Genomic DNA, 121,896 nt, shown 5'->3' with positions numbered 1-121,896 from the left:
TTTGGACATGATCCCAACTCCATTAATGCAGCTCAAGTTATTTCATTTTCTGTGGGGCAGAACAAGAAATTTGAAGAAAGATGCTGCCAAGGATTGCCAAGCAGGAATCTGCCAAACCTTGGTGAAAAAGGATGGAAGAGCTCTGCATCTGTCCCTGTTATATCCAACTTGGAGAGAAATTAGGAAAATGAAATGAGTAATACATCCTGAACTATGATGATATATTGATGGAAATGTGGCTAAGAATTACCTCCCATGGAAAAATTAGGAAAAAATATACTTTTATCATCATAATGAAGACTTAAGCCGTTATTATGAGTCATTAATGCCAGACTACAGAGCCAAATATGGCAAGTGTAGGGATACATCAACTGTATTTCTTTCCTGCCGCCAGCCTTTACATGTGGATGGTGTCCCACCATGCTGAGCTATAGCAGTTAACACTGCTTATCTGGCTCCCTTCCATACCTGCATCTCCAGACCCAGATTCCACACCAAAACTAATACCCCCAGCAACTCCACAGCCAGTCGTCACCACGTTGCCTAAAAGTACGCTTGGTTGAGTACCTGGGGGTACAGGTTAATGGCCATCAATCTGAGAGGCCGAGGAGGGATCCCACCACAGCCCAGCCGCACCACTGCCTGGTGCTCCTTCACCTCCTCTGTTCTGTGTGCTCCCTTCTACTTCCATAATGTCCTTGCAAAAGCAACTAAGAGCCTATCAAAATTCAACAAAAAGCACCAAACAACTGCCACAAGAACAAACCCTCAGCATCTCTGTCCCCATCACTGCAGACCAACACATCTCCTAGGGACAAGCACTCACCCAGTGGAGCCTGCAGAGCAGGTGGGGCTGGGCCTGCAGCTGATGAAGGACATCCCAGTGCCCTGCTTTGACTGTGGGTTTCCCACAGGGGTCCCAACAAGGGCCAGAGCCCTTAAAATGGTGCATGGGCTGTGAAAACACCACCTACCCTGCAGCAGGAATGCATGCCCTGGAGCATCTTCAGCTCCCTGCGGAGGTCCAGACATCAACTTTTTGGATTTATTAGCGAGGTAAATCCTGCTCAGAATGTATCAAAGCAGACAAAGAAATACAGTATAAATACAATGAAGAACCACTGTGAAAGGCAAATGCACTTTATATAAGAAAGTCTGGAAAGGTCGCCAGGATGTTTGTGGGAAGGATGAGAGCATTTTTCAACTTTGAATAATGAGACCAAAAGGTGGACAAAGAAAGCACTGTGCTGTCACCCGAGAGAGGGAATAAAAATTGCCACAGACTATGAATCAATTCTAAACCAATTGTGCTCTAATGAAGCGCTCTACAATACAGATCCCAAATCATACACCTCAACGCCATCAGCAGAACGGGGCTCTTAATTAATGCTTTTCTGGAACCTCTTTCAAAAGTTGATGTCTCAAACCAACATTTCTCTCCCGCTGGACAGCCTCTGTACAAATGAAGAAGATAAAAGGGACCTTCCCATCCAAACCATGCAGCATACAAACAGATTGCACAGAAAAGCCCAGTGCCTGATTGTTGGCATCATTCCGGGTTACTTCCCACTCCACGATTCCCAACAGCAAATTGTACCCATTTACAAAAAGACAGGAATTAACAACAGCTCATGACCTTTTTATTTTAATGAAATTTAAAAAGGCAGTTATTAGTTATACGTACACACAACTGATTCTGTACTTGTTAGTCATAAATATAGAACATTCAGAAGTACAAAATACACTTTATCCACGGCACAATTTCACATCCATATGAAGAGTTTAAACAGATAAGTAACCAAGTGCCTAACAATGACAGAAGTCCATTTTTGGAGGTTTCTTTTTTTTTTTCTTTTTTTTTTTAATTATTTTTTTTAATTATTTTTTTAAAGACCATTAATCTACACAAAGTAATCAGTGCCCACAGTCATCAGTTCCATGAAACACACTCTGGCTCAGAGCAGGAAAAGACCAACCTTCTATAGACAATTAGGTGCCATCACCTTTCATTTGCTCCATTAACAGGAAGAACACAAAGCTCACATTCTCCTCTTCTCACAGCTTACAACTGCAAAAAATGGAACTGGCAAAAATCACCTGGATCCCAAATGAGCACTGCCAGGAAAAGTGAAAACATCTCAACTAGAAATTAGTCCACCCGATACCTTGCAAACAAAGAGCAACAGCAGTATGACACTGGTAAGGCATTGATGACAAAATGGCTGTTGTTATTCTCGAGAAAAGAGTACACCTATGTATAAAAATATATGTCATAGCAATTGGGTAAATCCAACACTATTTAACACTGTGCCAAAAGTAAGTAAGAGTTAGAAAGGCAGTGCTGCAACAAGTATTTACAGTTTCATACTGTACTTGAACAACAACAACAAAAAAGGCAACAAAGCTACAAATGGAACTGCCTGGTTAAAGCATAACCGTAGGTACTGCCAGTAGTGCTTCTAACAAGGAATGTGATGGAGTCCCTCTCGTTAAACAGGTCAGCTTGTTCGAACTAAGGAATGTAAATATTTTAGCATCTAAAATCTTGGTCTACACGCCCACTTGTGGAAACAGCTCACCCAGACACTATTTGCAGTTTAAATATCAGCAGATTCGGTTTTGAGAAACACTGTGTCTGCAACACAGTTTGATCAGAAATCACAGCTTTATTTGCAGCTTAGCAATGAGCACACAAAAGAAACAAGAAAGCCACCACTTGGGAAATTCTAGAGACTGGCAGCCAAAGCACCAGCAAAGTTACACCAATGGCACACAGGAAGGACGTCAGCATTCCAAATGCACTTTACAACGCCAGCTATATTATAAAAGAAGTTGCTTTAGCAGCCGAACACGAGACAAAAAGATGCGGCACAGCTCAGCCTGTGCGGCACGTTCTGCCACAAGAGCTGGGCTGGGGCTTTGCAGAGCAGCTGACACTGACACTGTGGATGCTGAACCTCGGTCACTTGGCTAGAAGCAAAGAGCTGCTGAACCTGAAGCTTGCTAAGCTCCCTTCTCGCTGGGAAAGGCTGCCCACACCTCCCCATCTGTGTGTGGCAAGGAATGCAGTGGTAAGGAAGGGCGGAAAGGTGAAGAAAGCAGAGGAATGGATGATCACAGCTTGCAGGGAAAGCCCCAACCTGGAGCCATCTGCACCTCAATGGAGCAGCCATCCCCTTTCCCAAACAGAAAGGTGGGGGGCTACCAGATGAGAAGCAGCTGCTCGTGCCCTGGTGCCTCAGGCACACTGGCATGTCACTGTATGGAAAAAAGAAAAACACAGCAAATAAAAGAAGGGAAAATGTGCTTGAAATTCTGCTCACAGTGCATTTTTAACTGCACAGTCAAATTTTTTTGAGATAGGACAAGTGGGAATGGCTTTAAACTAAAAGAGGGGAAATTGAGATTAGACGGGAATAAATGCTTTACTCAGAGGGTAGTGGGGCAGCCCAGAGCTGTGGGTGCCCAAAGCCAGGCTGGATGAGGCCTTGGGCAGCCTGGCCTGCTGGTGGCATCCAACCCACGGTGGGGAGGTGGGGGCTGGGTGATATTTGAGGTCCCTCCCAACCCAAACTATTCTGTGATTCTAGGATGAAGTCATCACTGCTGATATTAGGATAAAGACAACTGCATACACCTTATTTGTAGATTGAATTCAGAATAAATTATAAATACGCTCAGAACAGTCTGTCAGGTAAAAGGAAACAGAGCATTTTTGATTCATTTTTCACTTTACAGACTAATGGTTCTTAAAAAATTCTAGAAGAACTGAAATGTATCATCTTCAGCATCTTCTGCACAGAGACAGAAACTGCTCATCTGCTGCTCTCCCTTATGATCACATTCTACAGACTGCTGCTCCCTACCAAAGCATGCAGATGCTGACCCTGCCTTCCCCCAGCCTGCAATGCACCAAGGCTTCTTTTTCAGAAATAGTGAATTTCTGAGGACAGCAGAGCTTTGTTTATGTAATTCAGAGATGGTTGGAAAGGGAGAACGCGCCAATTAACATTCATGTATTCAAATGAATTGTGCGTAAGTGCATGGCTTGCTCGCCTAAGAAGGTACTTTCCCTATCTCTGGGAGAGAAGAGGTATGATTTTTTGTTTTCAGTGTGATTTTGGTGAGGCAAGTACAGACCAGGAGATCTGAGGCCTCTGCAGCACTGCATCTAGATACATTAAAAAATTTCCTAAGAAAAAGTGTCTCTAGCCCCACTTGCACGTAGGATAAGAGATTGGTCCCAGACTTGGCAAGAGAAAAAGTAGAAAAGGTTCTTCCTGGATACTGAAAACTACATGCTGTTCTGCCTGAGGTCTGGGGAAGCAAAGGAAGGTGGAAGAACACCCCATGGTCCCTGTGCCACTGCTGGCCTGGCAGCCTGCACTGCCTTTCAGCATGATGCCAGGGCAAACTGCAGGACAGGGGCCTGCCTGCTTTTCCAAGATGTTATCCTGGTAACATGGACTACAGTAATGTACGTGGTCCTTTCCATTGGAACACAGCCCATGACTCAAGAGGAGCTAGAAAAGCTAAACCGTAGTGCTGTGAAGTCTATGAATTGCTGTGAACATTAGGATCTAGATGTGGGGCTGTGCATACTGGGATCTAGATGGGGGTTCCTGTTTCAAGGTCCATGATTGCTCCTCAATATGCAAAGGCTCTGGGAAGCTTCCCAATCTTTCTGACCTCAAAGGTTGCAGAAAACCTGCATGCAGGAACTCTGGGCTCCTTGTCCTTTCTGAGCAATGCCTTCTCCCACCCTGAAAGAAATGATTAAAAAGGCTGAGCTTACAAACCCAACCTCCTGTAAATCATCATATGCATGAGAGCATGTAAAAAACTTGCTACCACATTTCTGATGAATGGATATGGTAGATGGCTAGCTCTGAAGGAAGACTGATGAACTTACCTCTGTGGAAAAGCACACAGCATTCAGAATAGCCAGTACTCAAAACACTTTGTAAGGTGAAAACCCAGTGTTTAACAGAAAAGGGTTAACAGGGTTTAACAGAAATGACTGCTTGGGAATCCAAGCAAAAATTCAAGTTATCACTGTGTACACAGTGGACAAGAGTCCAACTGATATCCATTACCATTACCAACTCTAAAAAAGTGTATGCTACAAAACCATCTCACTGCTTACAGCAAATGAGCCTGAATGATTTCACTGTAATAGGCCACCACCTTGCACTGCTAAAACGTGAGGTTTCACAGTATAAAAAGTACTTCACAGAAAGGAAATGCAGCTAATATAGAAACTGCAATCTTGATGGGCTTACAGTTATTTTTATGAGGGAGTATTTTTGGGAAAGCAAGAACAATCGAAATTAAAGCAGCCAGTGAGAAATGTGTAGAGTTACATAGGCCTCAATTCAGTGCAAAAACAGACTAATAGCTTCCGTAAGTAAATGCTTGTTCTGAACAGATAACCACCTGAATTAAAAGTAAGAACACTATGTGAAGTGATGGAGGCTCCTGCAGTATCTAAAGCCTCCACATATTATCAAGCCCTCTCAGTACACACCAGAATAGACCCTATTAAAAGGCAAAAGAAACCAGTACAGGAAATCACTTCATACATCACAAGATATACAGAAAGTACCAAAATGTACACACATTCAAATTTAAGTTAGAAAAGGTGGAGCTGAATCTTCTGGTGAGAGAGGCCTACATTATGTTGCTTAATCTCACATTCAAAGTGAACTAAAAACTACAAGAATGAAAGAAAACAGAATATTCTGTCTGCTTCCAGAAACCTAGGCTTAAAGCAAGGCATCGAAATTGAGTGGTAGGCACTGTAATAACACACCACCTTACCTTTTCTCTGTTAGTCTTCGTTACTGCGTGATCTATTTAAAAATTACCATTCAAACGAAGTATTAGGTATCATTCACATTCAAATATTTAAGACTCAGAGATATATATCTTTTTTTTTTTAATCAAACAAAGTTTTTTATCTCTGAGGTAGATGACAATAAAATAAAAAAGAAATATAACGGAGCTGTCAATGAACACTACCAAGAGCTGGAGCTCCTCTGTCGGCACTAACGCAGCCCGTGGAGGAGAGAGCAAGCCCTACACCACTATCTGAAATATGAGCATCTTCTGGTTTAGTAGCTTCTACAGAAATGCAACACAGAAAAAGCAGAGCCAAAAATATACTGAAATGGCCTTGAAGAAGAGCTTCCATTTCTGCTTCACAAGCTATTCAGAAAATGGTGGAAACATGCCCAGATCAGCAAAATCTTCTATGTTGTAGTTGCCAGTACCCTGCGTTGGATCGCCCGGCATCGGCAGCATGTCCTGCATGATAAGGAAAAATCAAAGTGATGTGTCACTTTCTAACATGTTATCCAGACACAAACTGTTTCCTGTTCATTCTTTCATTCTGTAAAACCAGAAAAAGCAAAAGGTTAGGTAAATAAGGAGAGAACGGACCTGTGCAGGGTACTGGGCTAAGGTTTACGTGCTGCTTATGTTTTGCCAGAGCTTTCTGAACAGGATGTGGGACGTCAGCTTTAGATTGCTCCTCTGAGTAAACCACAGTTGAGCCGTCCCATAATACTCCTCCACAGGCTGAAACAATTCCCATTGTACTGGGCACTTACACATGGAGAGAAGGAAACTGCAGCTTCACTGAGGGCGGCACTGTATGAGCAGTATTCAGTATCTCTGACAATCCTGCACCCTACCACCAAGAATTCCTGCTATGTCAGCACGGTGGTGGGAACGCATGCTCTGTAAGTGAATGTACTGCTGCTCTGAGGGACACTGAAGCCTGCACACCCACCCTGCCTGACAAGCTGCCCAAAAGCAGCCTTCATGTGCTTTCAATGGCAGAGGAAATGGTGGAAACTTCTCAGAAGAAATGGGATTTCATGGTAATTGCTCCCACGTGTCTTGAGCCAAGTGAGTTCCCCACAGGAGGCTTCAAAAATACTAAACCTTTCCTCTCAGCTGGAGACTGAAGCCACAGGGAAAAGACATCTCTTGCTGAGAAAACTAAGAGTTTACACTTGCTTTTCCTGTCAGTCCTAAGAATAATAAGCTCTTACTGTAAAGCCAAGTTTCGCCATGGATGGATCATTATCCTTACAATAAAACAAAATCCAAAGAGCAAACAGAGAAAATGCACAAGATCTGCTCTTTGAAGGAGTAACTGCTGAGAATGGCTGCGTACTGAGCAGTCACCCCAAAAACAGGGAAGATGAAAATCCATCCAAGCTCTCAGTAGCATTGCTGCCAGCGGTGAAAAACAAGGCAGTGGGCAGAACCGGCAGCTTCCAAGCTGCCAGTGTCAGCCTTCACCTCTCCCCACGTTCCTCCCCAGACAATGGGAAGCCCTATCTGCCCCCACCTGTTTCAATTCCCATCCTCTCCAAGGCATTTCTGCTGCTGGCGCCTTTGAGGCAACGTCTCCTGTTACAGACTGGCAGGATGGCTCCTCTTCCGAGTTTGCTTCTCTCCTCACGTCCACCTAACCTAGGGCTGGCTTCAGGCACAAACAGCACCAGCAACTTCTTGAAGGCCTTTCAAGTGAATCCAATTCTTCCTTTTTCCCATTTAATCCTTGGCGCTCCTTTGCCATAATTTCATAAAATATTTGCTGGGATATAGCATTTGTTTTAGACACAAGACAGTGCCTGGAGGGAGCCCTGTGTCTCTGCAGGCCATTGAATTCTGCTGCCATCAGCTCACTGAAATCACCCTGAAGATGCTTTTGGTTTAAAGTACATGCAAAGTGATTAAACTTTGCTTAGGGAGAGATACAACAGATTTATCTTGTCTGGGCCACATGGCATGCAGACAGGTATTCTAGGTGTAGTGATGTTATTTGTTTGTGTGAATGAACCGTTGCTTTCACACAGGAACATTTTCAGGCTAATGCCTCTTCTGCAGTGCTCCTGAGAGCAACTGAGCACAAGCCCAGTCTTGCAGGGAAATTTACTGCTTAAAAGATAATCAGGTGCCCCACATCAAAACCTTACTCGGGCCTTGAGCTGTCTTTTCTGCATTTACCTCCATTGTTTTGTTGCAAACTGTCTTCGTCTAAATTAAAAACAAGTTATACAAGGACAAGAACTTATTAACTTGTTAAGGCTCACTCCACCTATAGTGATGGCCCAAAATTGTACTTGATGTAGCAAAATTAGGTAGGTGAAGAGGATTATTTACCAGCTATCTGATATCTGACTGGATTTAGCTTCAAAAACTTACTGGACACTATCTATGCAATATCACACTCCTTTCCTGCTTGAACTATCAAGGAGAATTGAAATGAAGTTTAATTGGACTTGACTGGGATTTTAGAGGTCAGCAACAATGTAAGAAAGACACTGGCACCATTTCATGGTTTCCCTGCAAAATACACACACCCCAGGTACAGGGAAACCAGTGTTGTAACAACTTAAAATAAAACAGAAAAACAGTTTTAGTTGTTAGTTAGCAGTCAGTTCCAGCTAACAGCAGGCACGAGCAACACAAACCCACAGCAGCACACAGTAACAGGTAACTGCATGAAGCCCTGCTAGCATCCCAGCTCATTGACATCCACAGTTACCTGAACCAGCAGTGACAGAGGGATTTAGGGCTCACTGGGCTCTGCTCACCTGGAACACCTCGGTCTGGCTGGGCTGTGGGTGTGAGTGCTGGTCTCCGCTCTGCTGGTTGTGATGTTGGCTCTGCCACTGGGACCAGACTTCGGACGGCCTCCCCTGGAACTGGCTGCTGCTCTGACCACCTTCAGCTGGAAGAAGAGAAGGAAAGGCAGAAGTCAGAGAGCAGCCCCTTGGAAAGCTGCTTTGGAGACTTCATTCACCAACACCTATGTTTGCAAATGATCCCCTGAAAAAGACCCTGAGTGCCATTCATTTGCCATTTCACTTAAAAAACAAACAAACTGCAGCATCCAAATATCTCTTTAATTAAAAAGCCTAATCATTTCTACAGCAGTGGGTGTACAGTTCTCATCTGAGAAGCACTTTCACATTTTGTACATGATGTCAAAATAGTAAGATCAACAGGCAACAGCTCTGCTGTATTAAATGTAGACATTGCTGTATTAAAAATATGGAGTGCTGTTAGCTACACCATCTTAGCTGCCAATATTGCAGCTGCAAAATGATTTATTTAACATGTAGCTTATAGCAAATTATTATCATCTTATTATGGTGACAATTTCTTTTAAAGACTAAGGCCGTGTAATAAGAACAGCAAGGTTTTATGGTAAATACATTTAAAATGATGACTTCAGGGAGATGGATTTCTTCCAAATAACCTGCCAGAAAAAAAATATGATGCCACACACGTTAATCCAGTCATCTGTTACACACACACTGCATGAGCAGTCACAGCTCATACTAAGCTGAATTCATTTTGTCCTCTATTTCTACAGATTGGCCCCAAATTTATACATTTTTGGACAGTTTTAGTCACTGTCAAAATCTCCTTCTAAGATTTAGCATGTTGGAAAGCTTCCTGAGAGGCTAACACTTTTCCCTCTATTTTTTTTTTTTTAATATCTATTAAACAGCAGGACTAGGGGAAATGGTTTTAAGTTGAAGGAGGGAAGATTTAGGTTAGATGTTAGGGGGAAGTTCTTTACTAGGAGAGTGGTTAGGCCCTGGAACGGGCTGCCCAGGGAGGTTGTGGATGCCCCGTCCTTGGACGTGTTTAAGGCCAGGTTGGACGGGGTCCTGGGCAACCTGATCTGAATATGTATGTTGGTGGCCCTGCTAGGCAGGGGGGTTGGAACTACATGATCCTTGGGGTCCCTTCCAACCTGGGTGATTCTGTGATTCTGTGATTCTGTGATATTCCTACAGTTTTTGCCTGTCTTCCCCATGCTACAGGCAACCCAGCTTGGTAGATCTGGTTGTCCCAGATTATCAGCACCTCCTCCAAGGATACCAAACTTCCGTGCACCATGTTACGTCAGGTCTCCAATGACCAGACTCTGTAATGTCAAATCAATTACTATTCCATAATCAGTGCTTCAATCCTTCTGACTACCAGCTGAACCAAGCAAAACAGATAAAATGAACATTTCACAGGATGATATACAGGCTGCAGTGATGTATTTCCATCACATCTGAAGTAAACAATTACAGCTCTTCCTTACTGACATTACTACACAATAATTCAGCTGACTCAGAAATCCTATATTCATTTTATTAGCCAAAATAAAATTCATCTAAGTAGCTCTTAAAAAAAAAAAAACTTGCAATATTTGTTTTCTCAGAAGAATAAACTGAAATTAAGTCAGTGAGGCAAATGATGCTCCTTTTCAGCAAAAGAGTGACTGCAAGCCAGAGGTTGAAGACATTCGTCTTTGTGAAGGCTGTTATTAATAGCATCCAAACTGATGTAGGTCAGGAAATGTTTCTCATTAGGTGAAAGGGTTCCTGCCAAGTAGCTTAGGCCTGAAATGCAAGGCTGTCTCATAAACAAATGTACAAAGCCTAATGGAAATGAAAATGGAGTCATGAATAAGCTCTGCGGGAAAAGCTCCATTTCACTGTATTTATTCCAAGCAATGCAGCACAGGACTGAACTTAGGGGACTGAACTTAGGGAGGCTGATCTGCTCCTGTCGTAGTCTCAAGAAAAAAGTGAAAAACTGCACCCATTACTATGATTCTACCTAAGTTTTCTGGAATTGCAGCCTACTATCAGCCAGCAACATCTCCCATGCACTCTGTGTGTGTTTATCACTGACAAACCTTCAATTTTTTTCACTCTTGAATCTTGCTGTACTCCTGGAGTCCAGAAATCTTCACCAAGGGGTCATACAGTCTGAAATCCACTAGCTGAGCACAGAAAAGGAAAACCACTTCCCAAAATGGCAGCATGGTCAGCACAATCCTGTGTCCAGCCAAATAGCAGCAAGCCATCCCCAGACAAGGGGATAACACTATGCCATCAGAGAAGTTGAGAAACTGAAAGAATGTAAATTTTATCGTGCCATTTAGGTGTTATCATTAGAAGTAGAGACTGAACCTTCTGGCTACAGTTTGGGAAGTTGTATTAGTGGCACAAGCAATGCATGAATCTTTCATGACACAACTGACAGGGAAAAAGATGTAATTTCGTATTATAAAATGTCACAACATTCTAAAGTCTGCTGGATGTAGAGGATGCATCACGGAGGGAACAGGTTATCGCAGTCTGCTGTGCACAAAACGAGAGCAGAACCTTTTCACACCCCAAGCTTCCCAACTGAAGCACCAACAGACAAAGCTGGAGGATTTTAAATTCCATTTATGCCACAACGTTTCATTTTTATGGGCATTTCTGTGCTGCTTTGTTCAAAACTTACCAAACCCTGCACTTCGGTTTGCTAAGCTGGAGTAGGCATTCCCACTTGGAGAAGAGGTGGCAGGGCTGGAAAGTGGGCTGTATGATGATGGATCTGCTGGGTAGGTGTGACTTGTCCCAATCCCAAAGGGAGATGACTGAGCCTTGCCAGACTGAGACGGAATTTGCTGAGGAATACGGGGTGAAAGAAAGGAATTATTTTTATTGTTGAAGAGCATCTCTACAGACACACGTTCTTAACAATACACAATATAAACTAAATAAATCCTGCAGATATGAATGTGCACTTTCTCCCCATCTCAGTCATATTTAATTTCTGTCAAAGCCAACATATTGCTGCGTAAGCAACACAAGAAGCTATAAATCAACACTTACAGCTCTCCTGCTTATTAACTTACATGCAGGCAATAAGAGCTACTGGTAAAAACAAGATTTCTTTCACCTCTATCACAAGGATTAATCTCAAACTGAAGAGCTGTGAAGAATTAGTTGCCATGTGTTTTGATTTTGCAGTGCCACAGGAAAATCACAGTTATCTGTCTGTCTTGTAGAACATAGGGAGTTTTCAGATGATTAGAGTCACCAGTGTTTGGGGAAAATTGGCCAAAGAAGATAATGATCTGCTTACACTCCCTGCCTCAGGAGTACAGGGAACAAAGTTATTTTGCCTTGTAAAAAAATTTGGGAGGTAGTGTGAATCACAATCCCTGGGAGTAGGGAACAAACAGTCCAACTTGGATTTAACAGGGCAGCAAAATTAATTCAAGGGTATTAAAAAGCAACTTGCTGTCATTTTCACCTACATAATGGTTTCATCACAGAATCTCCATGAATGTTATACAAATGATTAAACACTGCAAGACTGCTTTGAGATGTATACTGAGACTAAGGGAGGTGAAGCATGTCATCCAAAACCATGTGCTACAACAACAAGTAACACTACAGATAAAATCTGCTAATAAACTATTTCCCATCTCCTGCATTATGAACAAATGCAGAAGTTCCAAGAAAAACACTGCCTAGCCAGTTCCACAAATAGAAATAAAAGGTGATTACATCTCTAGATGCTTTAATGATGTGAGCTGCTATTGGCAATCAATGCGCTCAAGTGAAGATTGTCTGAGACAAACGCAATGAACCTGGGGGAGGAAGAGAGATCCCAACAGGCATATAACATGATGAAGATGCTGTTAATTCTTCAGCTCAGTTCCAAACTAAGACATCGTCCATTTCTAAAGCTTTTTTACAATGACAAGGACAGCATGTGTTACTTCTGCAAGGCTTAACTCTTTCTTTACAATAAATGAATTCCAATTTCCTCATGCTCACATATAAACTCTGTTGACTTGGACAGAAAGAGGGACGAGTAATCCTTTAATATCACTTTTAGAATCCTCCATATTACTCAACAACGTGCCAGCTTACAAATGTGTTTGACTGAGCAGGTGTGACAGAATAACCATGGCACACTGAGGGCTGGGCAGCATCAATGTGTTTAACGTGGAAGTAACTCAGTTACTCAAAAGGTATTTTATCACCCAGCCTAAGATGACATTCTAACCTACCAAATAGTGGAAAGTTAGTGATTAAGAACAGCATTAATGACAGTCAGAACATGATTATTTCATATTATTCTTTGTTTTGAAGCACTTTATTCTTGTTAACACAAGAACAAGAGGTGACTTCTGGGTTAATGAAGCCCTGATGCTGTTGTGGGGCACCTCATGGAAAGACGTGCTGTCTCCTCCAGCATGCATCATAGTGTGAGTAGCACTGGGCAGTGCTAATGGAAAGCAACAGATTCAGTGCCCTCTGCTCCAAATTCACACCTGTATTTGGATGCACCACTTGTTGATTGTGCTTCTAACTGTGGATAATATTGCCAGATGCAAGAAAGAATTAATGTATGAGCCTAATAGTAAATCATTACAGCTGTCCTCTTCTATTTCATTTGGTGCACACAAAAATAAGTGCTAGACTGAGACCTTCTATTGGGATTTATGTCAGTACAGCAACTGTAAATATTATGAACATTATTACAAACTAAATGCAGCTACACATAGGGCTGCTGTCTCAAGTTATTATAACCTGTCAAGGAACAGAAGTGGAGGAATGGATTTATCTCTGAGAATAAATGATAGAACTGAAGTACATTTAATCAAGTTATAAATGAGGTTTAGCAAATCTTACATAAAAAGAAGGACTGCAAATCTCTAATGACTATGAAAACAGAACAGCTTTGACTGATACCTGTCCTGGAAATGGAGGGCGATTTCCTGTCCAGGCAACCTGACTCTGATTTAGCTGGCGAGATATCTGTGTCAGATTCTGGCCTGTTGATGAAGACGACTGGATGTCGTTCACACCAGGCACATGTACCACAGACGAACTGAAGAAACAGATACAGTTCCCAGCTTTAGGACACACTCCCAGTGCACAAATAGTATTACAGATATTGAAATTTTCAGAATCAAGATCACATTAGAACTGTTCCTTCTGTATTAATGAAAAATGACTTAAAATATTCCAGAACTACCGAGCATACTGGCATTCTAAACAAACTTTCTGTTCCTTTTAATACTGGAGTCCACGAGACTGGATCACTGACAAATAGAGCCCTTGAGGCAGGCTGCACAAACAGCACAAGGCAGCACAAAGCAGCTCTGGGTAAATCTGTGAACCTTCCTAGTTGGGTGAATGTTCATCAGACAGACACGTGAGCCTGCCCCATCACCTCTCAGATTTGTTACTGCTTATCTTTTACCAATGTCACCATCACAGCAACAACTATCTACTTAGCAGTCAGTATTTTTATCTGAGTAAACCAAATCTGCTTGTAAGCCTAGCGCACATGCAGAGACATCATGTAGGAGCAAAGGATACAAGAAGATAAGTTCATGCAGGCAAAGAAAGCCCTTTTGCTATAGGTTAGTGTGGTTTCCACCAAATTGAAGGAAACAGCTTGCACTCAGTGCTCAGGATCTGGACTACAGTACCTGAAACTCTTTCCTGAATGTCCTGGCTGAAATGGGCTTCCCTGTGAATACAGCTGCTGGTTTCCTGCTGTGGATGCTGAGGCCATCATTTTTTTATCTGCTACAAAAGAAAAGTGAATGAAAGAAAAATAAATGCTTAGGGGACAAGAAAAATTACTTAAAGAAAATAGCAACGTATACACACAGCAGGGATTGCTCTTCCCTTCTCAAACTTTTATGAAAAAGCCCTGTGGAGTACATTATGACACAAAAGAGCCATATGACAATTCAATATGAAATTAGAGACACAGCTGGCTTGTGTGTACTTCACAGCACTTCCCCAGGATGTACCTCATTAATGCTATTGTTTGCATGGAACATGACACTGCTACATGCCCTGCAGTCACACAGTCCAGACCTTCGTGGTGTCCACTGGAAGCTGCTCCAGATCTTGCAGCCCGTTTGTATGGAGGCAGCAGCAGGGTTAAATGCACCAAGGAATTGTATCAGAGAACCCCTGCTCCATTCAGCCAAGGGTTCTATGCGTGGCTTGGGAGAGCCAAGAAATACAGTGCAGGCATTGTAGTGGTGTGGAAAGACAGAGTAACATAGTGAGTAATACACACATGGAGATGCCATTAACTTTTATAGTCTGCTCTTAATGTGGCAACTGGAGATCAATCTCTAGTTGAATTAGACAACAATGCCATTCAGTCCCTTAATTTAATCTTCTTGAGCTGAATTATTCTGAAGCCCAGGGAAACCTCACTGCTATTTACTTCTCTTAAAATAATTGAAAGATCCGCTTCACCACCCCTTATTCACTTTCCCCATTTTCCCTTACTATTTTCAAGTGTAAAACACCCACAGCTCACAGATGGCTTTGCAACCACCTGATGCTACACACCTCTGACAGGCCGAGAAATCAAGTCTGCCTCCTCAAATTCCCCTTTGCTCTTTTCATTCTCCCACTCACAATGCCCTCCTGGACACAAGGCCCACACAGCTCACAACCAGTACAAGTATTTTGTAGCCTTCTCTACCTTTCAGAGATCTTGTGAGCTTGGTTCATCAAGGATCTCCAATACACACCACCTCTTTGCTGTTATCTAAGTTTTTATTATGTTATTTTCTTAACAAGTATCTTATATCTCCTTCACAGATGAAGAATTCACCTCAAATTACATCACAAGAACTTCAGAGAAGGAGGATGTATGCTACTGAGGCAAGCTGGTGTTGCTTCTCCTCTTCAGTGTAGGATATTGTAGAAACTCCTCACTGGCTACAACCTGCTCAGCACAGTCTGGGCTGCAAACTCTGATATAAAAACAGCAGGGAGAAATGGGGACAAGGGGACAAGGGCTAGAGAAAGTTGTGCATATGGTAGGAGGGACTAATTGAGAATAGGTTGGGGTAAGGACATCTCCAAGAAGAAGGGAAGGGCAGATGATTTTGCCTCTTTTTTGTTTTCTTTTTTTCTTTTTCTCTCTCCCTCCCTCCAACCCCCTTCCCTCCCCCCCCTTCAGCAGTGTAATTCTTGTTTGAGACCTCTCATTTTCTAAGGCCACCCTTTGCTGGGATACCAAGCTCTCAGGGCTGGAACAGGCTGAGCCAAAATCCTGCAGCTATTTTAGCCATTTGAAAACGTCTCAACAGCAGCACTGAAAATGCTCTAAATGAACTCGAATTCCTCAAGTGGAGAAAAGTTACCATGGCAGCTAGCGGGTCCATGCTGCGGGATGAAGCCAAGACAAAGGGAACAGCTAAACTAATTGCAAGCAGCTAAATCAGCTTTAAGAACTCTTATTCCCATTCATGATTTGCCACACTACTTCACTGCCCTTACCATACAACACTGTATATCTACTTTGTTTTGGTGCTTTACCTGCATCCTTATTCCAACTTCTTTTTAACTCCCTTCCCTACACCAAGGTCCCTTTACTGGTCAGCCATTACTCTTGTGGCAGCAGGACCAGTATTTCTGCCTGTAGAATGAACACCTCTGTCAGAACTGTACCACAAGGCACCCATATGAATGGGTGATGCCAGCCCTCCTCTTTCCACTTCAGTTTTTAATTATGTGTGGCCACCGCATGTGATTATCCAACAATTCCTGTATGTCAAACCTGTATTTTTATAGAACATAGCAGAGCTTGAGATCTGGTACCAACATAATGAAAAAGTCTTGCGAGCAGCACACAGGTTTGTCAATATTGGTTTTGGATAGCCTATCTCATCTCCGACTGAGAACCATTTCTTTTTATCATTCAGAGAAGACCTTGATCACAGCTCCCATGAGAAATTCAGACATGGTAAGATACCAAAAAAAGCATACCCTGTAAATTGATGAGAATAAAAAGAGAAATGGCATTTCCAAGAACATAACCTCTCAGCTACCTCACAGCTTGCTGCACCCTTAACCCTAACCCCTCCCCACAGTTGAGAGCTGCCTGAGAAAGAGCCAATGAGGCAGCCAAAAAGCAGAATGTTCTTGCTTGGGAAAACATATTTTAGTGTTTAAAGTTAGAGTCCTGCTACCTTCTAATGGACCCCTTTTATGGCCTCAGCTGTAGACTCACTGTTAGAGTAGACGGAAAAGGATGAACAAGAATAACAAAGTTAAGAGTAAGAGCAAGAGGAGGACAGAGTACCAGGGCTATCCTGCAGCTCCACTACCTTCTTTGTTAGAAAAGGCCATGACAGACACAAGGAACCAATGCAGTGAGGTCATCTCTCAACACCCCTGGAGCCAAACCCTGTGGTTGTCTCCCTCATGTGCTGCGTGACATTTGCACATTGATTTACTTAAAACAAATGTAAAAACTTCTATTTTTCAGTGGGGACAGTTAAGAACAATAAACGATTAACAACTTGTTCCACAAGCAGTGGAAATAATGAGCCTTATTTCCTACAGATATATTTCAGATGACCCCTTCAGCTGTCAGTCTTCTCAACGGAGGGCAACAGGCAAGATAAGCAGAAGTGAGCTAGAGGAATGTCTGCCCAGCTGACAAGTTGGCTGCTACCTCTTGGAACACGGCTGGGAAATGCTTCACTGAGGGCACTTTGTGAGCACTCAGTCCTCACAGTAATTTTTTTGAAATATAGAAGAATGTAACTATTTCTCAGATGCATATCAATGCAAAACATCACAGTAGAAGCTTCTGATATGATGAAAAATTGCATGCTTACAGCTGCTTGGTAACCTTCTTGATCAATGCCTATTTAGAGAGGTGAACTCACATCTGCTATCTAAGAAAGAAAATATATACTTGGAAACTGAAAATTCTGCTCAGAATGTTTAACATCTATGAACAATGCTTAAGATCCCTTTGTGAAATGAACAGCAATAAGTAACTGGCCACATGATAGCTCTTCTTACCCCTTGAGTTTTACATCTTTGGGGGAAATACCCCAAATTCTGGAAATGTGCTGCAAACTGACCTTGTTGGAAATTTCTCTGTCATGCAGCACATTCTCTCATGGCTGCGCTCCACATCATGTAACCAAACTTAAAACAGGGTGAAAAATTAAACACCACTTACAAGCAGTTATGCCAGCAAACATCTCAGCAAATCTAGGATCTCGCTCCTGGGAGAAGATAGCATCCGGCTTTTCCACAGACTTCCCACTCTCATGAACGTTAGCTGGTATACTTGGAACAGGCACCTGTACAGATGCACAGAGGAAGGTAATTCCCTCCAACACATCTCACAAAAAGGAGTTCAGGGAGGGTCACACGGCATCTTTCATTTTGCTGAAATCTGCCAATGCTTTACATTTTAAAAGATTAGAGGCACAAATATAAAAAGTACTGAGAAACTTCACCTGAGATAAATCATAGGATGACAGCCCATCTCTCTGATGTACTTCAAGTTCTGCTTGCTGCTGCTGAAGCTGCCTGCAAAGGAAACAAAACGATGTTGTTACAAAAAACAATTAAGATACAGAAAAACAGGCAGCCGCAGGCTTCTATTTAATACTGAGAGAAATGTCTCTCAGGCATTAAGTCCTTTCCTCTGAGATTCATCCATTTTGAAAGCTTTTACACTCAGAACACTTGCATCACAGAATGTGATATGGCACATGAAGTTTTTCTATATCGGCACAGAAATATGGGTAGGTAATGGAGGATGGAACATAACCTCCTTATACATGACTTAAGGATTCACTTTTAACCATCACGAACATCTTCCTCACGTTAAGGATGAGTATGCCAAACCTCTTCCCTGATCCTGCTGAAGTAAACAGGAAAAGTACAGCAACACCAATACATTACACCAGTTAATAAGAAAAAAGTGATCAGAACCCTGTTTGAATGGCACATGGAACAGTCTGATGAGTTAGAACTGAATATAAAACCTTTGTAATAAAATCTCTTTAATATTCTTCAGTTCTACTCTCCTAAGGATCCAAGTCCACATCCTATCTCGTTTCTGAAATCTTTTAAGGAGGTGAACATCAAGAAATAAATTTGTACTACTATGTAAATGAAAGCATTACCTAAAATAAATCTGTGTTGACAAATGTTACAGAAAACACAAGCCTCCTGCTAGAGCTAATCAAACAGAAAAATGTCAGTTGTTCAAACGAGATAAGAATCACTGGAAGTAATAGCTTTAATCCAATTATATGAACTTAGGAAAAAATTAAATGTGCAGCAGTAATAGAAAAATACTTCAGAAGAAACTGCCAGAGCCAATAAACTTTGGGGGCTGTATGCCAGAACAAAGAACTTTAGCATCTGCAGATGCTTGAAATGCACTTGATTTGTGTTTAGCATCAGGCACTGTTCTTTAACTACAACAATTAGCAATACCAGCAGAGAAAGTAATTGGAAGTCACAAGAAATAACCAACAGGTGACATTTCCTACAGATGAAGACTTGTAGGGACAACAAGCAGGTGGTGACCACTCAGAGATACTCATATTCAATATGCACAAATATTATTTATAAAAATGTACGCATCTTTTTTATAGCTGTCATGTACCCAGCACAGTGATGTTCTGAACCGTTTTATCCACTCGCTTTTTAAGATTGGAAAAGACAAATTCACACATCAAACCCATGTGTGTCCCAAGTCCCAGCTGGGACTGCAGTGTGAGAGCTGCTCAGGGCAGCACTGAGCTCCAGCACAGCAGGCACACTGCTGCCATTCAAACCCCATTCTCAGCAGCTCATCCACATGCACTCTGTAACTGTTTGATAACACAGGACACAACACTCGGCTTCTGGCACTCTGCTGACTTTGAAAATGTTGGAATGGGCCCTCTAAAAATGCTACTTGGTTTTTCCCACAGAAGAATATCTGAATCCCTGCAGAGAACTTTGGTTAAAGGTTTAAGTGGCACAGAAGTGGAACTGGAATATTTTGTGACTAAATGCTTTGTCTTTTGCGGATTACATCCTCCAATGCATGATTTTCTTTGTACAGATACATTACCTGAATGCTCTGCACGTTCTAGTAAAAGCTGCTTTCTGTCACTTGGTCACAATCAGCAAGATTACTCCTAGCTTAGGGATGCACGCTGTACCTATGATGCTCTTTGCCTAGTTATCAAAGGAAATATAAACCCTTCAAAATGATGCTAAAACTCAGAGATGAGGATAACACTGGAGCTGGATTAACGAGCTTGATAGCTGCAAATGATACTTGACAGTGGTTGCAGTTCTGCATGTTTCTGACTTCTTTCTGAAGAAAAAAGTCACCTAACAGATGAGCAGTTACAGCAGGCAAGATGTTCCAAAATAGCAAGATTGTGGACTTCAAAGCTCTAGATAGCTAGGATATAATTTTGGTCACACGTCAAAGGACTGAGACAAACGTTGAGACCAAATAAAACAGACTGGGAGCAACATGACAGCAATGGAAGGATCACTCCAACCTTTTCCACCCTTTGATGCCTTTCAGTCCTGACTTGTTGCTTTTCCATGTAATTCTTCACACAGGCACTAGCTACTATTAGGCTCAGTGGCAAATTAGACAAAAATCTGTGACCTGCAACACACCAGATCAGAGCAGATGGCCAAACACATTCTGCTAGCATTACTTTGTAGAGTACATAGTACATAGACTCACTTTTGTGCCATGAGTAACAAGCAAAAATGTCATTCCTCCAGGTCACCAAAGAAGTATGGATTTTCCACATTGCTTCAGCCAACAGAGAATCCCTAAAAAATTACCTCTGGAACGCGAAGAAATTCTTTGTTCTGCAAGCATAAAATGCACACTCTTCCAGCAGAACTATGGGAGGTAATTTAATCATGGTAAATCTATGGGGAAGTTTTTCTAAATACCGCCCTGTGGATAATAAACACCCATCAAATCCTGTTGTTAACGTGAAAGCTAATTACACTGTTTCATTTGTTTTTACTACCAATGCCTTGGTGCGTGTGTCAATAAACAGCACATTAGGTCTCTTCTGTTCCGTAGAAAGCATGTTTTCTTGATTCAGCTATATACATACAAATGAGCCAAACCAAACAGCATGCTCACCAGTTATTTGTTTTGTAGGCAGTCCTGTAACTCAGTGCTCCTTTGCCCTTCTCTATCATCTCTGATACTTATTAAATATTCATACCATACTCATGCAATACATTACAGCTATCACACTGTGTTAACAGCACAGAACTCAGTGAACAACCTACTAAATCCACTTCCTATAAACACCAAATACTTGAGTGTTTCTTCCTGAGCTCTGTGTAAGCTACACTGCATCAAAGTCTGGAATGCAAAGCCAGGTTAGCATCTTTGCTGCTACTGTGTAGATAGTCTGAATGATGTCTGAAGCCTGAAAGGAGCCACACTGCAGTTCCTGGAGCATCTGACCAGGGAGAGCTGAAGACTGCTGCTGTGGGCATGTCACCCAACCAGCCCTGCTGATGGAATGGCAGCAGACACACATCCCTTCAGGCATGGGGTGCCAGCTTGTTTCTTTGAGGTGGTACCAAACAGAAACATGCTATCAGTTTCGGCAAAACTGAAACTGCCTTCTGACAATTCTATGATTCTGTGATCCCATAACCTTTGGACTTTGAAACCAAAAGCCAAACTATCTTTGGTTTCTATTTTGGTTTCACACCTTAAAGGAGTAAATGGAAGAGAAAGTTCTGGGCTCTATGTGTTACCCAACACAGCAAGTAAGGTATCGCCCAAGTCAACAATTCCAGCCCATGCTGCAGAATTCCAGGCTCACCCCTTGATCCAGTATGAAACCAGGACAGTGTGTGGCTTGAGCAAGAAAGCCCTTTGCAAAGCTGAAGCTTTTTGGCAGTTAATTCAATTTTACTTCCATTTGGAGGAAAAGGAAATATTCTGAACCAGTTCCTGTGGACACTGAAGAGGATTTCAGCTGAATTAATCTCTCCATATAAACATGGAACACAACCTGTTGCTTTTTTAGGCATCAAAGCAATAGAAAGGCACACACATTTCCCTGCTTTGGACAAAAAGGCAGCAATAGAAATCTTGAGACTGCCCTCATATAGTCTTCTTTCAGGAAGTCTTGAAACTCCTCTCTGTCTAGTATCCAAGTCACTGCTGTGAAAGGGCCCATCTTACACATGTCATGATGGATCAGGCAGCCCACAGATGGCATGGGGATCTTCAGCATCCCTACCCAAGAGAGAAGAATTGGTCTCAACAGCATTTTGGCCCCAGAGAATCAGAACTAGGGAGCAGCTCTCCCCAGGCACGGCTGATTCATCCTGCAGGCTGCCTCCAGCAGTGACCCGAGCCAGCTGGCTCCAAGATGAGAACCTGGAAACTCAGGGCATCTGGAGGATTCACAAATGCATGCAAAGGAACACAGGACTTCAGGGTTGACAAAAATTAAAACATCAGTATTTCCAGAGAAGTCAGAAAAATATCTGATCTCCCTGTTTTTCAAGACTTCCATTGTCACCACGATGGATTATTTCATTCAAATGCTGCTCTGCGTACTTTCTGTTAGATAAACATTAATCCCAATTATTATTTCTTTCTGGAAATCAAACAGCCTCAAATGCACAGGAAGATGTGGTTGGACGGGTGACTTTTCAGCCGAACACAGCACAAATGCTAAACATTAAATGCTTCATTTCTCCAGGAAGTTTCTCTTGGATGACTGTACCTCAGTGAAACTGAGAGTTTTCTTGTCTTTTTTTCTGCAAGGAACTAAGTGAACATTTGAACCTAATTTCCCAATATACTCTGCACCAAAAGCAGATTTGGAAAGCTGAGCGTTTGAAGCTCTAAAGGAAAATCCTTAGAGCAGAAAAAGGGGGAAAAGAGAAAAGCAAAACCAAAACAAACAATAATCAATGAATCCCTCCACAACTGGATCCACCACTGCCCTCTGCAGTCTTTTGGGAAAACACTGCTTGCTGACCAACAGAATATGAGAGCTATGCCATGAATGGAGAGAGAGAGGGAAAGATGTATGCCGTGTGATTTTAATTATTTTCTGTTATAAAGTTATTTAAACCTAGATTTGTTGTGTACATTGCCTTTTTTTTGAATTGCTTGTTGAATTTTTTTTCCCCTCAAGCTTGTATATCCTGGAGCTGGCCACATTATCATAGTAAGAGATAAAGTGTCTCTCCATGTAGCTGTGCGGTGGAAGGCAGCAGTGCTTGGTCTCCAGGTGAAGCACTTTGCCTGACCCAAAGCAATGGCTGCAGCCACTGACATATTTGGATGGTCAACAGCACTGAACTGCCAGCCTGAGCAGGAGCTGAACGAGGAGGCAAAAGGCAGCAGTTACCATGCCAAATAATGTCTCAAGGCATCTAAGAAATCGCAAGTCAAAACATGATCCCAAATGTGCAAAAGCAAAGATATATCCCTGGAACAGCACTACAATACAGTGAGTTCTCTTTGGACATCTGTCTGAGAAGTGTGAGAGCACAGGGAGAAAAGCAGAAAACAGTTTGAATAATGCATTCTTTCTCCCATTCAAAAGCAGACATATAATGGGCTGTATCTTGCCATAGGACCAGAACATTTTCAACACAAGAGAAAAGAAGGAACATCCACTGTCAAAGTAGCAGCAGGCAACTTCCATATTAGGGCAGCATTGCTGGGTTGTTATTCAGACCCAGCAAAAGAAATATAACAGGAGCCAGAATCTGGCACAATCCTATTCATCTCAGTGACTGCTGCAATGCCAAGCTGAACAGTATAGAGAACTCTCAGAAAGAAGCATTCCCAGAGTAAACACAATGCAGTCTGCAGTTCCACCTTCTGAGCTGTGGACTCCTGGGAACAAAGCACAATTAAGCCATCCTAGGACAGACTGCAGCAATTACCATCTACTTTGCTGGCCTTTTTTGCAAACAAATCATTTTGAAAAGAGATACGGGGCAACATAAATGTGGAAATATCAGTGCAGGAAGTATCAGGAAGATGATCATCCCTGGTTTCAGGCCACTTCTTTTCAATGAACTGTTTGGTTGTTTAAATCTAACTTTTAAAGCACAAAAGATCTAAGCAAATTGATTCTAATGATGGGTTTCAAGATGCTGAAAGGACAGGTCTTCCACCCCAGGTATGTGTCATGGTGTCATGGCCAAATACCTTTCTTCAGCAGCAAGTCAGGGAGCACACAGAGACACTTATGAGATTTCTAAGATGAAGTGCCAACACCCTGGGGCTTTGGTTTTCCAAGTAGAATTCTCACCATGCATCTCCACTGGTAGATTGCTTATTCAGCATTTCCATTACACAGTCCAACAGGTAGAGATTTTAAATCTAATAATTTCCTCAAAGTTAAACACTTGGCAAAAAAGAAAAACAAATAAGCCACCAAAAAACCCTGGTCAGACCAGAAGTAGATTTTGTTTTAGAAATAGTTTAAGTTTACACTAGAAAGAGGAAATATTTATAAAAAGGACATTAAAAAAAAAAAAAAAAAAAAAAAAAAACCCTAACAACTACAAAAGCAACAGCTTTATCAAGACCAGATTAGCTTCTGCAGTTGCTGGCTCCAAAATCTTCTCTGCTCAGTTAAACAGTGACAGACCCCTGCTATACTCCTAGCCAGACTTTTCCTTAGAAGCAGTTCTATCAGCTGCAGAATGAGACACTCACTAATTCAACCTCCTTCTAAAAAGTCCAATGACAGATTTTTGGAAGTTTTTATTCAAATACATGATGATTCCATTCCCCTTTTCGTATGAAGGGCTGGATCTATCACCATACTTAGGGATATTCTACCAGATGTTAACAGTAGAGGAGTAGCCCTTCCCACTTCAGCCTACTAGGAAATCATATTGCCATTGCTTTCATAGGCTGCAAGAGCAAGCAGGGCTCAAGGAGAAGATAGCCAGGGTAACAGTAAGATCACAGCAGACAAGAGGCAGGAGTCTTGTTTTCTTGCGTGATACTTATTAAAGCACACATGTAATTTTCTCTTTGGCTTAGGAATCAGGCTAACCTTTCTCCAATATCAGGACAGCTGGTCTGCTGCCGGAAGCTCTGTGTTAGTTTAAAGCAGCCTGGACTGAGATCAAGGGGTCTGCCTAATGACAACAAAGATAAGTGAGGATTCTCCTTGTGCAGCCAAGGCCTGGAAGCATCGCAGGATAATGAGAGAAGCAGCTATGCTGCAGGATCTGGTGATGCAGAAAAGCTCTGCTACAGATTGGTACAGAGAAACAAAATGTGGCTAGTAACATAAAAACCTGAATGGGCATTTACACTGCTGAACAGCAAAAAGTAATGCTTCGGTTCTTTCCAAAGCACATAGATGAGCACCTGGAAGGGCACATACTTTACATTAGTGTTGGTGCAGATGATGTATTCAATCTCATCGGAGTAAGGATTCTGAAAGGTGAAGCTGCTGGTTCTGATCAGCATCCACTCCCGGTTTTTGGTACGAAATCGGTACATCACAGACAGGACTTGACCTTTCAGTTTCACAACCTGCAAAACCATTTGGAAAGGTTAATAAAAGGAGATTGCTATGTGCTGTGCAAATGAATAACAAGCAGCAGAAACCAGAGTGTTCTGAACCTAAATTACAGAAAGCTATGGACAAAGCAAGACAATTCTTCATTCAAAGAGACAATAACCAAAATTTGAAAGATGTTTGCAGCTATTTCTTTCAGAATTAACCCCCCAAACACATTTTGTTACATAAGACACTCACTCCTGCCTTATAAAGAGCATACAGATTCAGGAACCAACAGGTTGTGCTGTTATCCCAAGAGGGAAGCTTTAAGAAGGTTTTAATATGGAATATTTACCAAACATTCCATACAGAATACATATTTCCACAGGAACCAAACTGAGGCATCTTTTAAATATGTATATCATAAACTAAACTTTGTACCTGAAATAGAAGTCCATAAAATGTGTTTTCTTGTGAGGTTGCCTGTCTGCTTTTCTGCTTAAGTATCTAGCTGTACAATTCATGTGTGTGACATACTAAATCACACTACATTTAGGAAAATACTTAATGTTTTCTTTTTCCTTTTTGTAGACACCGTATGTGACTATTTTGACTATTTGTTTTTTTTTCCTTCCCCAAACACATTACAAGCCCAAATCTGTCTTCAGATGACTAATATCTGATCCTGACACGCTCTAAATATTACATAGTGAGCACCTCTACCTGTCAAAGTCTGTCCATGGGGATTCTGATTTATATTTCCCCGTGGGATTTAACTCTACTATTTCTCCTTCCCATGGAGTGCAAAGCCAACACAGGTGCTCTCTCACTACGATTTTTGTGCCTGCTTATTAACATGAGTAACTGATGGAGGGTTCTGGGTGTTAACTCAGCGGTAGCTGAGTTCATCCAGCCTTTGTGGTCTCAGGGCATTAACCTCTGTCAGAGGGGTGCACAAGAGCATGGGGGGCTTCAACTACCCCAGCACAACTTGGAATCATCTTCCTTAAAGACAGAACTGCTCCAGAACTAAAGATGTCGAAGCGTTGCTCACACAGTCAAGCTTTTCTGTTGCCAAGACAGCCACCAAGTGTCAGCCCATCTTCCAGACTGCAATTCTCTTCTGTTTCAATGGTAAGAGAGAGCAATAGGATGTTGGTGACCTGGTGCCACATCCTGACATGATTCCGCTTCTTGATCACTGTTGCACTAAATAACAGGATTACTCAGAAATGGACTCCCAGTCAAAGCAACTGCTCATAACTCCACAGTAGAAGTTTTAACATATGCCCTGCCCTTGAAGCACAAGAACACAGGTATTGTGCAGACTCCAAGACACAAAGCTAGCAGGAGCTGTAAGCTATTTTTAAGAAAGACTACCCAAGAAAAGCCTATCAAGTTCCTTTTCAGAAATCTCAGTTCAGGGACTTGGTCTGGCACCCACCTAGCTAGGGCTCTGCTAAGCATCTGCTCCCTTATCTCTTCTGTTCGCTGCCTCTTCCTAATGATAGCAAATGCCTTAAAAAATCATCGTTATCTTGTACATTTGTTTCCTTATAATAAGTTTTCCTGTCCAAATGCTGACAAGCTCCCTTTACACCTTATTTTTGCCAACAAATGAACAGGTAGCAGTATTTAAAAACAGTATTTAAATTGCCTAAGATAAGGCAGACAAAGATAGGAGTAAGGATGAAGAACCTGACTACATTTTGTCAAGAAGCAATAAACCAGAATGAAGAAAACAGTTAGAGAAGGGTAATTATTCCGAATTAGGAGGACAGAAGAAAAAGAAGAGGGAAATAATTGAATGGAGAAAGATAACTAATTAGAGAAAAATTGATGAGAAAGACAAAAAAAAAAAGAAGTGGAGATACTCATGACCTCTTAGATGTATAGGTGAATTTTTCAGTGTAGAACAGACCCAGCAAGATCTTGCAGGGATGTTGAACAGAGGGCAATGAGAACTTCCAAAGGATGCACAGAAGTCAGCAATTATGTTGGACAGAAACAGGTAAATAAAGATAGATGTAACCACAGATGAGAGAAAGACAAAAGAGGTTTGCCTCTAATTCAGCAAGATACTCAGCAGTGTGCTGAGCTCCAAATGTAGTGGGAATTAAGCATGTGCTAAATTAAACTGCTCTTACGGGCATAATTGAATATAAATGAATTTACCACATACTTATGGTTAAGCACATGTTGCAGTGCTTTGCTGAAATGAGCCCTGAAGATTACTTCTGTGATATCTGAAGTTAAAACAGACCATTCCAAAAGAAGCAATTTAAAGCTGATAAATAAACAAGAATATCCTCTAGAAATAGTTCCAGTAATTACACAAAGCCAGTCAGATCTCACACATCACAAGCAAAGACTGTTCCTGAGAAAACCCAAAATAGAATTTGAAAAGAAACAGGTCCCATAATAAATCAAGAGAAAAGCACCCATGAGTGCAGACCAAAAATTAAAAAGAGAGGATGGCAAACTGCTAGCAAGAAACAATTGTTTCTTGGCTTCACAAGAAGAAATGATGAGCCAGCATTTGAATGTGGAGAGCAATATGCCACTGCCCATTTTAATAGCATTAATGAATAAAAATGGATAGTTAATTCTTTATTGGGCAGCATACGAGCTTATAGGAAGTCTGAAGTCAGATATCTGGCAGTGATCATTTCCAACTCTGCCTTTGGTAGCTGAAGTTTCACTGAAGTCAAAAGTTGGGAATCAGGTGCCAAATTTCACCATCAGTCTCCCAGTATGATGGATAAAACCAAAGGCACTGATGGCAGTGAAAGTGACACAACAATGTCTCAAAATGAGCAATGAGGTCCAAGGCCCAGGCAACCCCAGAAACAAGTGTGCCAGCTCCAGACTCTGGGGCCTGGATTGCTCTTTCACTTTGATGAGCATCCAGATGAAGAAGCATGCTTGAAACAAAACCTGCACCCTGGCACTATAATTGCACTGTATGAATTATCTAATAACCCTGGCTTTAAGTCAGAAGAAAGCTTAGATGGTTTAAAATAATTCCGCTGGCACTCACCTAGGATCTCCCTGTTTATTTTTTAATACTCTTCCACAAAGCTACCGCTGCCAGGTCTCAGGCAAGGAAAAGGGAGGCCTAATGCAAACAAATGCACATCTTGTTGTGGATTCTCTATCCTTGTCCACTGTACTTCCTACAAGCAGTTATCTCAGAAAACCCTGCGCCTCCATCAACAAGTAATTAGGTTAGGAAATGTGTTGCAATTCTGTTTTTGTCATTTCAAGCTGATCAGCTGGCTACAGGACTGAATGGAAAGCATACAGGGGAAAAAAAAAGGTGCAAAAAGTATTACTATTGCCCAGAAAAAATCAGAATAATGACTCATAAGGCATAAAAAAATTCAGAATAATGAATCATAAGGCATAAAAAAACCCAAAAACTTTTGTAGTTTGAGTTCAATGCGCAACATTCTTTAATCAAGAAATTTTTACTACCACACCCAGACCTTGTATAAGTGTCCAATCTGAATAGTATCCTACTGGATATCAAATAGTTGTATTCTGGATCCTTTGATACTAAGCTCTATTTGTTGATCTTGGCCTTGAGAATATCTCATTCTGACCCGATTTTCCCACCCTGATGAATGAACTTATTTTCCCAAGGAAGTAAAATCTTTGAGATGGATGCTGGCAATTGACCAAAACCTGCATACCCATCCCTCCCTCCTCCCCTCCCCTGTTATGAACAAACCTGGTTCTGGCACTGCCAGCAAATTAAAAATATCAAGTTTTAAAGGGTTTGGGGGAGGAAAAAAACAAAGAATGGTTTATTGGAAATCAGTTACCTTTTTAATGAAAAGACTTCTAAGGCCAAACTAACAATAATAAAATAAACTGCACTGATCCATTGTCCTGAAGTATGAATAAAGCAAACATTAATTCTGTAATAATATATAAAGCATTGAGATCACTGATGGGAAAATTGTGAACTGTCTTCCAACAGTGCAGACAAATAAAATAGCACAAAAGAAATTCCAAGTGAATGTTTAACCTTTACTTTTTTACATTCTTTAGAAAATAAAAACCACCTGGTGCATAGCTGAACTGTTTACATCAGGCTTTTATTCCATGATTGAAATAACAGCCCCAATCACACTGCTACCGTACTGAACAAAAATATACAGAAAGAGGAACGGTCTGCTAAAGAAACAGCACAGTATTTTCATAGATTGGACACAGGTCGAGAGAAGAGGAATGTTCACTTCTAATTTGTGGGGTTTTTTCCTGCTGCCTTTCTGCATGACCTTGAAAATCACACAAATCCCTGATCAGGCAAGTCACTTATGCACATGCCCAATGCTAAGCAGTGACAGCAGAGTCCCCAGGAAGTGACTCCAGGATACAGCAGCAGCCCCTGTGGCCTGGTGCAATCTCAGCAAGCACACAGTGAGGACTGAGCCTTTAACCAGAACATTATTCAGCCTTCCTGAGCCCCAGGCTGCACTCAGACAATCACAGACGGATGTTTGACATGTTATTATCTAGCAGCATTCTGTCACTGTCTCTTGGATGAATTAGTGGAATCAATCATCTGGGCTTTACTGAATCACAGCATATGTGTTTTTACTGCTTTTCTTACACCACTGGTGCCATCAGGCAAGGAGCTCTGGGAGCTGAGCCATCTGAAAGCTCCTCCTATGCAAAATCACACAGTCCTTTCGCTAACCCAACAGGCAAGTCTATCTGTGATGGCATCAGGGTAGCAGGAAGGGTGGTGAGGTCAGGGATGGCAGAAATGAGGAGTGGGACCTTAACCCTGGTGTCAGCAAGCCATCATGTATGTTGAGCTGCACCATCACATGCGCAGGAAGGTGGGGCAGGTGATTTATTTCTGAAAACAGAGCCAACAGATGCCGCAGCTTAAACTATGGTTTATGCAGCTTAACTGTTTATTAACAGATCAACAGGTTGCCTTCTATTTTGCAGCTCCTTCTCCTGGATAATGGAAAAAAGTACCTTGGAATGTAAAATAAAAACTATTTCTCTGAATAACAGAGTAGTTAGTAAATAAATAGCAGAAGAAAAGGAACAAGATGCAGTACCTGTTGGAAACTCTCTCTCAAATGGCTTTGATCTTCAGGATGGCAGAATTCTAGAATGTCTTTCCCCAGAAGATCCTAGAATAAAACAAAAACTATGTAAAAAGTAAAACAAAATTGTGTAAAAAGCCCAAACTGCAACACAACTCCATGCACGGATCTGTAAGTAACCCCTGCAGATGCTGGATCCATCATCCTCAACAGGACTACTCAGTTAATCAAAGAAGAACACAGAGATTTGTAGGCTTAGCTGTAGGCATCACATCTTGCATTATATTTGTACAGTTCCACAGACATATGAGTTTACAAACAAGCATTAATTCCAATACCCGTGAAATGGTGCCTTGAAAAGACCAATCTTCTACTAAAACTATTTTTTGTGAAACATCAGTCATTATAAAACTACCTAAAATCAATATAAATGGAAAAAACAAATGAGTAAGATATGATTTTTGCCTGTAAAATAGAAGTGTTGAGAGTTATCTGAGGGAGGGTCACAGTAGTCAGAAATTCATTTATTATTCTGCTCAGTTCTATGAGCAGACTCCTGCTGAGAGGAGCAGGATGTCAGTCTAAAGGAAAATAATGCCATAAATGATCTCTTCTTCTTCAAGAAACTGGCAGAAGTTAAGAATTACAGGACTAAAACTCCCTCCAAGCCCTGTTAACTTTCTGTCACAGAATGTATTCGCTGTGCAAGATTTAAAGCATCTTGCTGTTAGGATTTTAATTGGATCTCAAAAGAATAAAGAGACAACCCTCTTAACAAAGGGGAAAAATAGATTTTACAGAATCATGGTCAGCATAGAAAAATGAACAGCATTCAGTTCATGGCATATAGATTGTTAGCTACAGATGTTTTACGTTTTGCTGCTTTCAATTTTAATGTGCAAACAGGATTCTCCTCATTAGCTCTAATGCATGTCAGCAATGACGGGGCTCACTGACCTGGGGCTGGTAGCCAATGACGCTGATGCATCTGGGGTCGACAAAGGTGATGACTCCATCAGAGTTGTGCCTTGACAAGAACTCAGTTGGGACTGACATGCCATTCATGTCCATGCACACCGGAGAGCTGGTTACCTAGGACCAATCAAGTCCACAGCATTTAGTCCATAGAAGACCCACCTCACGTTTGTGCAGCTGAAGAACAAATCTGTTGGCAGATTACTAACTACCGTGGAAAGCTGTAAACAAAACGACAGCACAGATACATGACACAGACCTGCCATTAATGCTAGTTTGCAGTGCAATTAGCTCATCCCATAGCACCTTCCTAGGCTTAACAGCACAGCAGGAAAACAAATACATCCGAAGTTCCCAATAAGGGAGGGCAAAAGTAAGATTGGGTTCATCTCACTTTGTAGGACTGAGCTGAAGTCAGGCTTCTTGGTTCCTGCCCTTGTCAACCAAGAACAAGAGCCTCCCAAATGACAATTTGAGCCTGCCATTTCAGGATAGGAAGGCCAGTCTATAGAAGAGGCCAACTCATTATCTGCAAATGCATCCAGCAGGACCAGCTCAGACAAACACTCAGCTTTCAGATAACCACAGTCAGGTGAAACAAACGTCACCTGAAACCCCTCAAACAACCTGAGCAAAGCTTTCCAGAGGTCATGCTGTTAGACCAGTATGTGGCTGCTCATCATGAAGACACAGCTCTCCATGCAAAATGAAGCACTTCCAGCTCTCTGCCTGAAACCTGTACAACCAGGCCTCTCTACACCCTACCTTTCCTGCTGGGACTATAATAAGACCACTCTTTATCTTAGAACTTTCAGAGCCAACAGGACTAACAAGGCCCCAGAATAAAAGGAAAAAAAAAGAACATGTTTTGCTGTCTTGAAGCCGATTTGCTGGTCAACTGTGTGCAAGATTTCTATTTGCTGTTATAGAGCATAGCTTTTAATTTCTGCACCTTGACTTCTTTGCAATCAAAGCCATCCCCAGAGCCTTCTCCTCCTCTCCCTCACATATTCCCACTGCCTTCTCTATCGTAACAGATGTTTTGACACTCCATATTACTAATGCAATTTTCTCAGAAATAGTCTTTTTTGGCAGCTCTAACACACGAATCCGCATATCTTACTCCTCTCCATTAGTGGAATATATTACCCCTGATTATAAAAGTATGATTAACTTAGAAAACATCGTGCAATACTTTCCTAAGTCTGCCATCACAATGGAGACACTGCAGAAGTGCAAATTCTTCCAGCAATGTGCAGCTGGTCACCCTGAATAAGACAGGTTTGGTACCTGTGCTCTAAGAAAGGGTCATTCTACCTTCTAAGAAGGAGTGATGCCATCATAGCAGATGGCAATGAGTGCAGGCCAACAAGAGATCACATAAGAAGCTTTAACACATACACTCCTGGCAGAATCCCCATACTGCTAAGATAAAAGCTCGCTTTCCTGCTGTGGTGAAAGAGATTCACTGCAACTGCTCTAACTCCAGCTCAGAACTCGTACAGCAACAGACAAAAAAAAACCATAATACATCAATTGCAACAGTCTGGATAAAAAAGTAAAATTTTATTCTCACAGTTCCCTTGGCTGGCATCATGAATGCATATGAATGCATAAAATGACATGCTGAGGAAAAAAAGCCATCATCTGTGAAGCGCCTCGTGTCTGCTTTATCTTTATCACTTTCAAACCAACTCCTGCAATCATCTCTCTTCAAGTAATTGATTAGCCAGCAAGAGAGAACGGATCAAAGAAGAACAGGGAGCACACCACTGTCTTTGGGAACCACTTTAGCCATTACAGCACCTGCGCTCCCAAGCTCCTTACCATCCAGAATATCCCATCCCCACGCACTCTGCAGAGCATCAGGTCGGGATGCGCTCACATTCCAGGAGCATCTTTGTTGCAGTTGTTGGGTGAGACACACATATATATACTGAAATCAAATTTTCAATTTGTTCTGTCAACACATTCTAAACAAGCCACTGACTGCACAATCAGACATCAAGCCACATTATTTTCGGAGGTGCTAAACCACAACACTGATTATGTTTTCTGTAGTAGTTCACATAAGAAAAGACTGGCATTACCTGAAGCCTTCCTATTGCCACGAGGCAGTATTTACTACCTTGTCCCACATCAGCATCTTCTTCTGGTATAGTCATTCCTAAAGCAAACAACAACAAATACCATTATAATTAGGAAATGAGGATGAGCAGAGAAGCTGCTGGCCTGGTTCCATACTATTCTAGATGCTCTACATCATACAAAATAACACGATCGTCTTCTCTATGATTCAGCCGTTATCACTTGGTTCAGATCAGATGCTCCCTCGAAGCCGTACTTGATCCTACAGACTTTAAATGCATACAGAGCAAGTACTGAAGCAGTACAGAAACTCTGTGACACTGAGATAGGCAACAACATTTCCATGAGTACTGCTCTACAGCACATTACTGAAATCACGCTGTCACTTCACTATGCTCAGTCACTGCACACTATGCTCAGTTTTCTTTGCGAATAATCCATTATTAGCCTTAAAAACAAGGCACACGAGCTTCATGCTAACATTTAACAGACGGTTTTACTTTTTTCTATAATACACTAAACATGGGTTATTACGTTGAAAGACCGAAAAAATGTGGATGCATTGCTAACAGTGCATGTTTCAGTTGTGTAACAGGAGTAACTACTATAAACACAGGAAAAATTTCAGAACATACATGTGTGCTGTTTTCCATCTCAGTGTTTCACAAATGGGAACACTGAGACTAGCTCTGTTTACTCACAAGTTGGCTAAGCCTTAGTAAGGCTATTTCCCAACTTAAGTTTTGAGATACCAGTTTGCTACAGAGGATTTGCAAAACATCTTCCAATAGTGACACCGCTGACTTATTTTTTTTGTGAGCTCTTTCACAAGGCTTTTCAAGGAATTCAGTCACAACAGGCAGTGAATCATTTAAGATGCACTTTAGGCATCAATGGAATTAATTGCAAAGCCAATTATGAAACAAGCACCATTTTATTCTCAAGGTGTATAGTTCTTCACATAGGTCAATCTCTGGACTATGATGGAGCATACTACTTTTTAAAATGACACCTCTGAAAAATGCCTGTAACTGCTGGTAAATGAATTGAAGTAGTCTTTGAATTAAGGATTTTGTACCAAAATAATTCAGTCTTATCTGACAATAAGGTATTTATCACTTCCCATTGTGCTATACAATATAGGTCTCTCTATGGAACCACAACGTGAAGCTCTTTACCTGATCTGGATATAGAACACCTTTGAAATTAGGGCAATCTGCAGCTTCAAACCCTTCAATCTGTTAAATCACAAAGCAACGTTCTAACATTTCACACAGCACTATTCCTTCTCTTTTCTTTACATATGAGGCAAACTGCAGAATAGACTCCAAACACAGACAAGTGCCATGTTCTGAGACAGTCATTTATGTATCTGAGAGCATAAACCTGACACAAAGCTGCAGTTCAGAGATATACTGCAGAATTATTTTGTTTTTCTTCCTTACTGTGTTTACAGAGTTATTTCTTCAACAAAAGACTTGGCAATTAGCTAGTGACAGCCCAACTCTGCAAAGGAATTAAACTTGGCAGCCTCTTAAGAAAAAAGAGAAGGTTACCCTGAAAAAGCAGCAAGGAACATCAACTGAAAACTGTGTCTACTTCAGACAAAATTTTGGCAGACATGTGGCTATCTGCTCACACACATGTGGTGGGCAGGGAAAGCTGAGCTACTGAAACTAAAATCAGACTCCTCCACATGACCAATTTTCATTTTAAATAGGTATGAAGTGGACAACTGAGAATGCAGCAGTGTTTCATCTTAAAAAAAGCTGTGAACAAACGGGTAAATCGAGAGCAGGACAAATGAAATGATGCAGTGGTTTAGGAAGGAGCATAAGGACGCTGACTTTGATGTGAAAGGACTGCAGCAGAGTACAAAAACAACCCACACAAAGAAAGCGAACTGGAGAAGGCTGTGACACTGGCTGGAAGCCTGCAGCAGGGACTGCATCCCTCTGGGAGGTGCCTTGGGCCTGAACCCTGCACCAGGGGCAAACCTGCAGGACCAATGGCCAGCCCCAAGGACTAACTTAAAAGTTAGAGCTTGAAGCAAGCAAAGACTCATGCCCTGACTTCACTGATAGCACAGATAGCCTCTAGGTCCTCCCCCCTGCGAGGGTTTTCTGGGTGGCTGCTTTTTGCTTCTGAGAAGTGGGCTTCTTCAACACAGGACCCTACAAGAGTTTCCATTTGTAAGGAAACGATTTTAGGCATTCTGATAATCTGATAAGATTAAGATAATCTTAACCTAAAGGTCTTCTCTTAAACGGAATTTTCCATTTGGAGAGGTCAATTTTCCTAACTTGGTTTTTTCAATCACTTCTTTAGCTGCACACAGTGTATTTATTGCAAAGGACAGCAAAGATACTCAGCTGGATGGCTTCCACTTTGCATAATCATTTTTCTTCAGCTTTCAACAACACTTTCCTTTTTAGGAACTCTGTACAGGCTCACTACTGCCCAAATAAACTGAAAGCAACATAAACAATCTCCAAAATTAAACCTAGCTAAGCAACACCATTTCTGACGGAACTCCAGCACTGACAAAGGAAATGGTTGATCTAAATTTCACCTTTTCATTGTTTTTTTTATTTTTTCTTTTGGCAGGATGGATTACATTTGGTCCATATAACACATTTATCCCACACTATGAATAAAACCAAACCAATCTGCCTGGAATTCATTGATACATGACCCAGTGAATTACTATCCCTGCCCTAAAAACGCCTATGGCAAAGATACGCCAAAACAATTGTTGACTTGTTTGTAGTGCAGGTGCTACTATTGATAGCACTCCACAGGTAGAAACTACTTTCTTTACTCTGCTGCTGATAATTATGAAGATTCAACTGTGTGTGTGCTTCTGTACAAAGATGCTTTCTAGAAGAAATTCACTTTTGCTTTAGTAAGCTTCTTACTGAGCATATTCCAACGAGGACAGTTACATACACGCGCTTTTCACTTAATACCAGTTTCTCTAGCTCTTAACACAACATAACGTTGCTCCTTACGTTCACCAAGCACCATCAGAATCTCCAGAAAAAGCTTCAGAAGCATGCAGGACAGCAACCACCACACTGACCTTTTGGAGGTATCAGCAAAATAAACATACAGCAGTTATTCACATTCTTTATATGCAACTCTGACAGAGGCTGTATTTCTCAACACCAAATACACGCTTCTCTTGAATAATAAATATAGTGCTATGCTTGTTCAAGTTTATATCAACATTTTGAAAAGCTAAGCCTGCAACTGAGCATCACAAATAGAACACTGTGCCGTCAGAGGTTATATTTAATTTCCAAGTGTCCTGTATGCCAGCAAACAGTTTCCCACAGGGCAATGGCATGTGTTTGTGTGGACATAAGGAACTCTTTTCCCACTGAGCTTCCAATTGGCACTAATGACAGAACAACTTCATTTTCTGCCTTCTTTCTCCATCCTTCTGCCCCATGCTTTCTTTGAGACACAGAACTGTGTCAGTGGATTTGTGGTTTCACTTTACTACAGTCAGAAATAAATTACTTCTGAGTATTTAAAAGGACATAATAAGTGCTCCATGATCACTACCAATCCTCTGTAAATGCCTATCTCCATCATTACAGCTACAGTTACACATCCATGCATGGAACTGCACTGCACAAGATTATTTGCTATAGACAACACTGGAAAGTGTAGATACTTATCATATACCAGAGAGAATTCTTGTGAAAAATCCCAAAAGCTGAATTATTTTCTTTCTTTAAACAGAACTTTAAAAATGACAAAAGTGCAAAGAATATTCAAGCAAGTATTCTGTTTTGTATTGGAAGAGGGAGTACTTCTGCATAAACGTCCAGATTCTGCCAAAACTGTAGAATAACCTAACAGCTTTGGCATGCTGTGGTTAAGACGTTACCGTAAGTCTGACTTGGAAGAGCAAAATGTTTCTTTTTTAAGATAAAAAACGAATGAAGAAAAAAAAAGATTTCGACATTATTTGAATTCAATACTATTCTGGGACTTTTTATTTGAAGTTTTTGTAACAAGGATCTATCTAAGCCTTTTCTTCACAATGTTTTCTTCCTGCGGGTCATGGTTTTGATTTACAGAAAAGTAGCAACAACTCAACAGACTGTATCTTTTCTCTCCACCAAATATTTTCCATCAATTGTTACAGCAGGAAAATAAGCTATTAGGAAAATATCATATGGACCACATAAGGTTCATTTCCTTTCAGGAATAAGATGCTCTGGAGGAAAAAAAATGAAGAAAATTAAGTGCTTGCTTAAGTTTAAAACTGAACGACCAGGAAAAGGTTAGCATTTCTCAGCTTTATGACTGGTTAGGAGCTTGAAGCATTCCCTGAGCTAAGAATCACACAGCCTTCTAGCTTGGGAAACAGAGGGACAAAGGCTGGAGTTGGGATGCAGCCAGTTTCGAACAAGAGATCCTTTAACCTCCTTCAAAATAATCCAACACTGCACTGCCATTGCTTATTCTAATACACACTACATAAGAAATTAACAACACATCAGTTGGAATCTGGGATATTTGGCTACTATTTTTTTTTATGTGACTTCCACACAAAGCTTACTTGATGCACCTAAGTCCAAGATGTAATTTATGAGGAAATACATTATATTACTGGGGGTTTTGCATGTGAATTTTGCTTTACCCTTCTGTCACAAGCAGAATAAAGGACACTGATGAGACCATTAATGCACCCAGCCTGAAGAGACCCATGCTCCAAACAGTTCTGTCTTCTCTCTGTGGCTCACTCACCCAGAAGCAAGTCAACAACAGCCAAATAGCTCCTCTTCCAGGAGAAGACCAAGAGAGAGAGCACAGGCTGCAGCATTCCTTGGTCTGCTTGGCTATGAAATGCCTAAAGTAGATGCTGCCTATGGGTCCTGCATGCTCCCTGATCTCTTCTGGGTAGAGGATGAGGCATGATGTTTTTGACTTCCACCTCTCACATACTGAAAAAGAGACAGCTTGCTAGTTAATGAGTCTTGCTGCTCCACAAAGGTGAGAAAAAAGGGAAAAATGTGGGGTAGGTAACACTAACAGTGATCACAGGGCAGTTCTTGTCTTGATGTTTCTGCATCAGTACTCACTGTGATACACAGAGTATAGGCACATTGACAATGGAATATAGCTCAGAAAGAGAAAAAAACTGGTGTTAAGTGCAGATCAGGTGTATTTGCAAAACATTTGCTACTGTGTTCATGAAAGTATGTGATATGTGTTGTATATCAGTTGCATAATGCACGTGTCACACTGCATGCTCTGAAAGAACAAGATAAAGGGTTTATGCTGGAGCATAAACTTGGCAACTGAAAAAAAAATGAAAATGATTTTTTCCATGGTTAATTTATAAACCAGCTGAGATGCAGCACAAACCCATTTATGCCCAAGAACACAGAGATGATGCAAAGACCAGCAGCTTGCTACTTGCTACCTGGCTTGAACAAAAGTGATTTTATTACAGAGTAAGAAAAGCTTTAGCAAATTAAATTACTTGTGCAGTTATTTCATTTGCTTTGCACATTATGGTTGAATTACCACTGGAAATGGGAACAAATGTATTGTTGCCACTGATTTTCCCAAACACACTGGGTGCCAATTCAGCCTTTGGATATTCTCATTCAGCTCCCAAATACAATGGTCATAAGAAAATCACCAACATGAAATGGGGAAGACTTGTGGGGGTGTGAGGGCAAATAAACACTCAAAGATGTCTCAATTCTGTACTACATGCCCCGAAAAAGACACAGGCATGACTGTGATGAGTAACAATTTGGATGTTAATATAAAAGACCACTGAAATTCCACGTAAGGCTCTTAAAAGCTAAACCATCCCTTTGGACTGTGCTATGGTTTGGAGGCATTAACTTTGTGGAGGAGCAGTGGGATATCATATGGGGATCACCATGTGATTTTGAGGAGTGCAGTAATAGAAGTGGGATGAAATCCAACATTACTAAATGCATAAGCATGCACTTGGGGACTAATAACTGCCACAAACTACAGCATTAGAAATGGGATGAAACTTGACATTGTGAATCAGAAGATTCAAAGCTATTTTTGTTACAAAGACTTTCAGTTGACAAAAACTGAGGAAAAGGCAGTCTGATGTATATATTAGGTGGCTTAGGATGCCATCACACAGAAAAGAAACAGATTATATCATATTCTGCCTCTCAGGACAGGAAGTACCATTTTCATGATACATCACTACAGTATCACCTGGAACAAGTGTTTATAGTTCTGACAACCTACATTTTGAAAAGTGAAGTTAAAACAGATGGCTAAAGAAAAGAAAATGCACAGTGAGAGCAGCAATTAGAAGAAGCCTGGTTTATCTGGGCAAAGTCAAGGCTGACAGGAGATGACTTCCTTCTGGAAAGCCCCAGAAGATTGGAGAGACAGAGACACGAGGCAAGAAGATTTATGTGAAGAATATACTGCCATAATCTTAAGATAAATTAATGAAAACTGAGGATTGGATTGGAGAACTTGCTAAGCATGGGACAGCAGCGTGACTCTGGGAGCTGGAGTAGAGCAAAACACCACGTACCCCAGAAGCATCAGGTCTCTAAGGAGCTGATACCATGCAGCAGGCCTTCACGTGAGTTAAGCAGGGAGCTGCAAAGATCTAATTTGACCCACACCTTTCTGAAGAGACATCTCGTGTATCATAGCTAAATGTTCTTACACTTGGAATTACCAACAGAAACAGTTCCATTTTTGTAGAGCAATTTACACACATTGTTCTGTTCGCTCTGTTGCGATTGGAATGAAGTTGAAACATTTTGATTTCTACAGCACGATGAAATATATTAAACCCTTACCAGTAACAAGAGGGAGGTTTTCACTGCCTGTACTGTTTCAGAAGCACAGGTCACTTGTGATACAAATTCATCCTGTTCTTGGATGCAAAAGTTACAGAAAATTTCAAAAGCTTCAGTTTTGTACTATTGAAAACATGTCTGTATGTATGTGTGTACTGTTTGAGAGATGAAAAACACGGGTAACTGATTATATAACTCAAAACCACAATTCAGCAGGAGATAAACACGAGGTTTACACCCATATTCTGGTATCTGCACACCAGCATACAGACACGGTACAAACCACTTTTAGCATTCAAAATTTCTCAATAAATTGATTTATGGTTGTGGTGTACAACCGCAAAAGGGCAGGACGACTCAAGGTTTGATTCATGTCAGGTGCTGTTATGTTGAAACAGTCCTCTTCAACTACTGCAAATGCCAAGGTCAGCCAGCCCAGTTCATGATGATGTCTAGATGAGCTCCATTGCTTCCCCTTGGAATTTTTCAAATGCAAATATTCCCATATGCAATATTGAGCAATAGGTAAACTCCAGTTCAAAGAAAAATATCAAGACCTGTTTCCCAGAAAAAACAGCCTCAAAACAGAACTTATCACAATGGCTGAACATTCTCCACTAAAACCACTACTCTGAAGTGAAGATCTATGCACCTAAATTGACATTACACGTTTTCGTACACGGGTTCTTGCAACTTGGTAATACAAGTTGTATTAAATACAAGTTGTTCTTTTGTAGATGTATCTGAGCTTCGGGTTTACCTTCTAAAAATGAGGCCATTTTTATGTTGGCTATCAGACTGAAATCTTTTGGCTTCAGTTGCTGCAATCCCACATTACTGACAACTCTTCTACAGCTCTTTTTGGCAATGAAGTTGAGAAGGGTTTCATGTAAAAAAAAAATTGGAAGATTCTGAGTGTGTAACAACAGCTGATTTCTTGATACCAAAAGCTTATCAAGATCAAATAGAAGGAGGTACCCTTACAGAAATTCAGCCTGGCTCTGTACCAGTAAAGGGATCCTGATCCAGGTTCCCAAGTCCTCGAAGATGTGCATTGCACTCTGCCCACAAGTTACACACCTGCTGGTGGCCAAGCCTTGATGTAGCCAGTGCAATGGACAACAGCATATTGTGCTTCACCTTCTTTTACCGGGCCCAGGCCATTCCTAAATGAAAAGGAAACACACAAATACAAATACACACAAATAATGTTAATTGACATGCAGAATAGATTTGTTTTTTTATACTATTATCGGTGATCCACTAATATCTGTAAGCTGTGTTTGAAACAGCCTACCATGACCCTAAGTTCTGTATTACAACACTGCTCAAGTGTCACCTCCTTTCCACAGTACTTCTCAGAAAACAGTAATGAAACTTATTTCAGAGATGGAGCAGGTTAAGGGAAATAGCTGAGTCACTTGCTCATGGTTTCTGAAAGACCTAATGACTGCCACAGCTCAAGTGAGTACTAAGTTCTCCTCCCTGTGACCCTGGGCTACTTTGCACTGTATCCTAATGAACGTTTGTCCAGGATGTACGCTGACTAAGCATTACTCTAGTGGAAAAATGAGGGTGCTTACAGCAACTGACCATTGCAGTAAATTAAATACCTGTATCTTTTCCTCATGGTGGTTATTCTGTTCAAAGGTAAATGATCCAGAGGAGCATTTCCACACCTAAAAATAAAAAAGTATTTGAAGTTTTGAATATAAACAGCTGAGATGAAAATGCATTTTAAGATCCTTATTAGTACATGTAGGCAGACAATTATGGATGTTTATTTCTGACAGGAAGTCCCAGATACATGTTTTCTCAGAACTTGCTGCTTTCACAGCCTAAACTTCTTGGGTGCAGTACAAATATTTTCTTGATTTTATGAAAAACAATAGATAAAGATTCCTTCCAAACCCTCCAAATCTAAGGGCTATTTGCAATAGGAATTCCAAGAGTGGCTACAAAATAGTTACACTCCCAGATACCGTAAAACAGGGTGAAAACTAGACGAGCGAGGCCCCCACATACCCACACAAAATGATCTCAGTGTATGGGTAGCTTCCCTGGACAGAGCATTACAACTGCTGCACACCAGCTATAATTTTAGACATCACTCTGATCTTTGCCAGGACAGACATTTGTTCTTGTGTGTTTTGTGGTATTTCTAACTATGCCTAACAGCATAATTTTACAATCCATTTGAAACTCAGTAAATAGCCTGAAAGATGAAAACAGTTCATTCTCGGTTGACACAAAGAACAATAGCAATAAAAGAAGTAATCACAAGGAAAGTTCACGTTATTTGATCATCATTCTTCCAACAATTTTTTTTTTGCTTCTTTTTTAAACTTTTATTTTTATGTTTACCAGTCACTGCCAATGAGAAAGAATGAATAATTAAAGTAAGATTCAGAATTTAAAAACAATGGGGATGTTGGAATGTCTAAAATTACCCTCATGCACTGGACTTTCCAGAATTGAAGCGTGAAGAAATAACTGCATTTTAATTGTTGTTTTAAAAGCTGGGCAACAGCAGTAAATAGGACAGTAGGCCCAACTTTCTTTGCTGTCTCCTTGTTAGAGAAGAAATGCTTACTGAATAGCAAACATCAGACTGAATGTCTCTAAAGAAATCTTTGTCTGAAGCCACCATATTTTGTTTCCTAACAAGCTAAAATATAAAAAAATCACCGTTAACATTATGTGTGAGGATATGTGCACAGTACTGGATTCAGAATACATACAGCTGCTCCTTCTGTGGATTATAACCTCACGTACTGCACAGAACTAAGAAAAGAAGCTGCTGTGAGAATAGCTCTCTAGATTATTGCCCTTTTCCTTTCATCTTGACGTGTTCTCCTTGTTTGATGAACACTTCCATTGAAATACAAGATTCCTACTGCATCCTCCAATGCTTGTTACTGGCTTCAAATTATTGCCACTGGCCTGCAAGTACTGCTGTGAAGTCTAAAGCACAGGAAGCCTTTGCATGGTTCAAGGACAGCTAATATAAGAGGAGCTACAGTTTTGACATCTTATCCTGAAGGTATGAGGTACATAAACCCCTTTCAAGTGCCAGATATTCAGCCTCCTTGCAGGATGCATAGAACGTTCACCACAATTAACAGAAGCACACACATTCATTGTAACATGTCAAATATTTTGGTCTGTGTGTCTCATTCCACAACAAATTGTGCATTGATTGTTCTCAGCACGTATGTTGGATATAGGCTGTATATGCAATTATGTACTTCCCCCTCTAAGCACACAGAGTTATCCTGTTTGCACAGAAAACGTCAGAACCATTGGGCAGGCAGACCTCTCAAGAAGCCCAGGCAACACAGGAGAAGGTGGAAAATTTCAAAATAAAAACCCTTTAACAATTACTCATGTATCTAGAATCAACTAGCTGACATCCAGTTAATTCATACCAGGCTTCGGTTAATTCTTCCATAGACGGCAAATATGCAGCTGAATTCCTTTTTGTCTTCAAAATTCTTTTAATATTATTGGTTTCTTGAAGAAAAACACAGAGCTGGGCTTTCATTAAACTTGCAAAAGCTCTGTTCCCAAAGTACTGATTCAAATAATTTGATCTGAAGAGACAACTGCTTACATGCCAGGGGTAAAGCTGCCATGAGGGTCTCTGGGGAAAGCATGCAACATCCCACATTGAAAAAAAAAAAGAACCCAACTGCAACACAAACGAGATATTGCTTTGCCATTAATCATAAAGGAAAACAAGTTTCAGTTTTACTAGAGTTACAAAAGTAAGCATCCTGGAAATGCTCAGAGTATGTCACTACAGCTTCAGTCTCCAAACAAGGTCAGGAGAGAGTAACAAAATATTTGACGTCTGTAATCTGAGAATATCACAACAGAAGTACCAGGTACATACATACCTCATTCTGCAAATGAAAGAGCGTCTTGATCCCATGCACATTCTCATTGAGGACTGCTGACCCTCTTTCTTTACTGTTCCAGTCTTCAAGTCCAGGATTCGTCCTAGAAAAGCCAGGAAAGGAAGTGATGTTTAGTACATAAATTTAAACCCATTTACTACAAAAGAAGATGACAATACACTCATAAACTTAATGCCATTAGCCTATTTGGGGGGAGGGGGGGGAAGGGGAGGGGAAAGCCTACCAAAAAGCTTGTCTTGCATCTGTTATGTGCTGGCTTAACCAACAGTTTCAGTGAATGTGAGTCATTATTTTTTTTTTCTTCTCTTTTCTATCTAGCCTGAAACCAACTGTTAAGACAGGGTCAAATGTCTGGAGACAGAGAAGATGACAACAGCAAGAATAGCTTTTTGACTTCATCTGCTTGTTCCAGTCCTTCCCAGCACTGCAGAGAAAGCAACATGCACCATTTCCCTAGCAGTCGCTTCGCCTTGTCTATCCAGAACACCCATCATAACAACACCTCAGAGATGCAGGGCTGTAATGATGGTGAAGAATACATAAGATCAAGGTTTCCCCCTCAGGGACAGACATAGAAATAAGGACAGATGGGGGCAGAGCTGGGGTGATGCTCCTACAGTAACTTGGAAGAGGACCTTAGAAAAATAAAACCAAAGGTAACAGAGCAGTAGCACGGCTTAATCTTTGCACTCTCCTAACAGTGCAGAAAGCAGTGGTTACTACAGAAAGCTTTAGATTAGCAGCAGCACTGTCTGAGCATCACCTGGCTTCCTACTGCATGTCACTAAAGAGTAGATAGAACTGACTTCTGTGACTACAGCTCACTTATTAACAGATGAACACGTAATCTTGCACAGTACTAACATGGACTAGAAACGGACTAGAAATGAATCACTGTTCCAATTCCACAACACTTCAGGGCTGGATAAAGCCACAACAATTACAGTGGGCAAGAAAAATGCACTGAAACAGCTGCTAGACAACTAAATCATGGCCACCAGCTTTAAAGCCTTTACCAAGATAGAACAATAGGCAAATTTATAGCAGGATACGCGCTCTGTGCTAGACTGGAGAAATCATACAGAATACAGCCAAAGTCCTCCTCATCACATTTTCTTAGTAGTCTCTGTCCAAAAATTCAGTTCTGAAATAATTCTACTGCCAACCATACGCCCTGCAGAATTATTTTAACTGAGGATTTACCTCCATCCAAGAATGGAAATGAAGTCCTCGTAAAGTAGCTTAAAGATTAGAATACGTGCTGTCCATGTGAGGATGCAAGCCAAAGCAAGCCACTAGAAGTATTTTTCTCATTAAAAACATTAAATTTGTGATGCACATAAACAAAAGAAGAGCTGTTTTCTGTGCACTTTGTTTTTTCTTCATTCTAAAACAAATCTGTAAATGTGATACCAATAATCAAAAAGCAGTAATATAAATGTAACCCAAACAACTAATGGGAATATATCATTTTTTTTTCCCCTCAAAATCACCTATAAATACGTTTCAGAACTATGTGGCTGCTAAGCTTAAAACTGCTGACATGAATTGCTTTGGCAAGAGTGCAGCCCCCAATAAGAAAATCATAGTTTTTAAACGCAACTTTATTTGGCAGTGTCTTAGAAATACGTATCAGATAACAAACAGTGGTCTAAATTTTGCACTGGCTTACAACATCACTGCAGGGGATGGTGGGGGCGGGGGTATGAGTCAGAGAAGTGTTTGGTACATAGGTAAGACACAGTTATCTCAGCAGCTTGTTTCAACAGTCTGCCATTTGTGCTGTAACAATACATAGCCAACTGACATACTATAAAGAATAGATAATTTGTGACATATATCATTAGAAGCTAATGCCCAAATTCTCTTAAAAACATGGAGAATATGTAGTTGAACAGATGAAGAACAAAGCTTTTGGTTCAGCTCAAAGCAACCTGCATCCCCAGGAGAAGAGGCATCTCCTAAGCGTGTTGTTACACAGCTCTCAGCTCTGCCAGAGCTTCAAGATGTCAATACTGAGGACATCAAGTGTGCAGAGCATCTGTGGGAAAGGAAACAGAGCAACAACTTGCTACGAGATTGATATGAGTTTGTGACCAGCATGGCTACATATCACAGGTAAATGCTGGTTTGGGATAAAGGAACCATCTAATATTATTTCTGCCTGTCCACAGCATTGCATACACACTAGCCACTGCTAAGAACCCTCTGTTTGCAGAGCTTGTGTGTTCAATGATGACCATTTTGACACAGCATTATCCTTTCTCAGTTTAACTTCATGCAAACTGCTCTAAAAGCCTATCTGCACTTTTAGACTGCGACTTACAGCATGTAGCTTTTACCAGGCAATCCTGAAGAAGTGCAGACAGATAACAGTGAAGTCAGGACAAGCTGGAGCTATACCAAAATATCTGTGACAACTTCCTAAGGCTGTGGAAGTCTGCAGCTGAAACAACACAAGGCCTGGTCTCAAGGCACAGCCACATCTCTCAGGGCTCCTCAGTCGCTCTGCACTCGATTCTGCAAACAGGACTCCACTTCTGCCAGCACAGAGTTAGAAAATCATCTTCTACCTGCTTTTGTATCACCCACAACTCACGGCAGCTGCTCACACAGTGGGTCTCAGTGGGTCCTACACTGACTTAAATCACAACTTCATTCCACATACGCAGCTTGGCTCAAGGAGATGATACACTGCGACGATAGCTCTGTCACAGAGCCATACAATATTCCAATCTGTGTGCTCCTGATCCTGTACACTACTGCTGCCTCCTTGGTGATAAATACTCACTTAGGTTTCTCCGCAGGACACCTGCAAACACACATCTGATAAAAAAGTTGGTAATTATAGTCCTGTAAGAAATATTTCAGGATGCTCTGACAACTTCCTTTAACTGAACAGTGCACATGGGCACTTTTTGCCCCTTTTCTTCGTCTAGTTTAAGTGGAGCAATTTTAAAAGGGAAATGCAATTCACTGCCACCCGCAGCTGAATCCCCCAGTGAGCTCCATATAAATAGGTAATTGCATGTAGTTCTCTTTCACATTAAACTTCTCTCCTCTCCAGCTTCAGCGACAACCCTCAGACACAGCAAGAGCAGGATGAGTGTCTGACACAGCCATCTTATTACTGTTTGCAGCAGCTGCACAATTTAGAGAAAACCAGTTTATTCTGCTGCAAAAGTGAAAGCAAATAAACGACCACAAGCTTATTAAACCATCACATAAATCGAGTTAGTCTGGATATAACTGACCATTTATTGAAATTATCCATCAGAGACCACACTCAGATGGCAGTACTGCTTAAACTTGTAAATACTCCAGTTGGCTTCTGAGCAAGAACCCATCATGTAACCCAGGAAGCTGATGTCCTCTGCCACAACAGGAAAGGGCCGTAAGAGTGGGCAACATAGCTGAGGAGAATGTGCAAGAGATTAATTATTGGGGTAAAATTAGAGAAGTCAAGTAAAGCTAAGCTCTCCCGCTGGAGAGAACAGCTAGCAACCAATTCAAACAGTGCAGGAGGACACATGCCTGGAACATTCCCTTTGTGTTATGTTGCAGTGTGTTTCCAAAGATGTTCTAAAAGCTATCAAGAGGACAAATGCTCAAATTGGTAGTAACAAAGCCCTGGTATGTGCAAACAGTCAATAGATCAGGGATGTATTTTCCTCCCTTTGAACCTTCAGTTGCTACTGCAAAAGTTCAAATATCTTTTCTGTGCTTGCAATGGTTGAGATGAACCTAAGCCAAGGACTGGTCCGGGCCTACTGGAGTTCAAGGGGTTTTAAATCTGGAAGTCTGGCTCAAATCCAGTTTTATACAACAGCACCAGACTGCTAGAAATTTGTTCCTTCACGGATAAGCACTGCATGCTAGGCTTTATAGCCTGATTATCAAACACAGTCTGTTGTTTATTAGTCTTTCAGTTCTTTTTTTGGTGGAATCAAAGCTCCACAGACATCTACGCCTAATTCTATCACAAATGCTTTCCCTGTTGGATTTCTAGTTCCTAAGAATCCCACAGCCTGTAATTAGAAAGAAGGGCCTGTTATGTGAGAGCATTCTTCCGCAAATGAGTTCTGTGCAAGTAGCTTTGTAAATGTCTGTCTCAAAAACAATCGTATGGTATCCAGCTTCAGGGCTGGAGTTTGCAGTAAGGAAATATCCCCGGTTTGCAACAAAAAACTACTTGCATTTACTTTCAAATATTTTGGCATCATGCACACAAAAAAACCCAGTAAAGTTCACAATACAATTTTCCATCTAACTCATGAGAGTAGAAGGACTGATGTCTTGCATAGAATCTCAGTTAGTAAGGAAAATATCTTAATGTAAGGAGTCTCACCTTGCCCTCAACAGAACAGCCTTCAGCAACCCAGCAAACTCACACTGTAATAGCATCCAGTGTGCTCTTTGCAGGTCAAAGACATTTCGTAATTACTCTCTGCCACTGGATTGTCTGCATACTTCTTTCCAGGCAAAATAAAATGAAGGATAGGCTAAGTTTGGTTTGGACAAAGTAACAAAAGATACCTTTGTGCTCATCAAAAATACTCCACAGGCTACTCAGGGAAGACAAACAGAACACAGGAATACTGCACCAAAAAAATCCTTATGAAAACTAAAAACCTCTTTATCTTACTACAAAAACGGAAAAAGCAAGACAGGGACACAGGAAAACAAGAGGAAATAACTAAAACCAAAAGAAAACTCATGGTCAAAGTACTGAGGCTTCAGAACACAGATCCAAATGTAAGCTGAAACGTCAGAAAACAAAAGACTTATTCTGTGTTGATGCTATCAGTACGTTAAGCTTTCAGAAAGTAGCAGCAGAGAGATGTTCCTAACTAAAGCTATCAGCTGCAACCCCGGCACACAGAAGCCCAACCTTGCAAATGAACAAATACAAGATGCTGGCTGCTGCTTTGGACAAGCAATCAGAGTCCAGAACACCAACTCCTTCCCCTCCTTGATAGCAGTTTGCACGTATTCACCAACCATTGCTGAACACTCTGCTTTACACTAAGTGAGATACCAGCTGGCAGAACTGTTCTTGAAAACAAGAGATGCATTATGAACATATAAACTAAATATTTTCAGTAAGTAGCTAAAACAGCTGAAAATTGATCTATTTATATTAAGTTACTCTCAGTAAGCTCATGACAGAGCAAACCAATTATTCTGTATTAACTGAACAATTAAAATAAAAAAACCTTAAAAATTTATACCATTATAATGGTAAGGGATACAATTGTATCTCATATTTAATGCATCTCAGCAAGTGGTATAAACTCTATTAAGTTTAATAAATAAGCTTCTACCCTGTGGATTTCAACATAAAATGAAATCACAGATGACCTAAGAATAGGCTGAGAATCAAAACTGGCTCTCCCTCCAGGAAATCATGTTCATAAAAACCAGAGGTGGCTCACAATATATAAATAAAACAATATACATGCAGATTGAGAGGAAATGCCACAGCTCAGAAATTCTCTGCTGGTCACCCAAGTACCTTCCAAGAAGGGAGCATCCCTTCACCAGCTCAACACAAAGATAGGAACAACACTTAGAGCATTCCCCTCACTCACATCAGTGGCTACAGCACAGATCTCATAGGCAGTGCCTGATAATCTGGTGTTTATTTTAACACTACTACTTCATATTCACTGAGCAGTTAATCATCTTTTAAACCTGTGACAAAAACACCAATTCTTCACAGCTTTTAAAATACCCAAGAGAAGCCACAAAGAATGCACAGTTCAGAATAAAGAGCTTGATGAGGTTGTTTTCACAAAACATTTGCCAACTCGTGATGCTTAACTCATTCACCAAGACGCCCTGCCACAAACAACCCAGGCGTGCAGGCAGAGCCATTCCCTAGCACACTCACTTCCTCCTGAATCAGATGCTGCACAGCCACATGGAAGTGCTGCCAGGATTGTAATGACACAGAACAGATGAGTTCGTAGCAGACTGGAGGCTCTTCTCTTTCACACTTCAGATTTATGCATTATAAGTACTGCAGCTGCATTGTTCAAGTGTGTGCATAGTTTAAATTCACACGTGGAAAGTTGGTGAGGGTCTGGGTGGAGCCTTTGGATTCTGCCCTGAAGGCGTCTGGCAGAGCATCCCCATGCACACAGCCCAGCCTTGTGTCCCAGCTGGTCTGACTGTGCAGGTGATGGGAACTCACTACAGGAGACTTCACCCTACCTGCACAGCTGTACACCACTACTGTTATTTCTCTCTCTTCTGCAGAACAGGACTTCCTGCCCTGATGCAACCTCTGCTGGGATCTCCTAGCATCCAACCGGCTCAATGCAAAGCAGCTTTAATCATCAGGTTTTACTGGAAAGGAGCATGACAGCAGCAGGCAGAGGTGGATGAAGAAAATACGTGCTGGTTTCAGTCTCTCCTCACATCTCCAATAGGAGTGGGAGCGCTGGAGGTGACAGCTAGGTGGAGCAGGGCATGGAGAAGGCAGAGTAGAGCCAGAGGTGTGGAACAGGAGTGTACTGGGCAAAGCAAAATGAGGCACAACTACCACAGCAGCATTTCCAGCACTTGGAAATTCTCAGGTACACAGAAAAGGTGTGTGCGGAGTCTTGTAGCTGGAGATGTAGAGGAAGAAGCTGTAGGTCCTTCCTGATTTTGTCCCATCTGTCATTTACTGTGGAAAATAGGGAGCATTTGGAGATCAAGTGTAGGCATCCAGCTGGAATGTGGCTCAAGAGAGCTGCGTGGGCAAGCCTGCACAGTATGCCATGCAAAATAACCACAGACATCTAGAAGAACAGAGCCACAGGGATGATGATATACCGACATCCCTTGAAAACACCACAAAAGTGATAAATCAGCCAGCCCTACACAGCCTGGATCAAAGTCAGGGACCACACAGGGCTTCCCAGCTGTCATTATCCTGCACATGTATCAACCAAGCAGCTTGTGGGACGGCAAGGATAAAATGCAGTTGCACTAGCTCTGAAGATGACAGTGCCTTTCACACAGTTATTAGGAGGCTGCTTCAGCTTTCACAGCCGTGGGCTTCACTGCTCTCACAGGCGCAGCAGGAAGCAGCATCAGATCCCACTCTTCATCCAACTACATTATAAAGTGTCACTAATATACCAAATAAATGCATCAATATATAGAATGAGTAACAGGCTGTGAGCACGTACTTCTTGTTAGCAAAGAAAGAAAATTCCAAAGGAGATCCATGCTTTTATTCCTATTAAAGATGAAAAAACTGAAGAGCAAGAGAACATTTCCACTTGCCTGCAGTCAGCCAGCAGCAGGAACTGCAGGGCCCAAGTTCACATAGGCAATATGAGTTCTCAACACACTGTTGCTGTAGGTAATAATTCTCAATTGCGTATTCTACAGTGATTCTCAGAAATCCCATACTATCTCACGATGACTGTGTGCTTATCGGGACATAATCAGCTTAAATGAGAAATGTACATGATCACACTTCCAAGAGAAGACCACAGCCTGGGTGGCTGATTTATCTGGTTCTATATCCAGTGATAACCTCTTGGTGTAGCAGTATAGAATTTGAAATGAATTACCTAAATAAGGAAAGTATATTTCACTTAAATCAAGTACTCTATGTTCATAATGCTATTTCGAAGCAGGAAATGCTCTCCATTGCTTGTTTTTCCCTCTGCAGTCATGAAAAAATTCCTGAACTACCTATTCCTTAATGATGGATAATGTTCCACTTATAAATATAAACCATCAAAGCTCATTTTTCTCACTGGCCTGGCTTCTCAGGGGGGCTATTTGAGCCTCTCCAGTGGTATTAAGGTTTACATCATCTAATTGCTAAAGGCGTTGTATAAGCATTAGAGTCAAGTTATGACATTCTTACAATAGAATGAAGAACAGATCCAATCAGCAGCAATCAAAGTTGAAGGAAAAAAAAGTAGTAGTAGTAATGCAGTCGAAATGTAGCTATTTTTACAAATCCATCTGTCTCCTACTTACTAACTGAAGACACCGACCAGGCCAAGGGAAATTGAAAAGCCTTCTCCCTGCCCCCTCCCCTTGTTTTTTAATAAGAAACCCCTCACATTACACAGCTGTTTGCCTAATACAACTTGTTCTTATGAAAACTCACGAGGCTAAAAGGTCTCTGCTGTGCCTGCCTTCGTGTTTGAGTAAGCAGTCTGCATCATGTAATTCTCCACGGCGTTGGGCAAATATGCATCCTTTTAATCAAATTAAAAAGGAAACTACACGGGCTTTTGAGCCATGCTGTTGAATTAATTTTAAGGGAATATTTGAAGGGATAGTGTTAGAGATCACATGCAAGCTTCTCTGTTGAGGGACCTGGAAAAACTGGAGAAAAAAAAACAAGCTAATAATTCAAAGCACATGTGGAAAGTTAAGTTATAACATAAGAAATTCAAAAACATTTTAATGACTAAGTGCATCTGGGACACTCAACAAGAGTTATCTTATGTATGGGAAGCATTCAGCACGCTAAATAGAATGACTTCTGCAAAGCCATTCAGATGTGTGAGCTGTCCCTAGTCATCCCTATTTCTAGTACCCTCCCTGTAAATTGGGATGGCGGTTCTCTGATTTCCATCCTTGTACTGTCTTTTCAAACTTAGCAGAATCATTATGTTGTTATAGGGGTGGGAAAGGTCTTACACAGCTGTGCTCTGATCTTTGTAGGTACTTTTAAACAAGGAAGTATCACCAAGCTCATGGCTCCGTGAGCTGGGCAGCTGCAGCAGCACTCCTGACAGCTATCAGATATATTGCAAGGAGATGGAGAAAATCATCATGCTTAGGCCTGCCAGTGACCCAAGATACAAAGTTCCTCAAAAGACAAAGCAGACTTTCTACAGTTAGAAAAAGCGTCTAAAACCCCAGCACCAGTTACTCCAACCATTAGCAGAGGCATCCAAACTAATTCCAAAAACATAATTTATTCTTTTACCATTCACAGCTACACAATAAACACATAAAGCTTGTAAGTAGTTTTTAAATTAAACAATGTCTCACTTGAATGCTCAGCAGAAAGCCCTACTCAAACACACTTAGCCAAAAAAGCTTCAGCTTCTTGCATTCTGAGTGACTTGTACTTCATTATCAAAGTCAAATAACTAGAATATATGCTGTATTAGTAAAAATTACTATAATCTAGCTCTAAAATTAGGTTAAGGGCAGTTCCATGAGTCAGTGGCATATGATGGAACAGTCCATTGAAGGAAATAAATGATGAAAGCTGGATGACTTTGTGAGACACCTGCTGTGGATGGAACTAAATTTAAACAAAAGGAGGGTAAGAGAGCAGGAGGAAAACAAAAGGCTCAGGGAAGCTGCAGGCTATTCCTTTAGTTCAATTAAAACGAGGCTTATGTGACAAAACATTATTACACATTTTATCTTTTTGAAAATACAGAACATGAGTTGCATGAGTTCCCATGCTACAAAAACAGACAGGAGTATGTTCAGTGATCCAAGTGCAGATCTAAGGCATTACAGTAAAACAGACCCTAGGACCGTGGAATTATAGAATCATTAAGGTGGGAATAGACCACTAAGATCACCCAGTCCAACTGTCAAACCATCCCCACCATGCTTACTAAACCACATCCCTCAGAGCCACATCTCCATGGTTTCTGAATACTTCCAGGGACAGCACCTTCACCACCTCCCAAGGAATCAAACCACAGAATGCTGTCAGTGGGCCACATCACTGTGCTAGCTGTGTGCCAGTGCATGGAAGGATTTCCCTCCCCACAGCAGGACAGCAAAGGCGAGTGGTGCCATGGTCCCAGCAAGCTGGTGGGAAAGGGAAAAGAACATGAGTAAAGTCCAACCACTGCTGTTCCTTCGCTATGAAGTAGGAGAGCTTGAGGTAAGAGGGAAAGATGCCAGCAGCGTGGGTAAGGCAGTTACTCTCTGCTTAAAGCTTGGGGTGGAAGATTCTCTTTGAGGCAATGCTCGTCTCTAAGCTGGGACTCATCACACAATAATAAAATATTGTAGTGCATTGTATTAGCTTAATTGAGGCAGCACAGCAGAGAAATTAGCCTGAAGGAAAAGCTGGCTCTCCACAGGGCAGATGTTAAGGACAGTACTGTACCCTTCCAGCACGTGGGGACTGTCCACTGAGGCATCCAAGATTTACAGTGGGCTGCAAGCGGCGCACTCAGATTACCTTAGTGGCAATGTGCTAAGCTGCACATCTCGGTGAGATATTTGTAATGCACTAGTCTTTTTCAAAAGCAGAAAAATCGCTAACTCCATATATTTCATCATAACAAAACAGAGTAGGCTGAATAAATATTTGAACATTCAAAAAGAAACCAAAAACCTTAAAGCCCAGCAACTGAAAACAATCCAGTCAAACATCTGTGATAACAGACCTAAATACATGGCAGTTTTCAATTGAGAAACTCATGGTGAGGACTAAAGAGAAATAAAAACCACAAAACCCACTTGCACATGCATGCCCAAGCACCTGAAAACCCACCCTAAAAGTATTTCCTAATGCTATTCAGGTGTAAGACATCTGTCTCAGAATACTAGCTTCCTTATTTGTATTGTAGAAACAGGTACTAACTGCTTTAAACAACCATTAAAATTAGCAAAGTCGTTTTTAAAATTCAATTTACCATCACTAGTCTTCCCTCCAGCACTATCCACCCAATCTGAGTGCCTCAGCAGCAGGGAGACCACTGGGTCACAGTGTTTGTGTAGGAGTTGCTTTATGAACTGTTTTATGCATAGCTGGCTTCTCCCAACCTTTGGGATTTTTTTTTCTTCCCCCCCCAAACACCCCCAGAGACCAAAGCAAAACAAAATTCTCTTGGAATAAGTTAGTGAGATTAAATGTACCATACATTTAAAATATGATCATATAAAAGTAACTATTTTTGAGAGCTGACTCGGTTCTTCTGTTTCTGTGGTATTGTCTAGTGTGTCAAAGGGTAGGAACGGCCCCTGAAGTCCTCTCTTTATCACATGATTAACAAAAAACCCAAATTCTGGACTCTGCTTTACCCCTGTAAGACCCCGCAACCACAGGCACTGCTCACAGCCACAACCAAATGAAGGATTTTTTTACATTCACTTCAACTGAAAAACATGGCAATGCATTGGAAAGGAAACATTAAGTCTCATACAACTACCGTTATGCACAGGATGTTTAAAACTTTCCTTGTTTTCCTTCTGGATGCCAGCAGGTTCACAGGTTCAGACAAACCTCATTTACCCACTAAGCTGGCAAACTGCAGTAGATCAAATCAAACATCAACAGAAGAGAAGCTGGAAATACAGCGAGAGGCACTGGGCATCACTTTCAGCCACATCAGTGGGATATTCAAGATGTACATGCTGTACACGCACAGCATGCTTGTTTCCTGTTCCTAAGCATCTACCGTACCAAGTCATCTGCCTGCTAACAGAATGGAAAGCAAACACTCACTTCCTTCATCCCATATGTAAAAATCAGATGAACTAAAGACTAAAGCCCAACATCCACTCATTCCTGTGCATGACACTGCCAAGTTCCAATGCCATCACTGGCTGGCACGCTTTGACCTTCTTGCTACCGGAACAAAAAGTCCACAAAGTTGTGATCAGATGTTTTTCTGCGGAAAAATGGCACAGCAGTGGGCTGGTATGAATGGAAAGTCTTACATCTGAAACATCTTCATTCTCTGCAATGCCAGTGGGACCACATAACTTCACTGAAAAACAGGTATCACATGGAGATTTGGTAGCTGTCTGCAGCGAGCAGAATTGTTTACAAGTTTTAAATACGAGAAGATTCCTTGCCAGAACTCTCTCTTTCTACAGTAAAACCAGACTCAAATGTGAAATACTCAGTTCACATGAACCAGTCATACATTCCACACATGACCATGTCGGTATGCTCCAGGAATTCACATACTGAAAAAGCAGATAGACAATGCCAGAGCTTCTTTTCCAAAGATATCTGTTCCCTCCTCCTGCAGGTGCAGTAATTCTGGCACAGCCCTCTCAGGCTTCTACCCTTCCATGGAATAAAGTGGGTGTGTGGGGGTGGGGGTGGATGGACGGGTGGAAAAATCCCATAAAATATTAAGCATCAAGGTTCAAGAAGTCCTGCAGAGAACAACTTCAGGACATCTCATGCCATGTACACGGAAACTTTCTCTCCTCCTCTTCTACCTATCTGCTGTCCTGCATGTTATTCACTCGATGGCCATTTCTCTTCCTCCTGCTGGTTGTTACGTTTCAAGGACCTTAAGTGAAAATATCTGATGATGGAACCACTGTTTTATCCCAGAATGAGAGACATATGTAGTTATTAATTCCCTCTAAACACACGCACAAAAAAATAATACAACTCATTCCCTACCTGTCTGGACGCTTGCGGTCTTACTAGGTCAGTCATGCTGTGCTAAAATGTTAAAACCTTAGTACTGAGGTCTGGTTTTAATTCTCTGTACTCTGCCTTCATAAGCCGCTGGGCTGGGCACATTTCAGAGGCAGATGGTTGTTTAGAGTTCACACACACAAGAGAAATCACAGAAGTAAAAATAAATAACTAAATAAACTGCTGCCAGTTGAAACAGCCCTCTACAGGCAGAGTGCCCTTGTGATGCATAAACCTCTGACAAATGTACTCTTCAGATGCAAAGTCCAAAGAATAAACTCCCAAACAAGTTTTACTACCACTCTTAATTTTGGCAAGTGCCTCAATGAGGACACATTTATCTGAACAAAAGGGAAATTTTCTTTTTCAAGGAGTGTTAACAGCTCCGATTAGAAAAACATCCATTTTTGGCAAGTATCTTAATTTCCACAAAGCACAGAAAGATGATAGGGAAAATCTGTCAGAACACAGAGTTTATTTTTTGGCATAAACTTTTAGGCACTGATACCTCTAATAGATACAGATATATTTTAAATAAATGGATTGACCTAATTTTCAAAAACTGATTTGGAGAAGCCCTTTGGTTTGCTAATACATGGCAGAAGTCATCCCATTCATCAAATGTTTTGATAATGCATTACTTTCTCATTAATCACGAGTTTTACTGTCACTGTTGATAATGACATTTAAGGCACAATGGCATTCTGTTTGCCAGAGCTGAGTTTCTGGGCATGCTTCAAGTGAGTTATTGAATCCCTTGAAAGAATTTTGCATGCAAAGCCAAGTAAGGATTTCATCCAACTCTTCTTTGTATCATCTGGATTTTCATTAATTTGAGTCAGAGTTCAAAATACTGACCATGCATCAAAACCATATTTGCATTCATAGGCTACCAGTGAGCGTGGAAATAAATCTCCTTCTCAAGAAAGATCAAGTGGAAATCAGACTTGGAAAGCTGACATGGAGATACAAGACAACTCATAGCACAAGAAATCCTGTGCTGAATTTCAGGAAATGCATCTGTTGTAAAGAGAAGTTATTCCTGATCTTGTCTCCCATATGGTTATTTACTGTTAATTGAGCATTTCCCATCTGTTCAGTGCTCTAGAAAGCTTCGCTTTGCTTCTCCACTGGTCTCTGGCATTATCCTCTTTCGAGTTTAATACTGTTTTTTTCTTTTTTACAGACGATTTGGCTCCTACCTACACAATAAGGTTTTTGTGGCTCCACATACGAACTGGTCTGAATAAAAAGCTCTACAGCTAGACAGAAAACTGCACTTGCTGAAACCACCACTAGGAGAATAAGTGTTACTTGAAGGTTCTAGAGACAGGTTCCTCAATCCAATCCTCTGTTCAACTAATTTGGACTCATACTTCCACGGTACTCATGAATCATTGCAAACTGTCACACAATGGTCTTCTCTTCTAAAATAATACCTATCAGCTTAATTTTTGCTGTGTTCTGTCACCATTTCCATCATAAAATTCTACTTTTTTGTACTTATAAAATATGGCAATAAAATATTATGCCAAGACTAAACTTGGCACAGAGGTCCTGTCCAGAAGTAACCTCAATCTTTTTCAGTCAGCAACTGAACTGACTTACACACTTTTAAATCACTTGAAAAATGGAAGTTGTGGAGGTTCTGGTTTTCATTGTCACAGGTACACAGTTTCAGCATCCCTTTGCTACCCAGCCAAAACAGTTTATAAAGACTGCTGAACATGAGTGTCCTGAGCAGGCCTTGTGCAGTACTTCCTTAGTTCAGTTTTTGGGGAATAAATGGAATGGAGGTATTTTTCAGAAGTCGTCTTTCTTACTATTTTACTCAAAGTTCTATGTTCTGTGCCATCAGAGAGTTTTTTGAGTTTTTTTTTTGCAGCAGTTTAGAAGCTCCTGCTTGCACTGGGACTCTGCTATGCCGTGCATTACTCACTCAGTTCACAACCCCCAGCCCCGAACCTGCGTCCTTACCCCAACATCCATCAGTTTCATCAGTGAATCTTGATAACAAAGATGTCTTTGTGAATGGATCCTACTGTAGGTTTTATTTTGTGTATGTTTAAAGTGATTTGCTCTTCCCAGATGCAGGTTTCCAGGAACAAAAAGGGAAAATACATTATTACTTGGAATATCTAGCCCATTCTGATGAATCACATCCATAACACAAACAAGCTTCCTGGGAAGACTGTTTGTTGCTGTCAAGTCTCAGCTGCTGCTGTCTTTTCTAGAGCATTTCAAACCATACACACACACCACAGTTCAGCTTTCCCGTTGCTACAATGTGTTAGCAATTAATGTACAATAAACAAGCAGACAACTGTTCCATTTCCAAAGGGAATAAAATCTCCAAGGAAATAAAATGGAATAGAAACTATCCATCCTTCCCCATATCCTGAGAGTTAAAAATAGAGAAAGCAATTAACTCCACAAAGACATCACGGTTTTAAGTGCATAGTTAAACAGCCACTTCAGTTTGGCATATGCTTTTACTGCTCCTGAAGTCCTGTCCTCTCCTGATCTGTAACTATTCCCTGCTTCTCCTTTGTGCTAGCACAGAGTTCAAGCAACCCCAAGATAAGGCAAGCCAAAGAGCTCTCAACTACAAACAAGGTGGTGTTTTTTTTGCTTAGGCTAGCTTTCAGCTGGGCTGGCCCCTTTATTTGGTACTACACTGAGTCATGGCAAACGCCAAATATTAGTGGGTGAAATGAGGTGAGCATTGCATAAGCTGGTACGACTGCCAAAGAGACGCTCATGCAACCACAGTCCCGGTCTTATTCCTGAGGGTAGAAATGTGAGAGGAAAACTGCTTTCTCCATCAGCTTTTCTCTCTCTTCCCTCTGGCAATGGCAGCCTCACAAGTTCTTGGGGTCTGGAGCATTTTATACATGACATGACTGCTAGGAGGTGCTGGGAAAACCCCAGAAATGCACTGATAATGATCACCGCTGATAACAAGTACAGTCAGAAGACACTGCTCTGATCTGGTGCAAATGAAGGCTCTCCTTTGTCAACATGTTGTCATTAGTTCCTCAGTTTGAGGGCTCAAGGAGAGAGGCTACAGTGTTGAGAAAACAAACCCTGAGAAGGTGAGGAAGAGAGTAAAATTGAAAATCTTAGCACTTCATTACTCTTTCACCAGAAAATCCCTTCTTCTAAGTAGCCCCTGTATTCAACTGCCAGAGGCCACTAAACAATGTGGTTTTTCCTGCTGCCTGTGGTGAACTCCACTTTGGGAAGGAAAATAAATAAGTAAATAAAGAAAGAAATAAAACTTATGGCTGGCTGCCTTGCAGTTTACAGCTCCCTAAAGTCTGCATTGGCCTTTGTTCTTCATGAAACGTAACTTTTGAAAGCCTAGAGAGACTTCAGGCTGCCCAATTGGTTTGGTAAACATTGACTTAGAAGAAGAGCATTTGCCTACTTCACTTGCTTCTAAAAATCACTAAGGCACTCATTATTTCTGTTCACTACAGTTTATTCCTACCTGTTACAATGCTGTTACTCTGAATATGGCTTGTGTCACAGGAAGGAAAGTGGAACTGATTGAACAGACTCTGGAATGACCTTGCTCTCAAAAAGGTATCTCAAGGAGTGAGTGATGCTCCTGACATGCTATTTAAAAGAAAACTGATGCTTAGCTAACAGTCCATAAAGAGAAGTGCTGCTCTTGTTTAATGGTATTTCCCAGGGTCAATACTTGCAGTGCACAAGTAACCACAGTAACTTTGCACAGGAAAACTTGTACAATATCTCTATATAGTTAGGATAAATTGTCAACTGTTCTTCCCTGCACATGCTCGAAAAGGCTGTAGTTACACATATTCAGCAGTCTCTAAAAAGTTATCTTTCTACACCCAGCTGGACTTCACACCTTTAAGAGTGCAGATAAGCAGGCCGCCCTGGCTCTAAACTGGCTGTTTCTCTCACACTGGGAAAACGCTTGCTGCCCTGTGCAGTTGATTTAAAAGAATTCTGTGGCAATCTGACAACTCCAAAAGACTCAGACAGGAAAAAAAGGATTTAGCTCTACAAATACCATTATTTGAACTTCTCTTTCCATTTCCATTTCTTTCATAAAGATGAGTTCAGTGTAAAAAGAAAAGAAAAATGAAAGAAACACAGACTTGGACTTTCAGAACTGCTCAGCATTTCTCTAGTCCTGCTTCAGTTTATGCAGCTTAAGCCCACTAACCATCAGAGCACTTCTGGAAGTCTAAGTGCGACTGTTCAACTGGGTTCTGAAGTACTTCTTAGAGGAAAATGGTAACGTGCATTATAATGTGTAACGTGCTATATAGTAAAAACAGTGACTGTGCTCTTTTGCAGATCTCACATATACATTTTAAAGTGGTACAGAACTCAGCTGTTTTGTTTTGCACAGGTTCCCCTAATCATTTGTTTGGTTTTGATCCATCTGGATTTTTACCATAGAATTTTGCTTTGAGTTTTCAATATGAATAGAGGAAACCTCTGCCAAAACCACATCATATTCAAACCACAGGAAGCCATGAATTTGGCACTGCTTTAACATGGAAGCTGTAAACAGCATGCAGGTTCACTCAAAACTGGTTCACTGTCCTTTGAGTTATGAAACACAACAAAACTTCCAGCAAACCAGGTCAGAAGTCTGAACTACTACAGCAAGGAGAAACTGTGTGTCTTTAACATTGATCAGGATTTGGTTATACGTAATGTTCTCCCAGTTGTAGTTGTTTTCTTTTTTCTTTTAGCTATAAACACATTATATGGAAGAATAAAAAGAGATGCTGAGCTTTCCCTTTTCCAATTTTGAGTTAAAATAGGATTTAGTTACTTCTCATAGCTCTGACATATGCATATTCTATTAAAGAGAGGATAGTTCCCCACTGGCAGCCTCAAACATGAATAACTGTAAAAGCCAGAATTATACGACAAGTATAATACAGTTTTCTGTGTTAAATAACACATTGTCAACTGTAGCTAACTTACACCACTGCTACAGGAGCAGAACTCTTGTTTAAAATCCACATCAGACTTCCAGCTGCCAAACACTAGATTTTTTTTTTCCAGGATTCCCGTTAGAAAACCACAAGGAGCTTTTATGAAAATGGAAAAGTCTGAAGGATGATTTTTCCCTTCAAAATAAACACTGCCATAAAGAAATACACATTTGTAAAGAAGTCACAAGTTCACAGAGGATGAAGGCAAAACAATCTAGATTTCCAGACGATGCCTGAAAACAATTCAGCTTCCAAACCTACCCAAGCCAGAAGTTTGAAGATAGAGCTATATGAAAGTGATTTGACTCAAGTCTAACAAAATGCAGTAATACAAAAGATGACTTATATTACTTCAGTGCCTGCAGGAAAAAGGTATTCTAATCTCACTGAACTCCATTTTTAAGAGATTTGTAAAACAGTTGTTTGAACGGCAGAAAACCTCAGCAGGGATCCGCAATACAACAAACCATGCTTTGGACAAATCTGACCTGTCATAGAGTTTTCAGATGTACACAGCTGCTCCCGTAGCTTTTCCACATCGTCGGGGTGAACCTGCTCATATAATGTGCTGCCAAACCATTCGGACTGCGGCTGGTTGAGCACAGGAGTCACTGAGTCCGATACGTAGATGACTCTCCCAGTCTCCGCTGCAACCACAAACAGGAACCCATCTGCAGCCTCCAGGATAAGATGTTTCAGTTCCTTCCAAGGAAGGGATTTGATTAGAAGGACAGAATGAAAAAGAAATTCAATAACACATCAGCCAGTGCCAAAGAATATTATTTTTTAGAGACTTTAGTAGATGATCAAAACACTGGGAGAAGTTTTCTTTGCAGTACTGAAATAACGGCACATTCAAGTTTGCAGTAAGACATAAACTGACCTTAATAACAACCAAAATTTTGTTTTCCTTTATTGCCTTTCAACAGGTGATCTCAATTCACATTAGGAAAATTAACTAAGTAAAACTTGCTGCATGTTGCATGATTGGTATCTAACATTAAAAAAATAAAAATAAAAGTAATTTAAAAGTACTGAGGAAATTAAGGACTATAACTCATATGGCAGTTTCATCCTTTAATTACATGTCCTGGATAATTTAATTGGAAAGAAATGAACAAGCTCTCCTGTCAGTTTTTGTGGATTTTTTTCCCCTCAGGATAAGCTCTGTTTGTAAATTAAACAGTCACTGGATGGGAGACAGAAACTGTAACATGGGCAAGGATAGGAATCCTCAGCCTCCTCTCCCCTTAGGATGTTTGAGCATAAGAAAGTTGCATCATTTCTTGCTTTCCTTTTCCAATCTGTCCTTCACTTTCAGATACCTACTTGGTCTAGACACTCAACAGCTTGACATGCATATGCAAACGGCTGCATGCATCATGAGAACATGTTACCCTTGGTTAACAGAGCTTAAAAACTTCTCATGTGAAATGATGACAACTATTACTCCAATTCATAGAAAACAAGCTTCACAGCTCTTGCTTGGTGGCTCTTGTGAATGCAAGGGCTTGCTAAGATAGAGCAATGAGTTACTGCATCTGGAATTCAGACAGAGCTTTGGATAATCCATTTCCCAGTTCAGGTATGAGAGCGAGCAAGTGGCAGATACTACCTGGTAAGGTGAGGACTATAACCTGATGAATTCTGCTAAGGCCCCCAAAGAATGAATAACACATCAATACTTATCAGCCTGAAGACTACTGCTGGCTTCAACTTTTTCATCAGAAAGAAAGCACACCAATTCTGAATATATTCTAAATAAAAAATTCAATGCTGCACTATTCAAAGGATAATGAGACCTGCTATGAATATATTATTAACAAAGATTAAAATAAATTCTGTCATTCTTCAAGGTTCAAAAAAAATTGCAATGTTAAGCAAGCAAGGTGTCGTACCAAAAAGCAGCTGAATGGCACAGCACCTCCAGAGGCACACTTTAGGAAAGCCAAAATAAGTAGAGATGTGAATACTAAGAAGTCAGCAGCAGCTGCTGTTTCTCTAACAGAAAAAAAAGTATTGCCTCTAGCCATAACTTACACATGTAAGTACTTAAATTGTTCAGACCACAAAAATGCACATTACACCCATAGGACTTCACAAACAGTGAAGACTGTAGGAATTTCCAGTGCATTCAGTCAAACACAGTTTTTCTTCAAGTACTGGGTGCACCTTCCCTCTTGCACTAAAAATGTAACCAGTAAAGTACCCCAGATATTACAGATGGGATCCATCACAGCCCAGTTCAGCTGCCTAGAACTCCTTACAGAACAAACAGACATTTGTGAAAAGATCTACCTGTTCCGTAAGAAACGATGGCTTGTAAGCTCCATCGGTAGATTTGTTCCCAGTGCCCCTCATTGATTTCATGTGTGAAACAGCCATCCGAAGGATTGTCAGCTTGTCAGGCTTACGAGCCAACGCGCTACACGTGGGCACCATGTCAGACAGCTCCGTGATGTACTGCGTCATCTTATTTCTTCTGCGCCTCTCAATTTCACTGTGATTCTCCCTGATCGTTTAGAGAAACACCAAACCAACAGAAAAACAGACGTAATCAGTGTGAGATTTTCAAATGGAGGTAAGAGATCGTAATACTTTACACTTGTTTTGTAGTTACCGTGTCAGGAGAGGAAAGTGCTTTACAAAGCTGAGCATTGCTATCTCTCAGTTTATTCTCTCAGTTAAAATCCAGGCCACAGAAGGACGATTTGCCTATAGCTGTGGAAGAACTCAAATTTCTATCCTGTTGGTTCCTGTTTAGTTTCCTTTGGTTTAAGGACAAATAATAGAAGTGGAAAGATTTGAGGTACACCTGCCAACTCCTGCCAAAGTCCTGAATTTGCTGAAGTTGTGATGCACCACACACCTTCCAGACCTTGCTCAAGGTGTTGGCTATGCTTACAGGAGGCCTCCTATAGAGGAAAGCTCTCACTAGTAACTGGATCACATCTCACTATGTAGGGGAAAAAACCCTGTGTCCCAGCTGAAAACACCCACTTAATGATGACAAAGATCTCCATGTCCTCTAATGCTGTGTGCCAAGTCCAGCCTCCCAGTACACTTCACTTGCAGGGAAACGCTGTAGGATCAGACTGCAGAACTGAGACCATATATGGTGTAACACCACATTAAATAAGTATATATATAAAAGAAATACACAAGACAGCAAGTAAACATCTGGCTCATCAGACATAGGTCAGAATTGAAGACAGAAACAAACTAACACAGCAGGGAAGTAACAGTGACAGTAGTTGATGCTGCCCCGCTACAGGCTGAGCTCCGATGTTCTCATCCTTTATAGAAAACATATGACTGAGTTGGTGAGCCAACTGAGAATTCTCAAAACTGACAGTCACCAAAGCCTGCCAGAATTGAAGATCTCAGAGTTCAGTTTTCTCTTACTGTAAGTCACCACTGTCTGATTGCTATCAAGGAATTACACCAGTATATACAACTGAGAGAGATGGTCCAAAGAGACCTAGAATCCTTCAGTGCCTAGCACTTATTTTTCACATACTGTACCTGTCAGATGGCAGCTAAATACAAGTATACAACAGGTATGTGATGCTTCAGATGTCGAAGCAGCATCTTCCACTGATTTCAATGAGCTCTGCATGGCTTTTTCTTGTGGGATCTCTGGCTGATCCAACAAGATGACATGGTGATCACATGGAGAGTCCACCAGCACTGATCAGTATGATAACACAACTTTAAAAGAAATTCCAGCATTCTTTGAAATTGAACGTTAAGAATGACCATGAAAGGCTTGGCACATTTTGCAATAAGTTTGATAGTAGAGCCTTTTCTTAAAATGAGAAGAAAAATCCAGGCTGCAGTATGCTGCTTTCTGAAATAAAGGAATGCACGGGCTTGCCCTACTTTACAGCATATAACCTCCTTCCTGCACATACCAGTGTTCCATGCAAGAGGCACTTTCTACAGGAATGCTATGTGTTAGGGCTACATGCAGTTACTATTCCCACTGATGCCTACACTACTACACCAATACTCATGAAATCAAGGAATGTATAAGGCCTGCAGTGACAGGCCACTGTGTTTTAGTAAATTACATGCAGTCCTTTGGAAAAGGTCACTACTGATTTAGCTATTTATTACAACTTAATAATGAAACTTTCCACTTCAAAGGGCTGACACAGAGCCTTTGCGTGGTCTGTACATCTGTGGGAGAGAACAGAGCCTGTGAGAGCTGGACTGTATGCACACAAAAGCAGAATATCTTGTGTGACAATGTGCATGTACGTAACAGCATGTGTGTACAACTCAGCATACATATGCAGATAAATATGGGCAAAAGAAAGAAAAATGCATTTTTACACGATGAAATCTTGATCTAAGTTCAGCATTTTCACAGAAATGGTAACTGAGAGACAAAAAACACAAACACTCAACACATATTTTACATTTACAAATATATATTCCCCTATCTGCCACGAAATTCTCTTGATACTCCCAATCAATTATAAACAACTATTGTAAAGAATAAACACACAGCAAAAGAGAAGAAAAAATAAGAATATTCAATAGTCCATTTTATTTATGATCATAAAAAGTAATAGCACGTTAACCAATTGGCTATGAAAGGGATCAACCAAACAGAGCTCTGAAAGTTTCCTGAAGCTAGCTCAAACTTAAACTCCTAAAAGACAGATCGTGTTCCTTTTCCAAAAGGGCCTGCCCATGGAACCCTGGCATTCATAAGCATGCATTCACTATGATGTCCTAATTCTGTAATTTCTAACTTTGTTTTTGCATGGAAGTTTTGGAGGAACATTACATTGTGAGAGATTGTGGGAGCTGATTCAAACCCACGAAGGTCCAAGGTTAGTGTTGCTGACTTCAAGAATTTTTAGATCAGCCAACCCTTTCTACTTTTGATCAGTCAGAAGGGCATCATAGAAAACAAAAATGGGGAAAAAAATCACTTTTGATTTTCCTTCTTTGTTCCTGGCCATCCTTTTCGTGTCAGCAGTACTTTGATCATCTTCCCACCTAAAAACAAAATAACCAGCTCTCTAAGCTAAGGCACACATACTGAGATGTTCTGGATATGACCATTTCCTTCTTTTCTCTCAGCAGGAGATCTCTCAGGAACATGCCTACCTTGCAAACTTTTCCTTATCACCAGATATTTGATCACCATCATACCTATAAACAAAAGACAGCAAGTAAATTCACAAGGGTTATACATTTAGGAAAGTCAACACGCAGCAAAAAGCAAAGAGGTTCACAACTGCAAACTATTACAAAAAACAGCAAGAAAAATGAGGGCATGAAAATGATAAAGCAAAGAAACTATGGAGCTCAATGGAACTTCCAAGCCACGCCAATTCAAAAACTTCCTTTGTACATTTAAAAAAAAGTTGAAGATACATTTCATTGGATTTATGCAAACACTAACATACACTCATCACTTGGGAAACTTCACAACCAGCACCGGAACAGAAAACACCACTGAGCTTCTACCGACAGCAGCCCATGAAATATTCATTGCTATGTTGGAAGTGAAAGAGAGTTATCTTTTCCAGATTGCAACCACAACTCAGCAGAGGGCACTGATGGTCTACAGATAACACAGCAGGGCAGAGAGACACACACTTAAGTGCAATGCATTATACAGAGATGCCTTCAGAAAAAAAAGCTCTAGTAGGTATCTACACTGTACCACTTGTTGGAAAGACTGGCAAAAGCTGGGCAGGCATGAAACTGCTGGGTGAACAGAAGTGAAATTATAACTGGCTTAGATCCCTAAAAGTAAGCAGATACCTCATTCCTTTCTGAATGGACAGAAGTCTGATGCCTAAACAGATACTTGCAGCAAATCAATGAGGATATCCAGATCCATGGGACATCAGCCCCATTGATTAAACCTTCAGTCTTTCTGATGTGTTGTCCCAGAGACAGGCAGCAATGCAACATTTCATTGAAAAATAATATGCTCCTCATATACTTTTCCTATGAAAGGCATCAAGCCTTTGAAATTAAGTTTGCTAAAGAAGTTACAAAAAGACATATTTTTGCACCTAGAAAACCATATTTGGAGAAATTAAAACTCTTGCTCCAAAACAGAATATGTAGGTTCTTTAAAACACAAAAATAAAACAAAATAAGCAAAAGGCTTTTTTAGAACTGAGACTATTACTACTTCAACAGCAAAGTCAGATATTCTATCAGAATTGCACCTTTCTAAAACAATGTAACTTACTGCTAAAGAGAGTCTATGGAGCTTCCACACATTACCTGATAAGTAAAGATGGTGTAAGAAAGCATCTTTTCTGTTCTAAAATACTAATTATTTTCCTTTTTTTCCTTCACAAATGAGTTGAAAGTAGTTTTAAGTAGTCAAAACATACAAAATCTTCTGTGAGACTTATTTTCCTTCCTCATTAAATCTCATTCACACTCTCATGCCAAAGCATAAGCGAGACTCAAGCTGCACTCCTTTCATTTAGCACTAGCACCCTCACAACATTCAAGTGAAAAGTCACTTTCTTCCACTTGACTCTGCCCAGAGAACATACAGTGCTCGACGAAGTTTAAACAAAAAAACAGATTCAATGAGGAATTGCCATATGCCATTAGGTGAGAAGTAACATGCATCTTCATGTGCCCATGACAAGCCATGCAGATACCTGAGCTGGCTGGGAACTCCCTGAGAAGTAAGGTGTGTTAACCCACATGGAGCACCATGCTAACACCACTACCTACAGAGCTGCCCTAGCTTGCAGTTTGCCTGCTCACCCTCATCTGGCTGGTTGCTCAAGATGCTGCTGCTTCCACTAATCTTTTCTCCTTTCCAGCCCCACAGCTGACCTCTCTGAGTGGATCCTTCCCGAGGTACTCCATCTCTGCACTGTTCTTCTGTACCTTCTCCAAAATCCATCTGGGATTTCTACAGCGTTTAAGATTTAAAAATCACATTTTGATCTGGCATCTAAAATCTGAGACGTAGCACAGCACATCATACTTCTGCAAAAAAAAAAATTATGGAACTACTGGCTCTCCCCCCCAAATTTTCAAAGGCTGAAGCCAGGGCAGAGGCAGACAAAAGTGCATGTAGCGCTGTGTCTAGAAACCCTGATGCTTGTACAGGCACAAATTAGGCCTTAATGGTCGTGAATTGGCAGCAGGCATCTTCTAGAAAGTGTTATGACTAGCCCTCAGACCATCAGTTTTAGTACCACAGGCTGGAACATGCTTTCAGGAAATGATAACAGCTGAACATGAGCGCTGCTGGTCCCATCCACAAGGTTACACTATGGTGTTACAGCACATCTTCAGCATACTTTTCTTTCAGACTGGCTAGGATGATTATGTTAAAACCCTACAGTGACAGCTGTGCTTGAATATGTCTGCAGCTATATAGCTGCAATTACAATTTGAGTAATTAGCAGTTATCTGTAGGCCTCAAAGCACCTATTCCAAGAGTAGCCACTTGGTTTCTGATGAAAAAAATGCAGATAGTGTGATCAGAACAAAAGGAAAAGTGAAAAATGGCAATGATGCTTTAATGCTTGTTTTTATTTCTAGCATAGAATATTCCATGTTAACTATAATATTAATATTTATTTTGGCAATTTTTACTATCCAGTTACACTTAATGGTACATAATGAGCTTTAATCTCAAAAAAACAACCAATCCTCGCCTCTAGGATCTGTCGTATTGTCTTAAAAAGTAGTTAACATCTGAACTAAGTTCAAAATAAAATTCATTTTCAGTGGCAGGAAGACAACTTCAGCAATGTCAAATAACCAAAATTCATTTACAGCAGCTGAAATACTAAGCCACATCAAATGAGAAAGATTGCAATTTTTAGCTGCAGATGAAATTATTATGACAAAGCAAACTGTCAGCTTTGCAAGCCAACAGCTACATTGAGCAAATTTCCGCCAGTGTGCCTAACCTGCAGAGGAAGCAGGTAAAAAGCTAACTAGAATTTAAGACAAATTGCGTGGCTACAGGCTGAAGAAGCTGCCAACAGACTTCAAAATAGCAGCACTGAGAAAGCTGTCTTCCTCCACTGAAAGAGTCAACAATTTGGCCAACTCCTTATGAAGGCTCACCTTGAAAATTTGCTGGGTCCCTCCCCATCTTCATCATCGAAATCCATCCTGTAAAATGAAGATTTCCAAATATGTAATCATGAAATTGGCAATGGTGATATACACATTCAAGCCAGCAGTTCTCAATCTTGTTTAGTTTGTGTTAATTGGAGGTGTTAGTGACCGTAGATTCAGTCTCATGCTCTCCAGATCCTCTGAAAGTAGCTCAGGATGGAGCCAGGAATACAAGGAACACAAGTTAGCAAACAACAACAAATAAACCCTCACTCTGTTCTACTCTTCAAAAATCTGCACCACCCACATTAACAAATAATAGAAAATATTAGACAATAATAATAAACAAATAATAGAAAATGCAGCTCCTGTGAAGTGGTGATAAGAACTCTCTCTTAAGCCTGATAGAAGCCTTCAGAAAACAGTACAGACTCCACATAAGAACTGAAATTCTGCTTAAAGAATATAAAGTTCTGCAGGTACACACTGCTCTTACCCCTGTTTTAAAGATCACATTGGAGGTAAAGCAGAATGAACTCCCAGCCTCTCTGCTGAGAGGATTACGTACTTTGCCTCTATTGATTTTAACTGTGATACGTTCTTTAGCCCTATACAACCACATCTCACAAGAATTGCCAGCCAGCCTGCAGATGGCAATTACATTGCCGTCCTCATCTAGGCCAAACTGAAGTGACCTACGGGTCTACTTAACTTACCTTCCTCGTGTGCAAGACTTCCTTAAGTCAACAGAACGAGCTTCTCCTTGGGCCAAATCCCAGCCATCTAGCTGGGCTGCTCTGGAGCCACAAAAAGCAGGAACCTTTCCTCATTTGTAATGCAGTGAGACTGGGAAGATTAACCTCCTAAATTAGCCAACTGCATTACTCTCCTATGTCAGGCAGCATGATCATCTCCTTCCTGCTGATGTTAAGTTGCTACAAATTCTGTAGAAGTAGTAATGTTTCCAAGCAGTTTACCACCACCTCTACGAAGAGGTGGACGAACAGACATCCCATTAATAACAGAGGTGACTTTGGCATTACAACAGACTAAGAACCAAGCCAATATAAAATTTTCAGATACAATTATTGTATTGGTATATTAATTTTAATAAAGAAGTATGTTGGTATGATGGAGACTTGAGCAGCCACATAAAAGCAATTCATGTAGACTGAAAATCAGTTCCGTTTTATAAAGGGTTTTGTTGAGCTTCTTCACATCCTAAGTTTTCTAACATTTCAATGTAATAAATTTGATATAATTACCAATTCAACGTCTCTACCACTTCACGTTAACAATAGGTATGTCATATTAACTGCAAAACTCTGCAGAGTGACAACGATATTTATCTCAATATTAAAAAACGTTTCAAATTAAAAATTAAGATTTGTATGCTCAGAGTGTCGGAACAATGGTGTAAGAACTCTTCATAATTAAATGAACATACAGCAGTATGTGCCCCATCTAGACAGTACAGCCTTGCTTCCTTATTTTGACATCAAAGACAGACTGGTCTATAAAAGATGCATCTGACTCACAGCAACCTACGTTCAATCAGAACACAAGCAGCAAATATGTAAAGGAATTGGGAACAGCAGAGTAATATTTTCCAGATGGCAATAGTGGTTATTCGTTGCTAGAGGAAGCGGGGAGAAAATCATTTTCCCAAAGGAGTCTTAAGAAGAAATACATCTTTAACTTGGTTAAGTTTGATGAAATCATCATTTTCAGAAGAAATTGCATTTTTGCTCACCCAATTATCACCAAATCCACCCTGTAAATCACTTCCCTTGGCAGTGACCTCACAGCTGCATTGTGCAGAACAACACCGACCTCCAGCGGCCAGCCACACGTCCTGTGCTATGCCAGGACCCTTCCTCAGAGATTGAGTTGGGATGAATTCATTTTGTGTTCCCTTTTTCTTCTGCTCCAATACACTAGGATTATATGCCTTGGTATTTTCTTGGCTTCCCATGAAATACTTCAACTGAGCGCTAAGAGATGAATTTCCCCGTCACCACACCGAATCAAATATTGGCTCTACTGCATTGAGTCTATTTTATTGTTTCTAAAACGCAATACAGAAAATGACAGAGAAACTCATGAGGCTCAGCCTTGTTGCCCATGCTGTACGCACAGTCCCACTCACCCATTTGGAAGTAACTCATCAGTTTATCTAAGTGTCTGGATATCTGTTTCTCCTCTTACGAGATTCTGATTTTTCAACTTCTGTAGGTCATTCCTATCATACTCGCAGTAGGTTCACCACAGTCTGCTACCAGAATGCAGCAGACTCAAGTCTTTAAGATCTTTGCTTTGTAAGACTACTAGAAAATCTCAACTTTTTTCCAAGTGAAAAAAAAAAAAAAAATTACATGAAGTTCATAAAAATGTCAATATTTGTAAAAATGGAAGTGTATCCCTGTCCCACTGTTGTTAATAAACAAGTTTCCCAATTTTGGTGTGCAGCATGAAATAAATCTCAGGTTAAAATCCAGTGATTTCAGCTCCCTGACTGAATCACTGCATCTGCTCTACAGTAAGCCAGGCTGAAAGATAGGGAATCAGCTGCAACCTTTAGCTCAACACAGCAAGATGCAACAAAATAATATTCCGAAAAACTCCTCTACCCTGGCAGATAAAATCTTCTGTTCAGACAGAATATACTGCACATTAGCAGAGCAGTGGAAGCAGCCTCAAAGAAGACAAATGATGTAATTTCAGAAGTCACTGAAGGAGTATCTTATCATCATTTAAAATTCCCATTAAAAAGAGACTTTAAGAAAGAGCTGCACTGCACTCTTTTGTTTTGAAGAATATAAATCTTGTTTTCCTTTGTCACACTGATCACATCAATCTGTGAAAGGAATTGACTTATGAAGTACTTACTAAAACACATTTTCCACAAGAAGACATGTGAGCAATATAAGTAATATGACAAAAATATGCTTTTTATTTGTATTTAATTGGAAACATTTCCATACAAAAAAAACAAACTAAAAAAACAAACAAACACAAGGAGGTTCTGCACAGGTTAAAAAACGAGATGGGAAAGGATTTGAACACTGAAGCAAAATGGCTATGTAAAATTCCTAAGCAATGCTGAGTATGTTCAGCATGGGAAGGGGCAGAGCTGAGCTGTGTACGGAGTGTGCACTGCAGCCCCTCGTGCAGTACAAGGTGGGGGGAGAGACGGGGGAGCGGTCAGTCCTGCTCAGATCTCCCAGTGCTGCATTAGAGAAAAGACAGGAGCGTGTGATGGAATGGAACAGAAGCAATGCAACTGTAAATACACAAGAACTCAGCCTTTCATGACTGCAGAAAAAGCCCCTTATCCTCCAATACAGCAAAGCCTAAAGAAGAACTGCCTTATGTGAGGAAGTTATTGATCACAGCGATGTATTAGCTTACACACTACGAGGCTCTCACTTTTTTCTACGAAGCACTCGGTATAATCTGTAGAAAGGAAAAATATTTTTCTGAGCTGTCAATGAAGCTGAATGCCTGCACCACAGAAACACCTCCTGGATAGCCAATGAGCTCAAACTGATCTACATTCAAGACCACGCAGCAATTATTCTGCCAGCTTGCCTCAGCAATTATGAGAAAAGAAACAATTTTCAGAGATAACTGAAGCTAGAAAAGACCACTGCGTTCAGAGCTATATTCCTTTATGCCTGACACAAAGCACTCATTTCTAAAACGCCCAAGGATTTAGGTGCATAAAGATGCACCACCAGGGCAGTAATGAAAGGACCAAGTGTTAGCTGCAACTTTGTTCAAAGAGACGCTACAAGGCATCAGACACAGCAGGCATTCTTTCCCTCCAGGCCTGAATACTGCACAGCAAAGGAAAAAAAAATGCACCCCCGGCTCAGGCTTGAAGAAGGGCTGCTGGTTTAGAGCCACAGTGCACAGATGAAACACCACAGTCTGGGTATAGCTGCAAATTCATACTATCTTATTCACTGAATTTGCATATTAAATACATTTCAAATAATTTGATTTTATGTTCCTCCCATCCTCCCTCACTCCCCTTCCTTGCAAATAGATTGAGGATATTTAAAATGCAATGTTTAGTGTACAGCTTTCAATTAATTATCAAATCAGTACCTAGTATAATCAGAAGATTTCACAGTTAGTAGCATCAATCCTTTGCAACCACAATTTGCAAGCCGGTGTGCATACTTGTGTGGCTTATGATCAAAGAAAAAAGAGATAAATATCCTTTAACCCAAAAGCACAAGAGGTTATATATGCTATGTAGCAATGAAAAGTTGCTAATGCTCTATTTCTTCTACTGAGGCTTGAACAGGCTTTGTCACTAAAATGTTTCCTACCATAAATGCCTGTCAAAAACAGATTTTGGGTAATTTTTCCAAGCAATCTTATACAATTGGCTCAGCACATGGAAGCACACTCAAAGGGGAACAACCATCCTATCCGAAGGAAGATCCTGCCCCAGAAAAAAACCCCACAAGCCCAATCGTGTGCCCAAGTTAAGGTCCATGTTCTCCTTCCTCAACTCGTTCCAGGAGCAAGGCTCCAGCACTGCTCCTCAACACGGCACCCAGGACTGGATGGCTCTCACAGGGAATTAGGGCTTCTCACCAGGTGCCTGTCAGTTAAGATTTTATTCACATTACCATTCATTCCGAGCCCTTCCACTGCAATGCTTAGGACTAAATATAAGACCAATCGATTTCGTTTGCAGGCAGAATCGTACCAGAGAGAACTCTGGGAAAGAATCACCTACAGATCATTACTTGTGATAAAGCTTTTTTTATTTAAAAAAAAAAAAAAAAAAGTATTTTTGATAATATTAGAGAGTGATTTGTTGTTCTTCTGTAGCTCTCAAGACACCTTTCTTCTAATACAGATTACTACGATTCTATGAGATGCACAGAATAACCTGGTGTGGAAAAGCTATGGCTACATCACATCAACTTTTACATTTGGAAAAAACAGATTTTTTGCTTTAGCAGGACACTCAAGTAGGTGAGGAGCTCAACTTGATTTAGGCTCCTTCTCCCAAGCTGGAGAGACTCTGCTGCAGTTCCACTAAGGCTTAGAATGTCACAAACCACAAACATCGAACAGAGAGGCTGCTTATGCTTTCCATGTACCTGGGACTATAAAGAAAACATTCTCAACAGAAGGCATCTATTTGAGAGATTCCAGATCCACTTTTCAGATGAAGTTGGATAGCAGGCACGCACAAGCAAGAACAAATCTTGCTACCTTTATTCACATGATGAATTCTTCTTGAGATTAAACAGATGTAGGCAACGTGCAATCGTTACATGAAAAACAGCCACAGGATCCAAATTCTGCTTCTGGATGCTTTGCCAAATCCGAAAAATCTTTTGAAGTGTGCAAAACAACAAACAGTACTCTTATCAGCAAGTTTGATCTTGCAGGAAGAGCAGATACATTGAAGAGAAAAACAGAACACCAGTGACTAATGCCATAAGACAGTTACCTACATCAACATTACATAACAAACATACATACAGATGGATATTTCCAGTTTCAGCCCTGAAGACATGCCTTACCCAGAGCGTCGCTTTCCCCCTCTGGAAGGCATGGACCCTGCCATTCTCACTTGGCCGCTTGCCATCGGTGCCACTGGCAAGGCCACCGAGCCAGGAATATCAGATGCCATTTCTGTAAGACAGAAGAGGGAAAGAGAGAGAGAAAAACCTTTAATCCATCGCCCCCAAGTAGACAACGGCAGCGACAAAATTAGAGAAAAGCTCTTTCAAAAACAAGCAGGGAAAAGCTTTCCTTTTTTTCTCCTCTAAGAGAAAGAAAAGCTCTCCCACCAAAGCCAAGCAAATTTTCAGCCCTCTTACAACAAGTCTAGGTTTGTCAATAGCCATTAAGAGTGCCTAGGAGGCAGATAAAAGAACACAGTGTACAGCAGGTCTCTCTCTATTTTAGTTTACCTGAAGCTGCTACAGCTCAGCTTCTCAGATGGGCTGCATTTCCAAGACAAATGTAACTGTAGGTACTAAGAAAAATAAAACTTCAGAGACATCTCAGTCCTTCAAAGAAGTCAGGAGTTTAGAGTAGCAATGAATTCCCAGGTGATGCTTTTGTTTTTATCACTTACATTCTAGCAGTATTCCAAAGACCAGGCTGAACTCAGGAGAGCTGCAAGCCTTCCTGTATTTCAGCTTGGCACCTGATAGAGCTGACCCAAGCCCCAGACACAAGCATTCACCCCTGTGCCAGAGCTCCATTCCTGGAGGTGCTCAAGGCAAGGTTGGATGGGGTCCTGGGCAGCCTGATCCAATGCCTGATATTGTGGTTGGCAGCCCAATCCAATGCTTGATATTGTGGTTGGCAGCCCTGCACGCTGCTGGGGGTTGGAATTAGATGGTCCTTGGTTGGTCCCTTCCAACCCAAGCCACTATATGATTCCATGATACAGCCCCAGCTTAATGACATCCTCAACCCCAAATCTTTGACCTGAGAATTAGCAACAGCACACATCTGACACCTTCAGACCACTAATGGCAAGTATTTTTACAACCTATTAGTAGCAGTCTATTACAGTTTTAAAAAAGAAAAATGGACTATAACATATTTATATCCTTTTCTCTTGTTCCATGGATCAGACATTTTTATCTCTGTGCAGCTCCTATAAAGCATGCAAGCAATTAAAACTTTTTAAATGCAGATAAGCTACACTCACTTTGGAGGTAAAAATCTAGTCACAACATTTAATTATCATGAAAGAAAATCTTCCATCCAACTTTTTTTTTTTTTTAAAGTTGGCTGGGAATCCAGAGCTACAGACATATTTATCTGCTAATGGAAAGCAAATCTGTTCAGAAATCCTGCCATTCTTCCCAGCAAATAAGTACAACAGAACTTCAATTACGGAATCCATGTTTCCTTCATTATGTTTGGAGAGCACTTCATCTCTGCCACACTTTACATAAATTCATTATGCAGCATTATGCATTTCAAATAATACCATTTTATCTGTTCAACGATTTCATGAATTTCTTCTGGTGCATTTACTTCTATTAACTCCTTTTCAAATAAAAAGCAACAGCAAAATACCCATTCCAGTGTTTTTCAAAATGTGCAAGGGCAAAGCGACCTCTGCCTAGATTACCACACCACAGAGCCCTGCTGTCTCCAAAGCTTCAGTACATGGAAACACTGCATTAATGTATATTAACATATTTCCATATAAATGAAAGCATGAGCTTCTAAACAACCAGTCAAACTATTTTAAGGGAAAAAGAGTACTCCTAGCATTCTAATGTCGATAACTCACTTGTAGCATTCAAACTCACATTTCATGAACGTAACCGGAGGTCATTTTGACACACTCTGCTGACTCATTTATTAAAACAGATGGTAAAAATGCCATAAATCTACCTGCAAAGTGTCCCTATCACTCAGAAACACATTTTGGTATAAATCATCAAGATTTTTCTTTTTAAGCAGTAATCATAAAAAAAAAAAAAAAAAATCAACTGAGTGGCATTTTAAGAGTGAAAGCAATCCTGTATTTGTAATTGGGATGAGAAATTCTTGTACCTTCATTTTCCTCAAGCATAAAATAAAACTGATGACAAACCAAAAGAAGGGGAGGATTCATTTCCTCTTAAATGTCTAGAAGTAAGAGATGATTGCTGAAGGTAACATTATTGAGCAACAGAACAGAAACGAAGCACCATCCTATGCACATTCATCCAGATTAGATTGAGTAAACCTCTCTTTCCCCAGGTCCCTGATTACTCAGGCAGATGCCTGACCTAGCACTGCAGAACCAGGTGCTACATTGGATAAACAATAATCAGATAAATAAATCAATAAAAGGATTATGTTCCAGGCCCACGTCCATACAGATGTTAGTGCTGATGCCCAAAGAAGTGCTTCAGCAGCAATGAAAATTAGGAAAGAAGCTGTTCTCTTTCCGAGACTGGATCTTCAAGCAGACTTTCCTCCTGCCAATAGAAATGAGACAAACAGTGCCTACTGTACCCCAAATTAAAACAAGAATGTAAAGGTATGAGTTCAGAAAGTAAAACAATGTCACACTGAATGGTCAAGAAAAAGCATCAATAACCATCACAGCAGTACTCAGAAAAATCATCTAAAACAAGTTTCTTAGAGTTGAATGAACATTGCTTTTCTACTGAGAAATATACACAGTATTTTGGATGGAAATTAGAAAGTGACCTACAGCTCTGCCAAAGGGCACAGAAACACTATGAAAATAGAACTCACCAGAACACACTTTAGTGGATATTCTGTTCAGAGCAGACAACCTTCAAGGCCTCACCTCTTTGCTGTCCTGCCTGGCACAGGACCTGGCTCTGCCCTGCTCCTCATACCCACCCTGAGGAGCCCTAAGGAGCCATGCTAACCCAGAGATAGCATCAGGGTGCACTGTAAAAGCAGCATTCGTTCTTCTTTTTCTTTCAGAATTAAATTTACTGCTGAACACGTTCAAGCCCTGATATTACACTTTCCTCCAGCACTGCACGTATGTCACTCCAAAATTATTTATGGATTTTTTGTGGCGGGGGGGGGGGGGGGGGGGGGGGGGGAAGAAAGCATACATTAAAAATAAGCAGGTAAAATGTAGGAATCCAGCCCCAGGAAACTCCAAGCTCATCTCAAAGTGTTGTAGAGATGGGACAGCTGTAGGGATCTGCACACACTTTGCACAGCAGAAGGCACGAAGCGGCTCAGTGCTGTGCAGGGATACCTTGCAAGCACATGCAAACCGCAACCACGAGCACCACTGGAGGGATATCAGCTGGGTTAATCTGGACCCTCCTCTCAAGTCTGAGATTATTAAATCAAGGCTCATTTACCCAAACTTAACAAATTAAACCCAAACCTCAAGCCCCTGGCCTAGAGGAGCTGTTACAGCTGTTACCCACTTAGCAGACTTGGGAGCTCTGACATTAACTTTAAGGACCAGGCTCTGACAGGTCAGATATCACTGAGTGCGCTCTGCTCCTCACAGGGCTCTTCTATCCCCCAGTATTTAGTGTAATAAACAGAATTAAAGGCAGACACTGGTATCTGATTAAACTGATAAGATTCTACTTATATAAACACAAACGTAACAGATTTCTACCTGCAAATCCATAGAATGACTGAGACATCACTTACCTCAAAGGAAATGTAGATCTAAGGCTAAATGAAGAATTACGCATGCACCCTCTCCCCTTACTAGCAACATCCAGACATTTTATATGTTCTGAGAAAACAGATTTCAAAACCTTCCTGGTATTTTTCGTACTCTAAAGTCATTCAGGAGTTTGATGCATGTCAGCAAAGAGGTTCTGATTGCAGTCAATTGCAGAAGGGGATTTCTGCTTAGCACAGAGACATTTAAGAATAAACCAAATCATATCTCTTTTGAATATGGCAATGAACATATGAAGCCATCACACAGCCAAAAAAATTTCACAGAAACACCTATGCTAAAACCTAACTATATATTTAGTCATTGCATTTGCATGTTAACCACATTATAAAATGAAAGATCTCTTTCAGAGACCATAAAAATTACAGTGCTTACATTCTTTTTGATAACTCCGCTAAATACTGTTTTATTGAATTTCACTGCCAGATACTTTAAATAGATCCCAGATCAGAAAGATCTGCTGCACTGAGAGAATAAGCAGGAAAGCAAAAACATCCCCTTCTATGTTCTTTAAGACAATTCTCACAGCAAATAAATCAGGAAATACAATAAATCCCACCTTTAGAGAAGGCTCTTTCAAAGATGCTATTTCTTCCCTGCGAGCAACACCTTCCTGGAGAGGGATTTTATCCGCATATAAGAAGTGTCAGAAACCTCTGGGAAGAAATGTAGCAGCATTGGTATTCTGCTCAGAAAATGTCATCACAGATCTGTTTACCTTAACTGTGGACCATGATTCAGCCAGTGACAACCGTCTTGCATACTGATCAATTTATTTGCAGCAAAATTACTAACATTTTCTACTTTAACCATTTAGGTTCTGGAACTGGTTACTTAGATAGGGAGAGCTTTTAGGATTAATAGATAAATCTTGCTTAATTTTACACTTTTCCATTTAGCAAGATACTCCGTATTTTGAGGGGGGGATGCCCCCCTCATAATCTTGAAGAAAAATTAGGGCACAGTGAGTTGTTATCAAAGAAATGCTCCTTTCTTAAGAATTTAAATGAAATTTCTCATCCTTCTGCATCACAAGTGAATTCTAAGGGGAAAAATGATGCAGTTAAGCCAGTCATTTTGGGGGACCAGATCAGCAACACAGTCAGAAACCATACAAGAGATGCCCTAACTAATGGTCAAAGACCACTGTCTTTGCCATGACCCCAGAAAAAGCACTAACAGCTATCAGGGCAACGCAGCAAATCTATCAGGCATCTAATATGTCCCACCAGTAGACTGGGAGAACAACAGGTGAAGCCACAGGGCTGAAACTGTTTGCGGTGCTTCTGCAATTCATCGCTGTGCCCACAGCACGCATTGGGGAAGTCCTGGCCTCTCAGTACAAAGCACCCCTACTGCATGCTTTGCAGTCCAGCACCATGAGGATGTGCAAAAGGAGGCAAGATGCAAACAAAAAAAATTGAAAGTAGACCCTGACCAGTAACATTTTGATCTACTACAGGGGAATTGCTCCCATCTAGTTCGGTACCTTCTGCATTCTTCCCACCTTCCTGACAAACTGCAAGACACCAATTCACCTTCCCACATATTCCCGTGTATTTTTCCCTAGCTGTTTCTCCACTTCTCACTCATAATTCCCTGTTATCTCTTCTTGACCTATCCAATATCTGGCTTAGATGAACTATTCCTCATGCTCCATCTAATATGCTAGCAAATCCAACTTTGCTGACAAATCCTGCTAAACTTTCACACCTCCCCACCCACCCTCCAACAAATTATAAGGGACTGATGGAATTCAACATTTATTAAAACAAAAGAGACAGAAGCTTAGCTTACTTGAAGGGTCACAGTACAACTGCAGTCAACAGCAGCAGTGCTTGTGCTGTTTGAACCCGACCTCGCTGGTCTTAGGCCACTACACAAACAACAATGCACTGATAAAACAGTTCGTCACTTTATTCTGCCTTAAACTGCCCCAGTTTTATTGATATTATTTCCGTTGATACTAGTGACACGTGGCAAGTGTACTAATTAAATGATTCTGCATTACAAAAAAAATTAGGCTTCCCACACAATGCATTATTTTCAACTTAAAATGAATGGTGATCCTCCCTCCTCCTCTGACATTTGGTATTTGCCAAAAATAACTGCACAGTTATAAGTTGTACACAAGAAACAGAAGGTAACATTCAAAGTTATTTTCTGTGATTTTTACTTACCATGTCAAACCTAGCAATTACAACTTATGGCTCATTTTGGGTATCTGAGCAGCCAAAGCTGCTGCATTAGTCAACTCACAGTAACTGAAGAAGCATATGCCCAGCCTGGGCAAATAAACAAGATGAAAAATAATTAAGTGCTATGACTTTCCTTCAGCTTTCTCTGAGATAGATCACGCTCAGTCCATTAATTCATCGTTTAACAAGTGTGTTTCATGTAGCTTGTTTTGTCTGGCTCTTGGTTAGAAATCCACATACAGGGCATTTTTTTCTTCTTTTTAAAACAAAATACTTGCTGTATGAAACACCAGGAGGTAAAGTGGAAGTGCAAGAGAAGCTGAGGCTATGCTGAAGCCAGGCATAACCACAATGAATTAGCAACGTGGTGCTGCCCCAGAAGACCCCACTGGTCAGTTAAAAGGACTCCGTAAGATGTTGACATTTTTGTTGCTCAGAAGGAAAGCAAAGAGCCAATAGAGTTGCTCTCAATTTGTTCCAGTGCAAGCAAAACAAACTCATCACCATCAAACTCACATCATTCCACCATTAGCACGAACACTATTAGCACTAATTTTGACTAAATTCTGGTTCATTTGCCTCCACATTGCTAAGTCTTGTCTGCCCATCCAACCATCCCTAGCTCCTGCACTCTTCCAGGTGATCTCTGTTGCTGGATGTCCTCACAACTACACTCCTCAAACACGATTACTTTCACCAAGCCTTTCTGACCAGTCAGGACACTCCAAGCTCCCTGCAACAGGAAGCTGTGGATGTCAGAAGGTTATATGGAATTAGATCCTGCCCAAAACTGTGGAAAAGAAACCCGCTGAGTGCTATTAAATACAAACATCAGGGCTGGCTCAAGAAGCCTGTGAGTCACACATGGCTGGAGGTTGGGAATGTACCCAGGGGAGTCCCGTAGATACTTGCCCTGAGTTTATTCTCCTTCAAGCACCTTTGTTGGCCAATGCTGGAAAAGGCATGCTGAGCCTGAAGAACATTTTGCCAGGGACAGAACAGCCAGTTTTCACAGGATACACAATGTTTAAGCTTGCTTCTTCTACAAAGGTAAGAAATTGGCCAATTCCCACTATTTGTTTATTTCACAAATAGTCAAATAAACTACTTGCTATAGTATGCCTTTACTCTTGATGACCAATTACTTGCTTTATATTGTCACTGCTGTTTTACCTTCCCCCATTTCTTGGTTCTTTGTCCTTTGGAAAATTATCTCATAGAACAGAAGTTTATGAGATAATGTACTTTACTAAATTCCTATGCAATTATTTTATGAGAAATAAATAATAACAATTTGTGCAGAGATAAACTATTGAGCAGTTATTATGTTATCATCTGAGATTTCATTTTTATTCAATCAGCTTCAGATTACTTAAAAACTATTTCTCACCTAATAGAAAGACTGGCTTCTTACTGTCTATCTAGCCATTTTTCTTCCAGCAGAAGTTGGTGTATATTTTGAACTCAGATCAATTTAACTCATGTGGAAGCTCAACTTCAATTTGAAGAAAATGTTTTGAAATTACCACTCTAATAATTATAATGGTGTAGGTAAGAAAACAGAATTTAAAGGAAAACCATTTTCTGCAACTTCAGAGTCAACTTTACTTGATTCTTGTCCATACCATCTATTAAATTATCTACAGTAAAGTCAGTTATCCAATTTCACCAGCATGCAAGGCAGTCTCTATGCCTACAACTTTTGATTCAAAAGCTGAAAGAACTTTGACAAGATATGGCTTCAATATTGAGCAGAGATATTCCTCATGAATGAACTAATGTGCAATCCTCTGTTAACATAGAATATTCTTGCAATGTGTTTTCATTATATAAAAACGTGTAAGCATGTTCCAAGCTCACAGGTGCAAGTATTCACAATATTCATCCTAAATTTACAACTCTGAATGACTCTGAAGAACCAGATCTAGACTGCAGTGGTACCTTGTGCCCCACCAGCCTGCTACAACAGAGCACAGCACAAACACCCAGAGATGTCATTTCTGGTCATCAGTTCTCTTGGCCAAGTCATAGAGGACTGAGAAGGAAGACCATTATGGATGTGAACAAAGTATTTCTGAGGAATTGTTTGACAATCCCACCGTGGAAGATTTAAGTGACTGTTGCTGCTGCAGTAGTGGACCACAAGCTGTCCTACAAGGCATGGACCAAGCTGGGCTCAATGACCTTTGGGCATTGAGGCCTTTGGGATGCAGCCCAGCCTACACAAACATCCAGTCTGGCAAGGTGGAAAGCCTAGGAACAACACAGTCCAACTAAAAAGACTAAAATGTAGACCGCCCTGATTCACTCTAAATTAGTTACTCATGTCCTTCAAATACCTTCATTATTTATTACAAAGATTTTTCTGATACGTGACTCAAAAGAGTATGTTAATTCTACATTTTATTCAGAACAACTCCTGTTAGCAAGCACTTAATTATCAGTATATTTACAGTGTCCTTGGGCACTGTTGGGTAATCAGAATTCTCTTGTTTTCATTAAACAATATTTTATTGATAGCACTAATGACTTCAGTTCTGCTTGATCAACAAGCAAACGATGCTCATTTGATGTTACGATAATTAACTGGTCTTCCAGGTATTTCCACATCCCAGTTTATTAGCAAGAAGAAGAACATTTGTGTGCTGTTGCTAAAAGGAACATCACAACGCATCACAAAAAATGCTCTAAAAATAGCATGGTTTCCCATTTCTCCTCTTCCTCACAATTTCCAAGGCAATGTTTGCTTTCTAGAAGCAGAGGAAGAAAAAAACCACACAACTCCATTATAAAAACACAACCTGAGCATAGCATACTAAATATTAAATTTATTTTACTCCTTACTGAAACTCCAATAGGTAAAATCTTAAAGATCTTCTCCATTCCAAACCAGTCTATGATAGTGAGATTTTCTGATTGACACCTCCTATCTTTTTCCATCTAGAAATGGAAGAAGACAGCAGAGGACAACCTTCAGAACATCATCTCAAACTTCCATTCTCTGACATACCAACCTGCAGTAGCTACTCTTATCTTTGAGGATTAGTTCCATAAAAGATAAATGTCTTTGACAGCAAAAAAAAGTAAATTACAAATAAGGGTCTTAATGATTTTCCTGCTCTTCACTGCCCCAGGATTGTTAATTACACTGATTAGAACGCTCTGCCTTTTAGGCAATTTCAAGCATTATATCTTTCATGTCTGCAAACAGAAACAACAGCAACAAAAAAAACAAAAACAATAGAAGCCCACAGGCTTTGGAAAGCTCAACTGCAGCTGCATTTGCAATTTTTGTTTCACATTCTGGACTTTTTCATTCCCACACATGCTCCAAACACAACACTCCAACAATATGGCGTAAGAGAAATCTTGATAGGCATACAATCAGTACAAAACTCTGCTATGTTTGGCTGCAGAAGATTCCTTGGTGTCCCTTTACTTTTACTATATACCCAAGAACTTGTCATGAATTTTGGAACACTTGTATCTGCTTAACTTCCTCACAGAGCTATTTCCTGAACAGTTTTCATAATACTGAATCTTATACTTTGCTTTAGTCACAACTACCAATTTTAAAATAAGAGAGACAATTAATTATGTTTCCAGATAAGCTCTGCTTCAGGAAGCAACTGGCTCTGAAGGCCATGCCCTTATTGCTTTTTCACCATTACAAAATACAAAAAACTAACTGCATGTTCAACCAGTAAACTACTGCACAAATGAAAACATATAATACTACAACTCCCCCCCCCCCCCCCCCCACCTTGTCCTTATTTATATTAAACGTGATTTGACATCCATTACAAGCCACTTGTTCCCAAAAGCATACAGACAGTTCTGTGGATACATCAAACACGGAACTGAAGAATGACACTGAAAAAAATCTCACTACAAACAAACTGGATGTTTGTCAAAAAACAAGCTGAGTATTTGTCTACAAATATTGATCAAACTAAATTTTAACTTCCATATTTGCTGACTGAAGAGCAGCACAGACAAGTACAGAGGACATGTACAATTACTCTGAATGCCAAGCTTGGCAGTCACGTTCCAACTGCAACAGGAGCTCTGCAGAAGAAAGCAAACAACTGCTAGCAACCCAATGCTTCTACAAAACAACCAAAAAACACAACAACAAAGCCACCACAAATAGCTTATCATTACATTGCAACAGCAGGAAGAATCATGATTTGATTTCTGAAAGCATATTTACTTCCAGAGAAAGCTCATTAACTTGATTTAAAGACTATTACAAGTTAACCTACTAACCATGTATCCTTCCTAATAATGCATTTTCCTATTTTTTAAATTCAGCTCCCAAGCAAACACCAAACACTTGAAAAATGACACATAATTTTCACAGTGAAACTATTTTTCACATAGTTTCATATTTTTGTGCTCATGAGCCAATCAATATTTTGCTCTCAATCTGAACTGAAATTGTACCTGGCTGAGAACAAACCAATATGTTTTCAAAGGCAGACTAAGTGATCATCAGGTAAGAGAGCAAGAAATAAACTGTAAAGCCTTTATTGAGATTGTACAGCCAGGTGGATCACTGCTAGTTCAGCAATGTCATGCCTATGCTTGTATGTCAATGCTCATGCTATACTTTTCTAAGACACTAAAGAAAAACTATCCCAACACCATACCCAAACATAAATTGATCATTATTTATGTGCTTAGAATAAATAACACCTGCCATTTCCTGCTTTCTATGCAGGAAATCGCCACCATGACGACTCACAGGGAAACCTGCCCTCAGAACTTCAACTGCTAATGGTTACTGTCAAAAGTAGCCAAACCCAGCCCTATACTGGGCACTGGTGCAGTGGAGGTGGGCACAGTCAGACCTCCTCTAAGTAAATATACACACACACACACACAGATACATACATACATACACACACACACACTGCTTTTGATCTCCTTTCTTCCCAAAAGGAGAAAAATTCTTTGCTTGACCAACACAAACCTGTTTGCAATAAAATTCTGTTATTAAAACATTATCAATTAGCATAACTACGGGGGGGGGGGGAAAAGAAGGATATTCCCTATTTGATGCAGGATGGCACTCCATCCTCTTACACAAATACATTATTTTATAATGATCTTGTAATGCAAAGAAGAAAGCATCCCAGAACGCACAGTCCTATAAGCAGGACAGGCAAATGGTACCCAGGAGAACAGGAAGAAATCAGATGGCTAGGCAGGCACAGGGATGCCATAGGACTTGTCAGAGGCTGAGCAGGAAAGCTGGAGTAGATCTGACCCCTGCCCAGAGCTTGTAGACATGTCTGAGAGCTGACCGAGAGAACGCAGACAGGAGGCAGCCAGCCAGCAATAAAACTGAAAAATGCAGGCAGCTTGTAACAGCCAAGAATTTCCCCGTACGGAGGGAATTTATTGGCCTCTGAAATTCTTATTCATAATTACCACAGACATCTTAAATTGAACAAGGATAAAAGAACATTTTGTCCTGAAGACCATCTTGAAAAAACAATCTCATCAGGCGGAGATGCAAAGCTGACACTGAGATGCTATTGACCTCCAAGCATCCCATGCCAAGACAAGGCCATCACTGCACATCCCAAAACACTTCCCACAGGCACAACCCTCCCAGGATAAGGCAAGGACTGGTGTTCTACATGCACCTTATTCTATTATGCCAAAGGCAGGAGAGGTTTTGCACCTCATCGGTAGATGAGGCAGAACCAATTCCTTAATGACATATCAACCTTTTCATCACAGTCATCAGATAATACTTTGGAGAAGGAATAATAAAAAAAGCATGTGCCAGCTTTGCAAGTAATGAAGAGTTTTCCTCAAGCAAAACATAATTCAGCATGAACTTCATGTAAATGTTCTTTCCACCCACAGATCTCCAACTGATTCTATCCAACCAAAATGCCAACAGTAAAACCACCTATCTACTTCTAATTGGATTACTGCACCACAAAATTAAGGTTTTCTTTTACAGCTGCCTAACCTCAAAAATTACTTCAGTATTTACATGGCCCTCTTTTTAAAAACATGCATGGAAAGCAAAGTGAGAAATACAAATCAACAACAGGAAAAGCTTCAGAGAAAGCTAGTTTGTGTGCTTAGAATATATGACCGCTTGAAATTCTACATCAAGGCCATAGGAACCTTGTGAAAGAAATTCAGATTGGCACCTTTCACTACGATGTTAAAATCCTAAGCCTCAGTTCCATTTCCAGTTCAGAACCAAAAGGCTCAAGTGGCTGAAGGAGAACAGCATTAAAAGAAAATAACAACAATAATTAATAAGTCTTGAGTCAGCAAACACCTTGGAAATTTCTGATGCTTGCTTGTTTTTTGAATGAAAGGCCAACTAAATATATTTGATCTACCACTACATCTCAGAGAGCACAGCTTCAAAGCAAGTACAAAACCATTCAATCTCATTTAGAAAAAATAAAAGCAAAAACTGCTCTCATTCAAGAACCAGCTCTCAAGCTTGATTAACTTACAAGAGCAACAAAAGACTCCTATAAAACTGCATAACTCACAATGCCATCAGCTACAATGAAAGAAGAAAATCCCCTCTTGCAGTTTTATTTTTTAACAGGAGACTTTTGGAGACTATTATATTCGTTTAAGACCTACTTAATGCTTCAGCCCACTGCTTTCTATGCAGGAAATCACCACCATGACTCAGAGGGAAACCTGCCCTCAGCACCTCAACTGCTAATGGTTACTGTCAGAGGTAGCCAAACCCAGCCCTACGCTGGGCACTGGTGCAGTGGAGGTGGACAGTCAGACCTCTTCCATCCAAACTGTGTCTCAGTCAATGCCGGCTGAAGAACGCAGCTGAAGAACAATTACTTGGACTGCAGTCCACCTTTTGACTGTGCCCACGTATTCAGAAAGCATTCTTCTTTTCCAGTCTTCATAAACGAGCTTGAAAATGGTCCTGTATTTTTCTCATGATGGCTCATTTACTTTAAATTCAACAATGAAAATGCATACTTCAAACGTTCAATGCAGCAATTGCTATTCCCACAAAGCTGACTGCCCAGCAAATTAAACGTCATCCTTTTTTATATGAAAACACCAACAAGACAAATTAGCAAAAGAATATTTATCCCAGGAACACGAAAACCTTTACTCACTTACAAAGATTGGCCATCCTATTGCAAAGGCTGCTGAAAATCCCATAACAAAGGGAAGTTCTCATTACGCAGCCCTGCTTTCTTTTAGTCAAATCACCACTCATTACAGAAAACAGAGGATATACAGGGGAATAGAATGCATAAAGAGCAAGGCAATCTGGTAAAGATGCCCTAAAAAATTAAATGGGAGGAAACCACTGTGTCCCCATACAAAACGGCAAGAACATGACTCATAGGAGCAGGCAGCGTGACCTGAGTTTTGCTGAAGGCAGTCACAGGGCCTGCCTGCACAGCTCCTGTGTACTTAAGCTCCTTCTCAGTGGCTGTGGCTACAAGAACTGTAATTCTCTTATGGCTACTGTTGCAAAATCAGCACCTACTTTCCGGGGTTGCTGGCTTCACAAAGCACGAGGAAGACCAACAGCTTTCGATGCGACAGAGGCTTAGCAAACTAAAATCCTGGTTTCGTTCTGCATCATTGCTCAGCCCTTCTTCAGGACAGCACTTGAATAACCTAAAGATACACGCCAGAGGCAGCCTGGTTTTATCCACTGCAGTAACACCTGGAGGTTGGGGCTGCCCTGCGCAAAGCAACATCCAGGTAACAGAAGGCAATCTGTGTTCTCAGAAGTGAATTAAATAAGATTTGAAACCATTGCCATGATCCATACACAAGAAGTTACTTTAACTCTCCTTGCATCCAAAATAACCTGTTTTACCTCAAGTTCTAAAAGCATTTCCAGTTCAGCTTGATTTTCCACCCCTTTTGTTACAGGCAATGCAGTTTCACAAACACACGCATTGAGAGAAGCATCTCGCAGTGCTCAGTTGCCCACCTACCTTCCCTAAAGGGCACAGCCAACAGTAACAAGTCCCCCCAGCCATCCACTTACCTAAAATTGAGTTCTGGACTATTACTGGAAACGTAATGGAGAACATTTTTCAAAATCACGCCCATACATTCCACAGAAACAGATTTTGCTTTTACCTCTGCAGAATACAAATCCGCAGTGTTTTTGTTCTTCGCACCTCAGTGATTTACTGGCATGCTGCTTCCCATAAAACATTTGCATATATCTCGGAGTCAAACTGTTCTGATACATTCCGTGTTTGCCAGGAAGAGAACGCTTCAGTTCAGTGTAACCGAGCATTTAAACAAGGACAGGCACCAGGACAAATGGCAGCACAATTAACATACCAATGAAGAGCCAGTTGTTAATTACTACCCATTTCAGGCATTTTGTATGAGCAACTTACCTGAAAAGCTTTCCCAACTGTATGCAGGAAAAGCCAGCAATTAAGCAATTCAACACCATTTTTCGTTGATTAGAGAAAAAAAAATAATTATTTTGTTATTCTATTTGTCAAATGCAACTGACACTTAGATGAGAAAAACAGCAGCAGCCCAAATGCAAACATTTAAAATTAACGTTAGGAGCTATCCCTGAACAGAACAGCAACATACAGACATGTAGAGAAGAAGTAAACCAAAGGATGGTTCTAATTTGAGCCAATTGATTATACTTTAAAATACCTGCCCCGTTATGTGAAAGGTAGTGCCACTGCTACCAGCAGCTACAGAAGAACAGCTTTTACCTAAGGAGCTCAGATGCTACCCATAGACTGTAAAGGCTGAACTCATAAGTTGTTGATAGACTATAGGGAAGCAGCAGTACAATTGCAGGATGCATTTACATCTTAACAACACCCTTCGAGGAGCCAATGTAATGTGGGACGCAGAATGGAAAGCAGAGGATAGGAACATGGGAGAAAGGCCGGTGAATGGAAAGAACAGCTGACAAGGAGAAGAAACAGAAAAACTAGAAACACTGCTCAAAACGTAGAGCATCCAAAACAAAGGAGGTCTCTTTCTCCATGTGCTTTGGTTTGGTTACAAAAACGGAAACTACAGCTGAGGATTCCAATCCATTACTCACTGCACGACTATGGCCATTAATTCACGTAAACTGTAATACCAGGACATACAAAAGATGCTTTATTCATTTTGCCATTTTTCTACACAAACCCATTTGAAACGGTGAGCACTGAAAGTTTCAAATAACTCTTCCGAAAAAAAATTGGCATTCTATGTTTGGCTTTTGAGTTTCAAAGCTTGTAACTTATCCATCTGCCAGGCCAACGTTTGCTGATATGCAATAATGTTTTGTCACTTTCAGGAGTAGCCACGAAGCACAGATCTGGTCCATGAGAATTTATTCCACCAATTAAGAACAGCAGACCTGAACAGCAAGAAAAATCAAACAGGTATAAGAACATCAGACTGATGCTTGAAGATCTTCCAAGAATGTGCTAACTGAACAGGGCAATGCTTTTCATTTCGTTGACCGAAAGCACACCCTCCATACTCAAATATTAATTTAGATACCTGCCTACCAAGATCAACTTGCTTTTTGGTTTTGATTTTTGCAATAGTAGATGATGAATGATTCATTATTAGTATTTCTTATTTTTAAACTTCACTTACACTACGCATCCACTTTGGATTAGAATCAGAAGCTAAAATGTACAAAAGCAGCCTTACACAACTTTCTCTTTCTCTTTAAACAGAATGCTGGATAGACATGGACTGAGAGGAAATGCTTTATGTTGGAACAAAAGAAGCGTTGTTGGCAAGAACAAACAAGTACCAACTGTTTGTATACTGACACAACATCCAAGATTTCTGGAATTTCTGAATTCCTGCCTGTTTGGGCCTGCAAATCTATTATTCTGCAAAACCATCCTACTGAATGGGTGAGGGCATTGCTCTGAATTTTCAGATTTCTTTCCCAAAACTCCCTCCAAGTACTTCTGGCCACCCAAGGAGACCTTGCTACAGGCAGATCTAAATCCCCCAAGGGTCTTAAACTCAAGGCCCCCTCTTTCCATTTTCTATTGCAAGTTTTAATAGCACTGCACTTTCTTCAGTTAGCACTGAATTAACACGCTCCCATTCTTATTTGTCAGTTATGAAGTACTAAGTCTAAAAAAATTACCCTAAACTACCCGCACATCTGATCTTCACAAGCCATTTAAGCATAATCTCTGCATTCATCTTCCTAATGACAGCCCCATTTCTGTCCTCTTAATAACAATAATCACTAACTCAAAGGTGTTATTTGCCTTGATTGTTTTGAAATGGCTGCTTTTTGCCTTTCCTACTTAATCTCTACAGCAATTTTTCTTACTGGAAAGAAAAAACAGCAAAACCATATGGTATTACAGGCATCAGCACTGCCTGTATTGTTGTGCATTTTTATTAAGAGCCTCAGGAAAACATTATTCTATTTGAAAAAATATTTGAAACTAACCATAAGCTGCATACGCAAATTTTAAATAAATACTCCGTGACAGAAGAGATACTTTAAAATGAAATGTTTCTTATCTTGTAGATAAAAAGTAACAAGAAATTTGCTGCTCCGCACATGGTCCTGAAGGTCAGGATACCATCAGAGAACAATCCAATAAGCGCTATCATCTCACAACACAGTTTGAATGAAAGAAGAGCAAATTCTGCTGCAGCAAAGATATGAAAAAAAAAAAAAAAAGAAGGAAGGGATCAGTACTTTATGGATCCCACAGTTTAATGAGCGTTGAGCTTCTGAGATCTTTGTTTTAACATCATCTTAGAAACGACTACTTTTTTGCATCCCAGAAACATTAAAGCCCATTACAGCCCACCATCAGTAGAACCCACAGAATGCTGCAGAACTGATTTCGGGGTTTATTGCATAGCCTACACAGTAAAAGAAGGGCAAAGCTGCTACTACTGTTGCAGTAAAACCAACAACTGGGCTCTGTGTTGAATACGTGAGAGCTACAGGTGCAGGCAAACCACTCTCCCATTTTCCATTCCAGCTGGATACCCTGGGAACGAATAGGAACTTTTCACCCAAGACCACTTAATAAGGAAAATAAAACATTGTTTTCATTATGAGTTCTACGTTTTCATCCTAAATGGACTAATACAAGAATCACCACATCACCGACTTCATTGCAAGTTAAGCAGAATTTGACCTCCAAGTAACAACAGTTACAGACAAGTTTGCATCCCAAAAATACATATATTTAAAACAGATGTGGCATTAAGTTTCTTTGCTGCAAGCAGTAATTTATGAAATGCTTGTTACACCCCCACAATTTTTTTGTTCTTAAAAACCACTTAATATGCCAATCTTATTTCAGGAGGAAATAAATTAACTCTGCTGCTTTGTGCCAATGCAGATGAACTTCCCACACACCTGTATTGTGTTCAGTTAGTCATCTGAATTATGACAAATGAACAAAGTACTTCCAACCAGATCATATTCCTAAGGTCAATCATACAGCAAGAGCTGTACAGGAGATCACTCTTCAGAGCCCCTCACTTTCATCAGTGCAATGTCCCACTGCAGCAATGGATGAGCCCCTTCACCACCATGAACTATCAGCAGGGGTGGCCAGGTCTCTGTCACCACCCCGTTCCTGTCACTGCAATTCCCACAAGCCCTAACAAGGACGGGTTGCAAGTCGCTCCAACTTCCATGAGTTCTGGCTACTCAAACCCTTCCTTGCAAGGAAATCAGGAAAAATGGATCAACCTGCATCTAGCATGTGAGAGGAGGTAACAGCACACAACAGCACGTGGCTGTGCACCAGGAGATACCACATGGAAGGACTTTCATCCTCAGAACCACAGAACACCCGGCTTTCTGCATCTGATAATCCCCATTCCACTACTTAGGATATGACTAACGCCACACGTATTTGTATTGTGGTAGCTGTAGGTTAATGTCCTGCCTAAATTACCAAATGTTATTAGAACCCCAGACAATTGCTTAATAAAAATTTAATCATATTGTAATTTCTAATCATCATTAAAGATGCTTAACAAGTTAATCTCTCTATTGTGCTCCCATAACATTGTGGATCAGGAAGTCAGCTGGCATAAGGCAGTGCAGCTTCACCAATACTAATAGGGCTGCTTTCATCTGACTCCAACTGAGGATCTGGCCCAGGAAGAAAACAGCAGTCGTCAAATCCTCTCAGCAAAGCTTTTGATTCTGCTTCTCTGTACTGCTTCACAGCTAGTCCAGAATAAAAAAAATAAAGAGACTGCTACCATGTCAAACAATATAGCATAAACCAAGATACGTTGTGCAGCTCTACCTTCTGTCTGTGGTAGAGGAAACACTGTGAACACTGCAGAACACAGTTCAAAATCTCATTTTGACTTTGCCCATGCATAGCTACCTTTGTCTGACAGCAGCACTCACACGCAAATACCGTGGGAGGATCACTAAGAGCTAATGAGTTGTCTTCCAGCTCAGCTCTGCTCTGACTACCTAGCTGTGGAGCAACAAGATGCTGTGACCTCAGCCTTACAGAAGCACGCGTTAGTTCACCTCAGGAAACAAGCTCGTTCCCTCATCCTTCCTGTGGACCTGCAATCTGCGCTGAATAGTCTGAGGACCACAACGCATACAGCCAACACTGCTCCTATTTCCCATAAACTCTCCCTAAATTCACAACATGTGCATTCCCTGGGTCACAGAGGAACAAATGCAAAGCCATGCTTAGAGGCTGCTCTTCGTGAGGTGCATATATACCTCTTATGTAAGCACAGCTTTGCTGGCTGCAGCTGCAGGTGGGCAGGAACAGGGGAAAGAGGCTGGTGCCAAAGAGCTGCCAGATTTACTAAACCCAGCGGTTTGAGCACAGACCTGCACGTGGCTGGGGCTGCTCCTGTTGCATAGCTTAGGAGGAGCAGAGAGTAAGAAACAAACCAAGCTTCAGCTGCTCGAAACCACTTGCTGACTGGTGCCATGTGCATGCACAGTGGAATTCTGCTAGCGTGCACAACATGGTAGTCTAGACGCTAAATAAAACACATTTGATAACCCATCATTAAATACTGATTTTCGTTTAATACATAAAATTTGAAAACAAAAACTCAATCCGACTGGATTGCTCCTGCCTCCTTTACTGCTGCTGGTTGAAATACACCAGTTGTGTGTGTCACAGCGTTCACAAGGGGGTGAAAGCAACAAGGACAACATTTTGGTGTTAGGTTCACTCAAGCACACCACTTGCAATCAGAACTGACAGTGACGAGGAAATACAATGAAATTAAAAGACATAAAACTGGATCCACTTCTGATGAAAGTGCTCATTGGCACTGAGCTCGGTGCAAGCTCCGCTGTGCCACTGTGTTTCATACTGGACACCAGGCAACCCAACGCTGAGCCGGTCAAAGTGCATCACAGCAATATCCACTACGGCACTCCACACAGACCCACCGCCACCTCAGGGAAAGCCTTCCCCAGCAAAGAACTCAAAGAGAAAACTGCAGTTCAGTTCCTTCTTTTCCTAAGTTATTAACAAACAAACAAAAAAATCCAACGCTATTATTGCACCTTTTGGCAAACGCAGCCACAACCTGCGTTGTCGACACCCAGCTCCCCGTGCCCGTAGACCAGGATGGAGCCGATGCTTGTGAGGGACTCCCCGAGCAGCTCAGCCTCTCCCGCCGCACGGGCAGCGCTGCCGCCCTCCGCACCGCGTTCCCAGGCGCTGCGTGCCTGCGGCGGGCGGGGCCGCGCCGTGCGGCCGGGACACGCGGGGCGAACCGGCAGCAGCGCTACTCACCGGGAGGGTTTACCGCCGCCGGCGTTGCCATCTTGTCTCTGAGCGGAATTAAGACAAACGCAAAGGGGAGGAGGGATGCTCTGAGCGGCGCGGGGGAGGCGGGGGCGGCAGCCGGCGCCGGGGCGGGCGAGGCGGGAGGCGCGGAGGCTGTCGGGCTGCTCCCGCCCCGGGGCCCGGCGGCGGCGGCAACGGCGTTCCCCGCTCGGTGCGGGGCGGCCCAAGATGTCCGATGGCCCCGCGCCGCCTCTGCTCATGCGCCGCGCGCAGTGAGCATGTGCCGGGCGGCCGCACATGTGCGCTACGCCCGCTCTCGCCGGAGCCCGAGCGGGACCCCCGGCCGAAGCCCAGTGTGAGAGCGCCGGGCTCCGCTCCCGGAACTGCCGCCCCCCTCGGGGTTCGAACCCGCGGCCGTGGCGCGGTCCTGGCAGGGCGCGGCTCCTGAGGGAGAGCTCTCGAGCCGAGGACCGCAACCGTGGCTTCCGGTCCTTCAGCCCGCGGGGTTCTGCTGCGGTGAACGCACTCGCAGTAGAGTGGGATGGGGTTCAGCTGGGCAAACGCTCTACAGCTTTCTGGGGGAAAAGTGAGGTCCGGTAGCGTCTTCAAGTCACAAATACGCTGCCATGTCTGGAGGTGGAAGATGTGATGGTTCCAGTTGGTCATGCTTACAAAGAGACTTTGTCTATTATTAATAATACTGATTTCATTGTACTTCTAGTTGAAATGTTACAACTGAATCATAGAACCATAGAATATCCCGAGTTGGAAGGGACCCATAAAGATCATTGAGTCCAAACTCTGGCTCCACATGTGGCCACCCAAAAATTGGACCCAATCTCCAGGAGATCTTGATGTTGCAGCTCAGGACTGCCCAGTGCCCTGGGAAGTCTGCTCCATGCCCACCACCTGCTGGTGAAGAACCTTCTCTCCTAATATCCTGACCTCCCAGTTCCTGGGGCTCTTGAATGGAAAAAAGAATCAAGGAATTCAGACAGGCGACCACGCTCCTCCCAAATGTGTATATACAAATTACATCTATGTCTCATCGTCCCCTGTTCAGTGCAGGGGAGTTGGACCAGATGACCCTTAAGGGTCCCTTCCAACTCAATTCAATAACTAATTAACAAGCTGCATGATTTGGTGGAAGCAACCCATGTGACAACTGCGGCAGTCACATGTAGTGTATATGCAGTACTAACAAAGCAAACCTGTATTGCAATGGCTTTTGGCTCTTTCACGCCCTTGGAACGCTGTGAGGTTTGTTAATTGTTAAGCGGCTTCACTCGACTGTGCTTGGTGGCCCCAAGCAGTCCTGCAGAAGTTAATGGAATCACTCAAGGCAAAAAAAATTGCACATCGCTCCCTTACTTTGATCAATAAGTAACCTGAAACAGTTCAGCCATGAGGATGTAAATTTGCAGAAAGATGGAGAAAATATGGAAACTGTTGACTCGTTTTTGTAGATTAATTTTATCAGGACAGCGTTAAAATGCTCCTGCTTATCTAGAAAGTTTACTTTATCTTTGATTTATTTATTTTTGCCTATGAGATGTTGGGCTGTTTTTTAACGTCTTGCTGCTTTAGTGCCTCTTCATGCTGTTGAGTTTGGGATGCTCTTATTTGCCTTCTTAATTTCTACATTTTATGCTGATAGTACAAGAAGACCGTGCTGTATCAGCAATTCTGTAAATACAATTTGTTTTCATTCAAACAGGACTGTTACTGTCATTTTAGAACCTTGGTCATAGTATCTCTAGATTCTTACATTTAGGGAGAAAAAGCTCATTCTGAGTAGGTTACCCCAGGGTACAGGGCAGAGCTCTGTTCCTTTGGGTTTCTATGAAGACCCGTGTTCAAATTATGCAGGTAGTACTGACCATGAAAGCTCTGCCATGAGCCTCGGTGACATCACTTTAAACACAAGCTTCAACCAAACCCTTGGCACGGTAGCACTGGTAAAACACCATTTAAAAAACACACTGTGCATCGGGCACTTTTGAAGTGTCCTGTGAAGCAATTTACAAATATTCATGAGTTAAACCTTATCACTCTCTTAACAGAGCAACATTAATATTTTCTATTTCATTTCTATTTTAGAGATAAGAAAGCCACCCCAGAAACGCAGAGATCTGACAGAGTGCTGTCATAGCTTTCAACACACGTATCAAATAAACCAAACAACCGAATTTAAACCAAAGCTCTTCAACTGTGCATGTCGTCCCCTTGCATGCTGTCCCATGAGACTTCAGATTAGACCAGAAAAAGCACACTGCAGCCAGTATATCTGATGTTTTGCTCCACCTAAATATGACCTTAGGGCTTATAATGGAACGTGTTCTGTCAAATTTAGTGCAATTCAGACATAATTATGCAAAATAAGGCTCTTTTTTCTTTTCCTTTGGGTTTGGTGTGAGCTTTGTTATTCACTCCGTTCAGCTTCACATGCAATTCTTTGTTCACTTAGATTGAGAGATGAGATTGATTCTCCCTCCTCCCCATCTCCTCTATCTTAATAGGTAGTTTTAGCAGAGTCTTTTAGAAACAATCCATAAATGAATTGAACTGTCCTCTACTTATCTGGAATGAACAATTTCCTTGCTGTGTCCTTCTGAGCCTTTCCATGTCTGTGCTGAGATATCTAACAGCGGTAACTGATGAAAGAAATCATCACTGCTATTGAAGCATGTTCTAGTAATGGTGGAAATGCATGGCGTGTGTTTGCTTTCTCTGTGACACAAAGAATGGGTTCACAGTACAGCGTGAAATAAACTAGGTACCGTTTCATTTCTACAAGATCGTTCCCAGTTCCGCTGGCTGAAGCACAATTCCTAGGGGATGGGGTTCCAGCACTGACCTATACCCTTACACTCACTGAGATTAAACAACACATTATCAGTACCAAGAGAAAATATATACATACAGCAATCTGAGAGAGATTTACTCTTTGTGAGGCACAACGGGGTGCTTCATTTACCATATTAATATAATTACAAACAAACGTTGACAGGATGTGCAGCAACAGGAAAGGGAACAAATTAGGAAAAGCGATTTTTATCTCAATCTTGTTATTATGTACCAGAGAAAGAGTCTGGTTGGTGTCTTTGTAATGATCGTTTCCAATTTAGAGGCCTATTATCACTGATACTAGTGCTCAGCATAGATGTGTCTTCTGCATCTTGGCACTAGAACTACAAATAGATCAGTTAAGCACTGCAGCAGACTATAATTGTTTCTCATTAACACATTTCCTTTGAAATTTCAGCACTGATCTGCAAGTTGGGAAACTTGAACTTCTATCTCCCCATGTGTTTTTGTCCCGTGCCGTGCAATAATAATTTCTAAAAGGTTTTTATTTCTTTTGAATAGTGGAAAGTCGTGTTGTGTTGTGTTGGTTATTTAAATTATTATTTCGTATGAAGAAATGAGTGTTTTCAAGCTGGTTTATCCACCCTGGATCAATGTAGTCCAGAAGCAAAGGAAAAAGGTAATAATTCAAAGTGAAGGAAAAAATGTGTCAAATATATATATGTATGTATGTATATAAAAGGTCATTCGGCTATTTTTCCAGTCTATGGCAATTCCACTTTAAAACAGCTGAACACCAAGGTCTGAAACAGTGAGAATTCAGCTCCTCAACAGAATTTACTCTCCTGGGGAGATAAAGAAAGTAGGCAAAATTTCAAACATTTTAATCTGGTATAATCAGAACCAGGGACACGTTAATAATGTCTCCTACTGTAAAAAGACCTCCCAGCTACGTGGTTTGTGTTGCCACTGCAATTGCATTAATATATTGCACTTAATTTATCCAAAAGTCTTGGACAGTTTGGAGCAATACGTGTATATTAAGCAACCCCATCCACCCAACTGCTGGCAGCTGGAATATTAAGTGCCCTTTTTAATTTTGTTTTGTCATGTGTGGATGACCACACTTGCCTAAATAAGCTATAGAGAAAATCATGACATTTTAAAAATGAACAATCACCTGAAGGTCTTCAAAGCATTTGTTAAGAAATTACAGCCTTGTTCTTAAAACTGCCCCATATCGTTTAAGAGGAAATTGTATTGTTCCCATAAAGTATAATAAAATACCTTGGTAAGAATGTGGAAGTTACATTAATCTCTGTTCAGTCCTGGAGGTATAGAAATTCAGTTTCTATGATGGTTATTGCTGTTAAATTCTCCGTGCTTTTACTGTAATGACATTGACTATTGGAGAAATCCTGTTGGAGATGAAATGTCAGTGGCAGAACTCCCCATATCTGAGAAAAGTAACTGAAATCAGTCAAATGTTCCTGTGCTGGTTACTTTCAGCTCTAACATTCTATATAGTCCTGGTTTGTGTCCATTTAACCACGTACAACGAATATTTGAACAATGAAACTCGATTATCAGGCCAAAGAGAGGAGTCACTGATGCAAAAACATCAACGAATGTACAAAGTTTACTAATTCCATTTAATTTTTCTAATGTTAAATAGCATTCCTAGCATTAACATCTTTTACTGACAGAAATAAAGCCATCCTTAAAACCGTAGAGGCTGCTGGTGGTTCCTTTGGGCAGAACTGACCACATAGCATACAGGAATAAAATTTTTATGGTGCATACGTAATTAGGTCTCTGAAATAGTTCTCTTAAGCAATTAGGCAAAAAACAAAAACTATAAACAGCGTTCTGCTTACCAAAATGCCAGGGTATGAGCAAGAATGGGATGTGAATCAGCAAAACGACACAAGGAAGTGAAGCCTTTCTCCTCAAAATGACGTTTCACCTTGCAATTCAGTAAAAGCTTGCCTACTTGAAGGGATTTTCTTTTTCTGATATATTGTAGTCAGGACGCTGATTTAAAGCACGAGGTGACATTTTTTGGAGACCTTTTGGAGTCATAGAAGCAAAGTCCCAAGTCACCGGGCACTCCTCAACTTCTTTTATTCCTTTCCAGCTTTAAAAATAAGGGCTTGAGCTAAATTCTGCAGAAACAAATTTGCACAGCTGGAGGAAGGCTTTCATTGGGAGCTGGACTTGATGTCGGAGCTGGACTCTGTGACAGCGAGGTCCCTTCCATCTTGAGGTATTCTGTGACTATGATTTACAATTCTGCCTCTGCGTGACATCGCTCAGTTCACCAGTTCTGTGATATTAGCTGGATTTTAAGATCATGTTAGTTAATTTATTAAAAATGATCAGTCATTTGCATGGAAGAAAGGGCCTTTTTCATATTCACTGCTCAGGTCAGCACTAAACTTCTGGTTTCCCAGACTCCTGCTACCCTATCTTCCCCTTAACTAAGTCAATGATTGCAGTAAAATGTAAAGATTCAAGTAATGTAATCTCCACACACTGTGTCAGAAGTATTTCATTTCTCAGTTCAGCTTTTCAAGGTTTCCAACGCTATTTCTAGAATTGATCTTTCTGTAATCTGCAAAAGATTGATGCATTCTGACAGAACAGTGAAGCCAACAGTAGGCCTAGAAGAAGTTCAAATTTATGGCAATGGGCTTTGAAAAGCATGCTTCAAAAACACAGAATGTTGGAAAAATACTGCTGCCAACTTAATGGAGGCGTATGCCTGGTTGGAAATGAGAATTTATGACAAGTCTTTTGGTAAGTTTTATAAACCGAATTTTAGTCCCTTTGTAGTTTTCTGTTTCTCATCAGAGAGATTTGCTGAGGATCATTAGCTGCAAAAAGACCAAAATAGCAGAAAGGTTCTCACAATTAATTTAAATGAAGCAGCCTGAGTCCCACGAGATTTGGTGGCACTGTGTCATAAGCAAAATAAGAAATTAGAAGGAATCTGAAGTATGCTGAACAATTTTGGCTGATTGTAGGACAGCTGAAAAAAAAAACCACAACAAACAGGTAAGGAAGTGGCTGCCTGGTATTTGCTTTCTATTCCTACGTGCTCATTCTCAGCTTTCAGCAGCCCCTCTTTCTTCAGCTGTGCAAGATAACAGTTTCCAAGAACCATAAAAGAGAACAGAGACACATGCATTTAATTGTGTTATAAATTGAATTATGATTTATGACAGGTTTTGCATTTCATGAGCAAGACGTTATGCAAATTCTTAGCAGATCCATTCATTTAAATGCTTACAGAAAATATTTTTGGTAGCTTCCAACTTGATTTTATTTCTGAAATAGAGTGAATATGTGTACCTGTGCCTCAAAGACATGCTTAATTATGTTCAAAATGTAATCCCTGAATTATGGAATGTAACATAACTCATTTCTATACTAGCAAAAGTGTGCTTCAGAAGTGATGGAGTATCCCTTACCATATGCTTTATGGTTCTTGCATTTGCATTTACAAAGAAGGAACAACCATCTTGAATATTTTAATAGCTACATATATATAGCAGTAGATAATTTTTCTTTCTTATCCATCCTTCCAGATCACCTCAAGTACAGTCTAATTCTTCATCTGTTAACATGTAAAAAATAAAATAAAGAATGCTTACATTGAAAAAGTTGCCAGTGTGTAAGATCTGATCAGCCCAAAGATCCACCTGCCCAAGCATTTTCATTCTAACAGTGTCCACTATCTCTGCAGTGTTTGAGAAGACAAGGCAAAGACAAGGCAAATGGTTATGCTTCCCCCTGTTGCACTCTTACATCTTTCAGAAAACTGCATCTAAGGGGATTCCTGAACTAGGAGGCTTCATCTGAATAATTAAAACCCCTCTTAACATCAGCCCTATGTTCTGAATTAATTGTAAAATGTCACATCAATTAATTTCCATCCACCTGGGCTGCATCTGCATCGATCACCTGGAACAGGAGGCTCAGCACCAGGATTTTAAACAGCAGAGTGAGAGAGCTGGCACACAGAGTGCTGCATCTTTTGGTGCAGGAGGTAATGACACAGTGCAAATAGGGTGGAAACACATACTGAGATACAAGCAAACGCATTTTGTGGGTTTGGAAGTGGAAATAAAAACCTCTTGTCATGCATGCATGTTTAAGAGGTATAATGATAAGAAGTGTAGTTCGCTGTTCCACAATTCTACCCCCAAATTGCAGAGAACAATGCCAGAGGGCTCAGATACTATTGGGACTTTTCCTTTCCTAGTGGGCAAGCAGACTGATTCACACTTCTGGAAGACCCACTCCAAAGTGACATTTCTCTCTGAGTGTGCATGAAATTCATTCCAGCATGCTCACACTGAACTTGGGAAGGAAATGCCCTGTAAGTTTTGTCAGTGGGACGTAAGTAAACCACTGTTTTTCATACTGCCTCTTTCATGATGTGCTTTATCCTGTCCATGGGTGTGAAGGAGAAGGATAAACAAAGACAGAAGATTGGAATATGGATAGAGGATTGGTGGCTGATTCTTCAGATCATGAGCTATCATTTCACAATCTGATGTTTCCAAGTTTTGTCAGGGTTTGCCATTCTAAGAACACTGTGCTTCACCTCAAAGTTACAATGCATCAGTTAAGAGCATTGAAAGGTGACTGAAAGCAAAATCAGAGGAGAGGATTTTCCAGGAATGCCTGTGGTCTGTTAGAGCTATAGAGGACTGCAGAGATAATGGCAATTTCCAGACCCAAGTGGGGCAGGTATTAAGACTGTACAGCTGCATTTGTCTGGACAGAACTACACATATTCTCCCATGCTGCAATGACATCACCAGCATCTCTGGCGGTGACTGTGCGTGATGGAGACAGACCAGAGCACTGAGCAAGCGGAGGAGGGGGCTGTGTGCAATGTGGTTAGCCAGAATCTAAGTAATAATAGAGGGTCACAGGAAAGTACTGCTCCCAGTGCTTCCTGGAATGGTGCTTAACAGCTGATTCTTTTCTAAATTTGCCTTTAATCATACTCAGCATCAAGCTAGTGTTTCCTCTGCTGTCCCTATTACCTGGAACAGATGTTCCAGAGAGAAAGGACAGACTTCCTAATTGTGACCCAGCTGCCTGGAAGCTGCTAAATGTTAGTAGAGACACATGAGTAGATTCTCATCTTGAATAGTAATGCTGGGTAGTGATAAACGTCTACACAGTTTTGATGCTGACCAATGCCAAAATGAGAATCGGATAACTGCTGAATCCCTCTGCTTACCCTCAGCTGCCTCACTGAATTTAGGGCAAATCAGGCCTTTGAGAATCATAGAATGGCCTGAATTGAAAAGGACCTCAAAGATAATCTATTTTCAACCCCCTGCCACAGGCAGGGTTGCCAACCACTCATACTGGAATGACAGGTGATCATTAAAAATATGGCATACTCTGCATTTTACCAATGAAGAACACTATCTTCTCCTTCCCATGAACACATCCTTTGGCATGTGATTGAGTATTTGATGTACTGGACGCTGTCCTACTATAGGACCACAGGTGACAGAACAGAGGCAATGTGTCCTGGAGACCAGCATCTACCGAACACATCTTTTCTTGCAATATTTTCCACGGAAAACATGTCGACACAATATTTTTATATGATCATATCTAATATCAAATGCTGTTCTCAGACATTATTTGAATTAAAGAAAAAAAAAGTGAACTCCTAATAATACCATAAGGAATCAGGTTAATTCTACTGCCAGAATTCTTGATGAAGAAGGCAAATCCTTCCCTCTTCTCCTGCTCAAAGCAATGGCAAAATAGACATAATATGCGTGATTACCATCTTGTGGGTGACAGCATTCAGGGTCATGCTGAATTACTAATTATCCAGCAATCACTTGGAAGCACATAGCCATATGCAAAGCCCACTCCACCAGGTTGTGTTGAAACAAAAGAGTGGCAACAGGGAAGAAAAGATATTTCTTAAGTTACTCATGATTTATTTTCTGGAGTAAATTTGCCCCACAGTTGTAAGTATAGATTAATTTCAATTTATTTATTTACTCATTTGTATTATGTTTCTGGAAGGAAACCCTGCACAGCCAAATGGAGGTTTACTTAACCACAATTAAATAGCGCGATTCAATGTTTTCCATTTTCTTAAGTGTGATCCTGCAGGGTATGTCTGGGGATTAAAACAGAGGAGAGGAGCTCACTGGTAGTTGCTCATTTATTCCTATCCTCATTGCCAGGCAGAAGAAACAATGCTCAGGAAGTCCAAGACTTTTCCTCACCACTGGAACACATGGGGTTGGAGTTTCACTCCCCAGTCATCTGACATCAATTGCAAAGCTCGCTAGCATCATCTTTTTGCTCAGAAGAGCATGGGAGCATATTTTCCAGGCAGTTCTGTTAATACTGAGGACTTCCACAGTGTAGGATAATTGAGCCGTAAGTTTCTAGTCTACCAGGATTTGTTAGAGATAGACTTCTTGCCTTTTTTTTTTTGGCAAAATATTTAATTTTATGATCAGATTTTGTTATGAAATATCTTGGATATGTTTCCAAATACCTGTGCTTAGTGTAGATAATCATAGAACTGTTTGAGTTGGAAGGGTCCCTTCAAGGCCATCTGGTCCAACTCCCCTGCACTAAACAGGGGCACCTACAGCTGATCAGGTGCTCAAAGCCCCATCCAGCTAATAATGCTGGGTTGTTGGCAGCATTAACATTTTTAATTGCCATTACTTTCAACAGAACTACCTGCGTGTTCAGCCCATCCTGTTCTGAGTGCCTCCAAACTGTAACAACAACAAAAAAACAGACATATGTAAGAAAACAGCCAAACGGTCTGCAGAAGTTCTCAACTGAAGAATCCACAGGACAATGAAATACTAAGATTGTGGCTCCAGTATTAAAAAAAAAAAGGAAATGAAATACAAGGCCGGTATACTTAATATATCATTCACCTACATGCTGCAGGAGTCTGTTTGAAATATATATTAAGCTGCTATACAACTTTCTTCTCACCAGAACAGATTGTGAGATAATATCTGAATTCTTCTGCAAAATTTATGCTTTGTTGTGCTGCAGAGCAATGAGAGCTCTAACACAGCACACGGACTGTCATGTTTCGGTCTGGAGAGCAATCTTGAAATCATTAGTCAGTTTGCCAGCATACGGAACATAACAGAATCTGTGAGATGCATATGCTAACAACTTTAATTCTTATGACCAATCTGTTTTTTATAACAGTTTGTGAATATCTTTTAAGTAAATTAAAACTATTAATCTCTCTCTGATTTTGTATGGGATTTTTTTCCCCCATGTTAATACTTTCACTGCAGATTCTGATGTTTTCTGTTTTAAACATATGTGCTATGACTCAGATAACAAAGTAGATAGGGATCATTAAAATAACATTTATCATCTTAAACTGTTATTGTTGGATTTGAAGCATATATGGTCCTTTCAATGTGTTTTCCTTAAACAGAAACAAATGACTTCATTTTCCTAGCAAAATCCAATCTGTTCTTCAGAAAGCTTTGCTTTAGAGATGCCTGTATTGTCTACTTGGTTCTCATAATGCCTTTTATTGTCATTATATCCAGGAGGTTAATTTAGCCTGCGTATCAAGACTGGTGTGTGACATGCTGCAAGAAGTGCACCTCGTCAGCAAAGCACAGTTCCACATAAGAAATAGTTTGTCTGAAAGCGTGCATCACAGCTTTCCTTTGCTCCAATTAAAAGATAGGTGTAATTGTATGAAGGTTATTGAAATTATGCTTATTAAGCTGTATGCCACATTTTGGAGTGTAATTAATGCATGGCTAAGTTCTCTGTTTCCTTTAATGTCACAGAGGATTTATTTGATATAGTGTCATTTAATATTTTAATAGAAGGTGCAAAGAATATGATGGGTGAGTTTCTTATAAATTAAAAACTAAACAGAACTCAGCAAATCGACTCTTTTCTGGCAAGAGTAATTTATTCTGCATGTTATATTCTTTCTGCACACACCTTACATTCAAGATCCTTCTCCCTAACATCAAGGATTTATACACAATTCACCTGATTTATGGGCAAGATCAATCTGCCTATAATTAGATGAACAATACTATTCACACAAGGGTCACAGGAGGTTATTTAAATTAAGTGTCACCCAGATGTAGATGGATGCCCAGATTCTGGTTTCAATGCTCAGATTGGACTATCTGTTAATACCTTGACTGAGCCACTGCAATCAAGGATGTTCCTCCCTTTGCAAGGTTTAGCTTCATATGTAGAAGAATTGGGTCCCAGAAAATCTCTAGGACATGTCATGTTCAGGGGTTAAGTAAGAAGACTCAGAGCAGTTTTACAACAGGTTCCTGCAAGTGCTTCTGTGGTAACACACTGAATTATTTTCATGAAAAGCAGAAGGTAAGGACAAAATGCTAAGCTACAGCATTACAAGTTGGGCTACTTTCACACTGTAAACTGTAGCATAATGGAAACCGAGTTAATAGCCAGAAGAATCCGTGTTCCTCCCTCATACAAACCAGCCGGTCTGCTGGACTGTTTCTTTGGATCTGCAACAGTTTTGTGGAAGCCAAATTGTCCCACAAATCACATGACAGCAACTTCCTACTGTCATCACTGTACTCAATTAATTGAAAGGCTTTAAATCAAAAGCAGCAGCAACGAACAGGCAAAGTAAGGGAACATTTTTTGCTTACTTCTTATACTTAAAGATTTAAGGTGGAAACAGAACTACCAGGAAACAGGTATCTCCCATTTCAACCTGGATATAAACTTCTTGCAACGCCATGATAGAACAAATGCTGAAGTTCATAGGCAAGAACCAAAGTCAGTGACAAGCTTTCATTGTCTTCAGTGAGGCCAAGAGACTGCCTGGTCATTTCACCCCTTTTGGTGAAGTTTTGGGATGAGAGAGGCTCTAAGTCTGTCTCTCACAAGATAAGGTCAACTCTTGATAAACATGAAAAACAATTTAAACGTAGACAATGCCCAGCACAGAGGGGAGAATCATGTAAGAGATCTTCCATTGGGATTTACTTGTTAAAAAGAGAGGTTTGCAATGCTGAGAATGTCAGATTACATTTCTCAAAGTGTCTTCTCTACTGTATGTTAGTATTTAGTGAAATTATGCAGTTCTTGTCTAGTGAGCAAGCACTGATTATTTTGTATGGTTTAAAGCAGCCACAAGCCCTTCTCATTTTAAGGAACGAGTAAAGCAAACAGTAAAATGAGACTTAGGTACTGAATATAATTTAAATCGTCAAGACAGTAACTCCAGAGCTCATGCATCAAACACGCGGCACAGAAATAAAAGCAGTAAAACTGAACAAATCATTAAAAAAATCTCACAATGTTACTAAACTGCAAAGATCTCTTCCTTATATACTTCAATATTTTTGCTTCTCAGTTCCTACACTGGTAACACCCAGTGGCTGGTGACTGTGGCAATGAAGGTCTTCTAGCACCAAGACCTACTGATTTCTGTGCTTTGTTTTTGTTAAGGATGCTGCTTGTACCTAGGAAAATATTTTGCCTTGAAAGTCTGATTCACACAAGTAACCCCGCTTTCCACTGCATATTTTTTACATCCGTGTGTAGGAGGCAGCAAGAGACAACTGGGGCACTGGGAAAGTGTGAGATGAAATGAAGTTCTAACTCATGGCTCAGCTTTTGGCCAGGCTCTTGTCAAGACGACAGAAACAACAGGGCTGGATGGATTGAGTTGTCCATTTTGCCTCTAAGTTAGTCAGGAGACATCATGTCTGTTTACAGTAGGTAAACATTTCAGTACTTAGGACAACATAATCCATTTTATTCCAAGACTACTCCATTGATGAGTAAAGTGTTGTTTCATTTTGCTCATTTAGGAGTGTGATACGTGGCCAAAAATAAGATCTAGAATAACTTATCATTAGTGATAATATTTCAACAGATTCAGTTCATGAATTCAGTTTTCCTAAGGATGAGACTTTATTAACTACCAATAAGATAAATCTTATTTAGCTACAGAAAAGCTCAAAGTCAATTCATAGAAGGAAAAATGTCATTTGGATGAAAGATTGAAATGCTGAGGGAAATACAGAGCTGTAGCAAAGAACAAACTCAAGGTAAATAAAAAAAAATCTGAGATGCAAATGTAAATTCAGTCCCAGTGCATCCCCTCAACTTAAAGATGCAATGAAAAGTTGTTTAGGATCCACAAAACTAAATTCTGGCATTGGTTATCTCATCTCTGATATGACACAAATAAAACAGCTTGTTAGTAATAGCTTGCTAAGCCAACGATCCCCAAATATGAGGAATGCAGAGACAGAGGTCTTGTTGTATTACTGCTTATCTGGCAAAAATAAGAAGTAATATCTACCCAGACATAAATTTGGCTTTGACACAAAACAGCACAAAGACAAAAAATATTTCTTTCAGTCTGGTGGAATTACATCTGATCAGCGTTTCCAGAAATGCCTTACAAAATCCCCCTAATAAACTCAGAGGTTATGAAGTAATGTTGGACAGCAAACACTGAGCAACAAGCAGTAATAGTATATGTTACTGGTTTCATTTACTTACGACTCAAGATTACTGTTGGAATACGTGCTGGAAGTAGAAAATACATAGATATAGAGACATTGCATTTCTATTTTAAGGATCACTTTAGAACAATTGGGAAGAAAAGCAGGGAGCTGCATTATCAAAACAGAGTAAGAGCATGAATGCAGTGTCTTCCTGTGGAGGACATTATGCAAAAATTAGCATCAGAAGAGACAAATACATTTTTACTTTGCTGTTCAGTCAATGTCAGTAGTACTGGATAACTACTTAAAAAGATAATTTCCAATAATATTGGAGCTTGGACAGCCTTCCCTCTATCAAACATTAACAATTACGGATCGAAAGTATGAGATGTTTGTTACATACAAATCAAAATGCTATGCTCAAAGAAGTGCTGTGAGTGGAACATAAGATCTGGTCCTCTCAATCCTACTCCTTACTGTCTCCTGGCAATAAACAGCATTTGTTTCTGTTGTCAAACAGAAAATGAGGTTTATTTGAGATGAACAGATATAAATATTCCAGCAGGCTCTTATGCTATTGATAATGTTATTGATAACCCATCCTACCTATTTAAGTGCATCACCATTACTTACTCAGAAACTTATTTAACCCTTATCTCAATTTTATGGTATTTATTCATTTTTAAACAAAGGACAGAATTAAAAATACATATTTCATCCCTATGCATTTCTTCCTGGCCTTTATTTAGCTGTAAGTGATGTTAATTTCAATGGGAAGACTCCAACTGACATCAGTCAGAGATGCTGAAGGCTATTGATCATTAAACACATTTCATTATATATTTGTAACTATTTTTCCCTAGGAAAAGGATCTTCGTGGTGGTGAGTTCAAACAACTCAATGCATTTCAAAACTAAACGCAATGCCTGGTACTGTTCTGCTGAATAAGAGCAGAAAGAAACAAGAGAATTCTTAGAAAGGAGTCAAGAGCTGTAGATGGAGCCAAAGGAAAATGTAGCAGGAACCATTGTGAGCCCTATTGAACAAACACAATGACAGTGGGGCCAGCATGCATACATACCATGTTTGTAGCCATGCACAGACTTCTCTGGATGGTGGGCTTTGTGCAGAGCCAGAACTGTTAATGTGTTGTTTTTTTTTTTTAATTTTAAAGTTACTCTTCACGCCTTACTTTCTCCTTGTCAACAGATTTCTCCAATACGGATGCCACTAAGCAATGACTCAGAACTGTAAATCTGTGACGATCTAAGAGCTGCCCTTCCCATGGGTTTCACAAGGCTGGCAATGCCTGATTTGCGATGGCAGCTCTTTGGGAGCAGGGCTGAGCCTTCCTTTTCCCTGCCTTGTACTGAGCGTGGTTGGCTCTTAACCACAGTACAGAGAGACACAGCTTAGGTGGATGTTAGCTTTGAAGAGGAATGAGGATATACGTAATTCTGAAAACTCTGTAGCACAGTATTTCTGACAGGCTTTTAAACCCTCTGCTATATGAGCCAGCACAGTTTTATGTTCAGAGGAAACATTAGGCTGGTTCTCCACAAAGATGGGAAGAAAGAAAACCAAGCTGTTGCTTAGCTTGATGCTCCCTGCAAACATCCATCTGTGAGTGGACCTGGACTGAGCCACGCTGACACGAAACGGGGCAGATGTGTGCCTGTAATAAGATTGGCACACATTCATGTTATTGAGGAGTGAGGGAACGGACTCAGCTACACCATAAGGGTCTTTAGCCACTGCTCAGCAAATTGAATTGTAGTTAAAGTCTATTGGGAGAATTGTAACCATCTATGAAAACTGCATTTATCCCAATATCCACCAATGATCCAACCTAAAATGGCCAATTTTTATCACTAGATTGCAGCATATTTCCAGCTTTCACTTCCAATGGCAGAGACTCCAACACAGAAATCACTACTGAATGATGTCTGTCCTGCTCTGAGCTACAGCTTTTATATGGTAAATCCTCAAGAGGGATTTCCTTTTGGAAAATATAATCTTTTCTTGGAGATTTGAGCAAGAAATTCCAAATTCAAAAGCAATAACTGAATGCTTAACTGAATCTCATTTACTTTAGCTGTTAGTACTTTGTAGCAAATATCTGTGTGTCATGCAGTGGCCAACTCACTGAGACAGTCACTGGAGCCTGCAGCTTGAGCTATAGCATATAGATGAGACAAATCTGTGGGATGGGATGGCAATCCAAGGCATGATGGGATTCCAAAAAATCCCAAACAACCCCCAGTCATCTGCTTCCAAAATATTTATTAAGGTTTTCAAGGCTTCAAAGATAGAAGAATCGTTCCAAACATAAACTCTCACTCCACACAGACAACGCTTGTGCTTGCATGCTGTTGAGCCCTTTGTTTGCAGAAGAAAACCTTACTGTATTGGAATATAGCTGCCAGGAGTTGAGTTAGCAGATGTGATGCTGTCTGCAGAGAAGTGATGCATGGAGAAGATCACAACTAATTTACCAAGAGCCTGATTATGGCTTGTCCCAGCCTGCACAGCTTGGGATCAGAGTTAAAGGGAAAAAAAAAAAAAAAAGATATTTCACTGTCATGTTCAAACTCGGTGTATTTTCCAGAGGAGCTCAAGCTTAAGGGATGTGCTTTCCAGACAATTGCAGTGCAAATTCTTCTGCAGAGATTTTAAGCAGATCTTGAGAACGTTGCTTTTGCCACCACCAATAATGGACGGTGATACAAGCAAACACTGCAAATAGCCAGCAGTGCCTTGTCACCTCCCACAGCTCTCTTCCTAAACCTGAGCTTTTAGTTTCACTTTTTTTTTTTTTTTTTTGGCATTCCCAATGTAATCATAAACTTCTTGGTCTCTAAAGAAATAGCTTTATTTGATCAAATATTTTTTCTTTTATTTAGCTTTTTTTTTTTTTTTTTTTTCCCTTTCCATTTGTACTGTATGAATTATTCATCCAGGTAGGATCACAGCACTCCCTGCAAGTCTCCCTATCCTTAGCTCACAGTTCCATGTGGCTTTTATATCAGCAACTACAAAAGACCAAGTTTCCTCTTTAGGCAAATCCATGATATTTTTCTCAACTGACTTTGCTAATTATTTCCCTGTATTTCTTCTGTTCATACAAATCTATCCTTATGGATTTGTTGTTAGTGCTTTTATTTCTGTTAAGCTTTCAGCACAAGGGTGTTATACAGGACCAGCTCTTCCCCACTATCCTCATTACCTGCATGTTTCATGCTTTTGTATTCATTTCAGGTAGCTGAGATATCTAAAACACACCTATCTGATCTGATCTGCAATACAAAGGAAATGACAGAAAGAAACAGAAAACATTTTGTAATGAAGGCAGAAAAGATGAGAAATCCCAAATCCTGTGGATTTTTCTTAAAATTTGGGTTTATACAGCTGTGACAACAGAAAAGAAATAAAGCGAACAAAGAACAGACAAGGAGTTAGAGCTGGTAGTTACTGCTGGGAATATTAAGTCAGGCAATATTAAAGTGACAGTGCTACAAAGATGCCTGAATCAGCCAAGCCTGCAGCAAAAGAAATCTCAAGAACCTGTGCCTTTACCACTTTCAGTTATTCAAATCATTTGTTGGTCTGATAACTTATCTTAATTCTAATGAGAATATGCTAAAAGAATACTGCTAAGTGCTAAATGGCATGTATTTGTGAGACTAAGGCATAGGATGAGAGCATGGATGTTCTTTGGTTACCAAATATTTCATTGTCATTCAGAAGAAGAAACCAGAGGCTTCCTTCTGTTGACCTTAATCTATTTATTTATCAGGTGTACAAACAGTGCAGCACCTGAAAAATGACCAACTGCTCAGTTAAGTTCACCATAGGTTTTAGATCCTTTTCAAGTAAGTAGCAGACAGCTTTGCTTTCTTGCCTGTGTGTCTCCAAGAACCAATCCCCTCTTAAAAAAGCATCCTTACCCTACAACTGCACTGCACCATAACTGTAGTACAGACTTCACTTGATAACAGCACTTTACAGATCCCTCTGAGTGTAGCTGACAATAAGTTTCTCCACTGCACAGAAAGAACAGTTGGACTAATTCAGGGAAATGCTAGAACAAAATAAGCTGAATCTGAGATAAAAAGGGAATTTGAGGTTCCAAATCCAGTTTTAGATTTCATTCTCTTTCTTGTTCACTGAAGATCAAACCCCATCAAAAGCCTTGGTACCAGTGCAAGTCTTCGCAGTGATCAGGTATTTCTAGTTACGATATTGCTAGGTGCGCTAGGATTTACTTCCACCTGCTGCTGAAAAAAGCACTGTGCAGCATTTTCAGCCTACGTTTTTCCAGAGCGCTCAGTTATCTCCATCTTTGGTCTCAGCTGCATTCCCTTCCTTTTTCAGACTCTTCCTCTCATCCCCTGACAGCTGCTCACAGCCCACTCCTTCCTTTCTTGTTCCAACAAGGCCCTTTTAAGATTCACATCCTTTTTGATCTCTGGGTTCTCAGACTTGGCAAGCCAGCTGTGTAAGTGCCCGGGGCCTGGAAAAGAGCATTTTCCCAACTCTTTTTTTATTGAGTTATTGTTATTTTAACTCCCTTGAAGTTGTTTACCCCAGGTATCATGTCTAGACCGCTGTTTTGTTGCCTATTGGTTTCCGTTTTCCCCCAGACTAAACAGCTTTCTTGGACTTCACTCTATAAATAATCTTCACATGTACAGACTGAAGCATACATACTCCTCACGAAAGCAATATAAATTCCCCTGGTTCTCCAAACCGCAGCAGCTAAGATCAGCTATCTAGAACATTACACAAATAATTCCCAGATTCACTGGTTAGATCCTTGGTGTAAAAGACTCTTGTCCTGCAGGATCTCTGACTCTTGAATTTGCTTTCTTTAGTAAGCTTTCTCTGCTTTCTGTAATTCATATGAATAAAGGGGCGACATGTAGGCAAGTCTTCACTTGAGGTATAAGCGAGGATCTTTCAAATAAAAGTGCAGCAAACAGAGCCTTCACACTTTGTAAGTTTGCATTTTCCCTTTTTTAACACTTTCTGGTTTTTCACCTTTCCTTCTCCCTACAAAAGAAAAACCCAACACTGTTTCCATACTGTTTCTTTTTACAACCCATTTTATACCAAGAATATTCTCCCACGAAAGTCTGAGGATTCTCACTTTTTTCAGATTCCTTTTTAAAAAGTGGGGGAAACCAAATCCAAGAGATCACTTCTGTCACAAGACAGAAAATAATTTTCAAGACTTCTTGAAATACTCTCCTAGAGGGTAAAGCAATGCACCGAAAACATAAAATACTTCACCCAACTTCTTCACCTAATTCCCTACTACCACTACTTCCTATTAAGATAAGATACACTTCAAGCCTCAGGAGATAAACATAAGTACCTGGAAGAGGAAAAAGTGCCTGAAAATCCATTTCCAACTTTTTTGGAAAAACATAACTCAGCAAATATGCCCGTTTAGTTACTGGCATGTACAGATAGCTGTTACATGGTGAACAGCCCTAACATTGTGTTACAAAAAGCCACAGTGGAAATAAAGGAGAAGACAGGTCTGCTACAACTGCTGTCATTAACATTATGCTGATCATAGAATCATTAAGGTCGGAAGAGACCAATGAGATCATCTAGTTCTACTATTGAGCCATCAACCCATCAGATCTATGTAACAACTCAATCTTTTGTGTGTTCTGATACTTTTGCCCTTAGTCACTGCTAACGTGATGCACATCACAAAGAAAGCAATGAGGGGAGAATGTAAGGAGGCCTTCCTAAAGCAAGCTGGCTCCTTGTATTAAGGAGAATCAACTAATTTTATTAACACCCAGTACTCTGTTTTCACTCAGTGCAAGGCTGAACAGTTTTCTTCCAATTCAGCATCAAAGTAGAGTAGAAAGAAGTGGAGTAGCAAACCGAGGGACTTTTTGGTACCGTATAGAACTGCTGGAGCCATTGCCAAATCCACTCAGACAAAACATCCAACTATTACATAAAAGGCACCATCTCACTGCAGAATTAGGAAAGGTTCCTTTGCAACACAGGATAACTATTCAACTCTCTGGTATTTATAAATAGCCATGTATTGCAGTCATGAACTTCTGAAGATCACATTCCATCCCAAAAGAATGTCAATGTTAATCCACTGAAGGGTGAGTGGGTGACTGTGAGAGACAGTCCCTATGGCAGGGAAGAGCTCTCCTCATCCAACCTTTGAAGGCTTTCTATTGAGCCACTCTTGGAGTAGGATGTGGATTTTGGGATGGCCTCGAGAAGTCTGTCCTATGTTTTCAGCTTCTCCTGGACAGAGGGACTCATCACACAGAATTCACAATTGTTTCCTCAGCACATGATGAAAACAGCCATCAGCACGGTCAGAATAGCATGAAGAAGTGAAAGTTGTGACTGCCCGTGTGTAAGGCTTCTCAGAAAAGTACAGCACAACCTCCTATTCCTCTCTTAGCTGAACAGTAAATAAGAAAGTCTGCAAAGGGTTTCCTGTGAAAATTTCCATCACACTCACACTGCAATGGTTACTTCCTTACAGATAGACACAAACAAAACTGAGATAGAATTCAGATTGTTTTCTGCATTTTCATTATGTGACAAACCCTAGCAGTGCTAAATAAATACAGATCCTCTTTTTAATCTTTTTTAACATGAAAAGAAGCTGCAGGTTACGTTGAAAACTCAAAACCCTAAAACTCATTATATTACAATAACGAGGCTGAGGTCTAGAGGGAGTATTTTTCTGGGCCTTCAATTTGTGGCAGAGATTTAAAAACTATTTTAATAACGTAAAAATAATCCTCACATGAGCAGAACCTAAGAAATTTGTTCAGCACTGGACCCTTCACAGGCCCTTGGTCATAAAGCAGCAGACGATTCATCATTCTCAATGTTATTCCTCTCTAGGGACTGAAGCATTTTGTTTGCTGCAATAAAGTGTTATAATTGAGCTCAAATTTACTGGAGCAGAGCTTTTTTTTTTTTTTAAACAGCTGAGAAACTGAGGTTATTCTGATTTAAAAAGATGCTTGCAGCAGAACAAACCCGCATATGGTGTGATTAGATCCTTCCCTTTGGAAAATAAAAAATGACATTGCTTGGTTTTTATTTTCTCTTTCAAGGAAAAGCATTTAATTCTCATTGCTTGCATGTACTGAGCATAGAAGATCGAATCACAGATATTATAATGGAGCGAGTTTTGTTTACAGAAAAATTGTTCCTGATCTATTTAGAACATCTGACTTCTCCATCACAAAGAAATGGAAGTCTCAGATGGAACTGTTGCTAGTTGTGCCTGAGGCTGATTTATTTTATCACTAAATGAAGCGGATTTTATTGGAAATAGTAACTGAAACTTTCCTTGCATCTTTAGCTGAGGCCATGCAACAAATGAAATTCTAACATGCCAGTTGTATCTCTCAGAAAACTCAACTGAATGCAGTCTTTCCCTTTCTTGTCTTATAATTTTAAGGCTATAATGTTGCATAAGAACAATATAGACATAGTTGGTAAATCAAGATGTAAAGGTATCTCTGCTCCTCCCTTGACAACTTTAGTTCTGATGTGAGCTGGTAATTTGTACTAAATGAAGCAGACACAGCACAAACTAATACCTAGTAGGTACAAAAGCAGTGTAACAATTCTACCTGTGCGGCCTGAACTCAGAACCATAGTGAGGTTTGTGGTGTGGCAGAAGAATCAGTCTGCAGATGCAATTTAAATACCATCTGACTGAGCACATCAGGTGGAAGACCTCAGAGATGATAATTCTTATCTAAATCTAGCTTGGCATGCTGCTTTACAGCACCCATTGGAAATTGCAGAAGATAAACCAAGGAAATGGTTTTGTCTAATGAAAAAATGCTGCATGTAAGTGCTGTTTCAATACTGCCAAAAGTTACTCTACTGAAAGAAAAGCACTGGGACAGCAAAGCAAAAATGTGAACCTCCCTAAGGCCATCGCCTTCTGGCTCACTAACTCCAGGACAGTTCCCAGCTTAACTGCTGTCCCTCAGCAGAATACCCAACGAATTTGGGGTTGCAAATTTCCCAACTTGAATCCCAGGTATGCTTTTTTGCATCACAGAATCATTAAGGTTGCAAAGGGCCACCTGAGATCCTTTAGTTCAATCCCAGCCCACCCCCACCGTGCCCACTGATCACGTCCCTCAGTGCCACATCCCCACGGTTCTTGAGCACCTCCTGGGATGGTGACTCCACCACCTCCCTGGGCAGCCTGGGTCACTGCATCACCACTCTTTCTGAGAAAATATTTTTCCTAATACCCAACCTGAACCTTCCCTGGCACAACTTAAGGTCATTACTTGCTGTCCTTTCAGCAAAGAAAATCTGACTTGAGGTCTCATCGTCATGCATGCAGAGGGCAGATTTGTTTGGGCAGAACTCACTTCTCCCGTTCCTCCTAAAGACAAGGTATAAAAAGCATGTCATTTTCCCAATGAGAAGAATTCTTTGAAAGTAAGTTTGAACGGAGACAGAAGAGGAACGTTTTCCAAAAGACATCAATTTATGTGGCTAATTTCCACAACTACTCATGCAGTGCAGAGTTTTATTTGTACAAAAGAGAACCACAGCTTCTCTCGGACATTTCTAACATTTTCTTAACTGCTACCTTTCTTCATGCTAAGATAAACACAACAACAACCTGACTTTCGGTTCTTTTTCAGAAATGCCTTCAGATCACTTTTTAACCCAACAGGCCTCTCTGTATTTCCTTTGGCAATGGAAAAGACTGGAAGGTTTGTTCTTTTAAGACATTTTTTCCTGCAGTTCTCTGAACTACAGCAAGACCCTCTCTTCTCTCATAGAAACTCCATAGCATGCATGGCAGAAAGATGTCATTTGCTCCCTAGAAGGAAAATCTTCCACTTGGCATGATGAATTGATTCATGTTCCAAGTCCATATTTTCATTTTGGTTTCAGTCAGAAACATCTTGTGATACTGAGTAACAACAACATAATCTGAAAATTATGCACAGATGAACGAACTCGTTCATAGCTGTTATTCCTCAACCTATGACTTACACATTCCACATATCATACGTATTTTACCTGCATGCGGTTCCAAGGGATACACACACAGTGGGAAATTTTTGAAGGGACCCTGGGGTAATGTACGACCCACAGCTCTTATGATCTATCCTGTAATGATCTATTTTTGAGATTTTCTCATATATTAAGAAAATCTAATATAACTGTTTCTCAATTCAGCTTTGTTTTTGCTACACATCTTTTTACATATGTTTGCAGTTGCTGCTTCGTATAATACATTGAAAAACAGACTTACATCCAATATTTGCCACTTGCTATACCCAGACATAAGCTGATAAGCCAAAATTCACACACTGAAACAAGTTCTAATAGATGGTGTCTGCTTTTAGGGCCATGTGAAATGAACAGAAGAATCTTTCCTCAAAGTAAATCCTAGGGTCACAAACCTTCCCAGAGCAATCACAAAACGTACCAGTCATTTTGCTTCATTTCTACTAGCACTTCCATTAGCACATCGGTTTCTGCAAACCAACAGGAAGGTTTTGCTTGCAGAAGGGCCCGTTTAGCTCTCTATCATACTGAAACCATAAAGACAAGAAGCTATCCAGTTCTTTTGTGGAGAACACGAGGCTACTATAGAGTTACTTTTTAACATTTATTCCTACATTCTTTAATGCACTGCTTGCATTAAACCAGTATTATCAGTGTCAGCCAGCCTTGAAGAGAATTACGGACCCAAAGAATTGAATCCTCTCTATTCCCAGCTCCTGTAGATTAGGTCAGAAGAACAGTAATGGCCAGCGCTGGCAGAGGGGCACCGCATTTGTCTTTCTCTTTGCTGGAGAATCTAGCTGCATAAAGGCCTCACTTTATTTGAAATCCTTCATTTGCAGCCAGATTGCTCTCTCTGTTACTGTGCTTCTTTGTTCACCCAGAACATTGGGTGTTTGACATGAACTTTAAGAGAATAAGAATAAAGATGTGCAGAAAGGATCTCATCAAATCATAAAATTTTCCAAAGACACAGGAGAAAGGAAATATTTCTCAGAAAAATCATTCTATTTTTGCTCCCTTGCATGATTTGCACAAACATGCACAAGAACTTCTTTACAGTGAGGGTGACGGAGCACTGGAACAGGCTGCCCAGGGAGGTGGTGGAGTCTCCTTCTCTGGAGATGTTCAAGATCTGCCTGGATGCCTACCTGTGCGACCTGCTGTAGGGAACCTGCTTTGGCAGGGGGGTTGGACTCGATGATCTCTGGAGGTCCCTTCCAACCCCTACAATTCTGTGATTCTGTGATTTTGGGAACAGGCTATGTAAAAATGTATTGACCCATACCTCTGAATTTTCAATACCAAAAGAAGTTTGATAGGGAAAAATTAACTTTGTTCAAATAATCTCTCATTGCAGTGCAATAAATAACCATAGTGAATAGCAATGAGAGAGTAGACACTTGTTATATCTTTTTCCTGTAACTCACCCACACTGGAAATCGTATGCGGTAGCGCATGCCCAGTGTGTGATTGTTGTGGCTGTGATTTGTTCAGTGCCTCCAGGTCTCACTTTGATTTCAGGTTGGATATTAGGAAAAATTTCTTCTCTGAAACAGTGGTGGTGAGGTCACCATACCTGGAGGTGCTCAAGAGCCATGGGGATGTGGCACTGAGGGATGTGGTCAGTGGGCACGGTGGGGGTGAGTCGATGATTGGACTAGGCAAACTCAATGTTTTTTTCCAACCTAATTAATCTATTATTCTACTTCTTCCTTTAGCATATCCAAGAGGAAGCTAAACTACTCTGTTCTCAAGTGTCATTCTCATCTGATGCTCTTCAGGCCTCTGAGTAGCCCTTCTCTCTTGCCATGGCCACCTCAAGTTCTCATCTTCATACTGCCAAAACCAAAACAGCTCCACTTTAACTGTTTTCCAGGCTATGATTATCTCTGGTCTCCAAGTCAAAAATTCCTTAGAACTGAATGAAACATGCAAGCCTCCAAATTTCAAAATCAATTCCCCCAAAAAACCCAACAGCAAAATCCACATTCAAAATGTGCTTGGAGAAAAGGCATCCTCTGATCTCAGACAATCAGGGCTGTCTGCATACCTTTCTGTTCACATCATCCTCTTTCCTCAGTAACACTCTGTGCTCTTCTTTCCCCCATGCTGAAACACAAAACCGTGGTTTCCCACATCTCCATAGCACAGCCTCCCAAAGCAGATGCCTTTGCCAAACTGAAGGCTCATTAGGGCTGGTGCTGCTTTTTATGGATTTCCAGGCAATTTTTGTAAAAATTATCTTAAACACCTGAAGTTACACCAAATTCCAGTTCCGTGATTCTTGTCTCAGTTTAATTGGGAAAATATTTGGATTTTTCCAGAAAGTTTTTCCACTCGTTATTGACTTGAGAATGATTTCACAGGGGTTAAAAGAGTAAAGTAAAAGTTGAACTCAGTGAAAACATTATGAAAGAAAATGTACAGACTGTGTAATATACACAATGTGTTTTGTAGCAAGTTGATAAGAATACCACTGAGAGTAAAAAAACAAAAAAAAAAAAAAAAAAAAAGAAAAATTGAAACAGAACACAGAACAATATGCAATCTGCTAGTTTATGAAAAAAAAGCTAATTAAGATAACCCCCATTAATTTCCCCATGAAATTAGAAAGCGGATCTCTAATTCAAATAAGATTATTCAGTGACCGAATGCTCCGTTCCTTTTGCTCATCTCCACAAGCTGCAGCATCTCCAATGAAACAGCCTGAAATGAATCTGAGAAAGACTTGAGAATGCCCTTCTAGGTGGGACAGGAATGGCTCCCATGCATTCACCTACACAAGGTCTTCCTACGTAGACCTAGTCAGAAAAATTTAACTGAAGTAACTGAAGCTGTGTATTGTAACAATCAGAAAGATCAGTGCAGTGGAACAAGGACACAGGAGGTATAATGACAAAGATTCTAGCACAATGGAAAGGTATTGCAAAGGAAAAGCGCTCACCCATCTCCAAACATCTAGGCTCAGAAGGAAAACCTCACAAGGGAGGGATCTCCAACCAGAGAACCTGCCCCAGTGCCTATCAGCCCTTAAATGAGGTCTGAGAGAGGCGCAGCCAGGCTGCACCCCTTCCAGTCACACAGCAGAATTGCCTTCACCTGTGCTCCCAGAGCTGAGCAGTCCTTCCCCCAGGTGCTCAATCAGTGGTTCAGGCCATGACTCAACAGTTACCAGTTTGTATTAAAAGCAAATTGCTAAAATTTGCATTTTAGCTTCCAGTCATATGCTTTTGTTGAAAATGTAAGCATTCTTTACAGAGATAAGGTTAAATTGTTTTGGAATAATACAGTTATGATTGAGAGTGCACCCTATGCATTTAAACACAGTTTAACAGTGATAACAGTTTCATTAATGCATATGCAAGCAAGTCTAATCTCACACATCAAGCCATGTAGTAGCTCTTAATATGGGAATACCCAATTTTTATAATCACTGATCAAAATATCAGGCCAATTTTCCACTAACTGCTACCATAAGATGATGTGTAGCAATGAAGTCCTTCTTTGAGTGCTGCTTCCATTGGTCAAAGCAGAAGACTGCAAAACTAGCTGAAATATTACGAAGCAAAACAGGATTTCAAATTGGAAATACATTACTTGAAAAAAGATGATCTTTTGCTCAACTGTTCAGAAGGAGATAGAGGTTATCCACATTGCCTGAACTCCTCGAAGGTTCAAAATGACCTGAGCAGACTTTGCTCAGTCTCTTCCTCTCTGTTTTTTCTGTTCTCCACCAGAAATGGGAGGGACAGAATGACTTTCCTGCCAACATCGACCTCCAGCTTACAGTTGTGGCCATGATCTCTTTGTAGAATACCCACAAGTTACCCCAGACTATTGCTGGGCTATTAATGCATCACAACAAACATGCCCTGAGCTGTTACACAGCTTTATAAAATTCTTTTATCTTATGGAGTCTGTTCTTGGCAGAACTATTTTGCTACTATATAAATATCAACATATTTATGATATATATATGTATTTATAGAGAGAGAGAGAAGTTTGTCATAAACAAATTCATACATGAACTAGTTTACTTTTCTCATAGATGGGCATTCTGCACTATCTGACTCTTCAATGTTGTATAGCCAGAGTCAATTATAAAGCCTTTATATTTCCCTAGCAGGAAGGTTAAAATTCAATTTTCTTTTATTGCAGTTTGCAAATATGATATACTCTCCATCTGGCTTGGAAAAGCTCTTTAGTTAAATCATTTTGTGCAACACTGCTTTTTAGGTGCTGGTACCTCCCTGTACAACAACCAACTGACAGCTCAGCTCTTTCAGGCTATTTATTGGTCTGTTCCTTAGATATAATAGTTACTTCATAATATGTTTATTTTTCATTGAAATGACCACACAGACTGTTCTGGTGTTGGGCTTTTCTGTTAGATTATTTTTTTTAGTTGGTTCTTTGCTTTTTTCATTTTGTTTTCTTTGGTATGGGGTGTAAGGGGTGTTCTGTTTCAATTTTTCCTTTTTAATTTCCTTTTACTTTTGACTGTGCTTTTAAATTTAGAATGTCTCCTAAAGTCTTCAAGCGAATGTTGTCCTTCATCCCTCTCCCCAGTAAATCACTTGCTTGGTTCTTTTTGTTTTCAGGGTTTAAAATACTGCTAACTAACAGAAAGCAAAGTGATGTGTTAGCATAGCAGTTTGCTGTGCTATTGAGCTGAGGCAATGAGCCCAGAAAACCAGATGAAAATGATCCACTGAAAACTTTCTGTCTTCACTGTATCTCCAAAGCAGATTTCTGTGCTTGTTAGAAATAACAACTTATCTGCCCATGGCCACTGCTGAGGTCTGCAGGAATATTAAAAAGGGCCACATCGAATTACTGGACTGGCTCAGTTCTCTTA

General features: G+C 40.6%; 1 protein-coding gene and 1 long non-coding RNA gene across 8 annotated transcripts; one reads left to right on the top strand and one right to left on the bottom strand.

Moving 5' to 3' along the window:
- Positions 1-1,618: 1,618 nt before the first annotated feature.
- On the bottom strand, positions 1,619-94,833 carry ARNT2 (aryl hydrocarbon receptor nuclear translocator 2). Of its 6 annotated transcripts, none has more exons than XM_048955980.1 (20): positions 94,657-94,833; positions 75,064-75,175; positions 69,515-69,562; positions 66,554-66,598; positions 63,728-63,941; positions 61,918-62,131; positions 44,036-44,138; positions 41,750-41,815; positions 41,217-41,302; positions 33,303-33,379; positions 31,195-31,329; positions 30,250-30,324; positions 25,046-25,197; positions 18,122-18,194; positions 17,839-17,962; positions 14,315-14,414; positions 13,569-13,707; positions 11,320-11,485; positions 8,613-8,749; positions 1,619-6,306 (listed from the first exon to the last, which is right to left on the bottom strand). In XM_048955980.1, the coding sequence occupies exons 1-20, from the start codon at positions 94,685-94,687 to the stop codon at positions 6,208-6,210; spliced, it is 2,196 nt and encodes a 731-aa protein (XP_048811937.1). In that variant the 5' UTR covers positions 94,688-94,833; the 3' UTR covers positions 1,619-6,207. The 6 variants fall into 6 exon arrangements, with proteins under 6 accessions (XP_048811937.1, XP_048811941.1, XP_048811936.1 ...); XM_048955984.1 differs by lacking the exon at positions 94,657-94,833 and adding an exon at positions 94,425-94,549; XM_048955979.1 differs by lacking the exon at positions 94,657-94,833 and adding an exon at positions 88,923-89,035 and having other exon boundaries at positions 14,315-14,411.
- On the top strand, positions 80,081-91,546 carry LOC125698089 (uncharacterized). Of its 2 annotated transcripts, XR_007379069.1 has the most exons (4): positions 80,081-81,943; positions 90,207-90,294; positions 90,598-90,783; positions 91,422-91,546. It is a non-coding gene; the product is annotated as an uncharacterized LOC125698089 (long non-coding RNA). The 2 variants fall into 2 exon arrangements; XR_007379068.1 differs by having other exon boundaries at positions 80,084-81,943; positions 90,598-91,546.
- Positions 94,834-121,896: the final 27,063 nt, after the last annotated feature.

Source organism: Lagopus muta, chromosome 10, assembly GCF_023343835.1.
Source record: "Lagopus muta isolate bLagMut1 chromosome 10, bLagMut1 primary, whole genome shotgun sequence".
Lineage (NCBI taxonomy): Eukaryota > Metazoa > Chordata > Aves > Galliformes > Phasianidae > Lagopus > Lagopus muta.
The sequence above is the reverse complement of the archived record's forward strand: the minus strand, read 5'-3'. Positions and strand labels throughout refer to the sequence as shown.

Bases quoted from the DNA above. Each gene is read 5' to 3' on its own strand.
- ARNT2 (XM_048955978.1), bottom strand. From the start codon at position 88,968: ATGTTCTCCATTACGTTTCCAGTAATAGTCCAGAACTCAATTTTAG. The intron at 31,330-33,302 runs GTAATGCCAGTC...GATTGGTCCTAG, and splicing joins TGGCAATAGGAAGGCTTCAG to GTAACCAGCTCTCCGGTGTG. The intron at 11,486-13,568 runs GTATCAGTCAAA...CGTATTCCTCAG, and splicing joins GCCCTCCATTTCCAGGACAG to CAAATTCCGTCTCAGTCTGG.